Below are 142,344 nucleotides of genomic sequence, written 5' to 3'. Positions count from 1 at the left end.
CTTATTATCATCGTCTGGTACTAATGGCTTTAAAAAGTCAAATTTAAGGTTTAAATGTATTTCTGCTTTTCTTTTTTTGCCCAGAATATTCTTCCTTTAAAATGTTATCATTATAACTGTGTTAGTTCAAGTTAGATAATTTTATGCCTTTCTAGTCAGAATTGTTGATTTCCTTCCTAAAGAGGAAGGATAAATTAAAGGTCTTAATAGTGTGTGCCTTATAAATATCTCAAAAGTTATATGATTTAATTTTTGAATTTTGTTGAAATACTAATTTTATTTTTTATTATTTTAGGTTCGACCCTTAAACAGTGAAGGATCATTAAATCTTTTAGGGTTGGAGACGATTAGATTAATATATTTCAAAAATAAGATGGCAGGTAAGAAAATACACATTAGTAGGAGAGCTTCATAGAAGTATTCAGGTGTATCTTACTCCAAAGTCTGTATAGAAGTATTCATAAATTTATGATCTTTTCTGGTGGATCTAGTTAATGAAGATGTAATTATGGTACATTATGTATTTAGAATAATATTTTGACTTAAATGTAAGTAAAAACATTGGCATTAAGAAAACACATTAAGGGGCTTCCCTGGTGGCGCAGTGGTTGAGAGCCCGCCTGCCGATGCAGGGGACGCGGGTTCGTGCCCCGGTCCGGGAAGATCCCACATGCCGCGGAGCGGCTGGGCCTGTGAGCCATGGCCGCTGAGCCTGTGCGTCCGGAGCCTGTGCTCCGCGACGGGAGAGGCCACAACAGTGAGAGGCCCGCGTACTGCAAAAAAAAAAAAAAATGAAAAAAAAGAAAACACGTTAAAATGTTTATATCAGTTATCTCTGGGTAGTGGGATTATTATATTCCTTATGCTTTTCTTTTTTCCCCCATATTCTTCCAATAAATTTGTATAGTCTATCAAAAAAAAAATTCCATCAAAAGTTTGTCATTTTTGTTCTGTTTGTTTTTAAGTACTAAGATACATACAAATTGCTTGGCTTCAGATTTGATGCTCTGGTATATCCTCTTGGCACTGGAGGCTTCTTGGTATACAGACTGGTGACTGTAGGAAAAGTCCTATGCTAAGAGGATATTGCAGTATGATGACTTGAGAAAGGATATTCAGGTATTAGACAAGATTAAATCCACCCTCTTCTCACTGTATGTAATGATTGTAGAATGTGTCCATAACCCAATTTGTCTCTATAGGATAAAACCTATTCCAACTCGTCTTTTTTTATGTTCTCGTCTTTCTACTCTAGGCTAGGAGTAAAGGTGGAGCTAGGAGAAGGAATACCTGACAAAATTTCAACATAGTTGTCTTATCCTTTGAAAAGGAAAGGAAATCCTATTTCCTGGAGATTCTATTTCTCTGTCTTGTCTGTTTCTCTTTCATCTCTCAGGAGCCCAAAGTGCTCTTGCAGTCCTCTGGCTGTCCAAAATCTCCCGTTGCCACTGCAACTCACCAAGATCTGCTTCACCCTCATAATTCTCAAATTCCAACTCTCAAATTCTCATCTACTTTTAAAATTTTATTCTTTTAACATTTGCTGTTAGGAAAGCAATCTGATAAAGCTATTATTATGATACAAGGAGAACGTTGCTTTTTTTTTACTAATCATCTTGCTTTGGCTTGCCTTACAGGCTCCTTTGGCTTCTTCCTACTACATTTTTCTCATTTTAGCTTTTTGGGTGTTACAAACTTCTAAAGATTGGCTTTTCTCTTTTTCCTTACCTTATTTAGAGAATGGAATTCATCATGTTGTATGGATACAGTTTTCTGTTTTAGAGGATGTTCACCATATCCCAGCATGTTTTGGGAGCCCATGGCTAAGAGTTTTGTTTACTTCTAGGTATTAAAGTTGAGATAGATGGGCATTAGGTGACTAGGTGTACATAAGTAAGTATCCCCTGAAGATCAGGAGAGTAGAAATAGCAATAAGATTCTTACTTTTAGTAAAGGAAGCTGGAAGAAACACAATTCCTTTCCTTTACTCCACATCTTGCAAATTGGATCTGCAAAGGACATGTTTTAATATATAAAAAAAATTTTAACTGTTATCATTTTCATGGATAATTTACCATTTATGCCTGATTACTGTGCAGGTCAACAATAAGGGCTTTTTAACACCCTAAGCCATTGAAACCAATACTGGGAAGGTGGGAGAAGATGGTGTAGAGATATTGGGGGTGGAGTGGCCAAAGTGATAGGACACCAAGGCAACTACGTTTTCCTTTTTTTCTTCTAGTAAAATTGTACCATTTTATGTTTATAATCAAATAAAGGTGAAAATATACTCTGTAAGCTACATTTAATTTCAGCATATATTTGTTTACATATATTTCATTGAAAATTATTACTTATTTACTATGATTTATCAGCACAACTTTAAAAAATCAGAATTGCATATACTTGTATAATTGATTGATGTTTGTACTGTCTTGGAGATTAATGGATGAAAAGCATTTTAGCACTTTAAAGAACATCATTGTTCTTTGTATTTTTTTTTTTTTAACAGAAGGGGATGAACTGGTAGTTCCTGAAACATCAGATAATAGTCGGAAACAAATGGTTAGAAATATTAACAATAAGAGGCGTTATTCCTTCAGAGTTCCAGAAGAGGAAAGGATGCAACAAAGGAGGTAGATATTTAATTCATACTCATCTAAAGATGCTTATAGCATCAGAAGGACTATTTGGTAATAATACTGTATTTGATTTGGAAGGAAAATTTGATCTCTGAAAGTCTGTCATCATCATCTATGGTGTTAAAACTGCAATAATGAATGTATTTCTCAGTGTAATTTTAATTAATACTTCCCAAGTTGTGAGTATGTACTAGATTAAAGTACCATATTTTGATTCATTTCTCTTTGTATATGGAATAGTTACAATTTTTAGAATGTGGGCTTTTATAAACATAGAACATACCTGTGCAGATTAACTATTCTCATGACCAAACAGAAATAGGCTTGTAGTGTTTCCAGTTACATATAAAAACATTTCTAATATATCAGCAATTATTTTAAAAGATGTACATAAAATGTTCAGAATTATCTGTAAAATAGAGTAAAACCCTCTCTGTTTTCCCACCAAAAATCATAAGATCTTTTTTAAAATTTAAAACAAAATCTTCTAAGTAAATGTTTAACTTAGTATATTCTATTATTTTAATTCTATCCTTATTAACATGATTTCACAGTTTATTTTTATGAAAAAATTTAAGTATACTTAATTTTTCTCTGAAATTGTCTAGATTGGTCTTGGAATAAAAGTGTTTAAACAGGTGTTTTCTCTTACAGGGAGATGCTGCGAGATCCAGAAATGAGAAATAAATTAATTTCCAACCCAACTAATTTTAACCACATAGCACACATGGGTCCAGGAGATGGAATACAGATTCTAAAAGACCTGCCCATGGTAAGAGACATGAAGAGTGAATGTGAATATAAATGGGGTTAACACAAAGTTGGAGGGGGGAGGGGGTGGATACATATGAGTGTGTGTGTGTGTGTGTGTGTGTGTGCACTTAAATACATATAAGACTTAAAAAGACATATTAGTATAATGAGGAAATGTTTATCTCAATATATCACAATATATGTAAGATGCATAATGACATAGCTGATGAGAAAAACATAAAATATAGATGTGTATCAAAAACCAAACATATCAAGTTCTTATTTAGTTGAATACCCTATATACTTCTCCCATACCTAGATTTACTATTGTTGGAGAAATAAACCACCAGATTTGGAGACATTCTATACCAAGATTCAGAACTTTGTTACCAAATTACTAAAATTTCACTAAGTTTAGCAATTCTACACAGATGTTTGCCCCCCAAAGAACTACATTAGCTTGATCATTAATGGTCACACCTCTCATCTGATTATGAAATTATTTTCCTCTGCCCATTACAGATGTGTTGCCTAGTCAGTCTTATATTTTAAAAAAAGTACAACATAGGAAAACTGTTGTGTTTTTTTTAACAACATGAAGATTGGATTCTTGGACCTAATATACTGAGATTAAGAACATTAGTGGAAAAAAAAAAAAAAAAAAAGAACATTAGTGGAATTAGCTAATTATCCAAGCTCTGTAACATTCCAGTATCATGGTACTCTCAACAAACTATTGAAACTTAAACATGACTCTTTTGATAGGTGGTGATAGCATCTAGATTTTGCACAGAATTTTAGGCATAATTTAAATGCTATGACAATTTGGGAGGTGATGTGTAAATCTCGACCCAAAGCTCTTTCTAAGGAAGTCTGTGTTAATTACCCACATTACTTAACTCTACTGTGATAGAAGATATAGACATGTGTCACTGACAGAAAAAATAATAGGTAATACAGTTTGTACAGTCAAGTTTTTTTAGTAAAAATGTTAAGCTCTTAAAGGTATTTTTTGCATTTCTTTCATAGGGGGAACCAAAAAAATCTGCACTAATTTGAGCCTGAGTTCCACATCATAAATATCTCAATTAACCAGTTGCCCTGTTTATGAATGGATGTGATGTTCTTACTGTCATTGTTTTTTCATCATCATCAAGACATTATTATACGATTATAGTACCATTACTTCCTTTCAAATCATTCACAATAGTCAGTTAACCTTTTGAAATGGGGATTTTTATTAGCCGTGCTAGGTAGATATAAATAAAGTATGCAGAAAGATTACAGCCAATCTTGATATAGTAATTAAAATGAAGTAAGAAATTTAAGGCTGAGCATAACTATTAAGCTGAAAATATTGAGAATAAATAAAGGCTGAGTTGACATGGTTAACTGTTACACTTATCTATCATATCGAAAAGCTATACTACTTTTACAGCTTTTGCCTGGGAATGAGAGTTCAGATTTTTCTCCATTCTTTTCCCGTTCTGAACATTTACTTAAGTCCTCAGTCTGGTTTTCCTTTATTCTCAGAAGTAAACGGAGCAGAACCACGCGGTCCAAAAGCTTCTGTCATTTTTCCTTACAGAAGCTACAAGGTCAGGTACAAAGTACCTTAGGAGAGAGAATTTTTTAATTGTGATGAACAGTTGAAATGTGAATATATGTATAGCTTATATTTGATAGATCAATGTGAAAATTTTTGAAATTTAGTTAAATAGTTTTTCAACATCTGCTATGTAGGTAGCATTATGGAGGGATAGAGGCATACAAATTTCAAACACATCCATATGTTGCAAAGCAACATATCAGCAAATACAAAATTGTTTCAGTAGTGAACAAGGTTTTAGTGTGTATTATCCTTTTAAAATTAAACTTTCTTTCACACTTGCTTCATTCTGGTGTACAAAAAAAGAATAGTACGGTTCTCCTCTCATATATTCCAATAACATAGCAAGAAGAATTATGGAAAATTTTTCTATAAATTCTGTTATATCCCACAGTATGTTCCTTAAGGGGAAATAGTTTCAGGATTTAATAAAATGTTCCTCTGCTTGACCAGGTGAAAAATCAGTTTGCTAATGTTCCAGAATTTTTTTCGGACCTTCATTCACAGTAAGACTTGGTCTTTCTACACCCTGAATAAGCACACTGAAGCAAACTGTGAAATTTCAAGCATTATAAGAACTTTCATATCCCGGCATCCCTCCTTTTTCTCCCTTCACCCTCCCACCACGTAAAGTAAACGAAATCTCTATTTTGTCATTGTTGTTGTTCAGAATAAGGTCCATTCTTAATTACTGGGCAAAACAAGTTCAGATAGCATTTCCCAAAGATTCAACATCAATCTGACCCCATGACACAGGGCCTCCTGTGCTGGCTGCTTATTCCCATTAGACCTCTTGATTTTTAGTATTAGTGTCACTGATTTTGTTAACCCATGACTGCCTTGCTGGTTCTTTTTGTAATTAACACAAGTGACTCTTTACCCTAGAGGTGCAATCCAGTTTTTAATGTTCCTTTCATTCCTTTCATATTTTCTTATCACATAAGCACTTTTGAATGTCCAGGACAAGAAGTTGGTGTAAATTTTTGAAACCTGTTCACCTGTACGTGTAGTATTGTAGCAAAGATGTTATGTGTCTGAACTCCTGTTCTTTATTTTCACCTGACTTTCTTCCTTTCACTAGCAAAGAACATAAAAGCTGGGGGTTTTCATAGGCATCCATTTAATCACTTAACAAATATTTTTTGATATACTGTCATGCCAGACCTGTACCTACCTTGGAGTAGACACTGGTAAACGACACAATAATATGCATGTCTGAAAAGCAAATAATATACATGTCTGTACCTGTGTGTGTATGTGTGTGTGTATGTATATGTGTGTGTGTGTACATGTATTAAAAAGCTTGTGATATTTTAATATAGTCTCAGATTTTAGTATGTTCTTTCCACTGTAATTTCTATATTTAATGAACTATTTTCAAAAATGAAGATGAATTTAATTTATCTAACATTAACATGTATAGGAAGCACTTTCAAATACCAAAGCTATGATGTTGTCATTCGTGCAAAGAGCATGTACCCCAGAAATTTTTATGTTTAACTTATTCAAATCAGTATTGCCTTTCTCTGAAATACTTAAAAGCTTAGAGAGTTTATTGAATGTCTTTGGAAGCTTATTCTGTTTCCTTTGTACCAAAATGATGCTGAAAAGGGTTGTTTGCCTCATGAATGTGGAAAAGATAGTAAGGGTAAGGAGTCATTTTTTTCTTTTATCTCCTATATCAGATGTGTCTTAGTGAGCCAAGAGAATATAAGCAATTAATATAAAACAGCATATATGTCTTACAAGTACATACGGTAGTAGTTTCCTTGAATCCTTTTTGTCATTTACCTTTTTTCATAAGTGGGTACTTGTAATAAAGAATAGATTTGTCTCTAGTTGAATGCAAGAGTAATATTTTATCTCTAAAAGATTTATTTTTTTTAGCACATAAAATTTCTCCTAGCCTTTTACCCATTCCTAAAATTGTTAACGAATAAAATTTCAAGCTCGGTGACCTTTTAGACCTTTATGAAGTAATTTTACTTCTTAAAGTTACATTTATATCAATAGTTTTATCTTTTTGAAAAGAACCCTAGAAAGCACTGGTTTCGCTCACATCTCTAAATTTAAAACACCTTTTATAGAAGCCTTTCTTTTAAGCTTCCCTAATTTACCAGATTTTTTTTTTTTTTTTTTGCGGTACGCGGGCCTCTCACTGTTGTGGCCTCTTCCGTTGCGGAGCACAGGCTCCGGATGTGCAGGCTCAGCGGCCATGGCTCACGGGCCCAGCCGCTCCGCGGCATGTGGGATCTTCCCAGACCGGGGCACGAACCCGTGTCCCCTGTGTAGGCAGGCGGACTCTCAACCACTGCGCCACCAGGGAAGCCCAAGATTTTTTTTTTTAACAAAGAAAGCTCATCTGAACTCATGAGAATATCAGTCAGCGTGTCTCTGGGAAGTCATTCAGCCTGTCTCTAATGAAGAGATGGTAGGATGTTTTCCTGAAACACAGTTGTTCTCAGAAACTGAACTTTGAAAGTTCCCATTAGAGAAGGTGACTGGGTGCTGAGCGACAGTTCCCAAATGTTCCCAAGTTATTTTAACATGAAAAACTAGAGCCCTTGTTTTCAAAAACTTTCTTCTATGTCTTTAGTATTACATTATTTCACTTTTTAAAAATACACCTGAACATTGAAGAGAAGGTTGTTCTCTTGTTAAAAACAAACATGTTCTTTGGGTGTCTAAGTGGAGATAAGCTTGGGCTACTTAAAGGTAAACCAATAATTGGTATATTCCACAGTTACTATTTCTGTTACGGGAAGATAAGATCAGTAAAAGCAAACACATGTCAAGTCTATAAATACCAGGAAGTGGCTTTAGTTTCTAAAGGAACCGTTTCATAACGCTTTTGGTGAGAGGCTGGTTGTAGGTTCACTTGTTCTTTTCTTTAATTATTTCTCGCTTTTTCTATCCCTAATGTTTTTGGTAGATTTTTGCCATGTTTAAATTCTATCACATAGGAAAATACTGAACTAAATTTTGAAAATCTACTTGTATCTCTGAAAGTCCAGTTTCTACTCAGCTTGATAGTGATAAGAGAATACGTTTATGAGGCAAATGATTTTTTGCAAATCAGCTCTTTAGGTAACTGGCAAGAGGATTACAAAATTTAACTTTCTAAGGCCTAAAAGTATTTCATTATGGATTCAATTCTTGATGTGAGATACTTACTTCATTTTTTCTACATGCATGTTGTCTGAAATGTCACATATGTCCAGTGAATCCATTTCATTACCTCATTACCTTTTTCTTCTTTCTGTTGTTTTTGATAGCCGGGTTTCCCTTATCCATCCCCTCATCATCACTCCGGTCTGATCTCCTCTCCGATCAACTTTGAGCACATCTATCACATGACTGTTAATTCTGCTGAAAAATTTCTCTCTCCTGATTCCATAAACCCTGAATATTCCCCGTCTCTACGCCCTGTCCCCGGTACACCAAGCTTTATGACTCTGAGGGTATGAACAGCTGAGTTAGGTGTTAACTTGTACTAACCATGTGCGGATCTCTGCCTGGCTTCATAAGTAACACCGCCAACGGGGTACATTCTGTGAACGTTTCCCTTTGGCCTGTTTCTCTGTTGCCAAACTTCTATTCTTCCTCTTCCTCCTCTTCTGTCTTGGAGTTCTACTTTTTTCTTCTTTTGAGGAAAAAGATGAGGATTTGGGAAGATTTCAGTTTTATTTCTAAAACAGTATTGGAGGTTTTTCTATTTTTTAATAAAACATCATCCCATCATGATATTTTTCATTACGGATACCATAAGAAATAGCCCCTGAATAAGTAAATCTTTATTCTATTAAAAACAAACAAAAAAGGGATGTAGAATTTCTGAATTCTGTATTGCTCGTTACCCTAAAACCAGTTCAGTTCAGAGAAATTTTTTATATTTAGTGAAGTTAAAGTCTATAGAAGGGCCTGTCCAAAGGCCTTTTATCTACAATAAACCCCTTCTTGAAAAGCTCACAGTTCTCAAAATTATAAAGTATAATAGTACCAGTGAATAACAGGAAAAATTAGCAAAAGAGGGTAGTCTTACTAATCTTTGAGTTGCTGATGCACCTTTAATTCCAGCCAGGATCCAAGATAAGAGAAGTAAATCAACAAGAGAAAAAAACACAGTGTGCTGCATTCTGAAGGACCGTGGTACCTTTCCACTGGGTCCTTCCACGCAGCCTTGCATCTTTGTAACTAGTGTCTCTGCAGTGGGCTGGAGAGCAAGTGGGCCATTCAAGCTGAATATCCATACATCTGTCAAGAAATATGTACTGACTTCAAGGGAGCATTTTCTCAAGTTTGTTTTGCAGATAATAAAATATTTAGATTGTATCATGCAAACGCATTTACTCTGACTTAGAAAAAAGTAGCATCCGTTTTTTATTTGTGTATTTAGTAAATTAATTTTCCAATAAGAAAACTACCTGTAGGGTGAGAAGTTTACTTTTGTATTTTTGTTTGCATTCTAAATTGTGATGTTTTAAATGTCATTGTTATTGACATTAAACTATAATGTCATTTAAGTGTCTTATTTCACAAGATAAGATCACTTATGATAAACTAAGCTTCAATTTGCTTGGTAACAAATTTCAGGGAGTAGATTCTAGGGGAAGTTCTATAAACTAATCAGTCAAGAATTTTTGATATAGAAGATGGTGGAAATGTTGCTTAAGTTAGTCTTCTATAAATAGAAACACTACGATTGGTGGAAGTTTTACCCTAATCTTAAGCGTATTTGTGCAGGAAAAGGACCATCAGCTTAGGTTTCACATTACTTCATAATGAAGTTGAACTTCAGCTGAATGAATGATAAACTGTTGGGTTTGGGTTTTGTGTGGGGTTTTTTTTTTTCCCCAGAACATATCTTCTGTGTATCATTCTTTTATTACCTCAACATTCAGTGTTACTAAACCACTGGTATTTTTACAGGCTTAATTTTTGCCATTTTTTTCTAGGGTAGGTTTGTTTTATAGAAAAGGACGACACAAAGGTACCTTAAGGTTAATAGCAAAAACAATAAAAATTTAAAGATTTAAACTGATATCCCCATCTCTCTTGAACTTGACTCTGCTGCATTGTATGCATGTCATCGGCATCTCTCAGGGTTGCTCCTATGAGCGGCTGTTGAAATGCTAGCACTGTTTTCTGTTTTAAATTTTTTTATTTTTGTGAGAAAAAAAGGTAAAATGTTTGCTTTAAACAAATAACACAGTAAGAATTACATGGACTTTGCAAATTTGATATATGAACCAAAATGGCAATAGTTGAATGTAGAGCCACCCAGCCAGCCAAATCTCAATATGTGTGATTCTTTAAAATGTACGATTTGGAGTTTTTCAAGATATATTAGTGCATGTTTTCCAGGAGATGTTAGTGGATGTTTGCTAGCTTTGGGCCTGCATTAGTTGTGTTGCCATAACCTTCTCTCAGGTACCAGCCCTGACACCCCTTCCGGTCTGAAAAGGTTAGGGCCATCGAGGAGACCGTGTTCAGACAGCTGATCCTACGCACCACCTCTCTAGGTGTGTGTTACTTTCAAAGCGCTCTGTGGCTCATTTTCCTCCCTTGGACACCTAAATTATTCAATATTAGATGGGAAACTTCTCACACCAACATTCCCAAGTTAAATGACTTCACCCAGGCTGTGATTGTTAACAAGCGTCATAGTTATGACCCGTGGTGCTACTCTCTGTCCGTGAGGCAGGAAGGCTGCCTGGTGACTGGGATGGGAACATGCAAATAGCACTTTCAGTATCAGGACAATAGAAGGTGTACTAGAGAAGAATGTACTTTTAAGTGGCTTTCTTCTAAATGGGCTTATTCAGCTTTTGAATTATCCTAAGAAAATAAAAATCTCATATGTAGTAAAAGCTTTGTTTCAGGTATCTGCAGAGGTCCATGTAATTCTACACTTCACTGTCACTTCTAACCATGTAACTTTCACTTACTGCACTCACAACAACAAGAAAAAAATTGTTATCTGTTGGTAAGTATTTCAGTAAGTATAAAGATAAGCACTTATCTTTGGTTGGGGTGAGGGTTACCTCTGTTAGGGCTTTAGTACTTTTGTGGGCGGGAGGGATTATTCTGTTTCTTGTCCTGTATCACTCTGGTCAAGACAACTTTATTTCTTGAAATTAGGGTGAAAAATAGACATCTCTGTAGAAAATCAGTTTCACTCTGGATGAAGAATTTTTCTTTCTCTTTTGATTTTAGAACCCTCGGCCTCAGGAAAGTCGGACAGCATTCAGTGGCTCGGTCAGTATTCCATCTATCACCAAATCCCGCCCTGAACCTGGTCGCTCCATGAGTGCCAGCAGTGGCCTGTCAGCAAGTAAGTGGCCCCAGCTGCAGGAAGCATTTCCATAGCAAGGTAGCAGCCGTGCATTATCGGTGGCCAGTGTCTCAGACCTGGCTGGGTAATGCCTAGTAGGCACAAGTGCAGCTGTTACAAAAATAGTCATAGAATCCTTTTAGAAGTTACAGTCCATGTGGGAGACAGACAAACAGTACTACAAATTGTGATGATAAATGCTCCGAAGGAGGGCTTCCCTGGTGGCACAGTGGTTGAGAGTCCGCCTGCCGATGCAGGGGACGCGGGTTCGTGCCCCGGTCCGGGAAGATCCCACATGCCGCGGAGCTGCGAGGCCCGTGAGCCACGGCCGCTGAGCCTGTGCGTCCGGAGCCTGTGCTCCGCGACGGGAGAGGCCACAACAGTGAGAGGCCCGCGTACCGCAAAAAAAAAAAAAAAAAAAAAAAATGCTCCGAAGGAAATAAACAGGGGACAGTAATAGAGAGTAACAGGCAGTAGCTGTTGAGGATGAGAATAATTTGCAAGGTCACGTGCCCGCCCTGGGGGTGAAGTCACATTGACTCATGTTTGATTAACTGAAAGGAGGCACAGTGGCCACCTGGTAGTGGGCAGGGAGTGACAGAGTAAAGCTCAAGAGGTAGGCAAGGGTCAGATCAAGCAGGGACTTGGGGACCAACATAAGACATTTTTTATTTTTTTAAAAACACAGTGGGAAACCTCCGAAGAGTTTTAAGTAGGCAAGGACCATTATCCAAGGGCAAGACTGTTCTTGGCCAACAGCTGCTTTTCTGTCACTTTCTCAGAAGTAACCTGGTATTGGCTTCGATCAGAGAGAGTGGGGCGAGTGCACCCAAGCACATGCAGGCCCAGGGTGGACCCGGGGTAACGCTAACGAAGCCTCCCTCGCTTCCCTGCAGCTGAGCTCTGAGAAGAACAGCCGGTAGTAACTCCACCTCACATTTCAGAGTCATTCAGTCAGAAGCGTATTCGTTGCCTTGTATTCTTGAATGTGAGACATTCGAGTCAGGCCTCCCGGTGCAGACTGAGTGTCCTCCTTCACGCACTGTTCATGCTGAGGACGCCGGTATCAGCACCCGGCTTGTGCCCAGCTCTTGGTTTTAGGCTCTGGCAACACAGAAGTGAAGGGTGCTGGAATACCATTTGTTCTCTTGCTGTGGAACAAATTACCCCAAAATTTACAAGCTTAAAAGAGCAAACGTGGACTTCCCCGGTGGCGCAGTGGTTGAGCGTCCGCCTGCCGATGCAGGGGACAAGGGTTCGTGCCCCGGTCCGGGAGGATCCCACATGCCGCGGAGCAACTAGGCCTGTGAGCCACAACTACTGAGCCTGCGCGTCCGGAGCCTGTGCTCCGCAACGGGAGAGGCCGCAACAGTGAGAGGCCCGCGTACCGAAAAGAAAAAAAGAAAGAGCAGACGTCTATTATCTCTCACAGTTTCTGAGGGTCAGGAGTCTGGGAGCTTAGCTGGACGGTCCTGGCTCAGGGCCTCTCAGGAGGCTGCAGTCAGGCTGTCTGCTAGGGCTGCCGTGAACTCCGAGCTCAACTGGGACTAGAGAAGCCACTTCCCAGCTCACCCACGTGGTTGTTGGGAGGCCTCTGTTCCTCACCAGCGTGGGCCTGAGTGTCCTGGTGACATGGCCTCTGGCTTCCCACAGAGCAAGTGACCTGAGACAGAGAGACCGAGCAGCGGTCTCAGAAGGGACATGCCATCGCTTCTGCAGTGTGCTGGTGATCACACAGACCACCCCTGGAACCATGGGAGGGACCCCGCCCCGGGCCTGCAAACCAAGGACAGGCGCCTGCCGCAGAGACTGGCTGCAGACGTACAGAGCACGTTCAAGGAGTTTTCTGTCGACAGGCAGAAGTTGAAGGGCACATCTTGTGACTTTCTTGCTGTCATCTCCCAAAGTCATCTCTACGCAGTGTGTAGCCTTGATTACAATGAAAATATCTAGCCAGTTGGAAAAATGGCAACCATTTTATGAATTATCTTTTTACTAATGGTAGCTCGATAAAATAGTAGATTTACTACAACTCACCAGAAGTTATCAACACTTGAGATGCAAAGAAAGTATCACAATATTAATAGTTAAGTTCATAATCCCTTACCCAAAACTCTTGGAGCCAGATACCTGTTTTCAGAATTCAAAGTTTTTTTATATATATATTTTAGAAGGGAATCTACCATATATTATATTACATTCCAAGCAAAATCTAAGACAGCACCTACAAACAATATTTATAGAGCGAAATTTATGCCTAGCCACACTATGAATATATAAATAAATGTACTCTTTTTAAGTGAAGTCTGAATCAGCCTCCAGCCAGTTCAGATTAAGTCTGCCACCGCATGAATTTACATCAAACTGACGAAAAAAGTTTTGGTTTTTCAGGGCTTTTGGATTTGTGGAATTGCAGGTAAGGATAGGACCTGTAATACAGAGATTTAAAGGGCTGAGTGGCCTTCTCCTTAGGAGCGCTGAAGTGAGGGTCCACTGTCATTGTTGACAATATGCAAGCTACAGACTGGAGCCGGCTCCAAATCCCTGTCAAGGCCTTTAATGCAATAATCAGGCGTGGCCTTCTTGAGATTCTTGGTACCGAGCTGTTCGTATAGAGGTTAAGAGGAAGACCAGCCCAGGAAGTCCAGGGGGCATCTCCTATTTAGAGTGCTTCTTGCTGGCTTCAGGAATAGCCCAGCTCACGTAAAGAATTTCCAGAAGGACAGCCTGCCAAGAGAGACACAAGAAGAAACGGGGTTCCGTGTTGTCAACCTCCAGAACCAGAAGCACAGGCTCTTCCAGGGCCAGACTTGCGATGGCTTCCTGACTGAAGTCAAATTAACACAGAGCTTTCCACTGTGACTCCTTGCTCCTGTCAGTGATAGGCTCACTGGGGAGCCTGCAGACTCTCCTAGAGGTCATGTAGAGTTAGACACCGTCACCCCAAGAGATCTGGGGCCCAACCCCCTGAATCACCATCTAGAACTCTTTGGAAGAGACCCTGCCTGAGTTGGGACCACAGTTTTCAGATTGTCCCCCTTTGCTGTTCAATCAAAACAGCCCATCTCAATTTTTTAAGATTAGGGTGGTTGAGTGTAATTTTTCTCTGAAAGGAACATTCCCAAAGTTAAAAAAGAAAAAAGAAAGAAAAGAAAAGTGTAAATCACAGAGGTGGGTTAAGTTCTCCATTCTATAAACGATCACTAGGACGGAGGAAAAGAGCCCAGTAAGTGCGTACTAAGCTCTGGGCAGCCCCCTCACACACCTTCCGTCTCACGTTTCATTCTCCGTGTATTGAGCGCTCAGTTCCCACAAAAATCCCATAAGGTAGAATTTATTTTCTTATTTACAAATGAAGAAAACTGAGACTTAGATAAAATAACTTGCTTAAGGTCACACAGGTTAGTAAGCAGAGCAGCAGAACTCTCTGGCGGTTTGGGTTTTTTATCCAGAGCGACAACATTTTAAAAATAGTAACTTACATTACAGCTTTTGTTAAATTGAGCACTAAACTAGGCATGGAATTCAAAGAGAAATTATACAAAGTGATTTATGCCTTCAGTTAGGTTGTAATCTAAGGAGACATAAGATCCACAGCAAAAAAGTAAAGCCAAAGAAACACATCCACAAATGAAAATCAGTATATGTCTGGTGACAGACGGCTTAGAAACTGGATGGAGTGTTGGAAGTAAGATTAAGTCAGTGGTTCTCAGCCTGAGATGCATTCTAGAATCATCAGAAGGGCTTTTAAAAGTTAAGTCAGAAATTCTGTTATTATTGGTCTGGGATGGGGCCCAGGCACTGGTATTTTTAAAGCTCCTTAATATAACATGAAGCATACAACCAGTGTTGGTTACCTCTGCAATAAGTAAATTATGGTGACACAGCTGAGGGGCTCAGGAAACAAACCGAAACTAGAAGGAAGCTGGGGGAGATCACCAAGGACAGGGCTTCAGCAGGCGGGCTTCACAGTCTATACCTCGTAGTTGTGCTAAAACCTCAACGCAGTCTCACAGTCTTTTTTGACCAGTGATCTTAATATTGCAGCTCAGCAAGATTAAAACATTTTTCAGTAAAAACTAAAGAATAGTAGGGAATGCTAAGAGTTTTAAACAGGTACTCACAATACCCCAATATTTCTAAGAATTTTTTGGCCATGGTGCCAGTCCTCCTTTGATGAACCCCAACTCTAAGATCAAAATAGAGTGTGATTTTAAAGAAACTCACCTCATTTTTGTATCTCAGGCTTTTTGCCCTGTGGAATGAAAATGCCTCTCTTTTGTTCCTTTGTGTTTTTTATGAAAATCCTCTACAAGTTAAGTGACAGTTGCGCGTCATCGGGTGGCATGGTCCTCACTCCTGGGAACTGTTCTGCGTCATCGTTCAGCACGTGTGTTTTGAGCACCTGCTGCATACCCGGTCCTGCACCGGGTCCTGCAGAGGCAAAGGCCGTCCTTCTATTAAAAGAATGGCAAGGCACATAGTTACAACATAGGATCCAAATGCTCTGAAAGAGGTGATAGGAAGTGCTGTAGGTGCTCCAGGGAGTAGGACAGAAAACTCACTAAGGCAGTAGCACGTGGGTGGAGACTGGAAGGGTTGATCCTGTGGAATTGTCTAGCAAGCAGGGCAGCCTGGGCACGGCCAGTGAGAGCAGAGGCCAGCGGCCTGGTGAGTGCTGCCCGCTCACCCAGCAGCCCTGGCGGCTGGGCTCCGAGGTGGGCTTGGGTGTCAGGGTAACGCAGCTGGACCCACTGTCCATCAGTGAAGGGCTGTAAGCGGGAAGGATGGCTCGTCACCTCGGCAGTCTGTGCACTTTCTAGAGGATCGTCCCCTTCTGCACGTATAAAGTTTCACCTGAACGATGTGCTTGTAGGGTCATCCGCACAGAACGGCAGTGCATTAAAGAGAGAATTCTCTGGAGGAAGCTACAGTGCAAAGCGGCAGCCCATGCCCTCTCCGTCAGAGGGCTCACTGTCCTCGGGAGGCCTGGACCAAGGAAGTGACGCCCCGGCGAGGGACTACGACGCAGAGGTGAGTACCGCGTGGGCAGTACCTCTGTCTGGGGACAGGGGTTTGGAGAAGTCCTGAACGAGAAAAGGCGAGTGCGTTTCCCAAAGCCGGTGCACCGCCTTGAGCCTGGCCTCCGCTGCCGCAGTGATCAGCCACTCACTGCGGCGGGGGCGGCGGAGCCAGTCACTTGGGTTGCAAACTGCAGTTTCCCTGGAGGTGTTCAGACTTCTAATAGCTTTTGTATGAAAATGGCCTACGTTTCTAAAGACCTGCAGAAGGGCCTATGAGCGTTTGTTATCTTCTGTGCCTCTTACTCAGCTCAGAAAAGGGGCTTTCTACCGACAGGAGAAAAGTCACGTCAGTTCATTGGCCAGGGTGGCTGGAGGGGAGACGTGGTGGCCTGAGCCCCTCCCGCCCCTCTGCTGCTCCCTGACGTCTTCCTCTGGGCCTCACAGGACTCTGATTCTCCGAGGCATTCCACGGCTTCCAACAGTTCCAACCTGAGCAGCCCTCCCAGCCCGGTGTCGCCCCGGAAGACCAAGAGCCTCTCCCTGGAGAGCACCGACCGCGGGAGCTGGGACCCATGAGTGGCCTCTGCTCTCAGACCAGACGCCGGAGCAGCGGCCGCTCTGGGCTCCCTCCCCTCACTCACCCTGTGCTCTCACTGTCGTCTCCCACCACCCCTGCCTGGAAGCGCCAGGGCCGCAGCAGTAGCAGGCGGGGACTCAGGAATTCTGCCTCTAGGACTCACATCCACGCGCCCCTCGACTGAACAGCAACAGCCGCAAAGGCAGACTTTCATTGAGCAGCTCAGATGAATACCGATTTCATTTCATACACTTAGCGTTGCTTTCCAGAATATTTCCCCCCTCCCCTGAAAGGTAGCTTAAGTAGGCAGATTACACAAATGTAAGCGATAAGAATAAGATTAGACAGCCATTGTTTTCACAGTAGAGCCTCGTTGTAGCCCTGAGACAGCACGTGGGGCTCGCCAGTGGGCCCCGGGCACGCCATGCCCCTTCAGCACCACAGTGAATGTCGACCTGATCGTTGCCAGTAAATCCCTGTTCACTAAAACGATGCATATTTTACTACAAAATAGAGTTTAACTAAATACACAAATGTAGAGGTTAAATACTGACTGTATATAATAAAAAGAAGCATCTTGTATTCAACAAAAGATGGATGCATATACGAGACAGAGATCATTTAATTTAAAGAAATGTATTGTTTCTTGTCTGTTTTCCACCTAAGTAATCAAAGGGTAGAAAGGCCTCCAGCTGACGTTTACAGAAGGAGAGCGAGAGGAGTGAGAGCTCCCCTTAGTGCCGTTCCTCACACTGGTCGCAGTCACCTGGGAGCTTTAGGGAATGTTCCAAGGCTTTGGTTTCATCGGTTTGGAGTGTGACCTGGAAACCAGACTTTGAACATTTGAAGCCTCTTCAGCAGCATCCTTAAAAGGCATATTTACTTCTATCCAAGACATTGCTTTTCTAGCAGTAGAATTTGAACCACACTCTCGTTTATTACCGTATTTTGGTATCTTCTGCTTTGTCACCTTCTGGATCCCTTCCACCTGAAAGGACACAAGGAATGTCGTAGTTTCTGAAGGTCCATAAAAGGGTTCATAAAAGTGCTTTTTCTCCTTGGCGAAACCCCTTACTCCCTGAGTGGCAGCGAGGCGTCTGGCCCCCAGCTGAGCCAGCTTCTCAGGGAGGGGTCTGTTTTGAGGGGGGTGTGAGCTTCCTCAGATAAGCCTGGGAAAGCGGGTTTAGTTACCAAATAATGTAAAACCTCAAACGCAAGGACTTGACCAGCCTTAACCAAATACTCTTTCCCGCACCCAGTGGGAAATGGACGTGCTCAGCCCGGGCGCGGGCAGGAAGTCAGCCCAGCATGGCCACCTTGACTGCTGAAGCTTTTCCTCCCTCGGTTGCTGTGTTGTGTTGTTAGTCACATTCCCATTTGGACTCCCGCTGTTTTAATTACCACAAGGAAATGAGACGCAGGACCAGGACCTTATGTCTCCAGAGTCATTTCACCGGTTAGGCACATGAGTAGAGAAAGAGATAGAAATAAAAACATTTCATGGCAGTAAAGAGAATCTGCCTCTCTTTTACTTTTTAATCTAAATTTCTCTGAGAAATAGAAACAGATTTTCTGCTCTCTTCTTTAAAATTCAGCTAAAATGGAAGAATTTTCCTGCAGTTGCTTGTCTGAATTGCAGTGTGTGAGCACCGTCATTTCACCCCTGCCCCCGATTTCACATCTTTCTCCTCGGCAGCAGCTGTGCCGGCCTTCCCCACCACAAGCCACGGGGAGCTATACTGTTTGCACTGATGCCACTCTCTGGAACAGGTTACTGAGGTTCAGTGAGGGAAGAAAGGATCCTGTTTGGGGATTATATTATAAAATGTTACAGTAGAGAATTTTAAAATAATAACAGTTTTGACATTGGAACTTGGTGCTTGCTCAGATTTGATTGTGTTTTACTTTGGATGGGCATAAATTACTGCACAATTCTAACCTTCTAAATCCTTTGCTTTTGGAAAAGTGTCATGTAAAAATACTTCGGTGCGTTCAGATAGCAAGAGGGAGACCTTGAGTCTGGCTATGGCCAGGACTCCGGTAGCTCCGTAAGCTTGACACTTCTCGGGAGAGGAGGGAACCGGCCAGCCAGGTGCCGAGTGCACGTGGCCCGCTCTCCTCCAGACCCTCCCTCCCCCTGTTTTCCTTTCCCCTCGCGTCTTCCTGCCTCCCTTTTCTCCCCTGAGGAGGCAGACCAGGCTGAGATTCACAGGACTCCACACTAAGCCATTAGTTTATGGCTTTGACAACCAAGTTTCTGCTGCCTGTAGGTGCTTATTTTTTAAAAGATGCTTTTAGGATCAAAATATAACCATACCTGAAGTCTGGGCTCCACTATGATGAGTCATACCCTGCAGCCCCCGCAACAGGGCAGATAAGAGAAGGGCTTGTCTTGGCCGCTGGGCTTACTGGGAGGTGTAATATTAACCCAGTGGATTATACTCCAGTAATCTGAAATGGTCTTACCAGTAGTGAGAGAGCAGTCCCAAATATGATTAGCTTCCAATAGTAGAACTTTGGGGGAGAAACACTGCCAAGGGTAGTAGTTTGGGAGGTATTTTCCCAAGATAATGATCATTCTACTGGGCTTATCCCCATTCTTAAATATGAAGCAGTTACCTTCAGAAGCTTCTTGAGAATGATTTGGAAAGATGGGGAATTGGGTTCTAGAGAAACAGAAAACGTAATGATCATCGAAAGGGATCATTGAAAGATCATGGAACAGATGTGATGTTGCTGTCTGAAGTTATCCTTTGTTTGTTCTCATGCAGGACATTCAAAGAATGTATATGGCAGCAGGAATTCATTTCTCTCCTCAGTAGAAAGTAAAAATAAGTGGAGAGGCATTTCTGGCATAGTCTAGATGTGTTGGTATTTGGTGCTATCTTTGTTCAGCCAATTTGTTGTCTGCTCTTGAATTCTGACTACTTTAATCTGCTCGTGCTTTGGGTGTATAAAATTACATATATATATATATATATATATTTCTTTTTGCCAAAAACAAAAGCCTTCCTCCTTGTCAAATGATTGCTAAAGCAAATTTCACTTCTTTAGTTATGTGCGTACACACACACGCGCACACACCCCTCCCTACACTTAGTGATTTATCTTCCTTCCCAGGGAGCATGGTTTTAAGGCTATGAAATACAATTAAAAAGGGCCCATCTACTGAGTTTTCCAAGCAATTCTTGTACCCAGGTTTCAGGGAAGAATCTGAAATTCTGCCATTCCCCAGCTGCCTCTCAGCCCCTCTGTCTGCCTTCCATATGGTTAGAATCCTGTCATTTTGCTACTCAGTGGCCGCATCTACTTCTGTGAAAGACCAGTTGCATTTCTGTGGACTCTCAGGTATCATTAAAGAAAATCCAGAGTAGGAGTGGGTGGACATCCCTAACCCCCAGGTACAGCAGGGCCGTTTGCTGGCCTTTGGCCATGAGCACTGTAGTCTCCCAGCTGCACAGAGCTTTGTAAAGCTCAGTATCCACTCTCTGGACAGAGGGGCACTCTCGGCAGCGGCCACACTTCGCCACTGCCCCGGTCCGCTGGGCAAAACAGGGAAGTAACTGGGCGCCTTGCTCCCCACCTCTCGGTGGCCCAGTCCCTGCATTTGTTAGATAAGCCACATGGCATTTCGTTGGGCCCATGTGAAAACCTCTTTGCCGGTGATGACTTGATCACGCAACTCCAGCGTTCTCTGCAGAGTCCTGCGCCATTAGAGGGCCTCGCTTCAGCTGGTGTCTTGTTTCAGCGCTAGCCCGTAGGCCGGCGCTCCTCTCCCTTCCCAGGGACAACCGTTACACACAGAAACCATTGCATTTATGGGGGGAAATTGATGAAAACAAGTCAACCTTGAAATTTCATGAAAACAGAATGACCTGCCTTTTTATTTGATAGTGTAATACCATTTGTTTTATAAATTTTTTAGGGTTTCTTTTTCTCATTGTAATATTATTGTACAGTTTTGCATGGCCTGGGTGTCATCATTTTTTTGTTTAGAATATAATGCTGACAAATAAGTGTGTACGGAAGGGGAAAAGATACTGCTTTGGCCTCTTGTCACTCATTTCATTTTGTTTGGTTTTATCCCCTCATTGTCTTAGGGAACTTTATGAGATTCTCTGCTACCAAACAATGGTGTGGATTCTTTTGCACAGAAATATTTAAGGCGGGACAGTCAAAATGTAACAGAAGACGCCTCGCCGATATTTTACGTTGGTATCACTTAATATTAACCAGACTCTGATGTATTGCAATAAAACAGGGAACTGTTCGAATTGAGCATTGTGTCTTCTTTTCCCTGATTAAAAAGTCTGAGGAATGGAGAAAAGGTGACTGACTCTTTTTGTCTCGTCTGACCCCCATTTCTGCCCGTCCCTCTCCTCATCCAGCTTCCTCGTTACGCTAGAAGGGCGTGGGGTTAATCTAGGACTTCCTTAGTCCCTTCCGTAGCTCGGCATAGTGTTCCATTCCCTTGAAGCTTTCAACTCCCCTCTTCTGGACTTCCCTGCCGGTGCCACCGCTGACTATAAACGGGGCAGCCCTTCGATCTTCCATCTTCCTCCTGCAGAGAAGCAGCAGACACTTCCCACGACTTGGGCTGGGACGTTTGAACGTTCAAAACGCCCCCGTGACCGAGGAGTGAAGTTTTTTGCCCCAGGAGAGTGCGCCTCAGCCGCGCTTGATCCCTGACCCGGGCGTCACTGCCGCTCGAGCCAGGCCCTCGCCCTGCTGGCTGGTGGCCACCTTTTCCCGCGGTTGCCAGCGCCATGTCATACAGCCTCTGGTGCAGCTGTGGCTTCTCCGCCTCTGCGCAGTGGGGCCTGGGAAGCTGCTGCGGCAGGTACCTGGCAGCTGTGCCGTCCCCTCCCCGCACCCTTTCTCCGACGAGGAATATGGGCTGAGCCTTCCGGGTTCAGGCACCAAGAGCCTCACGCTGGGAACAGGGGCAAACCTTGCAGAAGCGTCTGGAGGCGCGAAAGGGTGTGATGCTGACCTCCGGGTCCTCACCATCAGCTCAGAATCCTTTACAAGTGAAAGAATTAATGCCACCATGCTAGCATTTTTTTTTTTAATTGAAACAAGTAAATCAGACAATTACAAGAATTGTACAGAGGTTAACAGCCTGAAACGACCCCTTGGGTCCAAGCAGATGACACGTGCACATCACCTTCCACAAAAGGCCCAGGCGCCGGAGCGGGAAGAAGGGCCCACACACACCCAGAGAGCACGCGGCTTTCTCTCCCCTTCTGGGGCTCCTGCCCCTCCCCACAGGAGGCAGCAGTTCTCTGGAAACCTCTGCTTGTCAAAAAAAGCCTCTAGGAACCAGCCAGAGAGCAGGTGTGGGTGGGCCTCGCTTGGAGAAGTAGTGCTTGTTGGCACTGCTCAGATCAGCACTTCTCCCAGGTGCAGATCCAAGCTGGAGAGGAAAAGGCAGAAAACACAAATCTCATTCTAGAAACACACACACACAAACCTTGTATTACACACTCCATAAAATCCAAAAAGGCTTTTCTGTTTTGTTTTTGGTTCTTTTTTGGTGGCAGGGATTCAAAGGGAGAACTCTCACCTTCTTCTGGTTACCATTCACATTAGCAAAAAGCCCTGTTACAAAAAGGAAAAGGAAATAAAATCGTCTTTTTATCGAGAGTCATTCCAGAGGATGAGTAAACAATAAGCAGATTCTGCCAGACAGCAGTGGGGCTGCATTTCCGTGCTGGCGCCTCTCACCCCACACCCACTCAGCGATGAGAACCGTGTATAAGTGCTGGCCACGGGCTCTGAGCAGCGGCCCCCCCATCAGCGCGGCCACCTCTCACTGGGTGAAGCTTAAACGGAGCGTGGGTACCACTGGCTTCCTACGAGTTTTAGCGGCAGGAGGACGGAGGGTCCCGCCTAGCGGCCGGGCCCGCGGCTACTGCTGCTCGGCCTGCCTCCTGCGGTAGTTGCTGTAGGCCTCCTCGAACATGGCCCTGCAGGGGAACCGGGCCTTCAGCCTGGAGCAGATGAGGAAGGAGCCCCCCATCTTCCTGTGCAACGAGTAGGTCTCCTCGGGCGGCGGGACAAGCCGGTGCTTCAGCATGACGGGGATCAGGTTGTGGATCTTCTCGGTGGTGCTCTGGGTGCCAAAGTCAAAGGGCTCCTCCGAGGCAAAGGCCTCCCCCAGGATAAGGATGGCATCCAAGTGGGCATCTTCCATGGCCTGGAGGGAGGTGAGTGGAGGCAAGATCAAAGAGCCCTCACCAGCCCAGGGCTCCCATCACGGGGCCTAGACTGAGTGCTCGCCGACGAGAGGGCCAGGTAGGTGAGTGTTTCAACCAGACTGAAGAACGTTAACCAGGGTGTAAACCCAAACCAACAGGGGCCAGGAGAACATCATTAATGTGTGAACTGGGCTCCGTGGAAGAAGAAAGGAAGTGGCGGGGTCCGCGGCCGAAACACCTGTCATTCCCAGAAGAACAGTCTATAGGCCTGAGCTGACCTGAGCCTCTGCACTCCTCGTAGGTGGTAGACCTGAGACCACCTGTGTGTCTGCAACCCTTCCCCACTGTCATCAGGAGAGGAAAGTGCTGCTTTCTGAGTGGGTTCTGGGTGACAGGAACACAGATGGTCGCCCCTTCATGTAAAGGGCTGCTACGACTACTTCCAGCGCTCCCCTCACCCCTTCCCCGGTGAGGCCTGAGCAAGTGAGGGCTGTGCTTTGCCATCCCATCTGCCCACCCGGGCCCCGAGCGCCAACACGATGACTGGGATCTCGAATGGGCTGGAGTGGGGCATAAAACAAGAGCTTGGTGGCCAGTCCCCTGGCATTCTGAGACCCTCAGCCCCGGGGCTGGGGCCGGGCCGGCCCAGGGGCCCTGTGGAGACCCTCGAGAGCAGCTGTCACTTCTGATCTCATTTGTAAACTGAGATTCCCTTCAGATTTCAAGGGAAAAGCAGTCCATGGCCCGGGGCTGAGTCTGGCTCAGCAGGCCTTGTTCGTCTCCAGAGTCACGGTTGGAGGGTGCGGGGGTGGGGGGGTGGGGAGCTCACCTTGACCTCGTAGCCGGTGAGGAACTTCATCTCGATGGACTTCTTCAGCACGGCCTCCCTGTCCCGGTTAGCAGCAGCCCTGATGATCTGGGCGGAGGTGCAGAGGGGACCGTGGGCAGCACGCAGAGGGGAGCTCCTGGGGGTCCAGGGAGCCAGCACTGCCCCTCCCCACACAGGCCAGCTGCCGGCCCACCCACCTTTCCCCTTTACTCCCCTGAGCCCGAGGTGGCTGCGGCCTCATCCACGGGCACCAAATGCTGCAGACAGGCAGGGACATGAGGACAGAAGCCCGCCCGCCCGCCCACTCCTGAGTCCCAAGCATCCCATCTGAGCCTCAGGAGAGCAAGGGCCAAGGCCAAGCCCTGCCTCCACCCCTACCTGGATGTAGAGGTCCGTGAAGGATCTGTCATATTCCCGAGTTGCCCCGAAGTCCAGAAGAGCCACCTGGGAACGGGCGATACCAGGGAGGGTTTGCCCCAGTGGAGCACGGGTTGGGGAGACAGGGCGGCAGAAGGCTGAGACCCCCAGATCTCGGACCCTGCTCCAGCGGAGCTCAGGCTCCCTGTGGGGGCCCCACCGGGCACTCACCTTGTGCTGCTGAGGGTCATAAAAGAAGTTGGACCAGTTGGGGTCTGTCTGCATGAAGTGGAACTCGAACAGCTCCCTCAGGCACAGGACCAGGATGTTGTAGCAGATCTGGGGGCCGGGTGGGTCCTCGTCACCAGCACCGGGCCACCCGGTGGCCCCTGGATCTGGGCCGGGGAAGCTTGACTCCCATTTCCCTCCCCATCTTCCACCCCATCCTGCCTCACGCCCAGAGCTGACTTTGAGGCCAAGCGTACCACCAGGTGGGTAAACGCAGCAGCCCTCCTGCCCGCTCTGCCCCACAGTGGGGCCTCGGGGATCCAGGCCCACCCTGTGACCCACCTCATTCCGGATCTCCTGGCTCAGCCCCTCGGCCTGGTCCAGGGGGAAGCCAGACACCAGCTCCGTGGTCAGCACATGGGGGCTGCAGAGCTCGTCCACAATCTCGGGCACGTAGAAGAAGGGGTGGTCCTTCAGCAGCTCCCTAGCAGGGGCGGATGGGAGGTCACACCCGGGCCTCCTTGATCCCACCCAAGCAACACGCTGGGGCGACACACAGGACAGCAAGGGGCTGAGCCCCCCAGGTGGAGGAGGGCCCTGCCCCGAGCTGGGCGGGACACGGCCCCGGCCTCAGGCCCCAACCCCAGCCATCGCCCCTCAGAGCCGGGGGAAGTGGCGGGGGGGGCCTTCAGCCCACAATGGGCTGCCCGAAGCCGCCCCTTCTGTCTCCCCAGCGGGAGCAACGGGCAAGGGCCCGAGGCTGGAGCCGCACCTGAACCTGCGGGCACAGGCGGCCTCTCGCTGGTAGTCACACTCGAGGGTCAGCTCCCGCCTCAGCACGTCGATCAGGTGCTCAGGGAACAGGCCTGGGCCAGGGAGGAGGGCGTCAGGGGGACTGGGGGCTCCCCGGGAGGCCCCCCGGGGTCCCCAGAGCCCGCCCACAGGCCTGCCCTTGCCCAGCGGCAGCCTCAGACCTTCTGGAAGCATGTTGCTCATGTTCAGCACGGCCATGAGGTTGTTGACGTCACTGCTGATGCTCTGGGCCACGCCGGGGTACTGCGGGGGACAGAGGGGAGTCAGGCAGACAGACACAGCAGGGCCCCGCGGCGCCCCCGCCCCCCTGCCACCCACCAGCTGCCCAGCTGTGTCCCTCCCGGACCCCGCACCTCCGCGAGGCAGAGCCAAGACCCACCAGGGCTGCCGTGACCCCCGGGCTCACTGCGACCCTGCTCTCCACCACCGACCACTCCCTCCCCCATCCCCATCCCTGCGGCTCAGGCCCCAGACAGTCACTTGTCCCCAGTCCCTGCCCCCACCAAACCAAGCGTGCTGGGAGGCTGTCCTCCCTCCTACAGTCACTCACTTAGCAAATACTTCTCGGCACCCACCGCTGACCAGGTGCCGGGACAGAAGTGAAGAGACACAGGCCCTGGCCTGGGCACGGGGACACACAGGGGACGTGGGGTGCAGAGGCCCCGCACTGCAGGGCCCGGCTCGGCCCTGTGCAGCCCCTCAGGGCACTGAGCCCACACCCCGGGTGCCCACCTGGATCTTCATGGCCACCTCGCGGCCGCCCTTCATGCGGGCCAGGTGCACCTGCCCGATAGAGGCGGCTGCAAAGGGCCGCTCCTCAAAGTACTCCAGCTTGTCCCGCCAGCTGGGGCCCAGGTCGTTGTTGAGAGTTTTCTGGAGGGAGAGGCCAGGGAGGGGCCATGAGCACCGCCGGGGACACCCTGAGGGGCCCTCCCCAACCCCTCCCGCAGGGCTGCCAGCGCCCGGACCCTGAGCCGCACCGGCCTCACCGTCATCTGCTTCAGCGGCATGAAGTCTGCGCTCTGCCTGACCCGCTCGAAGATCTTGGCCAGGTGGGGGTTGATGAAGGCGTCGTCTGGAAGGCAGCAGAGCATTCAGAGAGCATTCCGAGACCCCTCGGAAGGAGGGTGCACAGGCCACCTCGATCAGCCCTGCCCAGCGAGGTCTCCCGGGGGGTAGGCCGAGGTGCCGCTCTGCCCTTCACACGCTGAACCCAAGGTTCAGAGAAGACGAGGCACAGGCCCAACGCCACACAGCAGGCCCAGCCTCAGGTTCTTCCTGCTCCCGCGGAGCGTTTCCCCATCGGCACACAGACCCTTGATACTGCGGACCAAGGCTCCAGAGGGGACGCAGGGACGCTGACCCGTGCACGCTCCTGGCCCACCTCAGCCAACAACCAAATCCGAGACCCCCGCAGCCCGGCCCACGGCACCCCTCCCCAGCCGGGCACTGGGTGCGTCTGTGCAGCTGGGGCCCTGCCGATGGCGTGCGGGGCAGCGTGTGCCGCGGCCTATGAACTCACCCTCACCCAGGGACCTGAGGAGGTGGATTCCTTAGAAAGAGTAGGCATAGCTTTTTATGATTATAAAAGAAAGACATTTAGGGAACAAAGCGTATTAAATGTTTAAAATACCCATAATCTACCTACAGAGAACTACTGATCTCTTTTTTCGTTTTGACCCTTTCCTATGCGTTTTTCCCTGACTGCAGTCACGCTGCCTGGAGACGCTCTGGCCGACTCCCCTCCTGCAGCCGTTTCTCACGAGCACTTGCCACGTCGTTGAATAGCTTTCTGAAATATTCTGTAACACACACAGAAGCTTCAACACGCAGCTCACTAGCCGGACGGCGGCTGACTTCAGTTTGTTTATTTGAGACCAGAAAGAATCCTTCGATGAAGCCGCTCCTGCAGAGCCCTGACCGCATCTCTGAGGCTCTCCGTCCTAGAGGCGGGGCTCACGCACGGAAGGGCTTCCGAGGGGCGCGTGCCACTCCAGAGTCCGCACCGGCACAGGCAGTGCCCGCGCCCACCTGCCTGGGTGGTTACTCCTGTCCTGCACTTGGCCACTTCAGCGAGTCCATCTGACTGCTTGTGGGGGGACTGGCTGTGCTCCCACTCAGGACAGCAGCCCCTCGGGTGCTCCTCCCTGGGAGGCACCATCAGAAGCCCGGAGGGCCCCCCGAACCCCAGCTCTGCTCTGGGGGCTGCAATGAGCCAGCCTCCGGCTCAGCCGCCGCCGTCTCCCCTGGCCTTCCTTCCTCGGGGCCACACAGCCCATGCCCCGGTGTCACGCCACCGCAGGCCCGTGAGCTCCCCAAACAGCACCCTCGGACCACCGCGCGGGGCACCAGGGGGAATCAGCCGGACTCTCCCCAACTTTTGAGACGCCAGGACCTCTGGACATGTCAAAACACTCAGAAAGAAGATGGAAAAACAACCGTGGGCTCCTATTTCAGACACTGTTTTTAAACATCCCAGGTGGGTTAACAGCCAAGCTTCAAACAAGAGAAGCCCGTGGGCAGGAAACCTCCCACCCCTTCCCATCGGGGCCAGGTGCGGCGCCCCCCACTGCTCGCCCCCAGCTCCCCTCCCTACGCTGCCTCACCGCCCCCAGCCCGCGCAGCCGCACTCACCCTGGATGCTCAGCATCTGGCCCAGCTTGAGCGCCGCCCCGCGCACCTTGCACAGCGTCCGCACGATGCGCTCCGCGTTGGCCTCTGACAGGAAGGGGCTGGAATCCAGCACGGCCTTCTTCCCTGCAGAGGAGCGAAGTCACCATGGCCTCCCTCAGGCGGGACTGCTGGGCCTGGGATCCCCCAGAGGCCCCTCCACCCGCCCCTGGTTGTGGGTCCAGGGACAATAACAAGACGTCAGGGTTTAACACGTTTTAAGTGAGATGCAGTAAAGTCCCAGCACAGAGCTTGACACAAAGGGCTCAGTCAACGTCTTTCCTCCTCGGGGTCCACAAAACCGGCAATGCAACTTTAACCCCACGTTTCACACCCACCTCCCAGATGCCGAGGAAGGCCCTCGGGGGCCACCCAGGTCTCCCCAGGCCCACCTCCAACACCATCCCAACACACACACACACACACACAGGCTCGCCCACGGGGTCTCTCCCTCCGTATCAGCCCCTGCCAAGTCACTGTCCCTCGCCCCTCAGTGTGCTGGACAAAGGTCACCAGCACCCTTGGACTCTCTGCACAGTCACCTGGGGCCACTGGCTGCAGTGAGAGCGCAGTCCTCAAGGGAGGGGAGCTCAGGGTCAAGGACAGCCTCACCCGGCTGGTGCCAGCTGGCCTGGGGAGAACGCATAGGGACCTCAGGTGTGCGGACAACCTCCATTCAGCACAGTTGGGGGTGGGAGGGTGCAGGGTGGTGACTCAAGGTGATGAGGAGGGGGTGACCCAGTGGCAGTTGGTGCTTTTCCTGCCCTCTGTCCTGTGAGCCCAGTTAGATCAGGAACCCCCGAGGGCTGCCCCCCACAGAGCCTGGCACCCTCCTCAGCCAGCATCACCACGGGCCTGGCCCAGCGCTCAGAGTGGGTCTGAGCTGGGTCCCCAAGGCGCGAACACGGGAGGCGGCCGTCATGCCACTGCCCTCTGTCCGGGGCCGTGCCCAGCTTGGCCTCTGATACACCAGGGTGGGTGGGCTGCAGGGGGATGTGAGACTGAAGGCCCACACCTGAGGCAGCTGTTAGGCCTGCGCGGGGTTAGGCTCACCCCAAGGTCCCGGACAGCAGGACAGGGTCCCGGGAAGGGGAGAGATCTCAGCTCCACAGGAAGCAGCCCAGCTGCCGGGGGTCAAGAAAGCTGTAGCCCCTGGGCAGGGCCACTCCAGGGTGTCTAGGCCAAGAAGGGTGCCCAGATCACCCCTCGCCTCGGGCAGCAGCAGGGATAGGCGGCCCTCTATGTCCGCTCTGCCCTCCCCAGCCCCTGGGCCCTGTGGGCCGGGACCTGGGCCTGTGTCCCTGAGGAGAGGCGGGCAGGGCAGAGACGCCACGGCCCCGGCAGGAGGAGGGAGATCTTCTCCCCTAGGGACACAGCAGACCCGGGCGACAGCGGCGCCCCCGAAATCCAGGGACGGCGCCCGGCCCTCTTGAGCTTCCCAGGCAGCCACTCCTCACGGCTGGCCACTGTCCACAGGCTGGAGTCTGGGTCCCTGCCCGGGCAAGGCTGGTTCTGAAAACAACCCGGGGGGAGCCGGGGGTGTTCAAGGGTGTGGTGGGCACGTGCCCCCCTCAGGAGAGGCTTAGCCCCTGGGGAGGCCTGGGCCAGGCTGGTCGGTGCCCTCCAGGCCCAGGGGTTCCCAGGCCTGCTCAGGAAGCTAGAGCACGTCCCTCTGGGCCTGAGCCCCGTGTCCTGCTCTTGGGCCAGTGGCACCTAGGCCTCTTGACCCCCAACAAGGGCCACCGCCTCCCTGACAAAGGACACCAGCTGTAACCTTGGGGCCAGTATAGCTTCTTTCCTGCTTGGACGGGGCAGGACGGAGGGCAGCCAGTTTTGAGGGGGACGATGGGAGAGGTTGTGCCTGGGGAAGGCTGGCTTCTCACTTCCCAGAGTCTCAGCACCAACACTAAAAATACCCTCCCTAATCCTCTCTGCTCTCCCGTCCCTTCCAAGGACACACACATACTCAGGGGCCTGGAGGACAGGCTAGCACCTTCTCCGCAGAGCCCCCATCCCCTCGAGAGGGTCCTGCAGGTGAAGCGGGGCCATCCAGGTGGCTGGCAGGCCCCCCTTCAGGGCCCCCAGGCTGTAGCTAGGGCCTCAGGGACCACAGCACAGCAGGGCAGTGGGGATCACTCAGGGTCCCCAGGGAAGGGGGGAGGAGGTGTCAAGTACCGGAACGAACTGATGTCCCCTGAATGGGCCAGGGGCAGGGGGCACTCAGCCCAGAACTTCAGGTAAACTTTGAGAAATCCACCAAGCAGATGGCTCTAGCAGGGCTGCTCTCAACAGCCCCCAGGACCCTGCTGAAGGGAAAGCGTCCTGCACCTGCCTAGCCGCCTCCCCCCAACACCTGGACAAGCCTGGGGGAGGGGACCGGGCAGGAGGTGGGTGGAGCCTCCAGCTGCCCCCTGACCCATGGTCAGAGCACCCTAAGCACCCCAGGTTTCAGAGCAGCCGGTCTGCAGAATGTTCTCCATGGAGCACCACCCACAGCTGGCCACCCAGACAAGGCGAACTGAGTGTTCTGACCTGACCCCGGGCTGACCCTGGGAGGCAGGGGACAGAGGAGTCACGATCTTCACCTCAGAGACAAAGAGTCTGAAGCTGGAGGGGTAATGGCCACCCCAGGTCACGAGGTGGGGGAATGGGGGGCCCATGGGGTCTGTTCCAGCAGCTCCCACGCCCCTCGACCACAGCCAAACGGGGAGCCCTGGGCACCTGACCTGGCCAGACCTGGGACCCCAGCGGCTCTGCAGAGCGGGGGCAGAGGCAGGGCCAAACCGGAGGCTCCTATCAGAAGAGGGAAGGTGTGCGGGCCCGGAGGAACCAGGACGGCTGGGTGAGCCAACGTGGGCCGGGACAGGAACAGAACAGCCTTCAGGCCTCAAACTCCAGGGCTGCCGTGAACACGGAACACAAGATGAAAGGTGCCTCTGGAGGCCAACCCTCGGGGAACGCAGGTGGGAGCTGGGAGCTGACAGGCCCAACTCTCAGGGCCCACCCTGCCCTCCCCATCAAGGGCCCAGCTCACCTGAGGGGTCCTCAGGGCGGAGGCTCTTCTTGGCGACCTCGGCCAGGGCCCCGAAGCCCAGACCCACGGCCAGACCTGCAAGGAGGAGGTTGAGGGCTCTGGACATTCGCTCAGGGGCTGCCCACTGCCCGCCACCCACGAGGCCCGGAGCAGCCCCACACAGACACCTGCCTCGCTCCCCTGGGAACCTTTGCTGACACTCCAGACATCTTGAAAAGGGAGGGGATAAGGAGGTAGGAGATACACAGCTGTTGTTTTCAGAGAAGACCTGCCTCAAGGTTGGTGCTTTCGCTGGAAAAGCCTCCTCCACCGCCACTTCCATCACCTTTGCTACAGGCTCACGCGACAAACACACACACCTCCAAAACAACGTACGACGGAGAAACGCATTGGGCAAGACGCAGCACAAATGGAATGTGGACCAGGAATGGCTGCAGGCCAAGGACATCCTGACAACACTGGGCATCCCCTTGGGATGCAGCCGCCCACTTCATAGTCTGTGTGAAGAGCCTCCAATACTCTAGAATTCTCTAACCCAGTTCACTGAAGTCGCAAGGAGAGGCATTACCACTGCAATATAAAGCAGTCATTGGTGGAAACTGGAACATTTTGCAAAAGCCATGGGGAGTCCCAGGAGCTCAGGCTACAGCCCTCACTTGCGGGGAAGGCCCCACAGGCACTGACGGTGGTCTAAGGACAGTGGGGTACCAGGCCCTCCTTCTCCCGTCAGCAATCTTTGAAATCAATGAGGTTTATTAACATCTCATTGGTCCAGAGGTTGGAACTGGATGATCCCTACTGTCTAGGAGAGGCCTGAGGAGGCCAGCAGGTGCCACTAAATGCACACAGAAAGCCCAGGAGCCTGGCTCAGGGCCTATTTCCTCTACTGAAATACAGTTCCAGCTGGCTTGGGAGGCGGGTGCACACTAGGCGAGAGAGTGAGGAACATTTGGAGGAGCACGCTGACCACAGCAGGAGGGACAGCAAAGACCCAGGGAAGATGCCAAAGATGCCCCGAGGCCAGTGGGCCTTGGCGAGCACAGCCCTGGGGGGCTGGAGTCTCACATCGGGCAAGGACACCTGCACATGCTTCTACATTTTCCAAATTTTCTACAAAGATTATGTATTACTTTTATGAAAATTATTATTGAATTTACTGAAAAAGTTAATGAAAAATACATTTTAAAAATCATAAGAGGATAGCCCAATTTTTTAAGATGTTTTTGCAGTACATTTTACCCACCATTACACAACCGTTCACCCTCTGCTTTGCCAGGTAGCTCCTGCCTCATGGGTCAGTGTGAGGATTAAACAGCTGAATAAGAGTGAAGCCCTCCCAGAAGGGCTGGGCGTAAGGCAACACTACTCAGGTGTTCGCTATTGCTGTCCTTTCTCCTATTCAAAGGGCTAGACCAGTGCTGCCAAAAAAATATAATGCCAGCCACGTATATGATTTTAAATTTTCTGGGGGCTATGTTAAAAAAGGCAAAAAGAAGCATGTGAAAGGAATTCTGATCATATATTTTACTTAGCCCAGTGTATCCAAAACATTATCACTTCAACAAGTACTCAGTATACACATCGTTAGAGAGATGTTACTTTTTTTATTTTTTTTTTTGTACTAAGTCTTCAAAATCCAATGTGCGTTTCGTCCTCGAAGCATGTCTCAGCTTGGACCAGCCACGTTTCAAGTGCTCAACACCCCACGCTGCTGGTGGGTCAGCACAAGGGCAGCACAAGGCAAGTTCTGGCGACCAGAGCAGAGGCCACGGTCATCTGGAAATGCCCCCAAGGACACCCTGGCGTGCTGGGATGGAGCTGCCACGCCCTGTTTCCCTCTGACACCCCAACCCAGCCCCGGAGGACACTGGGCACAGGGCTGCGTCCCCGGTCAAATGGTAACACCCCTCCCCTCCCCCCACCTCAGCACACTGTCCAACTCAGCAAACGAATGGCAACAGCAACGCTAACCTTCAAACTGCAGTGACCTTCCCCAATGTCTCTCCGCCTCTAGATTTTTCTCTGCCTACATCAAGTCCAAAGACAAGCCTACCAAAGAGGCAGACGTGTCAAAGGTTACCCAGGCTGGCCACTGAGAGCAGACGCCGAGCGCCCTTCTCTGCAGGGCCCCCAGCTGGGCCCCCTCACACGCTCTGCCAAACTCTTCTCTGGCCCATTCTGGGCTGCTGGGCAGAGCCAAAGCTCTCCAAGGCCAAGGACCTGTCACTGAACACTGAATCACGGAGGGAACATTCTGCAAAACAGGCCGCAGGCTCCTTCTGTGCCCCTGCGAGCTCCCTCAGGGCCAGGTCCGAGGAGCTGCCAAGGGACAGGCTCCCCACTGCGGTCCCGCCGGCCCGGACCTCAGGAGCTCCTGCTCTAGTGACCCAAGAACAGGCTGGCCCTCCCGCCATCCCCAACCTGGCAGAGGCCAGCCAGGCTCTTCCTCCCCCGCCCCCGGAGCCGGGCGGCACCTGCAGGCAGCTCCTGGGAGATCAGCGCCTCTGCCTCGGACTCCCCGCGTTGGTGAGGACAGCCCGAGCCCATGCTCGCTCAGTCTCCGGAGTCACCTGAGGCCTTCCACTCCACCTCGGCCCCCCAGCCCTTAGGACAGCGCCTGTCCATGTTCTGACCCACAGGCAGGCCCGGCCCGGCCCGGCCCACACGGATGTCCCAGGGGAGACCAGCCACAGAACTGGCTCCACGGGCCCATGGCCACCATCAGCAGCCTGGCCACCACCCTAGCCTGTGAGAAGGCGCCAGCCCTTTCCAAGAAAGTTCCTGACATTTCTCTCACAAACGGAGATTTTGCAGGCAAGAAACGCGGTGGCAGTGACGAGCAGCAAGGAGCAGGGTCTCCCCAAGGGGGTGAGGGTGCTTTGGGCCGCTTTCCAGGCTGTGGGACTGATCAGGGGGCCCAGGCCCCTGGCCCAGCTCCTTCCTCCCCGAAGTCCCTCTGCAGGTCCTCAGAGCCAAATGAGTGCCCCCTGAGCAGCACCCCACAGACACAGAGGAAACACGTGAATAAAAACCTCCTAACAAACAGCACCATCTGTGAGGAGGCTTAGTGAGGGGCGCCTAACCTGCCGGAACCCCCAGGCATGTTCACAGAGCGAGGCTGGACGGAGGCCCTCTGCAGCAGTGCGGGCCAGATCTGAGGGTAAAGCCGCTTCACTCACACAGCACCACCCACGTGCCAGGCACTGTTCTCAGGCCTCCCTTTTCCAACACATCCAACAATCCTTCTGATCTGATTAGACAAGAAAGTCCACACAGCAAAGGCAGCGGACAAGGACATTTCCTTCACTTCAAGGTGTTCCCGAACCCTTGGTAATTCCACCTTCTCTTCCATCACCCTGCGTCCTCCACGCTGTGCCAGCACCAGGCACCGGGAAGAAGAGGGGGCCTGGGAGGGGGCTGCAACCCGCAGCATCGCAGGAAGGAGGAGAGGAAGGAGCAGTGGGCAAAGCTCCCTGTAGAACGTTCTCATCGGTTCTCAGAACTAGGCCAGAGCGGGGCGGGGGGAGGCCTGACAGCCCCTCTGCCGGCTCAGGGGAGACGGGATGAATTCGGGGGCGACAGGCTCAGCCTGCCACGTGTACGATACAGGCCTCCTCAGCCCGGATCCCAGGACTGTCACAGATGCACATATGGGCCTGGGTGACTGGCAAGTGTGGCTCAGCTCCCTCATCTGTAACTGGAGATTATAACTGCCCTAATCTCCTTCACAGAGGCTCTAAGTGACAGGAAATAGACAAGAGTCCCTTTTAAAGTATGCTCCTGGAAAAAGCAGAAACCGCGCTCCCTCACCCCTGCCAAGGGCACAAACTTCTCTTGGACCTAAAGGGCATCTGTCTTGCTGCCTCAGAGAGCACCGGAGGAGCGCTGGCTACTTAGAGCGACAGCAAGTGTGCAGCGTGTACCCTCAGGAAGTCAGGCACATGGTGCTCAACTCCTTTTGGTAAGTTTTCTCTAGTGCCTACTTTATCTGTTGGTCTCATTTCTATAATCGTCCAGTTCTCCCTCATTTCATAGGTGCAGAGGAGATAAGACATCTCCTCTGAACCTATAATACTGAAGCACAAATGAAAAATATAGAAAAGAGTAGAGGAGATACACATGACAGAAGGGAAAGATCTAACACATGTGTAACTGGAGTCCCAGAAGGAGAGGAGAAAGGGAACAGGGCAGAAACAATATTTGAAGAAATGACCAGAATTTTCCAAAACTGATGAAAGACATCAAGCACAGATTTAAGAAGCTCTGTAATCCCAAGCAGGATAAAAGCAAAGTAAATCATACCCAAGCATGTCACAGTCACACTGCTGGAAAACAAAAGCAAAAGGAAAATTTTAAAAGCAGAGGACAAAATACAAATTACTTTCAAAGGAGCAGCAATAAAACGAATAGCTAAGTTTTCAACAGAAACAATGGAAGTTAAGAAGACAACTGAGGGACTTCTCTGGTGGTCCAGTGGTTAAGACTTTGCGCTTCCACTGCAGGGGGCGCGGGTTCAATCCCTGGTCAGGGAACTAAGATCGCACATGCCGCGTGGTGCGGCCAAAAAACAAAAACAAAACAAAACAAAAAAAAGAAGACAATGGAATAATATTGCTAAAGTGTCCAAAAGAATTAATTTTGAACATGGAGTATTATACCCAGCCAAAATACCTTCTAAAACAAAAGTGTAATAAAGACATTTACACACAAATAAAAACAGAGAATTAATGATTACCACTCTGCACTACAAAAAAAGAGAAAAGGTAGTTCTGCAGAGAAGAAGAAAATTACCCCAAAAGTAATTCTAATATAAAAATGAAGGGAGAGGGCTTCCCTGGTGGCGCAGTGGTTGAGAGTCCGCCTGCCGATGCAGGGGACGCGGGTTCGTGCCCCGGTCTGGGAGGATCCCACATGACACGGAGCGGCTGGGCCCGTGAGCCATGGCCGCTGAGCCTGCGCATCCGGAGCCTGTGCTCTGCAACAGGAGAGGCCCGTGTACAGCAAAAAAAAAAAAAAAAAATGAAGGGAGAAAGAAACACAAAAAGGGTAAATATGTGGCTAATCTAAATTCATACAAGCTATACAAAGAAATAACATCTTGTAAGGTTTAACATATCTTAATAATTTAGTATATAATATAAAACATGTAGAAACAAAATACATATCCACATTAACACACACACAAAGAAGGGATTTAAACTGTTCTGAAGTGCTAGCATTACTGGGGAAGTAGTAAAAATAATCATTTCTATTACCTTGTAGTAAGTCAAGAATGTATGCTGTAATCTCAAGAGAAACCACTAAAAGTATAGTAGAATGATAACACACAAACTAATAAAGAGAAAACATATACAATAAAAAAAAATTCTTTGATTAATTCAAAAGGAGGCAAGGCAAGTGGGGAGAGGGAAGGGGAAAGGGGGAAGAAAGGGGTAGGGAATTAAGAGGTACAAACTATTATGTATAAAATAAATGAGCTACAAGGATATAGTACAGCACAGGGAATATAGCCAATACTTTATAATAGCTACAAATGCAACCTAACCTTTAAAAATTGTGAATCCCTATGTTGTACACTTGAAACTTACATAGTATTATACATCAACTATACCTCAATTAAAAAAAGGTAAAAATTTTTAAAAAGAAGGTAAGACAGAAGAGATAAAAGGAAACAGAATGGATGGGTCAAACAGTAAACAAAGACTAAGACAGTAAATATAAACCCCAATACATCAGCAACTCCATTAAATGTAAATGAACTAAATACATTAGAAGATTAAGATTAATGGTCTGTACCTAAATCACAGGAAAAGAAAATATATATATGCTGTTTACAAAAGACATACCTTAAATATAACAATACAAAAGGCTGAAAGGAGAAGGAAGGAAAAAGATATACGATGCAAACATTGACCACCACCCCCCAAAAGAACAGCTGGAAAACATCAGACAATGTAGACTTTCATAGAGATAAGAGAGATAAGACATAATAATAAAGGAGTCAATCCCCAGGAGGATATAAGAATTCTAAATCTGTAAGCAACCAATAACACAGCTTCAAAACATTAAAGCAAAAATTGACAGAACTAAGAGGTAGGTAAATCCATGATCACAGCATAAGACTGTTAAATGTCTCTTTTGATAGCTGACAGAATAAACATACCATCTAGAAAAATGGTACAGATGATCTTATTTGCAAAGCAGAAATAGAGACACAGATGTAGAGAACAAATGTATGGATGCCAAGGGGGAAAGAGGTAGGGTGGGAGGAATTCAGAGACTGGGATTGACACCTATACTTTATTGTTACTATGTGTAAAGCAGACAACTGATGGGAACATACCATAGCACAAGGAAATCTATCTAATGCACTGTGGCAACCTAAATGGAAGGGAAGTCCAAAACGGAGGGGATATCTGTTTTTGTATGGCTGATTCATTTTGTTGTGCAGTGGAGGCTAACACAACATTGTAAAGCAACCATACTCCAATAAAAATTAACTTTAAAAAGAATTTTAAAAAAAGAACAAAAGAATACACATACCAAAAAAATCATTAAAAGATCTGATTAATATGAGTAACAAACTAGACTAGACAGATAGATAAACTGCACCTGACAATGCCAGAATTCTTTTCAGATACACATGGAACATTTACCAATATATTCCCATTGGAGTCAATGGCAAGACCCCTATTTCACAGAAAGGCAAACCAAGGCAAGACCCAAGGTCACAGGAAGCAGGGCCGGAATTATAACCCAAATCTTATGATGACCTAAAGCCCAGTTCTGACCCCAAATCCAATATCTAATGCTATCTTTCATTTCATTCTCCAACAAAATCTAATATCCAAAGATCACCATGCCCATAGCATCAGAGCCATAATGTCCCACAGCCAAATTAGACCTAGAGTTCCTGCACCATCTCAGCATCAGAATGAGCCACCCAAATGGAAAGCCCTGCCTTCTGCCTCTATATAGCTGAATACCTGCTGCTGACCTTCTCAAATACAATCCTACCCCCCTGAGACCTAGAGCAATCCCTTTCTTTCATACCTGCAGTGTAACAACTTCCTAAAGTCTGTTAGTCTACACCTCAAAAACATCTCACCCTCATGAGGGGAAGAAAGCCCAGAAGTATTTTCTAGGAGAAGAAGGTAGAGCAGTGTTACTTCCAACTGTTTAGATAATGACCCACCAGTAAGCCATATACTTCACAATGCAATGAAGAACATACATCAGTAGTATATTTAGATCTCTGAAACAGAAATATTTTTGCAACATGTGCAGTTCTAAGGATCTATGATACTAATTCTGATCCTTTTCTATTCAATTCCATTCTATTTAGTTTGTTTTTTAAATTCTGGTCCTGACCCACTAAACTGATTTCACACTCACTAAAGGGTCATAAACCCCAGTTTGAAAACCTCTGGATAGGGTAGAAGGCCCAGAATTCACCTCTGGGGCCAGAACTTCACGTTCTTTCCAGACCTGGCTCCTCTTTGCTCCCATCCTGCCACCTCTAATCCTGAAACATGAGCTGCCAACTGCTTGGGCAACAACGTGTGCAGCTGAGAATCACAGCTGTGAGCAAATCTCCAGCACAGACTCTGAAGGGCGGCTCCAGGCATCAGGCAGCTGTCAGCAAGGGCTCAAGAGGCTCCTGATGGTGCAAAGCCCATACAAAGACCAGGGTCTCTCCTCACCCCAACCCCAGCTCCCTCTGGCAGCCCACGTCCCCCACGCCTTGAGGGGAGCCCTGTACCCTGGTTTTAACGAAGTTGACTTTTTGTCCTACACGCCTTCCTATACAACCGCTTTCACTTCAGTCTGCTTTCCTTAACCCACCCCCAAAAAGGCCTGACTTCTGCCTGCTTCACCAGGACTTCCATCAGATACTAATTGGCCATCACGACCTTCATCCTAACCACTTTTCCCAAACGGGTCCTCCACTACCCCACCCCGGCAAAGACTCACGAGAGAGGCTTACACCCATTCTAAAATACATCAGTCAAACTAAGCCTTACGGGGACAGAGCTCTGTGGTGAGCCCTGGTCTGCAGTGAGGGGAGGAGGATTATAGGTTACAGAGAAAGACCAACTACAAAGTAAGAAGAGAACAGTTCCTGCCCTCAAACTAATGGGGGAGAGAACAGAATCTCCATCTAATACTTTAAGAATAATAAATGTCCCGACTAATAGCCACTGAGCAAAGCCGGGAGAGTGCCATGTCTTCCGGGGAATAAGGACCACTGGAAGCCACCAGAGCAGCCCATTCTGGTAGTGGCAGCCCAGGGAGTTACAATGTTCTACGAGGAACTGCTTAAAACGCTAACCCATTGAAGTGAAATGAAGCAATAATTTTGTGCTGAAATTCAGATGACACTGTACGCTGGATTCCTGAAAAGCTAAGTAGCAGCAGATGCCACATTTTAAGATAACAATTATGCAAGAAAACCTCAGAGTTGAGAAAATTCTATCCAATTAACCTAGTTTACTCTGAACCCAAGGAAGACAGCCAGCCTTCCTTCAACGTTAGAACCCACACATCAGGCCAGCTTCCAGAGGGCCAGGCTAACAGGGAGCACAGATCCACCCCTGAACAAGGAGTAAGACAGGGTCTCCACAAGAGAAGAGGCAGCCGGGGAGAGCAGCGTGCCCGATGTGCGGTCTGTGGGAGGGGAGACGTACAAACCAGCAAAGCAAAAGGCAGGTAGGTAAAGGCTCAGACACATGAGAGCGGGCTTTCATGACTAGTCAGCACCGGCATCAACAGGAACCAATCGATGAGACCACTGTTACACAGAGCCGCGCAAATAAGCACCTGCCCCAGGTGGGTACGCGAATCAAGTTGCCAAGGCTGTTACTTTCATTAACTGTATTGTCTGGAGAACCTACTGAGGATAAGCGAGCTTTAGAGAAGTCACTCCATCTTCAAGCAGAACCATAGCAAAGGATGGCACTTTCAACAGGAACATCCTGGTCAGATATGACAATACAATGTCATAAAAGCAGAGACAACTGCTGTAAACCTTCACTATAAAATGATCCTCCAACTTGGACGAAGAGAGCACAGCGGGGTACTGAACACAATGGCTATGCAGACCCCTAAAGAAAAGAACAAACTCACAACTCCTCAGCACACTGAAATGGAGGACAGCAGCTCGGGGCCACGGCACCTCGTTATCATTCCACTGATGCCCGCAGGCCCGTGGGAATCCAGCAAACGGGTCCCCAAGTGGCTGGGCAAACACCACTGGGTCCAGGAGCCAAAGAGCCCCACTGTCCCACCTCCTGCCTGCAGGGGCCTCCAAAGGCCTGAGTGAAAAGCTGATGCTGCAGACGCTGCCCCCCGAGAAGCAGAGCCGCAGCCCACAGCGTGGAATCAGCCACGCATCGACCCCCAGGGGTGAGCTGAGGCAGACACTGAATCGCCCACCCATGGAAAACATCCCGGCATGGCTAACACAGGAGCTACCACCCTCCCCGGGGCACCCCTGGGTCCCCAGCCTCCCCGCCGCACACAGGCCCCACGGTGGCCCCCGCTCCACTCACCGGGACTGGCACCTCACCTCCAAAGTTGGCCAACCGCCCAATCCGCGTAACTGGCACCTTCCGCTCGCGAGCCCGCTCACTGAGCTAGAGGGCGAAAAGAAAGAGACCTCAGGGGATCGGTGAACAGGGACAGGACCGACCTTCAGGGGTTCACACCGCCCCCCGCACGCCCTCTCCACCCCCAAAAGGCAGCAGCTCCACCCAGCAGCACACCCCTCCCAGAAGAGGCCTCCGTGTGCCTGACATTCCAGGCCACGGCACCCGAAGAATGTCCCCGAAGAGGGGGCCTGACACCAGCAGCACCGTGGGAAGCCCCCAGCCGCACCCTGGGGGCCCCCTGCACACACCATCTGCTTGTGGGGCTTGCTCTCCGGGCGAGCCTTGGCCTGCCGGGCCTTCTCAATGTCCTCAGCCGTCAGGCCCCCCACAGGGGACTGGTCCTGGTGGTAGAACCTTCGCTGCAGGCCCGTGGCAGAGAATGGGTCTCTGGGGTCCGCAAAGAGCGGCCCGTTCACCCTGCCCATAGGGGAGGCGGCCTGGCCCCGGAGCCCGCCTTCCCTAAAGGGTCCGCTGGCAACATAGGCAGGAGCTGGGCCCTGGCTGCGGGCGTGATCCCAGGGCAGAGGGGACTGATCGGGGGAGGAGGCCGCAGACAGCTCCTCGGAGGCGCCCTCGGCCCTCAGCCCTGAGGAGTGGAATTCTGCTTGCGGGTCGTCAGAGGTCTTGGTATAAGACTCTTCATGCTTCTCCTGACCCTGCAGGGAACAAACGGCAACGTGAGAGGAGCAAGAGGCCGGCCAGGAGCCCCTCCCTGTGTGCATCCCCTTCTGGCCAGGACAGCACACCAGCGCATCCCACCCTCTGACCCTCTGGAGGGCCCTACCATGTCACCACCGTGGCCCGCGGCCAGTGCCGGAGGCGAGCAGCAGCCCAGGAGCCGGGAGGCCCGGATTCCAGCCCTGCTCCTGCCAGGGCTCTGCCGTGTGGGCCCCGGCAAGCCGGCCGCCCGTGGTCCCTGAGCGCCTGCTGGGTGCCCGGCCCAGACCAGGGGAGCGACCACTCTCCCGGCAGCAAGCTCCTCACCTGTAAATCCCGGCTCAAGAGCAGCTACCAGGGCTTTGGGGAAGGGGAACCAGGGCAAAAGATGGGGAAAGCTTTGAGAAGTAAGAGCACAACCGGAGACCAGAGGAGGCGAGCGCAGCACACAGGTAGGGCCACCCTGCCTCTCCAGGCCAGCGCCTTGCGTGCCCCCCGAGGGGCTCTCCCCAGAGGGCTTGTCACATCCAGGACCTGGCCCAGCTCTTCCAGGAGCAGGGGGTACAGGACAGGAGAGGAGGGGGAGAGAACACCATGTTTTCCCTGCAACAGTCGCCGAGACCTGAGCTTCAGGCCCAGGTTGTTTCCACTTTTGAACCCCTCGCGACCTGGAGAGAGTTCCTGAGCCCTCTCTGCCACTTCCTCATCTGAAAAGAGGGTTCCCCCCACAGTCACAGAGTTACGTGCAGCACAGACGGGGCCAGGGGAACAGGGCCGAGAAGGCTATAATTAGAACAGCACTGACTCCTGAAGGGAGGTCGGGGACCTGGATTCCCTGATTCCACTGAAATGGACTCAGTGCATGGAGTGTGGCCTGTAGGTTCTGAAGAAGCAGCAGTAGACCCCAAAGCCTTCTCACGCTCAGCTTTGCAAGACACTGTGGGATCTGAGCAGATAAGACTTGCCCTCCAGAGGAAGGAAAGAGACAGGCTGCTGCTTTCATTTCGTAAGTGGCAAACAGAGGCCAAGAGAGCTAAAATAATCCGGTAAAGGCCCACCAGGCAGCCAACGGCAGAGCAGGTATCCCAAGCCAAGGCCTGCCCCGCAGGCCGCCTGACAGCACCTTCCTCGGAGCAGAAATGAATTCTATTTGGAATCAAGGGGCACCTGTCAGATGGCCAGGGAAGCCCTGGAGTGAGGGAGTCTGGGACAGGGTCCGAGAGCCACGTAACTCCTGTAGCTCCCACACCGGCCGCGGGCTCACCACTCCTTCTGCCCCATTACTCCAGCGCTGGCCACCGGCCCTGCGTGACCATAAGCTGTTTATGTGGCAGCCAAGGGGCCTCAGTGTCTCAACGCGACCAGACTCAGTAAGTGTCTGCCGAATGAATAAGTGAACGAATCCCTTGAGGAGCTAGAGAGAGAGAGGTTTCTGGAGTACCTGCACCTCCGTCCCCTCACAGACAGGGGAGGAACCCACATCTGAGTGTGCAGGGAGAGAATGGGAGTGCACCGGAGACCATCGCCCTGCTCGGCACCTCCTTCGCGGTGGGGAACCGCCACTCCCTCCTACCTCCGAGGGGCTGTCCCAGGGGATGGCCCTGCCTCTTCCAAGGACCGGAGCCAGGCCCGTCCGAGGGGAGCAAAGGGGTGAGCGGGGAGCCTGGGCTCCCTCTCACCCTTCAGGGAGGCCTGCCCATGTCTAGCATGCTCCTCTCCTGGGCGGCCCAAGGGTGCTGGGCAACCTCACTTCCCGGATGCTCCAAGGCAAACACCCAACAGGAAGGCGATGGCTCCTCACCAGCGAAGGCACCAAATGAGGCTGCCAGGGCACAGCCCAGCCTCAGCAGAGAGAGGGCGGGCGGGGAGTCTGAGACTGGGAAGAGGACACAGGATTCCGGTGCTGTCAATCAGTAATCACATCGAACTGCTCAGTCTCAGTTTCCCCATCTGAGAAAGGGGGAAGCATTTGGGTCTGCACCCCTCCCAGGACAGCTGTGAGGCTTGTAAGAGGTCACAGGTGTGAACACCTCTGAAAGCTGAAGCTATCTGCGTAGAGAGAGAGATACAGTACCGCCACTGGACCCTTAGAGAGCATGAGGGGAGAGCTGGGAATCTTAACTCTGAGAATGACCAGAGGCCGGCGGGCTGGGATGTCCCACAGCCTGGAGGAGCGTGCGTGTCCTTGTCCAGAAGGTCAGAGCAGAAATGGGAGGAGTGCGGCAGCAGGGCACCCTTGCAGCACAGCTCCCAACATACACATGCCCAGGCGCACACATGCGTGCACATGCGCACGCGCACACACACAGGCCCCCTCCCCATGCCCTCAGACTGTCAGGAACAGGGGTGGGGACCATGCCGGTGATGCCACGGTGGATGGCGCTCTGCTACAGCAGGCCGTGTTGACAACCACAGCTCCAGCACTCGTTTTTGCTTAAAACCCTCCCCTTGGATGGTGAAACATCAAGGCCCCCTCCCACTGGCACCCCGCCCACTGCCAACTGGCCTCCTTACCTGCACCTGCCCCAAGACCATGCCGATCTGCTCTGCGGCCGTGGACTGCAGGGCCCTGGCCGCCATAATGAGCTCCCTGCTGAGGCCCAGGTGCTGCAGGTGGGTCTCCACGGCCGCCTGGGTCAGCTTGGCAAGGCCTTTGACCACCATGATGGTGTCCCCCAACATGGAAGCCATCCTTCAGGGCTGGAAGAGAGTGGGCTAAGTCAGGGTCGGGGCTCCACGCCTCACACAGCGTCGCACTCACACGGGCCACCTCTACCCCAAACTATGGCTGTTTGGTTTTTCCAATGACCTCCCCTTCTGATCCAGGTTGACTGAGAGAAAAGAGAGGAAGGGCCCAGGGTTCAAGGTAAACTGAGTGACTCCCCACACGGCAGGGCGCCGAGCAGGAAGAGAGAGTCCGTGGAGTCAGGGCTGTGCGCCTGGACCATGTTTCCTCACCTGGGCCTCACAGCCACCTCGTGGCACAGACAAGTAAAGGGATTTGCCCAAAGTCTCTCAGCCACCAAGTGGCAGAACCAGGACTTGAATCTGGGTGTCCTGATTTAGTCCAGAGCTCTTCCCTCTGGACCAAAACCGTAGGTTGGGGAAGGAATGAAACAGGAGGGAAGGGAGCAAGGCACAACCTCTGAAAGAATGACATAGCCCAAGGACATGACATAAACTGATTAGAACCAAATGGGTCCAAGATGGCGGAGAAGTCAACTTCCACTAGACCTTGAGCCTCAGTATACGCTCACTGTAACGCATCAGCAAGCTAAATGACACGCCCACAGGCGCCACGACAGTTCCAAGACCAACCATAAGGATCAAAAAGTGGGCCGTGGCCCAATTCCTGGAAATCCCCGCCCCTTCCTGAAATAGCTGGAATACCCCTCCCACTCATTAGCCTATGAAATTACCCACCCCTATAAAAACCAACAACCCCATACCCTGGTGCCTTTCTCACCTTCCGAGATGGCCCACACTCTGTCTGTGGAGTGTGTTTCTCTCTAAATAAATCCACTCTCACTGAATTCTTCCTGCGATGAGACATCAAGAACCTGAGCTTCAGAGCCTGAACCAAGATGACAGAGTAGAAGGACGTGCTCTCGCTCCCTCCTGTGAGGACACCAAAGTCACAACTAGCTGCGGGACAATCATCGACAGGAAGACATTGGAACTCACCAAAAAAGACACCCCACATCCAAAGACAAAGGAGAAGCCACAGTGAGACGCTAGGAGGGGCGCAATCACAGCAAAATCAAATCCCATAACTGCTGGGTGGGTGACTCACAGACTGGAGAACACTTATACCACAGAAGTCCACCCACTGCAGTGAAGGGTCTGAGCCCCACGTCAGGCTTCCCAACGTGGGTGTGCGGCAACGGGAGGGAGAATTCCTAGAGAACCAGACTTTGAAGCCTAGTGGGATTTGATGCAGGACTGGGGGAAACAAAGTCTCCACTCTTGGAGGGCACACACAAACCGATGTGTGCATAGGGACCCAGGGGAAGGAGCAGTGACCCCAGGGGAGACTGAACCAGGCCTACCTGCTAGTGTTGGAAGGTCTCCTGCAGAGGCAGGGGGTGGCTGTGACTCACCGTGGGGACAAGAACACTGGCAGCAGAAGTTCTGGAAAGTACTCCTTGGCGTGAGCCCTCCCAGAGTCTGCCATTAGCCCCACCAAAGAGTCCAGGTAGGCTCCAGTGTTGGGTCGCCTCAGGCCGAACAACCAACAGGGAGGGAACCCAGGCCCACCCATCAGCAGACAAGCAGATTAATGTTTTACTGAGCTCTGCCCACCAGAGCAACATGCAGCTCTACCCATCACCAGTCCCTCCCATCAGGAAGCCTGCACAAGCCTCTTAGATAACCTCACCCACCAGAGGGCAGACAGCAGAAGCAAGAAGAACTACAATCCTGCAGCCTGTGGAACAGAAACCACATTCACAGAAAGATAGACAAGATGAAAAGGCAGAGGGCATGTACCAGATGAAGGAACAAGATAAAACCCCAGAAAAACAACTAAATGAAGTGGAGATAGGCAACCTTCCAGAACAAGAATTCAGAATAATGATAGTGAAGATGATACAGGACCTCACCTCAGAAAAAGAATGGAGGCAAAGATCGAGAAGATGCAAGAAATATTTAACAAAGACCTAGAAGAATTAAGGAACAAACAAACAGACATGAACAATACAATAACTGAAATGAAAACTACACTAGAAGGAATCAATAGCAGAATAACTGAGGCAGAAGAACGGATAAGTGACTTGGAAGACAGAATGGTGGAATTCACTGCTGCAGAACAGAATAGAGAAAAAAAGAATGAAAAGAAATGAGGACAGCCTAAGAGACCTCTGGGAAAACATTAAATGCAACAACATTCGCATTATACGCATCCCAGAAGGAGGAGAGAGAGAGAAAGGACCAGAGAAAAGATTTCAAGAGATTATAGTCAAAAACTTCCCTAACATGGGAAAGGAAATAGCCACCCAAGTCCAGGAAGCGCAGCGACTCCCATACAGGATAAACCCAAGGAGGAACACACCAAGACACATAGTAATCAAATTGGCAAAAAATTAAAGACAAAGAAAAATTATTGAAAGCAGCAAGGGAAAAACAACAAATAACTTACAAGGGAACTCCCATAACATTAACAGCTGATTTCTCAGCAGAAAGTCTACAAGCCAGAAGGGAGTGGCATGATATACTTAAAGTGATGAAAGGGAAGAACCTACAACCAAGATTACTCTACCACGCAAGGATCTCATTCAGATTCGATGGAGAAATCAAAAGCTTTACAGACAAGCAAAAGCTAAGAGAATTCAGCACCACCAAACCAGCTTTACAACAAATGCTAAAGGAACTTCTCTAAGTGGGAAACACAAGAGAAGAAAAGGACCTACAAAAACAAACCCAAAACAATTAAGAAAATGGTCATAGGAACATACATATTGATAATTACCTTAAACGTGAATGGATTAAATACTCCAAACAAAAGACACAGGATTGCTGAATGGATACAAAAACAAGACCCATATATATATGCTGTCTACAAGAGACCACTTCAGACCTAGGGACACATACAGACTGAAAGTGAGGGGACTGAAAAAGATATTCCATGCAAATGGAAATCAAAAGAAAGCTGGAGTAGCAATACTCATATCAGGTAAAATATACTTTAAAATAAAGAATGTTACGAGAGACAAGGAAGAACACTACATAATGATCAAGGGATCAATCCAAGAAGAAGATATAACAATTATAAATATATATGCACCCAACATAGGAGACCTCAATACATAAGGCAACTGCTAACAGCTATAAAAAAGGAAATTGACAGTAACACAATAATAGTGGGGGACTTTAACACCTCACTTACACCAATGGACAGATCATCCAAAATGAAAATAAATAAGGAAACAGAAGCTTTAAATGACACAATAGACCAGATAGATTTAATTGATATTTATAGGACTTTCCATCCAAAAACAGATTACACTTTCTTCTCAAGTGCACATGGAACATGCTCCAGGATAGATCACATCCTGCGTCACAAATGAAGCCTCAGTAAATTTAAGAAAATTGAAATCATATCAAGCATCTTTTCTGACCACAATGCTATGAGATTAGAAATGAATTACAGGGGGAAAAACATAAAAAACACAAACACATGGAGGCTAAACACTACATTACTAAATAACCAAGAGATCACTGAAGAAATCAAAGAGGAAATCAAAAAATACCTAGAGACAAATGACAATGAAAACACAACAATCCAAAACGTATGGGATGCAGCAAAAGCAGTTCTAAGAGTGAAGTTTATAGCTATACAAGCCTAGCTCAAGAAACATGCAAAATCTCAAATAAATAATCTAACCTTACACCTAACGGAACTAGAGGAAGAACAAACAAAACCCAAAGTTAGCAGAAGGAAAGAAATCATAACGATCACAGCAGAAATAAATGATATAGAAACAAAGAAAACAATAGCAAAGATCAATAAAACTAAAAGCTGGTTCTTTGAGAAGATAAACAAAATTGATAAGCCATTAGCCAGACTCATCAAGAAAAAGAGGGAGAGGACTCAAATCAATAAAATTAGAAATGAAAAAGGAGAAGTTACAACTGACACTGCAGAAATACAAAGCAGCCTAAGAGACTACTACAAGCAACTCTATGCCAATAAAATAGACAACCTGGAAAAAATGGACAAATTTTTAGAAAGGTATAACCTTCCAAGACTGAACCAGGAAGAAATAGAAAATATGAACAGACCAATCACAAGTAGTGAAATTGAAACTGTGATTAAAAATCTTCCAAAAAAAAAAGTCCAGGACCAGATGGCTTCACAGGTGAATTCTATCAAACATTTAGAGAAGAGCTAACACCTATCCTTCTCAAACTCCTCCAAAAAATTGTGGAGGAAGGAACACTCTCAAACTCATTCTATGAGGCCACCATCACCCTGATACCGAAACCAGACAAAGATACTACAATAAAAGAAAATTACAGACCAATATCACTGATGAATATAGATGCAAAAATCCTCAACAAATACTATCAAACAGAATCCAACAGCACATTAAAAGGATCATACACCATGATCAAGTGGGATTTATCCCAGGGATGCAAGGATTCTTCAATATACGCAGATCAATCAATGTGATACACCATATTAACACATTGAAGAATAAAAATCATATGATCATCTCAATAGATGCAGAAAAAGCTTTTGACAAAATTCAACACCCATTTATGACAAAAACTCTCCAGAAAGTGGGCACAGAGGAAACCTACCTCAACATGATAAAGACCATATATGACAAACCCACAGCAAACATCATTCTCAATGGTGAAAAACTGAAACCATTTCCTCTAAGATCAGGAACAAGACAAGGATGTCCACTCTCACCGCTATTATTCAACATAGTTTTGGAAGTCCTAACCTTGGCAATCAGAGAAAAAAAAGAAACAAAAGGAATACAAATCGGAAAAGAAGAAGTAAAACTGTCACTGTTTGCAGATGACATGATACTATACATGGAGAATCCTAAAGATGCCACCAGAAAACTACTAGAGCTAGTCAATGAATTTGGTAAAGTTGCAGGATACAAAATTAATGCACAGAAATCTCTTGCATTCCTATACACTAATGATGAAAAATCTGAAAGAGAAATTAAGGAAACACTCCCATTTATCACTGCAACAGAAAGAATAAAATACCTAGGAATAAACCTACCTAGAGAGACAAAAGACCTGTATCAGAAAACTATAAGACACTGATGAAAGAAATTAAAGATGATACCAACAGATGGAGAGATATACCATGTTCTTGGATTGGAAGAATCAATATTGTGAAAATGACTATACTACCAAAAGCAATCTACAGATTCAATCCAATCCCTATCAAATTACCAATGGCATTTTTTACAGAACTAGAACAAAACATCTTAAAATTTGTATGGAGACACAAAAGACCCCGAATAGCCAAAGCAGTCTTGAGGGAAAAAAATGGAGCTGGAGGAATCAGACTCCCTGACTTCAGACTATACTACAAAGCTACAGTGATCAAGACAATATGGTACTGGCACAAAAACAGAAACACAGATCAATGGAACAAGATAGAAAGCCCAGAGGTAAACCCACGCACCTATGGTCAACTAATCTATGACAAAGGAGGCAAGGATATACAATGGAGAAAAGACAGTCTCTTCAATAAGTGGTGCTGGAAAAACTGGACAGCTACATGTAAAAGAATGAAATTAGAACACTCCCTAACACCATACACAAAAATTAACCCAAAATGGATTATAGAGCTAAATGTAAGACCAGACACTATAAAACTCTTAGAGGAAAACATAGGAAGAACACTCTTTGACATAAATCACAGCAAGATCTTTTTTGATCCACCTCCTAGAGTAATGGAAATAAAAGCAAAAATAAACAAATGGGACCTAATGAAACTTAAAAGCTTTTGCACACCAAAGGAAACCATAAACAAGATGAAAAGACAACCCTCAGAATGGGAGAAAATATTTGCAAACGAATCAACAGACAAAGGATTAATCTCCAAAATATATAAACAGCTCATGCAGCTCAATATTAAAAAAACAAACAACCCAATCCAAAAATGGGCAGAAGACCCAAATAGACATTTCTCTAAAGAAGACATACAGATGGCCAAGAAGCACATGAATAGCTGCTCAACATCACTAATTATTAGAGAAATGCAAATCACAACTACAATGAGGTATCACTTCACACCAGTTAGAATGGGTTTCATCCGAAAATCTACAAACAACAAATGCTGGAGAGGGTGTGGAGAAAAGGGAACCCTCTTGCACTGTTGGTGGGTATGTAAATTGATACAGCCACTATGGAGAGCAGTATGGAGGTTCCTTAAAAAACTAAAAATAGAACTACCATATGATCCAGCAATCCCACTACTGGGCATATACCCAGAGAATTGAATATACCATAATTCAAAAAGACAGATGCACCCCAATGTTCAGTGCAGCACTATTTACAATAGCCAGGACATGGAAGCAACCTAAATGCCCATCGACAGACGAACGGATAAAGAAGTTGTGGTACATATATACAATGGAATATACTCAGCCATAAAAAGGAATGAAATTGGGTCATTTGTAGGGACGTGGATGGACCCAGAGACTGTCATACAGGGTGAAGTAAGTCAGAAAGAGAAAAACAAATATCATATATTAACGCATGTATGTGGAACCTAGAAAAATGGTACAGATGCACCGGTTTGCAGGCAGAAATTGAGACACAGATGTAGAGAACAAACGTATGGACACCAAGGGGGGAAAGTGGTGGGGGGGGGGGGCGGGGGGGGGGGGGCGTGATGAATTGGGCGATTGGGATTGATATGTATACGCTGATGTGCATAAAATCGATGACGAATCAGAAGCTGCTGTATAAAAAATTAAAAAATAAAAAGATTTCCCCCTGAAAACCAACAGGGAGATCGTTCAGTATATAAAAGGATTTAAAGGTAAAAAATAAAATAGGTAAACAACGACAACAACAATAACAAAAAAAAAGAACCTGAGCTTCATTAAGTCCTGAAACCAGGTGTGTGATCTCAGTTGGAAGACTGTGGGTTTTGGCCGGGTTCGAGTCCCGGCTGCATGGGTTCAAGTCCCAATCAGGGTTTTGACCGGGTTTGAGTCCTGGCCACATGGGTTCAAGTCCCAGTCTGAGGTGCATGGTTTCAGGAACACCTGCTCCGGTAGCAGTTCCCTGCAGGGACCCAGGGGCCCCAAGCCCAACTCCTCAGGGGCTGCCTGTCCCTGCCCAGCCACTCTTGTTCTGCCCAATGAAGCCTCTGACAGACACCCACCAAGGGACAACCAGGGCCCCTCCCCGCCCTCAGACTCAACTCTTCCCCAAGCCAGTGTTTTCAAACTGCAGTCCAGACCACAGAGCAATGCACTTGGAAAATCCTAACCAGCATTAAAAACAACACCAACATGATGTCGGACAGGGAAGCGTCAGGGCACACTGCGGGCAGGACTGGGGCTGAAACCTGGTTCCCCTCCGCGTGCGCATGCGCTCTCTTCTTTCTCCTGGGTCACAGCATAAAACGTGCTTATGTCAGGGTCAAAGAAGTGGAAAGCCAGAGTACACAGGGTGCTGCACAGGGTTGGGGTGTGTCTCCCAAGCATTTCTCAAGACCTACCTGGAGCTGTGTGCTGGGAGGGATAAGATAAGGTAAAATAAGGTGGCTGAACAAAAAACAAAAAGGAAAGGAGCAGGAGAACCCAGAGTGGGGAGGGAGCAGTCTGACCAGGGGGCAGGGAGGAGCTGGGATCTGCCAGGAGTCTCAGAGATAAGATAAGAGGAGCAGGTGTGGAAGGCACAGCAGGCAGGAGACCTGCAGGAACAAACCTGTGCACAAACGCATGGAGGCTGACTTGAGAAGGGCCCGAATTAACAGACAGGAAGGTCAGGCGAGAGCACTGACAAGGATCTGAACCAGAACTCTCGTGCCTTCCAAAAACCTCAGGCTCACTCCCACCTGCCCTTCATGGGGAACCAGCCCCAGTCAGTCCAAAGACTCCTGCCCAGATCCGCTCTGCTCCTGAGCATGAGACACAGCTACTTTTATTTAAAAGGAGAGCTGTAGTGATAGCCAGAGAAACCCAGGAATGCACAGGAGCCTAGAAAGTTAAGATGACCCACCATAACCTGCCCTCAAAGAACCCTTCACCTTCATAGGAAAGCAGCACCCAGGCACCGGGCTTCATCTTCTTTTAATCTTTATAAACAACCTAAATGACATGGATGTTATTGCCCCCATTTCACAAAGGAGAAAACCAAAGTCAGAGAGGTTAACTAACTGGCTGAGGTCATTCAGCTCCTGAACGGTGGCCCTGGGGTCTGATACCTGCCCTCCGCTGCTCTGTGCCCACCACACCACACTGCTTCCCCAAATGCTCGGTCCACCAACTCCAAGGCACCCCCATAGGGACAGGGTACTGATTAGACACAAGTGGACCTCCTGTACCCTAATCAAAGCCAAGGAGGTTTTCGGAAGGTGACCAAACCATTGAAGGAGACAGGAGAGAGAAGGGGGAGCTAGCCCTGCCCATCACCTGGTGCTATTGCACACCCTGGGCTCCACTCTGGGCTTCTGCACCTTATGGCAGTAAACAAGTGTGAGCCCCATAGACCAAATGTCTAGGACTGGGAAAACAGCATGTAATCAGAGCTCAAATGCAGCTGGTGCCAGCTCTCAACAGCTCCCCTGCCCCCTGGCCCCGGACACACACAGACACATTTCACTCTTGAGGAAAGAGGTTTTTGAAAGAGACATCAGGGACATGCAATGGCAGAGGCCAGGGCCCCATCCCCATCTGTTCAGAAAGACCCCTGCTGGTGGACCATCCACCATACCCCACTGCCCCAGGGGTCCCCAGAAACAGGCTTTCCCCTTGCTCACCTCTAAATCCAATCCAGATAACCAAGGCAACAGTCTCCCATAAGCCACAAACCTGGATAATTTCAAAACCTCACCTTGTCTGGTAACTGATATAAGACCTATCTAACTCAGACTTTGTTTTCAGGCTTAAAACTAATTCTGCCTAAATTTCTCACCCAAGTTATCAGACCCACAAACTAAAGTTTCACTAGAGCAAAGCTGATAAGTGATTTTTTTGGCCAGTTTCCCCTGCCCTAGCTCTGCAGTTCATTGTGAAATACCCATTTCTGGCCCTGCACTCTGCAGTTGCAGCTCTGGAACCCACCAGAGTCCAGTCCTAACTTTTCTGGTCTCTAAGTATGTCAACTCTGAGCATAGTTCTGTGACGGGCCAGGATTATACCTACTTTATGACGATGAGTTTTTTAAAATTCAAAAGAGGAAACAATGTTAAATAAACTGACCAAGTTTTTTATTAAATTCCTGCATTTGAGACATATGAGTAATAATGGTCTCCTGCAGTATTTTCCTAACTGTATTTTCCTCTTTTTTTTTTTTTGCGGTACGCGGGCCTCTCACTGTTGTGGCCTCTCCCGTTGCGGAGCACAGGCTCCAGACGCGCAGGCTCAGCAGCCATAGCTCACGGGCCCAGCCGCTCCGCGGCATGTGGGATCCTCCCGGACCGGGGCACGAACCCGTGTCCCCTGCATCGGCAGGCGGACTCTCAACCACTGCGCCACCAGGGAAGCCCTTCCTAACTCTTTTAGTTCACATATCCCACTTTCAAAGTGGAAAATAAATACGTCATCTTTAAAAAGTACACATTAAAAATTAATTAGTTATGCCTTTCTTCCTGCCTGAACGGTTGTGTCCTCATACCGGAGAACTTTCCATGGGTTCCCATCTCACCCGGGACAGCGAGTGCCGTCATGGAGGAGAACTAGAGCCAGCTCCCTGGGAAGGCAGGCTCCATCCACATGGAAATGACATCACGGAAAGCTACCATCCCGCTACTATGGGGCAGTCCCTCCCCTTCTCACATTAACAGATGCTGCTCGTAAACAGTCTGTCGTTGTGAGCAGATTCACAGGTGGATGCACATTTCAAAACCGCAGCCCGTGCCAGCCCCCTTAAGGATTATTTACCTAATGTTCAAGGGACGCTGTCCCCAAACCTCCCCACATGCTGCTCTGCTGGGTACAAAGTGACCTTAGTCAATACCAGGTATTTTTTTGCAAAGGAGTGCCTACCCTCAAGGAGCAGGGGTGGGAAGGCGAACAAATGCCAGAGGAAATACCTTTCCAGAACTTTGTTCACCTCCTGGTTTTCAAAAACTGGCTCTCATAAACCCTACTTCTAACGCACCAGAATCCCAACGTGACTCAGAATTCAGCTGTCCTGAATGGTGGGGCAAACCCCGCAAAAGGAATGCACGAGCGCCAGGCACTCAGCTACACCAGCACGCATTTTCATCAGGACCTTAAGTAAATGAAAATCAAAAATGTGTTTTGGGGGCTTTTGATTTTCAAAAGCCCCCAAGATACATTAATCACAAGTTTAAACTCTTATCCTCACCACGATTTCATCTACAAGTATTAGAGTCCTCGCCCACCCCGCTTCACCCTGCTGGTCCTTGAATGGGTTTTCGGGACCTCACGGAGGAGCAATACAGGGATGGAGGGTGCATTCAGGCTCTTCATCCACTTGCCCTAGAACGCCTGGGCGCCGCCCGGTCTCCTCTGAGCGAGGACCAATGAATACAGCGGTGAGGGTGGAGGACGGGCACTCACATTTGGGAGTGCCCACTAGGTACCAGCACCAAAATAGTCATTTGGTCAATTCTTTGAACACCTGTTCACTGATGTCTCCCCCCAGTGCTCTGGGTTAGTCTGTGCAGGTTCTGGGATAAACCTGCCCTTGGCCCCGGGGTGCTCACAGCTGCAGGAGCATGCAGGCACATCTATAACGGGCACAGACACCACGGAGACGGCCAGAGGCCCACTGAGGCCGACACACGAGGACCAGGTGCAGAGGAGGCAGCTGAGCAGCGGCAAAGCCTGGGAGCCTGGACAGCTCAGCCACTGACACTACGTGTGCTGCTCGCCTCTTCACCCTCCATAGCAAGAGGGGGCTTCAGCTGGCTCACCAGGCCCCTTTTCCAGCCCTAACATGCTAAAGTGCTATAAAGGAAGTGAACAAAGTTGTTGTCTAGAGAGAGAAAGAACTGGAATAAATACAGCTCACCACTCCCCAGGGACAGAGACTGAGAAAGAAGCACAGCCAGTGTCCCCTGACATGAGTCCTCAAGCTCCAAAAGGAAATTTTCCTGCTGAACCCTCACTCTCTGACCTTCCCAAAGAGATTTCTGAGATACCATTTCATTCATGTTGAAAAACAGACTCAGAGACTCCATTAGCTGGAAATTATCTGGGGTATGAGGACCTTCAAATCTAGTCTCCAAAACTAAAAAAAAACAAACAAACAAACAAACAAAAAAACCACCAAGTGATGCCTACCTGGCCAGATGCAATAAGATGTATCAGCAGCAATGAGTTGTGTTCTTTTTAAAAATATATGGAAATTCCCTGGTGGTCCAGTGGTTAGGACTTAGCACTTTCACTGCAGTGGCCCAGGTTCAAGCCCTAGTCGGGGAACTAAGATCCTGCAAGCCGTGTGGCACGGCCAAAAATAAATACATACACACATACATACATAAAACAGGCAATCTTGACAAGCATTAAACAAATGAAGGCATCATAAACCTTTCCACCAGGACCCACATGGGGGAATTTTATTTGGGGGTAGGGTTCCCATATGCACCCCCAAGCCCCCCCCTTCACAGTCAGAACTCACCATCTGTCACTTGTCTCTTCTCATGAGGTGACAATAAGCCAGGGACAGTGCATGAATTTACTGAGCCACTGTTCAACCCCCTTCGTAAGTATAAAGTGTGACAAGGCAGACCAGCTCCCATCCAAGCAAAGCCTGAGTGTCTATACCTCTAAAAGCCAGCACGCCCTCCTCCTGTCTCTTCCCATCCTGAGCTGCCCCGGAAGCCATGGAATGACTGGTGTAAGGACCCAAAAGCAAGCTGCACAGCAAGCCCTTTGTCTTGGGGAGTGTGTGTGAAGCTCACTGAAAAGCCTTTTCCCGAGCAGGCTTCGTCCCGCAGCTGCTGCATGCGCACCACCCAATGGCCCACAGGCATCAAGCTCGGCATGTCCAGAACTGACCTCACCCCCCTTACCCCCCCCCCCCCATGCTCCGCGTCCTGAGCACTGCGACCACCCCCTTCTCTCCAACCCTTCCCACTTCCCCTACTCCCCCAGGGTGCTCCCAGCTGGGCAACCGCAGCAGCCCCTAACTGGCCTCTCTGGCCCCCGCCTTGCACAGGAACGCATGTCTTTCCTCCTCACCAGATCTCAACTCAAACAGCACCTCTTCTGGGATGCCCTCCCCAACACGTCCCATCCCTAAAGCCCATCCATGTCCCCCACGGCTCCCTGTTCTTTCCCCAAGGTAGCAGTGACCATGCTCTAAACCTGCCTATGTACCCGTCTTCCCGCCACACTGGGCTGTCAGCCAGAGGAGGGCACAGACCACATCTGTTGTCCCCTCTCTGTATCTCCAGCAACTAGCACCGTGCTTGACACAGAGCAGACAGAAATGAACTCAGCTGGTCCCCCCACGGTTTAAGAAAGCCTGCTATTTCTGGAACTGACTCACACCTGCTTGCATTTTTTAATCTGCATATGGAATCAAAGGTCTCTTAGGAGCCTGGTCTGAGGCAGGGTTCTCAGGCTTTAGTGGGCATCAGAACCACTCGGGAGACTTGCTGAAACACAGACCGCTGTACCGCCGCCCTGGGTTTCTGATTCTGTAGGTCTAAGATGGGGCCTGGAAACCTCTATTTCTAACAAATTCCCACCTGCTGCTGCTGGTGGTCCTAGAAACGTACCTTAAGAACCCTGTTCTGGAGGAAGAGGGGAAAAGGGAACAGAGGTGGCCCAAGCCCAAGGTCAGGCAGGAAGTCTAAACAGGGATCCTTTCCTAAAAGTTTCTCCCTGCTACTCCCTCCCAAAAAGTCTGGCTTTGTCCTTAAGTGGAAACCTTCCACCTGCCCCTTCCTTTCCCACTACTCCCTCAAGAAACTGAAAAAGAACATCGGAAATGAATGGGCTTAAAGACAATGACCCACAGAACCAGCCACCAAAGGAATCTCAAGATTGTCACTTTAGTACTCCCGGGAAAGAACTCTTTAATGATATCCGGGAGGCCCCAGGGCAGGGGCTCACAGGTGGCCCTCTGCCCCCTCCCAGCCAAGGACAATCTTTTTACTTTGGGCATGAACAGTCTGTGTGGACACTGGAAAGTTCCTTTACATTCTTGAAATTTTTCTTTTTTTCTTTTCCTCTTAGAAAAAGGAAATACAGTCGACTGTTTCCTCCAAGGACTCAGAAGAGTATATGTGTTAGGGGAAAGACTTAGACTTCTGAACCAAAAATCCATGAATTTCTTTAGATGTGCCCTTCGCCTCGGCCTTTAAAAGCACACCCCAGGGCCCATCACTCAAATATCTCAGGCACTCCAGGCTTCTAGATAGTGAGGTCTGGCTTCCGGGTTCGTCTGGCAGCAGGCTCAGAAACATCCTAATACATATCCATTTTCAAAGGCAACGAAAAACATGAAGAAGAACCCAGGGGAAGATATAAAGAGCCTCTGTCCCCCCTCAAACCCCACCTCATAGCCTTCCCCTCCCCTGTCAGTCAGCCCCAGCCAGGCCTGGTGAGTCAACCTTCTACGGTGAGAGACAGGCCACTAGGGTCATTCATTCCCCACAGGTGCAAGTCACCTCTGGAATGCCCCAAACCTGCATGTCTACCACTAAAGTCCCCTTTCCCTGTCTCCTTCCCAGGCCATCCTGCCTGAAAGTTATCTAAGCATCCAGCCAAATTCTGTCAAACTGCATTTCCTTAAGAGTGGATGTGTGATTGATAATGCAGCCACAAGAATGTAAATGACAACATTGTCTAAGACTGGCTACATAAATAGTGGTACACCCATTAGATGGACTGCTATGCAGCCATCTAAAATGACACTGTGGAAGGTATTTATTGACAAATAAGAAAGTTTACTATATATTCCCATGTAGGAAAAACGCAGGTTACAAAACAGTATTATCCTTTATTTTGGAGGGAGGGAGGGAGGGAGGGAGGGAGGGAGGGAGAGAGATGGATGATAGAAACAGAGCATGCAAAACAGGAACAGTGGTTTTCTCTGGGTGGTGGGGTGATAGATTCTTATTACTTTATTTCCTAAAATTTTCTACAAAGAACATGTACTACTTTTATAACAGAAAATAAGTTATATAAAAATAATCTTAAATATCTGTTGTTAAAATAAAAAAATAAAAGCAAGCACACAAAGGTGTGATTTAAAGAAACTATCCCAGATCCCTGAAGCGTTTGTCCTGGGCGGGATGGGCAGAGGGTTAGATAGCAAATCAGAGTGCTAAAAATACTACCTCTCTACACCCTTTAGCCACTGTCCTTCATCAGCAAGGCCCTGACAGGCCACCAGGAAGGTGGAACACGGCCACCCCACTTTTGGGAAAGAGGCTCAACTGTGCTTCTCAGAAAGTGGTGAGAAAACCACTTGGCAGAGGCAGGTCTAATGCTGGCCCCTGTGTTAAAAGATAGAAATAATTAACGGTACTTTCCCCAAAACAGGATCCTAGTTTAGAATAATGTAGTAAGTGCAGTGATCACATTTTTCTGAACCGAAAGTTAAGACATGTATGGGTTGGCAAAAAATTTGTTTGGGTTTTTCCGTAACATGACTGGGGCCCTTTTAGATCAGGGGTCAGCAAACCATGGGGCCAAATGCAGCCCTGTTGCCTGCTTTTGTAAATAAGCATTTACTGGAACACAGCCTTGCTCATTCATTTAGGTACTGGCAACAGCTCATTCATCTACATATGCATTATCTATCGCTGTTTTTTGGGGTTTGGTTTGGTTTGGTTTTAAGCTATAACAGCACGGTTGAGCAGTTGCAAGTGAGAACTATGGCCCAGAAAGCCTAAAATATTTCCTATCTGGCTCTTTTTTTTCTCCATCTGGCTCTTCAAGGAAAGTTTGTTAACCCTTATTCTAGGGCAACAGAGTAAAATGTAACCACAACTGTCCCAGGAAATCCAGAAAGGTCACTAGAGTTATATCAGAGCAGCCCAAAAAGGCTGGTGTTGGGGTGAGGACCCCCCCGTTACAGCTCTGCTCCTGACCCCAAAAGATGGGTACCTCACCAGGCACAGAGCTGCCCACCACCCAGAGGCCCCAGGGACAAAGGGAGGGCTCTGTAGTGACCACCTTTTACTGGGTCACCTAGAACAGGGCAGCCGAGTTCTGGTGGGGGGTGGCGGTTGGAGGGGAGACACAGGCAGACACGATGTCCACTACTGTGGGGCGGCACAGTGGAATTGTGCCCTGTAAGGAAAGGAGTTCGTTTCTGGACCTCAAGTTGTCTCCTGGGCTAAGGACTTCATGTTCCTCCAAAAGCCATTTCTGGACTATTGGGATTTTTCTTGGAACCATTTAAAACGTATACACTCTTACGCTAACACACTCAAGAGCGTGTTGAATAGCAGGCACTCTGACATTCTCCTCCAACGAATTTCACCAGTTCCCCAAACATTTTTATTCTGTGAGAAGCAGAAAACCAGCACAATGTGATGATAACGATAGCTGCTATTATTTACTGGGAGTTTATTATATGCCAGGCTGTGTGCTAAGTGTTCTATGTGTATTACCTGACTCATTTTTAAAAGGTAAGTACTATTATTTTGCCCATTTTACGGATGAAGGAACTAAGGCACAGAGAGGTTAAGTAACTTGCCGAAAGTCACACAATGAATAACAAGTAGAGTTAGAACTCGAATCTATCATGGCTCAGGAGCCAGGCAACCATTTAACAGATAAAAGGAGAAAACAAATAAGAGTGTGTTTTGATGTCCTAGACTGCAAGCCTTCATTCTCAACCCAATGGGTAATTAAGAAGACATTCCTTAGGGGCTTCCCTGGTGGCGCAGTGGTTAAGAATCCTCCTGCCAATGCAGGGGACACGGGTTTGAGCCCTGGTCCGGGAAGACTCCACATGCCGCGGAGCAACTAAGCCCATGTGCCACAACTACTGAGCCCACGCGCCTCTAGAGCCCGTGCTCTGCATCAAGAGAAGCCACCACAATGAGAAGCCTGCGCACCGCAACAAAGAGTGGCCCCCGCTTGCACACAGCAACAAAGACCCAACTCAGCCAAAAATAAATAAATAAATAAATAGATTTATTTAAAAAAAGAAGACATTCTTAGGATTCCCTGGTGTGTTGCCCCAAGGTGGGCACTGTGCTGGGGCCAGGGAGGGGGAGATAAAAATGCAGCAGAAGGAGAAGTTCCAGCCTCTAATGATAATCCAGAGAGAAACCCAATGCTGTGTATGAACCTGCACGGGCCTGGACTCCAATGCACAGGTGAGTAGCACAGAGGGTCCCAAGTGGTCTTTCCTCCCACTGGGGAGCAAACGTAACTGATTACAAATACCAACCTGCCAAGCACGGGGTCCAGAGGGCAATTTCATTCTCTGACCAAAAACCCACCCAAGTTTTCTGCTTAGAACATTAAAAAAGATTTCGTTCAGGAAGTGATACATGAAGCAGTCAAGATGCTCTGGAGTTGGGCGCCCCAGGTTCAAATCCTGACTCTGCTGCGAACCTAAGCAGTCATTTAAGCTCATCTTTGCAACTGAGTTTCCCTCATCTGTTCCCAAGAGGAGTGGGTTAGATAATCCATATAACAGTACTTAGGACCCCAAGTGCCTGGCACACAGTAGGTGCTCAAAACCATTAGCCGACATGATCATTATTAAGACCACACGGACACTCTGGAAGGACTCAGCAAGTCACTCAGACCTGGTGAGACCAGTGTGGACAACCCTCTTACCGATTTCTACCCCAGCACCTGGGCTGGGTACAGTACCAGATCTGACTCGGGGAGAGCAGACTCGCCCTCTCTCGGGGGCCAGTGAGGCTGATTCAGCTGTGGTGTGAGGCATCGTTCAGGACAGGTGGTCTGGTGTGCTGGCGGCCTGCTTGACCGCTGGTAATCCTCACCATGGTCAATACCACTCTCAGAGGAGATAACAGCACAGGAGGCTTTCGCCAGGTAAGCACAGGCTTTTGACAGTGCTGGGGAACCCCTCTGACCCCCACAAGTTCCCTGTCTCCAAGCTACAGCCCATCTGCTGCCAGATTAACCTTTTCCAAATCCATTTTCATCATGTCAAGCCCCGGCTCAAATGGCTCGTAGTTTTCTAGAGGATAAGCTCCAAACTCCTGAGTCTGAAGTCGGGACCCAGGCCTCCCGTCCAGCCTCCGCTTACACCTGTGCCATGTAAGCGCTGCTCCAATTCCTTCCCTCTCACACCAACCCTTCATCCCTGCACTTCTAAAACTGAATGAGGCCTGCCTCCGGGCCCGTGCATCAGCTCTGCTCCACCCGGCCAGGCCACTCCAGGCCTGTCCCTGAACCCGTTTCCTATAATCTGTTTCCTCACCTGGATATTACGACAGCATAAGTTCTTATTATGTCCAATCTAAGTAAGAGAGGCAGAAGTACTTTGAAATGTATGAACATGTCATATATATTCAAGGACACATTTCTAATCAGGCCCTAACTTACTCTTGGCTCTTATGATTTTGTCTTCCCATCAGCTGATGTAAATTTTCCACTGCTGGTCAGATTCTGCCCCGTTTTGTAAGTTATCTTTGGCACACAGAAGTCTTTCCAATAATAAGCCCCTTGGGAGGCTCACATCTCACACGCCTCTGACTCTTTCCCCACCTACCTCCACACACAGACAGACCCTGACCACACAAATACAAGTGTCATCTGTACTGTCACACAGGTAGGTGAATAAGAACCCTGGTGGGGAACCCTGGAGCTGTAGTTGAGGAGTTTATCTTAAACTAAAATCAGATATTTAAGGGGTTGTGTTTAAATCTGGCCAAAATACTGTGGGTGGCTTTGGGAGGCTGACTGATGGCCCCCCAGAGATGTTCACACCCTAATCCCCAGAACCTGTGACTATGTTCTCTTATGTGGCAAAAGGGACTGCTGAAAGGGTGATTACGTTACAGATCTTGAGATGGGGGGGATTATCCACCTGGGCCCAATGTAATCAAGGGTCTTTATGAGAGAGAGAGAGGCAGGAGGATCTGAGTCAGAAGAGGGAGAGAAAGATGTGAGAAAGGCAGACATTGGAGTGATGCAGTTGTGAGGAAGGAACCACCGCCAAGGGATGCAAGCAGCCCCGAGAGGCTAGAAAGGCAAGGGGAGGGGCTCTGCCCTTGAGCCTCCGGAGAGAATCTGCCCTGCTGACTCCTTGATTTCAGCCAGGTGATACCCATTTCAGACTTCTGACCTCCAGAGCTGTAAAATAATAAATTTGTGGTGTTTAAGTCATTGAATCTGTGGTAATTTGTTATAGCAGCAATAGGAAACTAATGCAGTGGCTATTTTTAAAAGATACATCATTGGTTTGGGAAGAGGGGCGATATTCTAGAATAATTTCCAGATCATTCATCTAAAATAACTTGGTTTAGTCACTCCACAAGTGGTACGGAGTGCCAGCTAAGTGCCAGGTGCTGTGGTAGGTTCTCGCATATCCCATGGGCAGCTCAAGACACATTCTTGTTCCTGATGACAGAGTCCTGCCTGCTTTCAGTATAAATATGCCCCATTCGTCTACCAGCCTCTTTCCCAGGCTCGGTTCAACACTGAAAGCATTATGGAGATGCTTTACATTACGTTACATGCCAGGCACTGTGCACGGCCTGGGGTACCGCAACGTCCAAGCAAGAGCCCGCACCCCTCAAAATGCTCCTCAGTTCTTACGTTCTTAATCTTTCAAAACACTTTCACTTCAGATTAAATATTTCAGTGCAATAGTATTAAAAACAAGAACAGCTACCAGTTATTACTCCCCTTCTGTGTGTATCACTTTTTATTAGTCCTAATCCTACAGCAACCCTGTGAGGTATTACTGTCCCCATCTACTGATGAGACTCAGCTCCCAGGTAAAGAAATCTCCTCTAAGTCCCAATGCTGTCAGGGGCAGGCCCATCCATGCCTGTCTGACCCCAGGCTCAAGTCCTTTCCTCCTGCAGCCTAGGAAGTGAGCAGATAAGAAACCTGCCCCCAGGTCAGTAACAACAGTCACTCTCCTGGGGGCTTCCCTGGTGCCGCAGTGGTTGAGAATCCGCCTGCCAATGCAGGGGACATGGGTACAAGCCCTGGTCCGGGAAGATCCCACATGGCGTGGAGCAACTAAGCCCGTGAGCCACAACTACTGAGCCTGTGAGCCACAACTATTGAAGTCTGTGCGCCTAGAGCCCGTGATCCGCAATAAGAGAAGCCCGCGCACCGCCACGAAGACCCAACACAGCCAAAAATAAATAAGTAAAATAATTTAAAAAAAGAAATGCCTTAGAAAAAAGAAAATAAGTCACTCTCCTGGAAACACGGCAAGGTTCATGCCCTGAAAAGTGTGTCCACCTGGTTGCAGAAAATCATAAGTCATAAAAATCCAGGAGCTGACTGGGCTCTCAAAGGCCACCTGGCCAAACTCCCTTTCTGGAAAGCTCCTCAGCTACCAGGTTGAGAGTGTTAGGCTTCTCAGCACCAGCGATCCCACCCCGGTTCTGTCTCAGACGTAAGTGGGAGAAAGAGGCAGGAGCCCCACACTGAGTCCACTCTGGGCGTGCGCCTCCAGAAGGAGCTGTTGGGTACGCGGCCCCCAGTCCTGCCACGCTGACTCCTAGAACCTGCCTCCATCAGCAGCACCCCCAAACACCACACACAGGCCAGGCACGGACACCTGTGCACGTCACTGGTGCAGACATTAAATTAACGGGTCCTGCCACCGAGGTCCCGTGCAACCCTCTGGCACTACAAGCGTACGCAAAACCCCGATAGTTTTTAAGACCAGTGAGTTAACCCTACGAGGGACGACCCTAGACAGACAACAATACTCAGGAAGAGAAATGAGAAGAGGATGTTCAGAGGAAGAGGCGACTGTCTCCTCGCTGACCTCCACTCTCCTTTGCTGGCAGAACTAAGGCCACGGGCCCAGGCCTGGCCTTCAAGGCCCTTCACTGTGGACCCCAAGACATCTTTCCAGCTTTTATTTCCTACTATCTCCACCCCACACCAGCGCTTCAGCCAGAATGGCTCATGCCCCAACACACACATACACACACACACACACACACACTTTCCTACTTCCACGTGCTGCTCCCACCTCCTCCCCCGGGACACCCTTTCCTCTGCCAAAATCCTACCCATCCTGATGGAATGTTAGACGCTCCATAGGGTCTGCCCCCCATCCTAAAGTCACTTCTTGTCCTCTAAAGTCCCTCATCTCTTAATGGCCTAAGGTCACCCTGCCATGCCCTATATGACTTTTAGAGTACCTGTCCCATCTCCCAGGCTGCATGGTGCGCTCCTGGAGAGAGGATCTCTTACCTAGACCTATACTCCCCTTGAGGGTTGGTGCTGTACCATGTCCATACCAGCAGTTTAATACCCACGGGCGCCCAGGGGCTCCCCAGCTTCTCAAGCTCCCTCTTCTAGAACCCAGAACCCAAGAGACACCAGGGATGCTAAGCATCTGGGAAACGCTCTTTCTGTCACCAATCACCCTGAAACCGCCACCATCCAGAGCCATGGACACAGCGACAGCAGCACCCTGTGCTAAATGGGGTGAGGGCAGAAGAGGGAGAATGGAGGAAAAGCGTCGTTCACAGGGGCCCGGAGCCTGCTCACATGCGCACACAGACACTGGGAGGGAGGGGTGGCGGCACACCCAGGATGCAGCACCTCTACTGCGTCCTCTGCTCGGTCCCACTCCTTGCTTAGAAGAAGAGTGAGAGGGAAGAGGGACAAAAGACAGCAGGCCTGGCTGCCAGTGAGCTCACACGGGCTGGAACAGGGGCACAGCAGGTCTGACCTGTATGTGGTGCCCAGCCCTTGCTCTACCAAATGCTGGCTGTAAACACGTTAGGGGGCAAGAGCCACAAACTGCTTTTTCGATCTCAGACAGATGGGGAGATGTTTGCTCCAGCACCTGTCAAACAGTAACCACCTGCAGGTCACAGGGCAACCTATTCTTACCTTCACCCTCCCCTGAGCCAGGACCCGGGCCAAACGCAGACAAAACATGCCAGACAGAAAGCAAACACCGGCTTGACCCCAGGATCTGGATTTAATGTAAAAGTTCTGGGTGTGTGAACAGACCCCAGGACCTCCCATCCCGCCCGGCAGACGGCAGGATCATTGCCATCAGGCCCTCCGGTTCCCAGACAACAAGGGTACTACGATGAGGCTGATGGAGGAGGGTGGCCAGCCAGGCCCGGGTTCCAGGCCCACCCTGGGCACCAGCCACATGTGACCCTGGGCACATCCGCTCTCCCTTGGGCCTGAGTTTCCCCGTTTCCTCATGTGTAAAACAAGGTGATTGACCTAGATGATTTCCAGTTCCCAGAGATTAGGACACGGCCGTTTACCCTGAGCACAGAAGGGCTGTGCTGAGAATTGGGATTTAACAGGTTCTAGAAAGAATCATACACAAAAGAATCTGAGTACTAACCCTTCTAGACGTTCTATGAAAATAGCAAGTGCGGAGGGGCAGACCTGCTTCTCGGGGGTGGTGAGGTGTTTCCCAGGCCAGCAAACACCTCTGGGAAAATCCATCGGTGGGGGGGCAGGGAGCGCGCCCCTTCTCAGACGGCCAGGAAACCCATCCTGCCCCGTTACACACGGACGCGCACACACACGTACACACACGCGCGCACACACACACACACCCCTCCTCAGAGGCTGGCAGGGGCCTGGCTTCCCCTTCAAGCGCCACCCACAGCCCAGCCTCCCCCTCTCACATCAAGCAGAGGGCCTCACTTACTGCAACTGACCTCTTGTTTCCTCAAAACAGAGGCAATCAGATGTGCTCACCCTCAACCCTCGGGCCGATCTCAGCCCTCCCCCCGCCTCTCCTCCCATCCTATCTCCTCCCCGCACTGGCCGTTCCCCTCCTCCCTCTCCCTCCTCCTTTAAGACTTCGCCCCGACCTATTTTTCATTTTGCCTTCAATGTCTCCTTCCACAAAAGCTTTCCCCCTCAAGCCCACAAACCCCGCTCTCGGCTTTCACGTACCAAATACTGAAAAACCTCCCGTTGACTCTGCTTCTCCTTCAGCCTCATCCCGGCCAACCCTGCCTTCCCTTCTCCCTCAGCACAGGCTGCCCCGACCCCAAGCTCTCCCCCTGTGGCACTCACCACGGCCACCTGATGGCTCCACCCACCTGAGTCAACACCACCCACCTGAGTCAACACCACCCTCCTCAGCCTTTCCCGCGGGTCCCACCCTCTCCCCTGAAATCCTCTGCTGGGTTGCCATGTCTCACCCGGCCCCTCATCTCAACCTCCCTCACCAGCTCCCCTTCCCCCCTCCACCTCCACAGGAGTCCCCAGGCCTGGTCCCCAGCCCCCATCCTCCCTGCTCTCTACGCTGTCCCCTGGGCTGCTTCAGCCTCCCCACGGGCTGGCAGCTCCCCCAGGACCGTGCATCCCATTCCCAGGCTGGGCAGGCCATCTCAACCACTGGCCCAACTCTAGAACAAATCCAGTTACACACACGCCACGTCTCTCCCTCCAAGTCCCACAGGCACCGATGAAGGGGCACAGGGAACCCGGGGGGCGGGGAGGACGGAACCGTTCTGGACCTTGACTGTGGTAATGGTTACATGACTATATGCATTTGTCAAACGGCACAACCGCGCACTAGAAAGTGTGAATTTACTGTATGCAAATTGTACCTTAATAAAAAAGGATGGGAAAAAAGTCCCGGAGGCACCTCAACCCCTTCCCGTCTAAAACTAACATCACCGTCTTCCTGCCGCCAGCCCAGTTCTGCCCCCTCTGTTTTCAGCGGTGACACCACCATCCACCCCAAACAGTCCCCACCCCTCCCTCCACTAGAAATCTCAGCCCAGTGGCCAAGCAGTAACTTATTCTAGAGAGTCCACCTGCACAGATTTATAATCTCTTGAATCTATGCCTTCATTCCACCTCCCCACTACCCGCCACCTGGGACTCAGGCCGCCTTCACTTCTCACAGGCTGCCTCATGGGTCTCCCTCCCCATCCACCCTGATCTCTCAAAGTGACCCATTCCAAGACCCATTCTGCACAGCCTGCCTGCCTGAGTGCCCTCCCCTCTCCTCCCCACAGCAGTGCCCACCTTTGCCCCTCCCTGCTCAGGCGTCAGCTTCAGATCCTTCTCTCCCATGGAAACCTGTTCCTCCTTCAGGCCCTAGCTCCTAGACCTCCCAGCACAGGAAGGCGGTTTCCCAGCCCTTTTCCAGCAGAACCAGCACCGCTGCGTCCTGGGTTCCCACAGCAGAGGACTGCACCCGCCCTAGGTCCTGCACGGTCTGCCAGTACCCACAGGTACCCACGTCCACTGTGCACATGCCAGGGCAGGGAGCCACCTCCCTCTCTGTCAGAGCCCACTAGGCTGCAGCTGAGTTGTGGGAGCCCAGGGAACCCTTTCTGGCCTGAACTGAACTGTCAGCTGAAAATTACCAGGAGCCCTATGTCAAAGCCCTCCTGCCCCCCAACCACCCCGACCCTACGGAAGCCCAGTGGCAGCAATGCTGCTCAGACTATCCTAAACTCCTAAGGGCAGATCAGACAAGCTGCTTCAACAGGAAATGGGGTGGGGGACTCACCCCACTCTGCTCCCTTGCCCAGCCTCCCACTGCTCCCCTGCCACTCCCTACCCTCCAGCCAGACTGCACTCACCCCTACCAGACACTCAGCCACCCCAATGCCTCTGCTCGAATAGCCCACTGCCTGGACCAATGCTACTCAAAGAATGGTCATTGGACTCATATTGTCATCCTCGGTGAGATAACAGGAGTAAGGGCTCAGAAACTTTCACAGCAATTTAGCACCGTCAGGACATTTTTACTGTGTTTTGCAAAAGCGCTGGTCTGCAACAAACTGGGAAAAAATAAAACCTGGCCTTCAGCATAGAGCGTCTGGGAAGCACTGGCCCCTCACCCCTCCAAACTCCTGCCTCTTCCTGCTGAAATCTTTCTCATGCTCAGAGTCCCAGCTAACACGCCTTCTCCTCCAAGAGCCTTGCCGTTTCCACCAGCCAGAAGTGGTCTGATCTAGACCCGGAGCCCTAGATCTGCACACTGAGGGTGTTTAGGTGGTATCTGCACACCCCTTATTACAACTCCCTGAGGTCCGGGAACCAAGGAATTGTTCACTTTTATATTTCCAATGCCACGCTCAAGGCAGACAATCAGTCAATATCTGTTCAACAAGGAGGGAATAACCCACAATTCCAGAGCGGGCTTTTCTTCAGGGCAGGATGTGGAGAAGCACCAACCCTTAGAGCACACAGGGATTTTCCAGGTTTCTAGCAAGTGCAGCCCCTCTCCCTCGGCCCAGATGGAAATGGGATATTTTAAAAAAGCAAGTCGAGGACTCCGGAGACAAGAACTCAGTCACTATTCACTACAACAGAATCTACAATACCCTGAAAGGGCAAGGTGAGTGAAAAACACTCAGCTTTCTCATGAATCCTTCTCTACATGCACAGAGTAAAAATAAAGCACATCCAAGTATGGAGAATAAAAAAAGATTTTTCAGGGTCATTTCCAATGTTAGATATTCTGTGGGCCCCTGACCTCAAAACAAAAGGTCAAGGGCTCAGGAGCCTGTAACCCCACGACAAACATGCTTGTGGACAGACCAGTGGACACCAACTTGGGTCTGAAAAGTGTGGGGAGCAGCCCACCCAGACACATCAGGGTCTGCCTCAGAGTCGGTGGACCCCATCCCCCGCATAGGTGCAACTCCTCAAGGAGCAGGGCCCTCTCACTCCCCCTCTCCCACTGGCTCTTCTTTCTACTGGCTCTCCCAGGTTCCTGGCTGTTGTTTAGCAAGAATGCTGGAACTATTTCCAGATGCCACTGTCAGATCAAGACAACTCTCTAAATATTCCTGTCTAATTTTGCACACAGCTCTTGTTTCAACTGACAAAGATAATGACTCAGTATCCACAGCTCTTGATGGAAAATTACCGTGCCAAGTTTGGAGCTTCCCAATAATACACTCCTGTAAACTTCTTTTTGAGAAAAGAGAAGTGACCTCCCTGTCCAGATTCTTCTCTATAGGCAAGAAAGGGCACCCAAAAGACACCCTAACTAACCAAGGAATGTTATGGGAAAATCCTGATACATCCCCATAGGATCAATTAACAACAAGAAAAAGAAATTCATGGTAGGGGTTTCAGATGTTTTTCCTTGCCCTGTACAATGATCACCATTCTTCACTTTTCTGCGTCCCCACCAGTTTGGGACTTTGAGGTTTGGGGCATAAATTCTGGGTTACAGTGAAGGCAAAATCTAGACTCAGAAGTAGTGTCTTTCCCCACACAAAAAGAAATGGCTCACTGTCTCTGATGCTTCGATCAACTGTAAAAGAACTGTACAAATTGTACACGTGTCCATTCTGCGCTCCTGGGTAGCCTCTCTCTTGGAGGAGTACATGGCACATGTACATACACCCACATATATGTCTGAAATGCAGCCACACACTTACTCTCTGCAGACCCAGGCCTGGCACCCTCCCACATCATAAGACATAAGAGATATCTCAGCCAATCAGTAAGGATGAGCAAAGCATCACCTTGGAAAAGCCGCTTATGGATAACTGAATTGGCCTTTCTGCCAGCATTCAGACAGTATAAATTTGTTTGCTCACTATTTAAAAACTGCCCCATGGTTATTTCATATGCGTATCTCCCACAGTCTTGCAAAGTCCCCAAAGACAGAAACCACAAGTCTCCCACTTCTTTTGTACTCTGGACCCAGCCAGTCACTGCCATGCACCCAGCAGGCACAGCAAATGACCATGGGTTTCTACCTCCTATCTCACTCCTATCCCCCCAGGTACAGAGTGGGGGACTCCATTAAAGCCCAACCTACAGGGCTTCTATCATTGGTTTAGGACAGAGATGCTACCCTTTACATAAACCTCTCAGCCAGTCATGGACAGGTCCTAGGGGGCCTCTGGCAGCATGGGAAGACTTTTTACAGTTTTACCTCAGTGGTTCTCAACCAAGGCTGCTTTTGTCCTCTAGGAGACATGTGGCAATGTCTGGAGACATTTTTGGTTGTCACAAATAGTGTGTGTGTGTTGGGGGGGGGTGGGGGTTACTAGCATCTAATGGATAGAGGCCAGGATGTTGCTAAAGGTTGAGAAACGCTGTCTTATGTGACACACACGTAAGTGCTCACACCACCTTAGTTCACTTTTCCTTTGAGTTGCCCAAGGTCAGGCCCAAAATCCTAACCCTGCCTTGTCTGCATTATTTGCAAAGTTGAAAATGCCCAAAGTCATCACCAGTCTTAAAGATGCTGCTCCTGAGAACCACCAGCCCCTGCTTTGTTTCTTCTCCGGAGATGGGCCCTCCTGCCAGCATGACCCACCCATGCACAGCATGACAACTGGCAGGCTGGCATCAGGCATGCTCAAATCCTTTGGCAACAAGTTAGACCTGGCAGGCCCAGCTCCTCAGTCTTCTGTCACGCACACCCAAGGTGCAAGTGAGCATGGACAAGTTTTCCAATGGGCTGCAGGCCCTACCCTGGATGAGAGGCTGCACTTAAGTCTCTCACCCTTCAGAGGACTGGCACCTGTCGTCCAAATGGAGAGTTCCAGCATCCAGGCCTGCCCCCGCAGCATTTTCCATCCCAAAAGGCACATGGGAGAACTGGCCTGGGTTTGGCAGAGGAGCAGAGACTGGGCAAAGGCACGAGTTTAGGCAATTAAGCCCAAACCATTCACAAGACCCCCGGAGTTTGGAGAAGTAGGAGGAGGGGCCAAAGAAAAGCCAACGGAGGAAAGGACCAAGAAGGGTCCTCTTTCCCAAGTTCATCCAAAACCCCCAACTGTGGAACCCAACAGCTGGCTCGGGTCAAGCGAGTCAAAGTCCTGGCACAAACCTGGGGCCAGGGGCAGTTAGCGCCCCTGAGACACTGCAAAGGGGTCTAGGCGTGAAGAGAAATATTATCATGAGAAAGCGAGGCAGGAAAGCAGTACTGTCGACCAAGAGACAAGGCACCAGCACGCGGCCCTCGTCCCCTCCCCGAGACAGGTATGGGCTAAGGTGGGCACGGGGGTAGGAGACAGCCGCAGGGCGCCCGGAGCTTGGGGCAAATGAAACTCGCAAACGGGAAGCCGCGCTGTTACTTGAGGATACAAGAAGGGCCCAAGCGGGTGGTGAGCACAGATCTGGCCGCAGGCAGACGGCGCCCAGGGCACGCGGTGGGTGGCAGCCTTACCCGGCTGCAGGAAGCTGGGATCCGCGGTCACCTTCGCGCAGCCTCCGCGCGCTCGCCGTAGCGTAGACACCCGGCATGCACTCCGTATCTGTTTACCAGCTCGCCCTAGCCCAGATACCCAGCGCCGGGAGCCCCGCCCCGCAGGCCGCTCCCATTGGCTGCGCCGCCACCCCCGCCCCCAGTCCAACGACGCGCGGCGCGGGGCAGCGTGCACGGCCCGTGCGCTCGACCCGCGGCCAATCGGGACGGAGGGCAGAGAGAGAGGAGCCAATGGGAGGCCGCCCCAGCGCGCGGGCCCCTCCCGTTCTTCCCTACCGGCAGCCCTTTCCTCTAGTTGGGAAGGCTGGGTAAAGGCTGGGCTGCAGGAGTGGGTGCTCGATGTGGCTGCACCCCGAGAACTAGCCCTTCGGTAGATGAGGCGGCGGGCGCAGCCGCGGTGGCCAGCGGTTGGATGTCACGTCCCGGCCGGTGCTCGCCGCGCCTCCGAGCGGGACTGGAGGGGAGGCAGTGGAAGGAACTGACGTGACTGCAGCGGGCTGGCCCGTGCTCTCCTTTTGTAACGAGGGCCCCCTCCCAGTTCCCACAAAAGACTCCCACAGAAGGTGGAAGCGCTGTGGGCCGGCTGAGTGCAGGCCCGCCTCGGGCGCCCGGCCCCGCCCACATGTCGCGTTTCTCTTCTGGCTAAGAGTGTTGGCCCTGTGGGCGCGTCCCAGGCTGGGTCGCCCGAGCAGTGGCCCCGGTGCGTGCGGGGTCGTATACCCCTGTCAGCAAGGCTCCTCGCGGAGGCCCGGCCCTCCTCGGAGTAGCGGGCACAGGCCAGCACGTGGAAGGAGCGGAAGCGGGCTCTGCGGCGGGCTGCCGGCTCGATAAGAAGCGGAAGACAGGGAACTGCCCCCTGAGGAAGTGCCTCCTCCCAAACGGAGTGGCGCCAAATCTCGTCAGCCCGAGGTATCAGACCTGAGCCCCGGTTGTTTTGACCGTTTCCACTCCCTGGTCTGCAAATCTGTCCAGGGATGTCGGTGGAGAAAAGGGAAATCAGAAGAATTTAGTGACTCTTTCACAAAACTAGATACTCAAGCCAAAGGATTGTCCTTTATTCCGAGGTGATTTTGAGGAATTAACATTTAACATTTTGGAAACTTGTTTACTATTACTGCTTAGGAAAATTGACCGTTGTATGCTGATGCCTGCAATGGGGGGGAGAGGGCTGTGATGAAACCCAGACGTGAACCGAGCTTCACCGTTCCTCATGGACGCTGGAGCCCGGCGTCCAGGCCGTCCCGGCCGTGGGACCTGAGTTGAGGCAGCGTGTCCCCCGCAGCGCAGAAGCGGAGCGTGCGGGACCGGGGTGGCACAGCTGTGCGCTTCTCTGGCGGGTCCTCTGCGCTGCCGGGTCTCGTCTGCAGGAACGTTAACATACTCTTAACAGTCCAAATTCTGTACACACGCCCCACCCCCAATCATCTCCACATTAAGTACAACGTATATTTTGAGAGAGAATTAAGGAGGTTTTGACAAGTTTCAAGGAACTGCCCCAAGCAGGGTGGGGCTAAGAACTGGGAACTTAGCCTTGAGTAGGCAACTGGCTCCCTTTTACCACACAGGAGAGAAAGTTCCAGCCCCCTGGGTTAGGCCTTCAAGGGGTGTCCATTTCTCCCTCCTAAGCTAACTGTTCCCTTAACTGCCTGTGTTCCTCCAACCCCTGCCAGCGTAGTGACCTCTACCACTGCCCATAGGATAATGGAGTCCCCAGTTCATCCCTTCCCATAATGTACAAACTCTACCTGGTGAGACTTCACTGGGAAGAGGGTGTGATTTCCATCAGCTCCAGCTTCTGCCGAAGGGGAGAGAGGATGTGGTGCTTTAGCGAGGAGGGAATTGGGTACTTCTATGCCAGTTCAGTCTCACTCCACCAGCAATGCCAGGATTAGCTTTTCTCTAAAGTACCTGAAGACCAGCATTACCCAGTACCATAAACATTAGTTTTTCTTCAGAGACCACCAGTCTAGTTTACTGGAGAAATACCCCCCAACTAGTTTATGCAAGTTGTGAAATATGAAATTATGTGAAATGAAATTATGACCTCAGCTTTATTGTGCTAAAAACACCCTTCTTTCCTGACCTGACTTTTTTATTGCAAAGCTTCCCCCCATTAACCCTCCAACACTGTTGGTGGGAATATAAGTTGGTACAACTCTTATGGAGAACAGTATGGAGGTTCCTTAAAAAACTAGAAATAGCACTACCATATGATCCAGTAATCCCGCTCCTGGGCATATGTCTGGAGAAAACCATAATTCAAAAAGATACATGCACCCCAATGTTCATTGCAGTACTGTTTACAATAGCCCAGATGTGGAAGCCACCTAAATATCCATCGACAATGGAATAGATAAAGAAGATGCGGTACATATATACAATGGAATATTACTCCGCCATTAAAAAAAAGAACAAAATAATGCCATTTGCAGCAATAGGGATGGACCTGGAGACTGTCATCCTGAGTGAAGTAAGTCAGATAGAGAAAGACAAATATATCGCTTATATGCGGACTAAAAAAATTGTACAAGTGAACTTATTTACAAAACAGAAATAGAGTCACAGATGTAAAAAACAAACATGGTTACCAGGGGGAAAGCAGGGGGAGGAATAAATTGGGAGATTGGGATTGACATACACACACTCCTATATATAAAATAGATAGCTAATAAAGACCTACTGTATAGCACAGGGAACTCTACTCAGTACTCTGTAATAATCTATATGGGAAAAGAATTTAAAAAGAGTGGATATATGTATAAATGACTCAGTTTGCTGTACAGCAGAAATTAACACAACATTGTAAATCAACTACACTCCAATAACATTTTTTTTAAAAAAAGATTCCCCCCTTACTTCAAGTTAAAGATTCCTTCAAATTTTTTGGTTATGATAATGGCATTGTAGTTAGGTTTTTTTTTAAAGAGTCCTTATGTTTTAGATATACACACTGAATTATTACCAGATGAAATAATAAAATGCATGGGATTAGTTTCCAAATGCTACAGGGCTGGAGGGAAGAATGGGTCATGAGTTGATAACTGTGAAAGTATGATGGATGTATATAGTGGGGTTCATATTCTGTTTATGTTTGTTTGAAATTCTTCATGATAAACTTAAAATAAAAAAGAAATCTGGGCCAAAGAAAACCAGTTGGAAGATAATACTAATAATAAAGTCAGAGTGAACGACGAGAAAACAACGAATAACAATCGTTACTACTCTTCTAGGTATAAACTCACTACAAAGTAAGAGCAAGGATGAATCTAACTGCAGCTGATAAAAAGACAGCCAGAAAATTCAAAATTAGCAAGAAGATATTTGAAGCATGGATTTATTCACTATGTACCTCACTCCGAGTGTCTGAGTGCCTGAGGTATTATTCATTATATGATACGTCATCTTAATTATCGACTTTCTTTTAAATTTATCTTAAACTTCTAAAAATTTACATTTTTGTGTATCTTTTCTAATGGGCATAATATATTAATACAGTATTATTCAAAACACACACAAATCTGTGTATACATACATGCACATGTACGTATATACATATTCTCCCAATAAGCAAAGATGCCAATGCCTGGGACGTTTGGGTGAGAAGCATGATGCTGCAGCAATTCCCCTCTGATCTCAAAATTTCTTGCTTAATAGCAGAGACAGAGAAGGCAATTATCAATTTTTCTCACTCCACTCAGTTATTCCTATCAGCATACAAACCTGTTAACTGTCTCTCACTCTTCATCCCATCTCCATTTCTCTGCTCACATTTTCAGCAAAGTCATGGAAGAATTGCCTATATCCATTTTCTCCTCCTTTTCTTCCATTCTACTTGAATCAATCTAGTCAGCTTTACCCCCCATCATTCCCATAAACTGCTCACCAGTGCTGTCCATGTTGCCAAATCAAGTAGTCAATCCTCAGATCTCATCTTAAACTATCAGCAGCATTTGGCCCAGTTGGTCACTCCCTTCTTTTTTCTTAGTGGTTGCCCTGGGGTGTAATTAACATAACATTCTAGTTCAAATTAATACTAACTTAATGTCAATAATATACAAAAACTTTGCCCCTATATGGCTCCGTTCTCCCCCCTCTTTTGTGCTGTTATTATTATACAAGTTATATCTCTGTTCATTTTATGCCCATCCCCACATATTTATCATTGTTGCTTTATGCAGTTATTTTTCAAATCAGGCAAAAAAATAAGAGTTACCAACAAAAATATACCTATGCTGCCTTTTATATTTACCTATATAGTTTCTCTTACCATTTTCTTTATTTCACCATGTGGATTCGAGTTATTGTCCTTTCATCTCAGCCTGAAGGACACACTTTCTTTCTTACAGAGTGTACGTTCTAGTGATGAATGCCCTTGGTTTTGTTTATTTAGGAATGTCTTAATTTCTCCTTTTTTTTTTTGCGTACCCGGGCCTCTCACTGTTGTGGCCTCTCCCATTGCGGAGCACAGGCTCCAGATGCGCAGGCTCAGCGGCCATGGCTCACGGGCCCAGCCGCTCCGCGGCATGTGGGATCTTACTGGACTGGGGCATTGAACCCACGTCCCCTGCATCGGCAGGCGGACTCTTAACCACTGCGCCACTAGGGAAGCCCTCTCCTTCATTTTTTAAAGAATAGTTTTGCTAGATATAGAATGTTTCGTTGACAGGGTTTTTTTTTTCTTCAGTACTTTATATCATGCCACAGATTTCTGCCTGCCGTGTTTCTGATGAGAAATCAGATGTCAATCCTATTAAGGATCTTCGTGCATGATGAGTTGCTTCTTTCTTGATGTTTTCAAGATTCTCTCTGTCTTTGTCTTTTGATAGTTTGATTATCATGTGTCTAGTTGTTTCTCCTGAGTTTATTCTATGTAGACTTCAGTGTGCTTCTTAGACATATAGATTAATGTTTTTTATCAGAATTGGGAAGTTTTCTGCCATTATTTCCTCAAATATTCTTTATGTCTTTTTCCCTCTCTCTCTTCTCCTTCTAGAACTCCCATTATAGGTATGTTGCTATATTTGATGATATCCCACAGATTTCTGAGGCTGTGTTCATTTTTCTTCATTTTTTTCCTTTCTTTTCTTCAGACTGGATCATCTGAATTGGTTCCTATCTTCAATTTCATTGATTCTTTCTCTGGCCTGCTCAAATCTACTGTTGAGCTCCTCTAGTGAATCTTTCATTTTACTTACTGTATTTTTCAACTCTAGAACTTCTATTTGACTATTTTTTAACAATTTCTATCTTTTTGTTGATATTCCTTATTTGGCGAGACATCATTCGCATCTAAACCCAGGGTTTGTCGTTGCTGCTGCTTATTGTACTATTATTCTTTGTTTGCTTAGTGACTTTTCTGAACTAATTCTGTAAAGTCTGGTTTTGTTGTATGTGGCCACTGAAGTCTCTACTCAGTTAGCTTAGTGGTGAGCTAATGGCAAGACAGAGATTTCCTTAAATGCCTGGAACTAATAAATCATCCAGTCTTTGCTGAGGGACTCTGTGTGTACGCTGGGGCATGATTTCAACACTCAGCCAGGCAGTTGACAACTCTTCCTCAACCTAACTTCCTGCTTGTGCACAGCCTCACAGTCAGAGGTGAGATCTTAGTGCCTTCCCTGAGCATATGCCCAGCCCTGCCATGTGTGTGGCCTTCTAGAGTCCCAAGAATATGTTAGATTTTCAAAGTCCCTGTGGATGTCTCATTCCCCAGCTCTCCTTAAGCTTTCTGGTTAGTCTATCGTTTGTCTCAACTGTGATCCACTGCCTCAGGCAGCTGCGAAGTTAAAACACATGTCTGTAAATTTTTTTTTTTTTTTTGACAGATGCTTCTTAAGAAAAATGGTTTTCACACTGGGTAAGCTTGAGTCAGGTCACATACAGACAGCCTTGCAAGTGGAGTCTTCCAGAGAACCACCAGACAGGTAAAATAATGACAATGCTCTGAGAATTTGGCTTTGAAAAAGTTCCAGTTCCATTATGCTCCCTTGGCCAGGCTGAACCAGGAATGTGGACTGTTATTTTTCAAGCTACCACATAGCTGGAGGTGGGGGGGGGTGGAGGCAGGGCACAGGTGAGACTAAAGCAAGTTACACCACCACAAAGCTCATTTTTCTTACTGAGATTCAGCCATTTTTCTTCACTCCCCAGGTTACTGCAAGCCTTTGGTTAGTTTGCAAAGTTCTGAAAAAAAAAAGTTGATTCTGAATATTTTTGCCAGTTTTTTCATTGTTTTTGTGGAGGACAGAATTTTCAAATGCCCTTCCTTTGCCATTTTCTCTAATATCACCCCACTCCCTCCTTCTTGAAACAGTTTTTTTAAATTTAGCCCCTGGAACATTATACTCTGCTAGTTATCCTTCTGAGAACCAGCGTTTTCTCCTCAATTTCAATTGCTGGGTCTTCCTCATCTTCCTGACTTCTAAATATTGGAGGGCCTCAGGACCCAGTCCTTGTATCCCTTCTCTGTCTGCACCCACTCTCTTAGTGATCTCATCCACTTCCCATAACCTGACAACTTCCAAAGTTTTAACTCTGCCACGAACCTCTCCTGTGAATTCCAGACTCACAAATCCAACAGCCTATAAGGATCTTCACTACGACGTCCACTAGTTATCAAACTCAAAATGTCCAAGACTGAACCCTTGATTTACCACCCATCCCTGCTCCTCCCCTAAGGCTCCCTGCCTCAAATAAGTGGCCTTCATTCACTGCTCAGACCAAAGACCTTGGCATTCCCCTTGACTACTCTGTTTCTTTCATACTTCACATCAAATCCATGAGCAAATTCTTCCACTCTATCTGAAAAATACACCCTGAATCAGCCAATTTTTGCCTCAGCATCACTGCCACCCGAGTTCAAACTAACATCTTCTTTCACCTGAATTATTCTAAATAGCCAATGAACTGATCTTCTGTTTCCACACATCATCTTACAGTGATCTTTTTTTGTTTGTTTGTTTCTTTGCTTGAAAACAAAAGTCAGATCATGTTATTTCTAAACTCAAACCCCTCTGATGGCTTCTCATCCCACTCAGAATGAAATCCAACATTATTACATTGCTCTTTAAGACCCAGCATAATCTTACCCCCAGGTATCTTTCAGATGTTATTTTCAATTGCCCTCTCCCTCTCTAATTTTATTCCAACCAAAAAAGGCCTCCTTTCAGTATTCGCCTAACATGACAAGAACTGTCGCATGTCAGACTTTGCACTTACCCTTCGTTCTGCCTGGAACACTCATCCCTCAGACATCCTCATGGCTCACTCCCATGCTTTATGTGGTTCTGTGACAAAATGTCACCTTATTAGGGAATTCTTTCCTGATCATCCTACCAAAATATGACCTATCCTGTTCCTTAACTTGTCTTAAAAGGACTCTTTATTCCCTTATCTTGCTTTATTTTTCTTCCTTGTACTTTTTATCACCTAACATATTTCTATTTACTTGTTTGTTTAATGATCTGTATCCCCCAACTGGAATGTAAGTTCTATGAGAGAAAAATCTTTGTTTCTTTAGTTCACCGTTGTATTCCCAGAACCTAGAACAGTTCCTGGCAAATAGTAAGTTTATGGTTAAAAGCATGGACCTTGGACCCAGAATGTCTGGATTAGAAACCCAGCTTTGCTACTTACTAACTGTGTGACCTTGAGGTAGTTACTTAACTTTTCTGTGCCTCAGTTTCCTCCTTTGTAAAATGAGGATAATACTAGTATCTATATGTAATAGGGTTGTTGAGGATTAAATGAATTAATATATGTAAGTACTTAAGATGGTGCCTATCACATGTATACTTTATATAATTCTAGTTATTATTTTTGCTTAATAAATGAATGGTAAACCCAACATTGTAACATGTATTCAGCAAAATACTATATTAATATCCATTTTTCACTAAATTGTTACCATACATACACCTGAAAATGACTTCTAGATTTTGAAATGAAAAAAATTAAATTAAAAAGGACCACATTTTCTGCAATTTCATCTAATTTATTAGCTATGGTGTTTCAAGTACTTTTAGACCATCTTGATATTACTAACCCATAGTAAAAATCAACTAGCTTACTTAATAATTGCATCTTTCATTTCTAAGTCAAAGCTTAGTCTTTATTGATAATACTTAGAAAATTTATATACTGGTTGCAATATTTTCTCTTTAACACTAGGTTCTGAAGTAGAAGAGCTTAATTTTCTAGCTAGGAGGTTGATAAATCATAACTTTCAGACCTGGAGAAAAAATTCTGAGGCACTTTTGTAGAATTATGATTTTCGTGCTCCACATTACCTAGTAGTGTTCAACGTCAGTATTCTTTTTGATCCTGTTAAAGAAAAAAAATTCATGGCACTTGTTAAAGATGGTAAAGCAAGGGGCTTCCCTGGTGGCGCAGTGGTTGAGAGTCCGCCTGCCGATGCAGGGGACGCGGGTTCGTGCCCCGGTCCAGGAAGATCCCACATTCCGCGGAGCGGCTGGGCCCATGAGCCATGGCCGCTGAGCCTGCGCGTCCGGAGGCTGTGCTCCGCGACGGGAGAGGCCACAGCAGTGAGAGACCCGCGTATAGCAAAAAAAAAAAAAAAAAAAATAGTAAAGCAGACATTATTCAGGCCCATTGCTATAAGTACAGGGACCACTGCAGTAGGAATTTGCAGCGGGGAGAGAGATTGGGCTCAACTCTGAATATAACATAGGCAAGTGGGAATTTACAGCCAAGGAGCTGGGTGGGAGGTGAGTGTATGGAAAATAATTAAGAGGAAACATTAGGGGTAAAGGGGATTCTAGCTAAACTAACCTAAAAGGATTCTTGCTGAAGACAGGCCAGGGTGATCAGACAACACCTGGGGGATGTTGGAGATTGAGGATCCTGATTAGATATCCAGCAATCAGATGTGGAGGATGCGGGTTCTTGCTAAACCAACTTAGCTGGGTTCTTGATAAAGCTGGATCTTACAGGGAAATGCACAGATGGGCCTAGGAGAAGGTTCAGGAGCCTAAAGTTTGGTCAAACAAGGAAGCTTGACAGTCAAGCGAAGAATCTTTTTCAATTCCTGGACCGTTTGGCGTATATATTAAACAGCATGTGGCTAAGAATAAAAACAACTCATAACTGTGTGATAGTCAAAACCAGCAGTTCAGGAGGGGCTGTTTCAAAGTGGGAAGATGCCTGAGCAACTGGGTCAGAGCCTGCACGCCTCCTCTCCACAGGCTGCCCAGTGTGAGTGCCCCACACCACCAGGGCTCTGTTACAGGAAAACAGTTGTTTAATATCTATTTTATCCCTTAAATGTAAGAAAGTAGGAATGAAGACAGATTCCACTACTGTTTTTTTGTGGGTTTTTTTTCAATTTTTATTTATTTATTTTTGGCTGCGTTGGGTCTTCATTGCTGCGCACGGGCTTTCTCTAGTTGCGGCGAGCGGGGTCTACTCTTCGTTGCGGTGCGCAGGCTTCTCATTGCGGTGGCTTCTCTTGTGGAGAACGGGCTCTAGGCGCACGGGCTCAGTAGTTGTGGCACGCGGGCTCAGTAGTTGTGGTGCACGGGCTTAGTTGCTCCGCAGCATGTGGGATCTTCCCGGACCAGGGATCGAACCCGTGTCCCCTGCATTGGCAGGCGGATTCTTAACCACTGGGCCACCAGGGAAGCCCTCCACTACTGTTTTAAGTACATTAATTTCCCACGACACCTTCGCAAACCACTGTGTGGGAACGCTGCATAGGGTGAGTCCCATTTCCCTAAAACATTTTCCTACTTTTAAAAAATTTTGAACATTTTAATAGATTTCGATCTTCCATTAGGTACTACATTCACATGATGATTTTTTTTTTTTTGCGGTACACGGACCTCTCACTGTTGTGGCTTCTCCCGATGCGGAGCACAGGCTCCGGACGCGCAGGCTCAGCGGCCATGGCTCACGGGCCCAGCCGCTCCGCGGCATGTGGGATCTTCCCGGATCGGGCCACGAACCCGTGTCCCCTGCATCGGCAGGCGGACTCTCAACCACTGCGCCACCAGGGAAGCCCCCCATTCACATGATTTTTAAACAACTATTCTGAAAAGGTTTGCAGTGGAAATTCTCCCCCTACTCCATGTCTCTCCCACCCACTTCCCAACCCCAATGCCCCCCACACCCCTACACCCTCCCAACTCAAATGCAACCACTGTTCTTAAGTTTTCTGTCTCTTTTCAAAGTTTCTTCATACATATGTAAGCAAATACAAACATACAACCCTATATTTTATACTAACACTCATACTGCACACTATGTTTTGTTTCTTGATTTAAGATTATGTATAGCTTGAAGCTCTTTCCAAATTAGTATGTAGATAAGTGTCCTCGTTCTTTTTTCAGTATTATGTTATGTGCATGAGCCATAATTTATTTAACCAGTCTCCTGTTGATGGTCATGCAGACTGTTTCAATTCTTTTGCTCTTTCAAATGAAAGCAACAGGAATAATCCTGTTTTCAAAATGTGATTGGTTTGGACCTAAGCAAGTCTGGGTTGGTGCACCAAGAAAGCAGAGCCAGTGCAGAGCCCGCAAGTGCTCTCCCTGTGCTCTGAGACCTGACACCCATGACTCACTGGTTCCAAGATTAGTCACGTACGCCCAAACACCCCATGGTGAAAACAGATCATTTCTGAAGCACCAGGAATGCACCATCACAGGCCGCAATCTGAGGAGGTCACTGGACTCAGACAAGTCCAACCCAACCAGCTAAGGGAATGACTTCAAGGGATTCCCAAGCCTGTTCAACTAAGGCAAGCCTAATGACTGTAATTAGCTGACTGCGCAACCATAAGTGATTAAGCACATTACAGAAGAGGCTCAGCTCCCCTCAACTGGAAGCATCCCAGCTCAGCCCGCTAGCAATGTCGGCTGCTTTCCTCTCTGTTTTCTTAGCCTTTGCAGCACGTGTCTGCCTTCACCGTAGGGTTATGATTTTTCTTTTCCAGATTAACTTCTTTTCAACACACTGTAGCATATGGACATTAGCCAAGTATGCCTAATCATTGGTTTAATTTTTCCACTTTAAAATTGAAATATAGGGAATTCCCTGGCGGTCCAGTGGTTAGGGCTCCATGGCGCTCTCACTGCCGGAGGCCCGGGTTCAATCCCTGGTGGGGGAAGAAGATTCCTGCAAGCCACGAGGTGCGGCCAAAAACATAAAATAAAATAAAATTGAAATATAACTTATATGCAGTAAAACGCACAGATCTTAAGTCTGTAGTTCATAAGTTTTCACAAATGAATATATCATGTAATTAACACCCCAATTAAAATATAGAACAAATTTCTTCCCTCCAAAAAGTCTTTCATGCCCTTCTTTCCAATCACCCCCTACCTCGCTCCAGGCAACTCTTCTGATTCTAAGTGAATGTTGTTAAGGAGAAATAACTGATTGTATGGCATGGATTGGGAAAGAGTGCCCTCTGAATTGAAAGAGCATGTAATTCATTCTCTTGTCCTGAAATTCTCAAGCATGTGTGGGCAGCCATTCTAGCTGCTGAATATGTTTTTTACTTTGTTCTCCCTCAGACAGTCACTGGATACTTTTTAAAACTTTTTTAAAATTCACTTAAATTTAGGAGTAGTTTCCAGATCTGGGCCCCAAGTTTGTAGACTAGAGCAGCAACAAATATACTGGAAGCTGAGACCCAGGAGCAGAGCTTAATTGTATGTCAATCTCTTGCACCGCGTCCTTCTGAGCTATCCAGGGTCAGGGTTTAAGAGAGCGAGGCTGTGAAGGGGAGTTTAGAAAAGAGAGGAGAGATGTGCCCCCAAACAGAAAGAGCTCCTGCTGCCAGGAACCTCAATCAAGGCAAGTAGGAGGGCTGCAAGGAAAAACACTTCAACCTAAAGGTGAGGACAGACCAAGGGCACACACAAGGCTCCATTTTGCCAATGATCAAGGAGGTCGAAAGTCAATGTGAAATTTCAGTACGAGTGCAGGAGTGCCTGGTTCCCTCGAGTGAAATAAGCAATCTCTGGAAGAGACTAGGAGGCGTGAACTTACAAGTCTGGATAGGGCAGCTTGTCCTACAGGTAATTAAACTCTGGGTTCTATTTTCTTTCTCTGAGCCAGTGAGAGCGGTGTCAGCTAGTCACCCTGGTCATGGTAAAGCATGTCACATAGTTGTCCCCACCCCAAGAACCCCAGGCGTGTGTGTGTGTGTGTGTGTGTGTGTGTGTGTGATGGGGAAAGGCATGCAGGGAGGGAGTCATAGAAGGGAGGGACGATAGCTGTATTGTTACAGGGCAGGTGTAGCTGAGAAGGAGAAACTCCTGCCTCCTGGTGCCGTGGATCCCAGGGAAGGATAGAGGACAGGCATTCTGCATCCATGAGGAGACCCCAAACTATCTCTTACCGAGAGTGTCTGGGCAGCTGGTGCCTGGGTGGATGGGAGAGCTGTGAATTTAACTGAGAAGCAGAGCTCCGAGATCATGGTCCTGGACCACCGGTGAGGAACGTTGTTTGCCAAGCTCAAAGTCACAGGAGTGGAATTGTCTTTCCTGAGGAGCCACAGAGACCTGGGGACTCATATGGCCACTAGACAGACCAGAGACCAGTGGTCCCTGCTTGCATGTGAAAGTCAGACCAACCCCACCCCCTACTTTGACCTGTGTAAGCCTTTGGGTTTGGGGACACATTAAGCAGTGAAGAAGCCCCACGGAGGAGATACTGAACTTCCTGCTAACCAGGCAAAAGGGGAATTAAGCCGGTTTTCTTTATGGGAGAAAATAAAAGACAGGCTCACCTTGTACCCTAACTTTGTGGGGCAGTTCATCCTACTTACTCAGGTATCATCTGAACCCCCCAGATTTCTTTGTACGGGGGTAACAGGTCCTGCCTAAGCAGTAACTTCTAGAAATTGTGCTCCAACTATTGCCCTTGCCTCCAGTGTCCTCCCTTCCTACCTGTAATCATTAAAATGCTACTCATTCTTTAAGACCTAATTCCAGTGTTACTTGCTACAACCCCTCTGATCACCTCAACCAGAAACAGTCTGTCTCTCTTCTTTACTTTTAGTGTACTTTGTTTTAGCATTTGCATGCCTCATTCAACTTTTCTTTTTATACCTTATAAATTATAAACTGCATATCTTAATACCTCCCACAGTGTCTTGTACCTAGAAAGTAGCCCTTAAATTAAAAAAATTAAAATTGCTACCAAGGTGTGGTAGACATTGGGAGTGTCTTTCCAACACCTCTTGTCCTCCTCTCCATTGTGTAGTCACCATGAGTGGCATTGACCTCCCCCAATTCCAGGGGTGGTCCCCTATGGTGTAGACCAATCCCAACGCACCTGCCAAAGTGATAGGTTTTTTTAGCCTGAGCCAGTCAGCGCATAGCACGCCCACAGTGATTGGTCCTGGGGGTGGTCCAATCAGAATGAAGCTAGGACTTACCCTCAGTGGTTAAGGGAAGCAGTAGTCCTTTTCTCCCCAGATTAGTTGTCAAGAAATTTCAACTGAGTTGGTCAGTTCTAACTGAGCTGCTGTTCACAGGCATCTTGTAACCACGAAGAAAGCCAGCCTAAAAAGGAATCGGGTGCACAAATGTGGAAAGGGTAGAGAGAATCAGAGACATGGAGCTGGAGCCCCAATTAAACCATATTAGAAGGCTTCCCTAACTTAACTTTTCAGCCATGTGAACCAATAAATTATCTTCATGGTTTCTCTTACTTGCACCCCAAAGCATCTGAGCCAGTGCATTGGGAAGGCAGCATTACAGTGAACATTGTGGGTTCACGTGTGTTGTGTGCACACAGTGTGCACACGCACCCCTTACCCCAGCACCCAGTCTGAATCTTTCCAGCGAGAGGGAAAACACACACACACACAAAAGTGAACACTTTAAAGCTTTTGCTAACAATTACCAAGACATGGAACTGATGTCTTTTGAAAAGTTTTAACTGACTTCTGTACTAAAAATGATTTGCAATTTTAACGTGAATTCTTAAGGATATCTCAGACTCTAGCAACTGGTAATAAACTGTGTACATTTTTTTCCTTAAAAAAATCATATATTGTTTGGGACCCTGTAATAGTACTTAAAGTAATAAAATCAGCCTTTACCTTTATGTGAAGTTTGTATTTTCAACATTTTTCTTTGAAGGTGAAATGGGGTTCGAATAATTGAAAGGCGATGTTGACTTTTTCTTGACTGGTTCCATGTCTTGACCTGCTTTACAACTTAAGATTTTCCAGCCTGCTTGTTCACTTGCTTTCTTGGCAAGCATCTCTGGGTCTCCTCTCTAGGGGCCTAACTCCTTGTGACCTGGGACCACATCTTGTGCCTCTTTCATAACCTGTGTCCTCCTCATGCCATGAGGAGTTCCACAGCTTCCCGAGAGCTGGTGGACAGCCCATGGAAATTTCCACAGCAGCTGCCCAGCTTCAGCCCCCCAGCCTGGGCCCTGGCCTGCAAGTCCTACCAGCCCACGTACACTGAGCCTGGCTCCGGGTCAGGTCTGCAGTCTATTTATGACTTCTTATCTCAGGGTTTGTGCCTTGGCACTTTGCACTCAAGAAACTTCTGCCCCTCCTCACCTGTCAACACATGTCCTTATCTAGAGAAGAGAAGAGTGGGGTGATAAACAAACTCTCTTCCTCCACGGCTGCTTAGATGGCCCTAATGTCTCCCTACCTTTGGTTCATTATTCTTGTTTTGGGGCCCAAATCCTTTGATGGGAACAAAGAAAACCTTCTGACATTCAGATAAAATATCGTTATGACCACTGATGAGTTTATTAATGAATTTGTTTCTCACATGCTTCCCCTTACTAGGGAAAATTTGTCTCCCGAGTGGAAGGAACCTCTTCCTCACTCCTACCAGGCATAATCCTGAGCTTAGCTCATGGGCAGAACGAGTCATTGATTGACCCCAAGGTCCCTGTGGGAGCCACTCAGGGAAGAGCTGAGCTCAGGAGGGACGAGGAGCACACAGTGCCCGAGGAGACACCCTGCTTGCAGCCCTGCAGCATCGTTCTGTCCTCCTGGGCGTGGAGTGAGAACAAGGGACCAGGAGCGAGAGACCCTGAGAACAGAGCAGAGCTCTACCGTCACACCAGGTCCCTTAGGTACGTTGCATAACATCTCTGGGCTTCAGTGTTCCAAGGTGCCAAATACCTGACCTACTACTTAATTCTTAATTTAATCTTAAGATATTATTACTATTATTTTATTTTATTTTATGTGACTCAGATGTCAGCTGAAGCCTCCCTAGATAAGACTGGTTCAAACGACCATTCCACATCCTGCGGAAGCCTAAAGTCCTGCCCCCCATATTTTGGCCAATTCTGGGAGGCCAGGGTGGAAGGTGGGAGGAGGCTTCTGTGCACAGACACCTCTGGCCCTGAGCCCCCGCAAGTGTGGAGTTCTATCCATTTGTGGACGGTCTTGCCATCTGTGTGCTGTCCCTGTCCAGAGCTGTGCCTGCTCCTTTGGGGAATGGAAGGGATCTACGTGACGTTAGATCAAACATTAGATACCTCTGTCCTCGGAAGTTCTTTAGCTATCCCGTCCTATGAGGACTTTTATCAGCTGATCTCACTCATGGAGTGGTCCAGCTTAGTGGTTTTTTCCTCTCCTCACCTTCCCATCTCTCCCACTTATCCCTTCCCTTTTAGACTGCCTCCAGAACTCCAAACTCTCACTGTATTCTGTAGAGTCATTGATTTCTCTGCCATTTCTTCTGCCAAACTCAGCCATTCAAACTCATCAAGGTGTAAAGGAGGCCCTTCCAGACAGCAAGATCAACCTCCCTTCTGTACCAGGCAATTGTGGTTGTACATGTTTTTTTTCTCACTCTATTAAAATTGCCATACGGCTTCTGCTAAATTCTTCTGCCGAAATGACAATTCCATTTCTTAGAAAGCAGAGAAAATAAAGAGGAGCAGCATTTTGGATCTAATTCTGCACAACCAGGGAAATTTGCTCGTCAGGTGAAAGTGAGAGAAAGCTCACTGTCACCCGGGAGTCTGGGACAGCTGGGAAGGGCCTGCTAGACGGTCCAGCGTGTGCCAACACTCAGAAAGAAGACTCCGTAAGTATTTGGAGAAAAGTTAGATGTGATTGGTCTTGTGATCCAAGAATAAAGGAAAGACAGCTCAAGCAGGACCAAGTGAAGTTGTAAATTACAAATGATCCCACAGGGGGAAAAGAGAAAAACCGTTTCCACAGTCAGATACACCTGTAGGTAGGTGAATGGGTCAGCAGGGTGTTCCTTTCCACACTGGCTGACAAGAGCTCTGGCATCTTCATCACATGACTTCCAAGGTTGCCCTGGGAGTCTTCTCCATTCGGTGTGGGAGATTAGTGGGCCCGGCCTGGCAGTGGCACACATACTTCTGTTCACACTCCCTCCTGGAACTCAATCACACGGCCACACCCACCTGCAGGGGAATCTGGGAATGGAGTCTAGGTGTGTGCTCAGAAGGGAGGGAAGAGCACGATTTTGTCCAGCAGCTAGCAGTCTCTGCCACATACTCTTTCACTTTTCCTTATTAAGTGTGGAAAGTTGAGGAACAATATCGGTAAGAAGATTTGAAGGTCCAAGTATGGAAGGAGGTAGAAGGACAGCACCTTGATGCCCCAGAAGAGCTCAGGTCTCCTGACCTGGATGAATTATACCCAAGGGTACTGAGGGGGCTCACAGACAAGCTAACTTATCTTCGGGGAACTGTAAAAAACAGAACTGCTACTAGAAGGCTGAAGAGGCAGGCACTGTCATCCTGATTTTCATAAAGACTAAGAAATTGGAATCTAAGAAATATACAAGGGTGAACTGGACATTAATATGGGATGAGCGGCTCAAAGGGATAATCAGATGGACGGTCTCGAACTCTGAGAAGGAAAGCATTGACCCCTGATAGTCAGCATGGCGTCCACGCTAACCTCACTTTCTCTTTTGAAAGAATTATCTTTAACAATGTTCATATCCTTAGACTTAATAATACTCCTTCAGGAAGTTTGTGCTATGGAATCAATGCAAATTATGGACAAAGTTATTTTGCACAAAAAGATGTCACCGTTTTATTTATAACAGCAAAAAATTAGATACAATCTAAAAGTATAGCAATAGGGGAATGGTTATGCAAATTATTAATCATTCATACAATGAACTATTACACAGCCTTTAAAACTATTTTCGAAGGATGTTTAATGATATGAGAAAATACATATGAAATACTGTCAATGAAAAAATCAGGATGCAAATACCAGAGAATATATGCTCTCAGTGATGTGAAAAATACCAGCACAGAAATGTGATGAAGGGAATATGCTAAAATGTTAACAGTAGTTATCTCAGATAGTAGAATTATTAGTCACTGTTAATTCCTCTACATACTTTCCTATATTTTGTCGCAGTGGGCATGTATTACTTCTACAAAAATGGGAAAAAATCTATTTTCTGAAAAAAAAAAATCACCAAGCTGGTAGAGCAGGTCAACCACACATATAAATAGGACATCATGGGACTTCCTGGTGGCACAGTGGTTAAGAAATCTGCCTGCCAATGCAGGGGACACGGGTTCGATCCCTGGTCCGGGAAGATCTCACATGCCACAGAGCAACTAAGCCTGTGAGCCACAACTACTGAGCCCGCCTGCTGGAACTACTGAAGCCTGCGCACCTAGAGCCCGTGCTCCGCAGCAAGAGAAGCCACCACAGTGAGAAGCCTGTGTGCCACAACTAGAGAAAGCCCACGTGCAGCAATGAAGACACAACAAAGCAAAAAAAAAAGGGACATCATGATTTCACAAGGCATTTGACAATGTCCTTCAATACTACTCACTTCACTGATAGATAAGATTGTGACTCAGCATGAATATAGGTGGTTGATAATCACAGAATGACCATACCGCATCCAGAATTAGGTTTCCTGTTCAATATTTTTACCCCTGACTCAGGCAAACATCTGCCCTATCCAATATGCTATCCACTAGCCATGTGTGAGTAATTGGCTTAAAATTAATTAAAATTAAATACAATTTAAAATTCAGTTCGTCAGTTGCACTAGCCTTATTTTAAGTGTTCAATAGGCACATGTGGCTAGTGACCATTGTATTGCCCAGCTTAGATATAGAGCATTTCCATCACTATAGAACATTCTGTTGGGAAGTGCTGATCTACGGATAATGATTATCGGTTTCACAGAGGACACAGGCTGAAGGAGAGTCAGCTTCCCAGGTGATGACCACGGGCTGGCACAATGAGCCAGGTCTAGACAGATGAACTTGAACAGTTCTAAGCATCACATCCTCCATGGGGGCTCCAAAATATGACTTCAGATGTATAGCAGAATGGAGGGGGGTTCATTTTTGTTGAAGAAAAGCTCCATAGGTATCTGTGGGGTATTGCAGCTAACCAAAATAATGAGCTCTTGAGTTGAGCTAATGAGGTATAAGGTTCAGAACAAGAAAGTGATAGTTGAAAGCTACGTTGGTCAAACTACACTGAGAATTGCAAGTGTTTTTCCTTCAGTGGTGTTTCAGAACTAGAATTGGCCAGAACGAAACTGATGAAATAGAAAAAAATATTTTGCATCACTGGAGACTGCTGTTGGTTATGAGCAGATCTCAACTGGGAATTAGCACGGAGTATGGGAGGGAAAAAACTGTTAGGAAGAGTCCAGCTACTAGGTTTTAACAGCTTTGTGCCTTGTTTACTAAACCATGAGATAATAAGTCAAAGTTGTGAGACTGGCGAGAAACTGTTAAGATGGTGCTGCTGTGTGTGGGGTGGGAGGGGAGAGAGAGAGAGGGAAAGGGTAGCGGGGAGAGAGAGAAACTGAGACTATTACCCTTGAGCAAATGCCAGAGGTGATCAAGTGATATTTAAGGATTTATGGCAATCCTACCAGAACTATGAAAACAGCTTTGTTATCAAATTGTTTGCAAGAAAATTAATTCTGTTATTGTACATCTAAAACTTTCTATTCCCTAACCCTGATTTAAAGAAAACAGTTCTTATGTTAGTTTAGAACTCCTCTTTAAAAAGTTCTTTTTCGATAATGTGTGATTTCCCCAAAATGCAACCATCATATTACAGTAGAGTAGACAGAATTGTATTCAGTTTTGGGTATTTCAGTCCAAAAGGGATGCTGGAGTACTTGAGCGAGTCGAGAGAAAAAGGAGCAAAGTGAATAAAGTTCTAGAAACAATGGCTACAGAAGATGTTTAGAACAGAAACTGCTGTGTGTACACCTGGGAGAAAGGGGAGTGATGGAAACTGGACCTCAGCTCAACACAAGGAAGGGCCTTCCAACAGTCAGAGATGATTGAGCGGCTGTAGGAAGTAGTACCGGGGTGAGGAAGGCTGAGTAAGAGGCCAACCTGAGTTGCATTCTGGAACTTTCTAGCCATGTGACCTTGGGCAAGTTACTTAGCTCTTCTAAGCCTCAGTTTCTTCACCTGTAAAAGGAGATAATAACTCTTAGTGTTACTATAAGAATTAAATAGGGACTTCCCTCGTGGCACAGTGGTTAAGAATCCGCCTGCCAATGCAGGGGACGCGGGTTCGAGCCCTGGTCCGGGAAGATCCCACATGCTGCGGAGCAACTAAGCCCGTGCGCCACAACTACTGAGCCCGCGTGCTGCAACTACTGAAGCCCACGCGCCTAGAGCCCCTGCAGTGAGAAGTCCACACACCCCAAAGAAGAGTAGCCCCTGCTCGCCGCAGCTAGAGAAAGTCCGTGCGAAGCAGCAAAGACCCAACGCAGCCATAAATAAATAAATAAATATATTTTAAAAAAAGAATTAAATAAGCTAATGCGTGTCTAGTGCTCATCATAGTGCCTGGCACATGGCAAACCCTCCATCAGCGTTACCTATTGGCCATTATGATTGTTCATGGTGATCAAGCTCCTTGTCTCTGGATGTTCCAACAGAGTCTGCTCGATTACTGATTGGAATCATAGGACAGATTTCTGCATTGGTAGATGGTTAGGATGCGCTGTGCCCATACTAGCAACCTGGAACTTAAGAGGCGATGTATGAAAAGGATTCTGTGGTCAAATCTGTTGACAAATGCTGGAAAATGCTGTCGACATTCAACAGGTTTCTTTATACTCTGTGACTTCTCTGAGCCTTTAATACACTACCCTGAGTTTTAAATCCCCATCATACTTGGCCACAGAACCCTTTTGCTTAGAACATTTGAGGGAAGAGAGTGTTTTGAACACATTTTAGGAAATACTGAATTACATGATTTCTGAGATTCTTTCTGACCCTGACATCTGAAAAAGTTGTGAATTTCAAATGCAGTGAAGTTTACAGCTACTGTTTATTGAGCACTTACTATGAGCCACCCACTGATTTGAGCACTTTAGATACCTGTCACATGATTCTCACAGTAACCCTATGACATTTCATCACCCCTTTTTTACAGTTGAGAAAATTGAGGCTCAGAGGTTAAGCTACTTCCCCAAGTTCACACAGCTAACACATGGTGGAACCAGGAATACAACTTTGCCTGCTCTCCAAAACCCTGCTCTTAACTGCTAGGCCATGCTTCAGCAGAAACTGCTGATTTTTTGTGTATCAGTGGGTTGACTAAATATGATGACGACTATTTAGGGGAAAAAAAACAATGTGGGGTTGGCATAATAGTAGAAGGGAGAAAACACAGTCCAGAAGCCAGGAGACTTGGGACTTGAGGGCTTGTCTTACAAATTTAGATCTTATGCCTTTTCTACTGACCAATGTTCAAGCCAGCTATTCATGCCAGGTTGCTTTAAGGTTGTTGGGAAGAGGTCATTAGCTAACAGAAAGTGAGAGGATTGTCTGTATTAAGTGACCACAGGCTCTCTTTTTCCTTTGCTAGAGGTTTCCACGGCTGTTGAAAAATGAGGCCCTTCACATATGCCCTTTACCTCTACCTTCATCCAAGATGCGATAAAAGGAGAGAAGAACTCCTTTGCTCCCTCTCTCGCCTTACTTACCCCTTTATTGTGTTAACTACACGCTACTTAACAGTAAGGAGGGCAGGATCCTCCTTCCTTGCGGGCAGTGCTGAAGAGAAGGAGCACGTCCAGATTAAAGCTGAGAACCTGGAAAATGGGCTTCTCGGCTCAGCTCGACATCGAGGTAATGTTCATTCCCAAACATGTCAACCTCTGCCATGTGGTCCGTGTCTGGCCTGGGCCTGGATCAAACCTAGTCCTCTCCTGGCTCCTCGGCTCACTGGGAGGGAGCACAGGGGTGCTGCACCTTCTACAGGCAAGGACTTGGGTTTATCACCTTTGCTTCCCCAGCACCACTGGCCAGCCGCCCGACAGGAGCTCAGTGCTGCAGGCTGAACCCTGAATACCGGGGCTAGAGGGCCTCACGGTGGCTTCTGGCAGAATCTGCTGCCCTCATGTGGCCATCCTGGCTCAGAGATAGCAGAAGAGGAAATTCAAACCCTTGAGAGGCTGGGAAGGACAGTTGAACTGATAGCCACCAGGTGAAAGTAGCAGCCTTGTGTGTGTTGGGGGGGGGCGGTGAGGGGAGGCAGTGGTCCTCCAACTTTTTGGTCCCAGTACCCCTTTACACTCACAAAAATTATTGAGGACCCCAAAGACCTTTTGTTATGTGACTGATTCTCTCCTAGAAATTACAACTGAGAATATTTTAAAAATATTGATGTGTCAGTTCTTTTAGAAGTAACAATAAACATTTCATGTTAACATAAATAACATAGTTATCAAAAGAGGTGTATTTTGCAAAACAAAAGGAAACTTTAATAAAACGAGTGGCATTTATTTACATTTTTACAATTCTCTTTAATAGAATACAGTAGTTCAACAGAAGACAGCTGGACTCTCATTTCTCTTGCATTCAGCCCCTTGCAGTATAGTGTCATGAAACTTCTAGAAAACTCTAGCACACATTCGTGAGAGAAGGAGAATGAAAGAGGCAAAGAATATCTTAGTATTATTGTGAAATAGTCTTGACTCTAGGGGGCCCTGGAACCACATTCTGAGACTAGTCCTGACTCAGGGTCCTCCTCTATCAGCTCAAGAGCCCAAGGTCGGGGAAGCCCGGAAGGGAAGCACCCTAGGTGACTTCTACTCCAAGAGGAAACTTCCACAGAAATAGATAGGAGAGCCTTCTAATTTTCTTTCTTTTACATTTAAAACAGCTGGACTGATGTGAGACAGAAAAATTGGGAGAGTCAGTGTTTCTCCATCAGAGACAAGATTTTTAAATTCTCTCCAGGCTGAGGGAGAGAAGGGTGTGCGAGAGGAGATGAACAGAAAGAGGTTCCGGCAGAGTCTGTGGGAAGAGCCCAGGCCCCTTTGCCCCCCTCTTCTCCCTCATTAGGTTTCTCTCTAAAGGAGGTGGCTGAACCCCAGATAACAGAGGGGACCTGCCCCCTCCTGCCCAGGACCCTGGGGACCACAGGTGCTCAGAGGTCCTTGTCCTACCTGGCATATGGACACTCAAGGGAAGAGGTGGCCACACGGAGGTACAGGCAGAAGGACCCAAGATTCCTCTGGGTTTTCTGTGGTCCCAGAGAGCAGCACCCTTCCTGTGCCCGGAGAAGGGCACGGAAGCCAGCAGAGGGGCAGGGAGGGAGAAACTGAGAGGGTCCCCTAGTTGGGACAAGGGAGTGTGGTGTGCATCCTAAGGCCAGAGATCATCTCAGTCAAAACCAAAGGAGACTAACCACGAACAACCCGAAAAGGAAATTAAGAAAACAATCCAACTGATAACAGCATCAAAAATAATACAACATTTAGGAACAAACTTAATCCGGGAGGCAAAACTACAAAACATTGCTGAAAGAAGCTAAAGAAGACACAGATAAATGGAAAGACATCCATGTTCATGGACTGGAAGACCTAATAGTGTTAAGATGTCAGTACTACCCAAAGTGATCTACAGATTCAACGCAATCCCTACCAAAACCCCAATGACATTTTTTGCAGAAATAGGAAAAAACATCCTGAAGTTCATATGGTATTTCAAAGGACCCCAAATAGCCACAACAATCTTGAAAAAGGACAAAGTTGGAGACCTTGTACTTCCTGATTTCAAAACTTACTAAAAACCTACAGTAATCGAAACAGTGTTGTATGGCGTAAAGACAGATCAATGAACAGAATAGAGAACCCAGAAATAAACCCTTGTGTATATGGTCAAATGATCTATGAGAGGGGTGCCAAGACCACTCAATGGGAAAAGGATGGTCTCTTCAACAAATGGTGTTGGGAAAGCTGGACGTCCATATGAAAAAGAATGAGGTTGAACCCTAATGTTACATCATACACAAAAATTAACTCGAAATGGATTACATAAGACCCCCAAACTATAAAAGCCCTAGAAGAAAACATAGGAGAAAAGCTTCATGCCATTGGATTTGACAATGATTTCTTGGATATGACCCAAATGTACAGGCATCAAAAGCAAAAAGAGACAAATGGGACTTCATCACACTTAAAAACTTCTGTGCATCAAAGGAAACAATCAACAAAGTGTGAAGGCAACCTAGAGAATGGGAGAAAATATATGTAAATCATATATGTGATAAGTGGTTTAATAACCAGAATATGAAAAGAGCACCTACAACTCAACAACAAAAAACCAAATAATCTGATTGAAAAATGGACAAAGAAATATAATAGACACTTCTCCAAAGAAGATATACAAATGGCTTACAAGCACATGAAAAGATGTTCAACACTGTTAATCATTAGGGAAATGCAAATCGAAACCACAAATAGACATCACCTCACATCCATTAGGATGGCTCCTATCAACACAAAACAAAACAAAACAGAAAATAACAAGCATTGGTGAGGACGTGGAGAAATTGAAACTCTTGTGCAATGTTGGTGGGAATGTAAAATAGTGTAGCTGCTATGGAAAATAGGATGCTGTTTCCTCAAAAAATTAAATAGAATTACCATATGATCCAGCAGTCCCACTTCTGGGTATATATCCCAAAGAATTGAAAGCAAGATCTCAAAGAGATATTTGCACAGCTATGTGCATTGCAGCGTTACCCACAATGGCCAAGAGGTAGAAGCAATCCAAATGCTCATTGACAGCTGAATAGATAAAGAAAATATGGAATGTACATACAATGGAATATTATTTAACACAAAAAGGAATGAAATCTGTCACATGCTACAACATGGATGAACTTGAAGGACTTTATGCTAAGAGAAATAAGCCAGCCACAACAAGAGAAATACTGTATGAATTCCACTTAGATGAGTTATCTAGAGCAATCAAAATCATAGAGAAAGTAGAGCGATGGTTGCCAGGGGCTGGCGGGGAGAGAAAAATGAGGAGTCGTTCAGTGGGTACAGAGTTTCAGGGTTGCAAGATGAAAACATTCTGGAGATTTAATCCACAACAATGTGAATATGCTTGACACTACTGAACTCTGCACTTGAAAATGATTAAGATGGTAAATTTTATGTTATGTTTTTTTACCACAATTAAAAATAAAAAGAAATCAAAGCATATAGGTGCCAATCAAGGACTAGTGGTTCCCCCATCCCTTCACACTTAGGTGGTACTCCAAGAAGAAGGGAGAAGATGACAATTCATAAAACTGAGTTTATCAGTTTTATTTTCTAACAATAGGCACAATGGGACTTAAGTTACAGAAAAAGTAAGAAAGTCATTGTGGCAAACACTGTTAGTTGTCTATCTAGAACCTTCCCTGCTCCTCTGCCATTTCTTCCTTAACTAACAGAACTCCAATTTTATTCAGATATCCACCCCTCCCCCGTGAGACTCAGGGTTAAGTTCTGATTGGTCTAGGCTGGCCATGGCAATCCCACACTAAACCAGTGATTGGTTTAGGTGTCAGGATGTGACACAATTCTGGCCAATGAGATTTAGGGGGAAATCTGCCCAGGGGGCTCCTAAGATTGATTTGCATTGACCTTAAAAAATGACACAGGAATATTCATTCTCTCTCCCCCTCCCCTCTTCTCTCCCTCTGCATCTGGCTCGGCACAGGTGAGAATGCCAGAGAAGAAAATGGAAAGAATGAAACAATAATCAATGATGATTTCGTTGAACTGCTGAATAAACCAAACCCAGAACCACCATATTCTACTTCTTGTCATGTGAGATAACAAACTCCTGACTGTTTAAGTCCATTGGCGCTTAAATTAAAGCAAGACCTACCCCAATTTAAACAATTTAATTTAATTTAAACAATTAAAAAAAAAAAGTCCTCTGCTAAGGCCTTCAGATACTTGTAGCCACAGCATCCTGGTGGTTTTCTGTATTTTTTCACATCTGGAAACATGGTGTAAAATAAGTCCCCCTCATTCTGCACCAGGGCCATCTGGGATCAGGGAGGGTCACCTTTCCCTCAGGGATCTCAGGTAGCACTCTGAGGCCCCAGCACCCATGCCTCTGACCAGCTCTGCTTTGCTGTCTGTTTTGCTACTGCAGCCCTCTTGGGTTTGATTTGTGCTCTGGAAACTAAAAATTCTTTTAGTGGCCAGACTCCAAGCCCCATGAGCCCTGAATCTTTTAATTTCTATATCTCCATGCTGCCTGGAATACACCAAGGAGGTAGCAAGTTCTCTGGTATGAATAAATTAATTTCCTCCTGAACCAGGGCAGATCATGCCGAGAAAAGTCTCTGTCTGTGGTGACAACTGACAACTCTGCCTGTACCAGCCCCTCCAACTACCCTCAATGCACAGGGCCAGGACCAGTAGGGATGAGCCTGGGACAATTAACCAAGTCCCAGGCCAGGGGCTGAAGGGCAGGCAGAGTTCCCCTCATGCCAAGGGTCCCACTTTCCTCCCTCCCAAGAGCCCTGTGTCACCCCCGCCCCCGCCATGTTTAATTCTGGTCTACCAGACTCGCTGTGGTTATTAGCTAATAGTTCGAGTGGCCTTGCCGTAGCTTTTTAAAAACTGTTAAAATACCATTTGGATCACTTTTACTACTCTTCAAATCACTAGTTTGGGAATCACTAATGTGTTTCAAACCCTTCATTTTATAAATGTGAGAAACTGGGGTCCAAAGAGGTAAATTGGCCAGCTGGTCATGGCTGTGGGTAGCTGACTATAAATCGACTTTCTAGGCCCCAAACAGCCATACATTTTATTGTATTACACTCTTCTTTTGTCAGGAAACTATGACTATAGGAGAATCCCATGTGTATTTGCTTTAGGAAGATACAATTTCTTAGCCTAATGAGAAGGTAGAGGGAGACATTGGTTACGCTGGGGCAGGTCTTGTCTTAATCTGGTTCCCTCAGCAGCCAGCCTGAGATGAGGATTGAGAGCAGGCAGCTCCTGTGCACTGTGGGGGATGTTCCAGTATGGGGGGGATGGGGTGGGGGAGGGGAGGGGAGGGGAGAGAGGAGGGGGAGGGGGAGGGGAGGAGGGGGAGGGGGGGGGGGGGGGGGGGGGGAGGGGAAGGGAGGGGGGGGAGGGGGAGGGAGGAGGGGACGAAGGGGAGGGGAGGGGGCGGCAGTGGGTCAAGGTGGATCATCAGGCTTCTGGTGGGGAAGCCAGTGGGGGGCAAGGAGTGTTGACTGAACAATTCCCCAACCCACCCCGACTCCTACATCTGCAAAGGAAAGTCACTCCCTGATCCTATTCCAGTCCTTCATCCCTAAATATGAGCCATCAAGCAGGGATCATTGGCCATTTTAGAACAGGTAAAAAAAGAAAAGGATGAGCAGATGAAGAAAAAGATAACCCCCAAGAAAACTGGGAGGATTCAGAGAGTAGAAAACTTTTAAAACTGATTAATTTTTCCAGAGAGATCTGAGATGCTATTATCTATGTCAAAACATTAACAGGTCAGCTGTGAGAAAGGAACAAGTAGAGGTGAACACTTCCGGGAAATTTTAAAAAATATGATGCCATTCATCACACACACACACACCATTCTGTTAACTGTGTGTGGTGATGGATGTTAAGTAGGCTTATTGTGGTGATCGTTTCACAATATATACTCTTAGAAAAGAGACAATAGGCCCAAAATAGAGTCACTTGTGCTAAGCCCACGTCACCAAACCGAGACTTAATGTCTAACCTAATTGCAGTCAGCCTGTCCAGAACTGTAATCTTAACCAGTCTGTCTGAAATTTCCTGGTCAGCACTACTGAGGTCATCTGCCAGCTAGACCCCTGCCATCCCCCAAAGGCAGGCGACCTTCCCTGCAACAATCCACTCTCTGCTTGTAACTTCCTTGTCCTGTCTCCTTCTGCCTACAGAAGTCTTCCATTTTGTACCGCAGTTCAGACCTCCTTTCTATCCACTAGATGGGATGCCGCCTGATTAAAAAATCATTGAGTAAAGCCAATTAGATCTTTACATGTACTCAGTTAAATTTTGTTTTTTTAACAATACAAATCATTATGTTGCACATCTGAAACTAATATATTATATGTCACTTAATTTTTAAAAATGTAATTGCCAAAAAATAAAGTGTTGGAAGGCTGAAAGATAAATTAGAATATAGGCAGGAGGAGAGACAAAGAGAGAGCACAAGTGAATAGTTTAGAGACAATAAGGAACAATTTGAAAGATCTAACAGCAGTCTCAAACAAACAAACAAATACCTAAAAGAGAGAACAGAGGAAATATGAGAACATTTCTGAGATCTAAACAAAGACACAACTGTTCATACTGAAAGGACACAAGGAATACTGAGCAGGATGGAGGAGAGAAGATAAAATTCACATCCCTGGCTTCTGTAAGTCATCTGCACGTAACACTATTTCAGGGTTGGGCTGATGTGATCAAAGGTTTGGGGGGTTCTGGGGTGAAGTAACATCACAGAGTGTGGCCATGGGCCTCCCACTAACTCTTTTTCTTCCCTCATCAAGTAGATGCCAAACTCTCCTCCAGGAATTATTATTCTACCTCCTAGTGTATGAGGATTAAAGGCATTAAGACATGAACTCATTTAGCAAACTCTGGGTAAAGCGTTGCTGTTGTCACCATCACTCTCCGGAAAGTCCACAGGCACTGCCTCGAGGTCCTTCCAGAGGTGCTCCACACTCACCCTCCTCAACCCATGGCTCTCCTGTCTGTCCCCAGGAAGCTCCTCCAACTTCCTCAAAGCCCTCTGGCCACTTGCTCAGACCCTTCCTACCTAGCATCATTCAAAGCTGTCCGGAAATCCCATGTCCTACACACTACCTTTCCCGAGCAGCTGGAAGAAAGGTGGTGACTTACAGGGCCCTTCCTTCTCAGCAGATGACCCCAGGACCCCCCTCCCCATTCAACTCACATAAATAATCCCACATCACCGAATCACAGACCCCCGGAGCATTTCTGCATCGGGTAGTCTGGTCAGCTTGCAGTGCCTGCAGGCTGTGTTGTGAGGCAGGGGAATGCCCCCTAGCAGGGGCCGTAGATTTGCACCACATCCTTCATAAGTGTAAGCCGCTGGCAGGCACTCTGTAACGCGGTGGATAGCAGGAGGGGTCTCCTAGCTCATGGGTACTGTGCTAATCCACCTCCGTCACTCTCTCTCCTGCCTGTTTTAACTCCAGGATGACTGTCTACCTTAATCTTTGGCTGTCGTCTGTCATCTCCCAGGGCTGATTCCTACCTTTTTCGAAGACACCATCTTGTGGTCCACACTATCCCTCATGACCTCGTTCTCTCATACCGTTTTGGTAACTTCAAGGTCTATGTTGGTGAATCAGGAGACACACCATAACCGCATACTTCCTTATCTTCTCTAGATGGATATATGGTCATTTGAAATAAAGATATTTCTCAGTCTCCCTTGTAGCCATGTGAATAATGGCCAACCGGATATAAGCAGGAGTGCTGTGGGCGACTTTAAGAGGAGGAAGTGCATCCTTTTCTTATCCTCCTTTCATGCCAGATGGAGTGTGGATGGCTAGAGCCCGGCAGCCAATTTGGGCCATGAGGTGAAAGCCACATACTGAGGACATCAAACAAGAAGATGGAAGACTGACCCCTGAGACCACAAGCTATCATGACCTCTCTGAGCTGCCTGGTTGTGGGAGAACAATAGCCATATTGTTTAAATCACTGCTATTTTTGTTATATACAGTTTAACTTAATCCTGTTCTCGGGAAGTTTAAGAGACTTCCCTCAGGTCACACGGTAAGTAACTGGCAGAGGCAAAATTTGAATGTTGGCAGTTTTACTCCAGAGCCCATAAGGACACTCATGAAAGTGGGGTTTGCCCCATCTTGAGGGCCTTACAGAGGGGGCACAGCACAAGGGACTGCAGTCATGAGCTCCAGGGGGCAACAAGAAGCTGAGAGAGTGTGTGATGGAGGAAGAAAAGGGAACAAGAGGAACACAGTGCAGAGGGAGTGGATAAGCTTTCCCGTACACTCTGCATCCTCCTTCCCATGGCACTGAGGAAGGAGACAGAGGGAGAGGAAAGCTGGCACTTGGGCTGAACTAGTTACACCAGGTTTCATTCCAGGACTGTCTTTTTTTTTTTTTTTTTTTTTTGCGGTACGCGGGCCTCTCACTGTTGTGGCCTCTCCCGTTGCGGAGCACAGGCTCCGGACGCGCAGGCTCAGCGGCCATGGCTCACGGGCCCAGCCGCCCCGCGGCACGTGAGATCTTCCCGGACCGGGGCACGAACCCGCGTCCCCTGCATCGGCAGGCGGACTCCCAACCACTGCGCCACCAGGGAAGCCCCAGGACTGTCTTTTTATCCAATGAATACAGATGTTGATTCCTACAGCAACTCGACACTGGTATAATGTGGTTTTGTGCTACTTCTGGAGATGTGGCGTAATCAGATTTACATACCCTCTGCCTCTAGAATCCCAGGAATGGAAGCTCCCAGAAAGAGCTCCACCTTTTCTTCTCACCGCTGGACTTCTCTGCTTAGAATCACTTGGTGAGGTATTGGCGTGGGAGAGTGTACGTACCAGTGGAACAGAACAGATGGCCCAGAAGCCATTTATGGAAACTCGGTGAGCATCTGGATAGTTCTATAAGCTCATGGGGAAAGCAGAGACTGTTCAATACATAGTGCTGGGACAACCGTTCAGACGCAGAAAAACAAAATTGGGCCCCTGCTAAATAAAATACGCAAAAATAAATTTCAGATGAATTAAAAATCTTAATACGAAAATAAAAATTTAAGCTTTTAGAAAAACTTGCGGGTAGGGAAGGATCTCTTCACCACTCAAAAGGTATAAGCCGTAGAGGTGAAAGACTGCTACATTTAACAACACTAGCATTTAAAAATTACTTTGGCATCACAGAAGACTCCAAAGGGAGGAGAGGTGAGATGGGCCACAGCCTAAGAAAGATACTTGAAATGCATATAATTGACCAAAGATTAGCATCGCTCCAGAATATGTATCTCAAGAGGCATGACTATCTGTAAGTAAAAGGCTGCATCCAAATAAAAACTGGGCAAAGGATAAAAAACAAGGGAATCTGGGGAATTCTCTGGCGGTCCAGTGGTTAGGACTCCGAGCTCTCACTGCCAAGGGCCCAGGTTCCACCCCTGGCTGGGGAAACTAAGATCCCACAAGCCGCGCAGCACAGCAGGAAAAAAAAAAAAGGTGGGGGAATCCACACAGTCAAAACGTGAGAAGATGCTTAACTTCATTGCAAACTCAAACCTCAGGAGGTAACACCTACCCAATTAGCAAAAGTGAAAAAATTGATAATGCCAAGTGTTGGCAGAGCTAGGGAAAAGGGGGAACTCTCAGATGGCTGATGGGAGGATCAAGGGATTCAAGTGCTTGGGAAGCACGTGGGAACATCCAGTCAGTGAGAGGACTGCTGGTACGCACCCAAATTCACAAAACAGGATGCTCACTGCAGTAGTTCTAATACAGAAACCCTGCAAAAACCTGGAGTGTCCATCAATAACATCACACGTAAACAGTGGAATATCACGCAATGCAATACTAAATAGTTAAGACAAAGGACCAGAGCTTCATCTACATACACGGGTGTCTTGGAATGTAATATTAAAATTTTTTTAAATGTCAAGTATGTACAGTATGATACCATTTCTATAAAGTTTAAGAAAACATGCCAACGTGCAAAACTAAAGTAAACGTGGATGGGAAGGACACAAGCTGACTTCAGGACAGTGGAAGGGAGTAAATACAATTGGGGCACCATACAAATAGCACTGCAGAACTGTAAGGTTTTATTTGTACAGACAAATCTGGAGGGAATATGGAAAAAATACTAAGATTAATTGATTGGTTACAAGGTGGGGGACAGAGGTGTTTGCATACCACTTCTCTGTCCTTCTCAGCATGCCTGAATTACCTTTTTTCATCCTCTTTTTTCCTCTCCTCCATTTGGGTTCTGGGTTCCCCAGTCCCCCAGCGACTCAGGGACCACGCTTCCGCCTGCAGAGTCTCCTCAGGCATCTTTGTTTTCTCACCAGTGGTTCTTGCCCTTTTGCCTTCTCACATTTGTTCCTTCCCAGTCTTCATATTAATCTTAACACCTAATCAGGGCACCGTTCACCTCTCCTCCCCTCACTGTCCATCTCTACCTTCTGCTTTTACCTCTAAGTGAGGCTCCACCCCCAGCACCCTGGTCAGGCCTTTGACAAAGGCCTTTTAAGCCTATCAAGTCAAAACACTTGTCAGATCTCCTCTTTGGAAGCCCCATCCTGAGACCCCTCTTTCAAAGATAAACGTTGCCCTACTTGCCAAACTGAATGAGTTTTTCCCAGTTTTTCTTCCCCTTTAATCTCCAGGGAGCTTTTACTATCACGGCCTAGCTCTCATCGTCTTAAAATTCTCCCTACCTTCGGCTTTCGAGGCTGTGATGCCGCCACCTTGGGTGTCACCTGCGAGTCAGTCACAAGCCAGTGACAGCTGTCCGGATTGAACTGCCACCCCCAGGCCAAGCACGCTGGCCTCCCGGCTTCCACGCCTGCCTCCCTCGGCTCTTCTACGAACAGCCCAGGGGAAAAGGAAGCTAAGTCAGACACCAAAGTACACGATTTTTTCATCTCCTTGTGATACCCAGCCGGCTCCACGGCTCCTGCGTTTCTCGGGTGTCTGACAGCCGCGCTCCCTGCGGGCCCAGCGGCCTGCTCTGCAAGGCCTCAAGGGGCTCAAATTCCGGTCTGGAGGCTGAGGTTCTCTTTGCAGCCCGCGAAACATGTAGAGAAACAAAGGAAAAACCCATCTGCCCACCTCCCACCCCCCACAGTGCCCAGAGACATGGCCATAGAAGGAAAGGAGAGCAGGCTCCTGGGCTCCCACCTGGCCCCCGCTGGGCTGCTTCTGTTGGGGACAGCCAGCCGGGCACCCGCCCAGCTGTCAGACAGTGGGCCTCGGGAGTCTGGGAGCGCCTCTGCTTAGGAAACCTAGTTAAAGAAACGATCGCAGAGATGGGGGCAGTTAAGCCTCTCTCCTCACAGCTAGGCAAATCTCCTCCCTTTTGCGGCCAGAGCATGTTATCCCAGGATGCCGGGAGAGGGGCCCACACTGATGAGCAGACCAAACCCCAACACTGCAACAGGAGTCGTCTATTTATTGATATTAAGACACTTCCCAGCAGTAACTGCTTTTAACAAGGACTCTAAAGGTAATAAAATGATGACAGCATCATAGACAAAGCGTTGGGAACATTCCTTGCAGAGAAAATTGGCTTCTCCTCTCCGGCCAGAGTGATCAGGCGCCACATGCCGTCCCAGGCGTGACCTCCCGGTCCCGAATATACGCGCCCCGTCCTCCGGCTAGGCCCTCAGAGGACTCCAGGCTGTGGGGCGAGAGCAGGGGCCTTCCCCAAGCCCCTCCCACATCTCAGAACCTTCCTCAGCTCCTCTGGACCGATTTCCCACGTCTCCTGTTGGTGAAGCAAATGCTCACGAAGGGGTGAGCCACGGCCTGGTGACAAAACAACCAGCACCAAAAAGCTGGTCCTTCCTCTTCACAAAGTCAACACAACACTTTTTTATTCTCTCTCTCTTTTTTTTTTTTTAAGGAAAGAAAAGTCTTAAAAATATATGGCACTAGAGTGTACAACTGTACAACTGCATCCAGTTACCGTTTCTTCCAGCTTCCAGGCCACGGTGCCCAGGCTTCCCCTCAGATGTAGAGCTGATGGGAGGCCAGGGTGTCCATGAAAGGCCGTACCAGGTTGTCTGTGGAGAAGTAGAAGATTAGCCCGAACGTGATGGAGATGGGGAGGGCGGGCAACGCTTTCTTGAACACGGCGAGCAGCAGGAGGGTCAGACACAAACCCTGCAGGACACAAAGGCGAGGGGGTTGGTGGTGGCCACGGGTATGGACGGGGGACGGAGAGCAGTCAGTGATGGTACAGTCCCTGGGTTCAGGGGCCCTGGACACCCCGTCATCTTCCCTGGTCCCCTCAACAGCTCTGTGAGGTGCCTGAGGGCAGGAGTTCTCACCCCGTAGCAACGCCCTGCACATGGACGGGTGAACCAGAAAGCAGGCCTCCTGACCCCTAGAACGGGGCTGCCACTACCAGACTACCTCCCCTGGCTGGCTGCTGGAGGGAGGCGTGACCTGATGGTGAGGAGCTTTCCCCAAGGGGACGTGTATTTATACAAAAACTGGACGGGCTGGACTGAAAGCCAGCAATGTTCTCAGCAGCTGACACCAAGGGAACCAAGACGTCATGTGACCCCGCCCTGGGGAGCAGGCACAGTGGCTGCCTATCCTGTTCCCAGCCCAGTCAATGCAGGCAGTGGTCCAGGGTGGGGACAGGAAACCAGAGTGCCTGCCCTATCCCTGGGGAGAGCAGGAATTCAGGGCAGACAATCTGGAAGTGGAGGAGCCTGGGAGTTCACTACCCCATCCCTGACACACACTGGGCAAATACAGAATGTCTGCAGAACTGGAGCCTCAGCCCTAACGTGCCACGTGCTACCCGGGGTTCACCAGGCAGAACGCCGAGCATGCACCGTTCAGAGCCTCCACCTCTCCAATCACCATAAGACGCTTCCCCACCATGTGTATCTGACCATGTTAAGTGACGTACAGGTCTCCAAATTTCACTGCTGGGGTTCAAAGTGATAGGCCCCCGTCTCGAGTCCCAGGAGATCCCATGGGGCTTCAGAACCCCATGGTGCCTGGGTGGCATGGAGGGAAAACACACAGCCCTGGCTTCAGAGACTCGAATTCAAATCATAGCTCGGCCCTCACAGCTCTGTGCCCACAGGCCAGGCCCTCAACCAATTCCGTCTTCTGTAAATCTCAGGTCACCATCCCTGCCTCGCAGGTGCCGTGAGACAAATGCACAGAGCTAGCCAAGACCTCGGCACCCGGTGCACAAGCTCAGTAATGTCAGAGCCCCTGGTCGCTCCTCCCCTGTGCTGTGCCTGCATCTGTTGATGACCAGAACCTCCTGTAAACCTCGGTCTCATCTTGAGGATCTTCTTGGCAACCCTGCCTAGCCCCTCCAAGGGATAACAGCACCTGAAAATTCCCCTGGGTTCCTGGGCCCCCCACCAGACAGACCCTCAGGGGCCCCACTGCCCAGGGCTGGGCAGGGAGCATCCCCCAGCCCACTCACGATGAGGATGGCCACAAAGCAGGCCAGCGTGGTGTTCCAGTCCCCACTGCCCGTGGCTGCCGCCTTGCCCACCAGCACGCTGTAGAAGATGAAGTCTCCGAGGCCGAGCTTCACACCCCCTGTGTGGTGGAGACAGAGGGAACCCATAGGTCTCGGAAGCCCCAGGAGGAAGCGGCAGAGAAGGCTGACCCTAGCCAAACAGCCCAGGTTCTCTGCCCAGCCCAGGGGCCAGAGTCCTGAGGAACGCAGAGGGCAGATGGGGTAGTGTGACTGCCCAGCTCATCTCACCTGGACTCTGGGACAAGGACTGGCTGCCTTGAAAAAACAGCAGCCAGTGGGAAAAAGGGGGAACCTGTAGTCTGAGTGACTTGCATTCTGGGCTGTGCAAAGCCAGCATTTCTGATAACTCAAGTAAAACTGCTGCTTGGCGGGCTTCCCTGGTGGCGCAGTGGTTGAGAGTCCACCTGCCGATGCAGGGGACACGAGTTCGTGCCCTGGTCCGGGAAGATCCCACATGCCGCAGAGCGGCTGGGCCTGTGAGCCATGGCCGCTGAGCCTGCGCTTCCGGAGCCTGTGCTCCGCAACGGGAGAGGCCACAGCAGTGAGAGGCCCGCGTACCGCAAAAAAAAACAAACAAACTGGTGCTTGGCACTTGGTTAAGAGTGAATAAAATGCATTGCCTGGGGCTGATGGGAAGCTACCCAACTGAGCGCTCAGTTTGAATTATAAATGCTTTTTAGGAAATTTAATTTCACTACTTTCAAGAACATGTACAATACCTGAGGTTCTCTGGAGACTCATGTCCCTTAAAAATACGTAAATGTACATTGTAAATCAACTAAACTTCAATTAAAAAAATAAGTAAACATAATTTGTAACTAGTGTATCCATTACTGATAAGGAAACAAGAGCTTCTAGAATGCTTTCATTTGTTTCCTTTCGTACAACTGCCCTGTACGCTTGTTTATAGGATAATTTTATTCATCACAGACAATAAAAATGTTTAAGAAACAGACTTGAATTGAGGAGGTCTGCATCAAGGAAACATGCTCTGCCCTGTCCACCCCCCTCGCCTCCCTTCTGGGCTCCAAGCAAGATGCCCCTCACCTCGGTCTGTCCCTTCCTCCACGGCCCCTCTTCTCTGACTTCAGTTTCCTCACTTTGGCTCCTGCCTCGGCACAGAGCAAACACTCCAGTTTCGTCACCTCACAGAGGTGACTTCTCTTGCCGTGCCTCCTCTCGCAGCTACCCCCACTCCTGCTTCCCTGCTCTGCCTGCCCTCTCCCTTCCCTTCTCTCTTCTTTTTCAATCAGTTCTTTCTCAAAGGAACCGCACTCACTTCCCAGGCACTTCAGAGATCTGTGGCGGCAGGTCCCACGTCCCCCAGCCAACGTGCTCTGGCCAGGCCACCGCCCGGCCCCCGTGGACACCCTCAAGCTACCTGTCTGTCTCAGCGCCCTGTCCCCTGGCTGGCACTCCCCGGGGTCCTCCACAAGCGCCCTTCCCTTCATCCCGTAAATGTCGCCCACGCTGTCTCCCTCGCTCTCCATTCTGACCCTACACCTTCCCTGGGTACCTTCTGGGGACCCGCAGTTCTGACAACATGTATATCCTGGTGACTCCAACTCGGGTCTCCAACCCTGACGTTCCTGAGCATCGCTCCCCTTCGTGTGTCCGTGGCGTCTCCATCTGACGTCCTGCAGAGCCTCCCACCTTCCCCCGTCACCCTCCACGCCTCCCTGCCCATCCCTTGCCCAGCCAAGTCCTGCCAGTGCGTCCCAGGTATGTGGTGGCACCACCTCCTCTCAGCCTGCTGCCTGAGTTGGGCCCTCATGGCTCTTCCCTCAGGTGGTCCCCCAGCAGTCTGTGTTCCTTGCTGCTGCCCGGGATCTGTCTGGGATGCAGCTCTGCTCACTTCAATTCCCTGCAACAAACCACTAGCAGTTCCCCACAGCCTGCAGCATGAAGTTCGAGCTCCCGTGAGTGCTGTGCACCCTTGAAGGTCCGGCCCCCAGCTGCCTGGGCCACCAAACTGCCCCGAGCTCCCAGAAGGCCTCCTCCTTTCTCATCTGAGCCTTTGCCAATGCTGCTGTGTAACAAAGAATCTAACTGGCCTTTGTCCCTGGTTCCAGGAGGGAGACCAAATCCTTGGAGTTTCCCCAGTAACAGAAGTGTCTTCGTTATTCAGGAGCCCCTTGGATCATTTATGCAAATGAGAGGATCAGGATGGCACTGGTCTCCAGAAAGACCACGTGGTTATGTGATAAGGGGGTTGGGACTCTGGGCCAGACCAACCTCTGGGGAGAAGAGGGAGCCTGGAGATGAAGTCCAGTCCTGCGAGCAATGTGGCTCTTCATTTGGCTGGTCCTGATTTGTATCCTTTATACTAAAACTGTAATTGTAAGTTTAGTACTTTCCTGAGTTCTGTGAGTCGTTCTAGCAAATTTTCCAACCTGGGGGGGGGGTGTGTGGGAACCCCCAGATCCGTAGCCAGTCGGTCAGAAGTGCGGGTGGCCCGGAGACCCCCAGGACTTGTGGCTGGCGTGTGAAGCGAGGGTGGCCTTGTGGACTGTGCCCCGGTGGGATCCGTGCTGACTCCAGGGGCTCAGTGCCAGGCCTGGGCTGCAGCCTGGCAGCCTGTCTGCCGGGTGACCGACTTGTCCTTCCAGGCCCACCTCGGCATTATCTTCTTCCCCAGGTCTGCCCTGAGTACTTTATACCTCACCTCCCCCCGCCTGGGCTGCTCCCACAGGGAACTTCTCAAGGGCAGAGGCTGTTTTAATCCTGCAGCACCTCCCTGTTCCCATGTGCCACCCGGCACATAGTAGGTGGTCCATAAACGTGTGCTGATGGAATGGCTATTTTAATCCCCTTGGGAACACAGCCATATGTTAGAACGTCTTTGGGTGCGTCTTCAGGACGGTCTTCCACACCAGCTCCTTCTGCCCCCAAACACCCGGGGCTCTGCCTGGGGGAGTCTCCACCCCAGCTCCACTGTCAGTCCCATCACGGAGCCGTGCTGTTGGCGCTGACCTGCCCAGCCCAGCCGGCCCTCTGAGCCCAGAGCCCACGCCTGCGTCCCCCATGGCTGCACGGGGACGTCCTCAGGCCACGCAGGTGCACACTTTGCCGGCCACAAGCCTGCCCTTCTCCCTCATGTCCCTCCTCCCGTGCAGCTCAAAACCCTCCCCCACCCCCCACGGCTCCCACCGCTCACGGGACACAGACCAGATCCCCGTTTTGATCCAGAAGGCCCCTCAAGTCCCTGCCTGCCTCCCTGCCCCATCTCTGCACTCGGGTCTCAGCGTCCTGCCTTCACTGGCTCTAACTCACCGTGCCGTCTGCCTCAGGGTCTCTGCTCCCAAGGTCCCCTCAGCTGGAAACGCACCCCCGCTGTGCGTCCCCCTCTCCGAGTTCCAGTGGCTCAGCCTCTGGAGCTCAGCTCAGAAGTTACTTCCTCAGGCGACTTCCTCGGACCCCTTGAAACAGGTCATGAGCCCCGTCAGCGCTCCCCATCACCCCGTGTTCTCCTTCACGGTCCTCCGGCTCCGGGGAGGGCGGTCAGTGCCCACGCCTGCGTAGCTGCGTCCCCCAGAGCTGCATCCGTATGACCGCCCCCCAGCGCAGAGCGGGCACGCAGCTGGTACTCAACCAATGTCTGCCACACACGAGGTGCAGCCTGGGCGTAGAAGTCCCCGCGGCCTGTCGACAAGGCTGCGCCTTTGCAGGCTCCTCCTCGACTTTGCGAAGCCGTCTCTGATGTGGAAGGGGCTCCTCCCCTCGCGCCCTCCTCCCCTGACCTCAGGGGGCCCCACCCGGGCCCACGCAGACGGTCGGGACACCTTACTTTCCTCCTCCTCCTCCAGCTCCTCCCCCGGGTAGCCAGGCAGGGGGGGCGCAAAGACTTCAGGGTACGAGGGCTCCCCCAAACTGTCACAGGAGTCCTCTTCTGGGTGTCCGGTGTCGTGTGAGCAGGGAGCAAGGGAGAGAGACAACAGCCCATCAGATGGTTCTCTGAGCTCAGGGCTCCCCTGCCCTTACCATCCCCCTACCCCCCCACACCCTGCCCGACCCAAAGAGGATTCTCCAGTCCACACACAAGGGAAGGGAAGGGAGAGGAACGGGGCCGAGGCAGAGGAGCGCGGTCCCACCGCACTCGATCCCCAGGGCGTGCGTGTCCGGGGGGGCTGGTCTTCCCACCTGCCCCTCCAGCCCTCGTGCCTCCCGCAGAGGCCAGGCCAGGCTGAGCTGGATGTGGTGAAAAGCCACCCCCGATGATGAGAGGCTGTCAGCCCCCTGATACTCACCCATCTCTGGGTCGTAGGGGAGCTGAAGGGCTCCCTGAGAGGAGGGGTCCAACTTGGCCATGCCCACTGTCCACACCATGGCGGCTGGGGAGGGAGAGAAGGGTCAGGCCTCAGGCAGTACTACCTGTGGCTGCCCCCAGGGCCTGGGAGGCAGGCGGGCCAGTCTGTGTCCCCAGAAAGCCTGCACAGGGCCCTCAGTTCCTGTGGGTATTTGCTTATGCCCCACTGTTAGGGGGCCGCTGGGGGTCCAGACTCACTGACCAGGTATGGGCAGACGATGCTTCTTCCTGTCTTTTTTGGCCTCCTCACAAAAACAATGATAATGTTGTTAGTGAACAAGTTTGGTGAACTAATTATGTTTTTGTTTTATTGTGGTAAAAAAAAAACATGTAACATGAAATATGTCATCTTGACCATCTTTAAGGGTACAGTTTAATAGTGTTAAGTATACTCACACTGCCGTGAAAGAGATCTCCAGAACTTTTTTTGTCCCGCAGAACTGAAACGTTGTACCCACTCCCAATCCCCCAGCCCCTGGCAAGCACCATTCCACTTTCTGTTTCTATGATTTTGACTACCTAAGATACCTCGTATAAGGGGACTCATACAGTATTTATCTTTCTGTGACTGGATTATTTCACTTAGCATAATGTCCTCAAGGTTCATCCATGTTGGAGCACGTGTCAGAACCTCCTTCCTTTTTCAGGCTGAATAATAATCCATTCTCTGTATATACCACATTTTGTTTATCTGTTCATCCATCCACAGACACCTGAGTTGCCTGCATCTCTTGGATATTGTGAATAGTGCTGCTATGAGCATGGGTGCACAAAAATCTGTTCACGATCCTGCTTTCAATCCTCTTGGGTCTATGTCCAGAAGCAGGACTGCTGGATCCTGTGGTACTAACATGTTCTCTCTCTCTGGCCTAGAAACTCTCTCCTGAACTCTTATCCCATCTCTCCAACTCTCCATCTGAATGTCCAGTGAGCATCTCAGACTCAACATGCCCTGAACGCTCTCAACAACCGCCCTCCGACCCGCCCACCGGCCTTCTCCTTCTCAGTAAGCAGCAACTCCATCCTTTTTGTTGCTCAGGCCCAAAAAACTGACAGTAACCTTGACTCTCTTTCTTACAACCTGCACCCCAACCATCAGAAAATCTTGCCAATTCTGCCTCCAAGATGTCTGTAGAGTCCAAGCACATCTCAACGCCTCTACTGCTGCCTTGGGGCCAAACGCCAACATCTCTCTCCCGGATTATTATTCAGCCTCCAAACCTGGCTCCTGCTTCTACCCTTGTCCCTGATACAACCTTCGTGGTCCTGTTAAAACGTAGTCAGGTCAGTCCACAGTCTTCCAGTGGCATCACATCTCACTCAGCAATAAAAGCCAAGTCCCCACCATGGCCTAAGAGGATCTGACCTCCCCCGCTCCCCGCTGGCTCCCTCTGCCTGGCCTCGGGGCGCTCCGAGCACACCAGGCCCACGCCCACCTCAGGGCCTTTGCACTTACCGCTGTTCCTTCTGCCTGGAGTTCTGTCACCAGATATTCCTAAGGTGGGTCTCTGGTCAAATGTCACCTATGACACAGGGCCTCCCTGACCACCTTCTGTAAAATAGCACCCCTCACTGCCCTGGAGTCCTTCACGCTCCCCCCCCCACCCCCCACTTTATCTTTCTATGGAGCTCTCACCTCCTGACTTACGTTTGCCTGTTGGGTCCCTGTCTGCCTCCCCTCCTAGAATGTAAGCTCCATCAGAGCACAACGACGGTGAGCGGAAGTCTGACACGGCTCAGTCTTTCCATACACAGTCTCTGCTCATTTTTTAGGCTGTGCCTGGAATGTGCTTTCTCACCCTGGGGCCAGGCCGCCAACGGCTCTCCACGACGAGCTCAGTTCTTCATTTGTATAGAGTGCCAACTCTAGCCATTCATAGGCTGTTTCCCAGTGCGCCCTGCAGACAACTGAGCCCCAGAAATTCAGGCTCTCTACTTGAGTAACAGAGGGGAGGGCATAAAAACCACAGCGCAGTGAGCTCCCTGAGGCCTGGGACCTTGTGGATCTTGTTTCCATGGCAACCGCAATGCCCAGCACAGCGCCCACCACAAAGTATGATGAATTTGATGCATGTCTGTTGATGCCTTTATAAGTACAAATCCCCGAGTGTACTGGCCCTGAGGCCAGCAGCAACCCCGAGGGCATTCCCTTCACAGACTTCACTTCAACCATCCACGAAGCTGTTGAGGTAGCCCAGGGAGAGGTAGGCGCACCCTTCCCCCCCAGACCCCCACCCTAAAGAGTCCCTCTCCAAAGTCCCTTATCAGGGGCCTGGAGGGCTGAGTCGGTGGCCTTGGGCTCATGGGAACGCAGCCTGTAGCCACCACGTGCCACTGGAGCCAGGTGGGAGGAAGCTGCGGGGCAGGACCACATCCCCTGGTGCCCTCTTCCTGCTCTGACTTTCTAGGTTTCTTCCTGTCTAAGAGCAAGACACAGCCCACCTTCGTCTCGGAAGGTGGAGCCCTCCTGGGGTCACCGAGGCTGCCTCGTCTCCTTTCGTCAGGAAAACGGTTAACTATCTCCTCATCACCTCCGAAAGCCATGTATGTATCATATACTCACATGAATATATCAGGGCAGGAAATATGGGCTCGTTTCTCTCCTGGGCAGTTTCTACCAGCATTCTCAGCGGCCCTTTGGGGCACAGCACAGCCACGAGATCTGGGAAAGCAAAGACGCCCTTGGCATGTTAAGAAACATGTTTATTCCCAAGCAGCCCCCAGAGAGGAACCAGCCCCCTAAACACCAGGCGTCGGAGCGAGCGTGTCCCAGAGCCCCAGGCCGAGGCTCTCAGACCACGCCCTGCTGCTCCAGCAATCCCACCCCCGGGTTTCAGCCACGATCCCTAGAGCCTGCACTGGCTGGAGCCCACAGTGGGGTCTGAGCGGTGTCCAAACAGGCTAGCTGCAAACAGGGAACTGCTGTGTGCCTCAGAGACCAGAGGATGGGCTTGAAGTCCCACTTCTCTGAGCCCCAAATTCCTTATCCTAACAACGTAAGAAGCAGTACTGGTGATGGCTATCACACTGATACAGGCGGCTCTCCATATCTCTGGGTTCCGTATCCATGGATTCAACCAGCTGTGGATCAAATATATTCAGAAAGTTCCAAAAATCAAAACTTGTATTTGCCGCGCATCGGCAGTTATTTACATATTGTTTATGCTGCATTATGCATTACAAGTAACCTAGAGATGATTTAAAGTGCTCGAGAAGTGTGCGTAGGTTATCTGCAAATAATACATCATTTTATACAAGGCACTTGAGCATCCTCGGGTTTTGGTATCTGAGGGGGTTCTGGTACCAATCCGCCGAGGATACCGAGGGGCGACTATACTAACTGAAGAGCGGCTAACGTTTTGGGTGCTCGTTATTTATCGGTACTGTGCCCAGTCTCAGGGTTGTTCTGAGGAACAAATGACTTCCAGCGTGCAAAGTGCTTAACGGTGTGAGTGCTGTTATTAGTAACCATGTCAACAGTCACGATTCCACAGGACCCCACTTGTTTTTTTTTACAAAGGTGAACTTTCTAGAAAGGGGATCATCCAGGCCTCCCGGGGCGGGGGTGGGGGGAGGGGAGACTTCTCAACACCCATCACCCTTGCCCAGCAGTGAGGACTCAGCCCTGGACGTCACTCCATGGCCCACCCCTGCAAGCTCATGGCCCACCTACCATACACTGAGATGGCGCCCAGGATGACCCACGCAGACCACTCTGGGAGGTACTTGATGAACACCAAGGCCATGAGCGCGCTGATCATGATGAGGTAGGCCTGCTGCAGCACTAAGGGGCCCTTCCAGTGGATGCACACCATGCCCACCGCCCCGAAGTTCCAGACGGTCAGGAACAGGGTGGGGTAGTCCATGGCCACATTGTAGGTCTTGAGCACTTCCCTGCGGGACCACAGTCAAGCCCGTGAGCTGGGAAACTCAGTGGAGATGTTAAGACCCTGACACAGTTCAACACCCTTCCATCATTAAGTCCCAGCCTGGGTTCTTCCAACCTCTGGCTTCACCTGCTGACATCTCCTTCCCTGTTTCCATGAGCCCCACACGTAACCACTTGAAAAATTTATGAAACGGTGGGGAGTACCCCAACGTCTCACCCTTGGGCTGGTTCCCATAAACGTGCGCCGGCACGGCCTGGAAGACCCTCTGCCTGTGGAAAAGGCCCTTGGAAAAGTGTTCTCTCCTGTCCCTCCAGGCTCTTTGGGCCCCTGGGTCAGGCTGATGTCCCAAATCCAGGGCAAGAGAGATCCCTTTCCCCATAAACTAGGAGGTACCCAGGCCCAGCCCGAAGATCAGAATGTAAATTTTGAGGGGGTTCTGCCCCCGAACACCCCCACCCCCGCTGGGGTTCACAGAGAACCCCCTCTGCGATGGCTCTGCGTTATTTGTTTTAGATCAGGAACCAGAAGGAGACGTGTGGCCCAACTTGCAGCTCCACCCCCGTGTCGAGGAGGCCGGGCTCCTGGAGCAGCAACGCGGGCAAGGTGTGGAGACCGAGGGGTGCCCTTCCCTCCCAGGCCCTTCAGACCCACTCGTACCACAGGGGAGGGGTCTCGAAGGACCCTGTTGCCCACCGGCTGCCACTCACCCAAGGTAGATGTAGGTGAAAAGGAACAGCAGCATCAGGGAGGACATGATCAGCCAGCCGTGGATGAACTAGACGGAAACAGGCAGCATGATCGCAGGCCCCGGTCCTCGGGACTGACGCCCAGGCCTGGAAACCCTTCTTCCTTAGGCTCCTCCCTGACTATGTTGGAAGGTGGCCATTTTACAGATAAGGAGGGCACAGACGTTCAAGGGGTTCTCTCCAGGTAACCCAGCCAGCATACGAAGGAGCTGGAGCTCCTTCAGGTCTGAACACCTAGCACCCTACTCCTTCTGGACACGCCAGGCACATTCCACGCTCTGGAGATAAGGCTGGCAAGGTCTCTGCGCCCACTGGCTACAACCCAGTGTGAGGGCAGTGAGACAACAGACACACAGACACATGTTAGCATGAAGTGATAGGGCTATGAAAAAAAACCTGGCTGGATAAAGTGACAGGAGACCCACTGGGGTGCTACTTTATTAGACAGAGTGGTCAGGGAAGACTCTTGAGGTAGCCTGTTTAGAAGAGTCAGCCCGGGGAGTCACTGCCCACCTGAGGGCCTAGAGACAGGTCTTCAGAAAGACACGTTCCTCCTCCCCTGGCCAAATAAGGGAGGGTCAAGGGCGAGAGCGGGGCTGATCCTCAACCAGTCCTTTAGGCAGCCGGCAGCGGCATGGGGGTCACCGCTACCAGCCTCCCTGGAGGACAGAACCATCGGTCACCAGCTCAGGCCGCTGGGGACCTCAGCAGCCACCTGGTCTGTCTGCCATGCTGTGCGCTCCACCCAGAGCGGAAGGGGCCGCCTCTGGAATGTGCTGACTCTCCTCATCCCACCTGGGCCTGCCCAGTCCACCGTTGTCTCCTGCCCACGTCATGGAGTAAATCTTACTGCACGGAGGGTCGAGCTGCCTCTTAACAGTCCCTGGGAGTGGTCGCGTGACACCTGCTGACCAGAGCAGTGCCGGCTTTTCACCGGCCATGCTCCTTCTAGCTTGTCCTTACGCGTGCTGTATCCTCTGCTCCAAACACAAAGCCCTCTACCCTGCTTCCTGCCACCCACGGCCATCCCTGCCCCAGTTACGAACTGCCTTTATACAGGTAGCTATTTACTGAGAAGCTCCAGCTCTCGGACACTCCCCCCCACACTGCTCACCCCCACCGTCACCCCCGCTGGGACGGGGCTCATCCCTCTAGACTGAGTCTCCCCATCTGTCTCTACCTGCTCCACAGATGGCAGCAGCCTAATATGAAGTGCCGCACACACCTGCGTGTGAACGGTTTTAAATCAGGTAATGTCTAGTTCAACTTCCGTTCAGTCTTCAGGGCTTCAAAGCCTTCCTTGGGAGAAAAGCCTGAAACCCGTGCCTAAAAGCTTACGGATGTCTATGGACGATTTGGGCCACGTGGGACTCAACTCCCCTGTTCCTCCCTGGGACTGCCCCGCAGAGCAGGGGGCCCGCCCGAACGTCTCCCAGTGTTGGAAGACCTCGGCACAGCAGCTGTACCTCTCCAGCCGACAGGGAAATGGGAAAATAAAAATAAACTTGGAGGGGAAGTATATCGGGTGAAAGGAGCCTAAAATAGAACATCTCACTTCTTCAGAAGGAGAAGCAAAATAAAATTAACTTCTGAACGTGAGAAGTAACCCTATGAACACTGCAAAGAGGAACTCAAGTAAGTGGGATTATGTGTAAATTCAAAGGACAGGAGTATTAGGTAATCCATGGGGGCGGGGCAGAGGTGGGGTGGGAAAGAGTACAGGCAAACCTCAGCGAGGTTGGGTTGGGTTCCGGACCACGATAAAGAGAGTACCCAAGAAAGTGAGTCACAAATTTTTTGGTCTCCCACTGCATGTAAAAGTTAACGTTTATACTATACTGTACTCTATTAAGTGTGCAATAGCATTATGTCTAAAAAAATTTTTAAAACAGCATCAACTGAAAAATAATGCTGTTGCAAAAATGGCACCAACAGACTTGCTCAACGCAGGGTTGCCACAAACCTCGAATTTGTAAAAAAACGCAGGGTCTGTGAAGCCCGATAAAACGAGGTACGCCTGCACCAAAAATCAGGGTCTATTTTACAGGAGGAAAATGAACTCTGTTAAAAAAAAAAAAAAAAAAAGAGCCAGGGTTGCTGCCAAAGAGGCACTGAGGCATGGCAGGCAAGAGGAAAGCAGGCGGACTGGCACTCACCTTGTAGCAGCGGTACTTGTAGAGCACGACCAGGAAGATGGTCATGATGACAATGACGCTGATCATGATGAGGGTGTTGAGCACGGAGTTGAGGAAGCGCTGGCCCACCGAAGATGTGTCCTCGGTGAAAGGTGTGTAGATGCTGAGGGAGGGACAAGGGCTAGGTCTCTGTGCCCTGCCTGCTTGTACGCCTCACCCCGAGGGAGCCTGGACCTGGGGTGCAGGTGCCCTGGGCACCCCTGCCTCTCAGCACCGTGCTCTGGCTGCCCTGGCAAGCGCTGCCCACCATCCCCATGAGCTGCCCTGCCTTCCCGTCTCCTGGCTCCTGACTTTGGCCTACGACTGAGCCGATGTAGCCGCACGGAAGGGCCTGGCTGGCCTCACCAAGGCCTCCCCTGGCCCCCACACCAACTCAACCCTCCCCTGGAAGTGCTTCTCTCTGCTGACCCCAATCCCCAGCTCTGGTCCAGGGAGACCCAGCGGTTCCCTACATCCACTTCCTTATCAGCCCCATCGAGCCTAGGACGCCTCCGCCCCCACTGCTTCCCCTACCCACACCCAGCGTAACCCCATAGCTGCACAGGCAGCTAATAAACTCAGAAGGTAATTCATTGATCCCTCGCTCTGGACGTAGGGAAACAAACTGCCCGCGAAGTGCTCAAGGTCTCTTAACACTTTTCACCTGAGCTGCTCTGAGTCCCCCCCCCCCAACAGACTACAAGCTTCCTGAGGGCAAGGGCTTCTTTCTCTACTCTTTTCATTAAAAAAACCATAAACAAAATTTAACAAAAACTCCCTAAAAAAAAAAAAAAGATGTTTAGAGAAGGTACTAGGCAGCAATTACCACAGGGAGGCTGGGGGAGGGAGCAGAGAGAGCCCTCCCATTTTTCCAGGCTGCTGCTTCTGCCTGCGTTTTCTTTGTTAAAAGAAACAGAATCTCCCGTGCAAGGCTGGAAGTGAGCTAAGAAATCATTTGGTCCTCCTTGGTTTACACTCATGGGGATATGAATGAAGAGGCCCAGAGAGAAAGCAACTTGCTTGTGGTCACGCAGTGATGGGTGGTACAGCCACACCTGGGACGGAGAGCTTGCCTCCTGCAGTGAGACCCAGCATGCTGGAGCGCTGCCCAGCGGGTGGCAGGTGCTCTTCTAAGCCCTTTATGTGGATTAACTCACTCAATTCTCCTGGTAACCTTGTATCAAACCCATCATACAGACGAGAAAACTGAGGCCGAGAAAGGTTAGCAGTGTACCCAGGCAGGTCACACAGCCAGGAGGCAGTGGACGGACCAGGGTGTGGACTCGGGCAGCTCCTCGGCCCTGCTCTTCACTGCTGGCATGGGGCCAACACAGGCTGCACTCCCCTCCCCCAGCTCCCCCTCCCCCTCCCCGCCAAGCCCCCAACTCACAGCTGTCCATTCTTCTCCGTGTAGAAGCGCACGGACTTGATGGTGGCCACCACCACGATCATGCACAGCGTGACAGGCACAAATAGCATGATCACATGCTTTGCCCCATATTTGAGGGTCAGCTCCTCCTCCAGGCCTGGTGGCCGACCGGGGACCCCGCTGCAGACGTAGCGGTCAGGGTCCTCCTCATGGTCCTCCTCACTCTCCTGGCCTCTCTGCGGGAAACCACACTGTGAGGGCCACGGAATGCCCCCCCCAGAGGCCTTAGCGACGTGGCGCATGGGTGTTTTGGAACCGGAAACGAGAAGTTTGAATGTTGCTTTCCAGATGTAAGAACCAGTCTATGGGCTGTAGTTTAGATGTGGGAGTGGTGGAATTGCAGGACATTTGAAAAGTTTATGAGGACAACGAGAGATTTAAGTTGGCGCTGACCACCACAGATTCAGGAAGGGAGGCCACTTTGCTGTGGAAGAGGACGGTCCACTTAGCTGTGGAAGAGGACGGTCTGCAGAATGGGTCTGGGGCATGTCTAAAGATCTGTCCCCTCCTTCAGTATAGGGACTCAGGATACCACTCAGTTCTGCTCACATGGCCACGCTAATTTGGCAGGCCAGGTGATAGGAGGAGGGCAGAAATTAAACTCTGTTGGTTGAAACATCACAAACTAGAATGGTCAGCACACATGGGGACGTGGGGACTGTCTCTGATTGTGAATAAGACACTGGGAATTTGCAGAGGAAGAAATTACTTTGAACTTTTTGCACCCCGCCCCGCCCCCCAAAGCAAGCATGCAAGATTTGCAGCTCCGAAGCGAAGAGGCTAACTGGGCATCAAGCATCTGGGAGGATCCGGGTTACGTATAAATGAGGAGGCAGTGAAGGAGGACGGGACGCCAGGCGCTGGCACACACTGATCTGCAAGAATTTGTTTTGGAATTGTGGCAATTCAGGATCATTAGCTGCTTTGTTAATTACATTAACAGCCAAGACAAAGCCAAATGAAACAAAAATCAAAAGTGGCTGTTCTTTGGTATCAGTTCTCTGCAGAGAGAATTCCATCTATATATTCATCTGAGAAAGAAAGGAACACTGTTAATGAACAGGAACTGAAATAGCTGAAATGCACAAAAACTCCAGGAGATAAAAGACAAAGCAACTAGCAAGAAACGGGCTAAGGAGTAGCTGTGCAGTGGTCTTGAGCTGGTGAGATCTCTCTCAGAGCCCAGAGGAGGATAGGAGAAGTGAGCTCAAGTTTCAGCAAAGGGAAGTAAGGCTGGCTGGAAGAAAAAATTACTATAATGGGCAAAACGAAGAATGGAATTTAGGCAAATTCAGATGTTGTTTTACCCTGATGAGGAGGGAGGTGGCTTGGCTAGATGACTCTCCCAAGTATATCCTCCACTTCATACTGTTACAGTCTCCTGCCCTGCAGGCTGCAGAGGTAAAATCACAGTGCAGCCCACCCCTCCTGCTACGGGCTGAATGTTTGTGTCCCCCAAACTCACACGCTGAAGCCTAACTCCCAATGTGATGGTGCTAGAAGGTGCGGCCTTTGGGAGATGATTAGGTCACGAGGGGGGAGCCCTCACAAATGGGATTCGTGCCTTATAAAAGGGGCCCGAGGGCTTCCCTGGTGGCGCAGCGGTTGAGAGTCCGCCTGCCGATGCAGGAGACGCGGGTTCGTGCCCCGGTCCGGGAAGATCCCACGTGCCGCGGAGCGGCTGGGCCCGTGAGCCATGGCCGCTGAGCCTGCGCATCCGGAGCCTGTGCTCCGCAACGGGAGAGGCCACAACAGTGAGAGGCCTGCGTGCCGCAAAAAAAAAAAAAAGGGGCCCGAGAGAGCTCCCTCACCCCTTTTGCCAGGTGAGGACACAGAGAGAAGACAGCTGCCTATGAACCAGGAAGTGGGTCCTCACCAGACATCAGATCTGCCGGCACCTTGATCTTGACTTCCCAGGCCCCAGAACAGTGAGAAATAAATTTCTGTTGTTTATAAGCCACCCAGTCTATGGTATTTTTGTGATAGCAGCCTTGAACTAAGACACATCCCCAGCTCAAAAGTCAAACATGAATCAGGTAACCTCTTGGTGACCATGTCTGGCCACCTACCAAAAAGGTTCCCTCCAGCAGTTTCCTCCTACCGTCCTTTCGTCTCTGCGCTGCCTGTCCTGGCATCCAAACTCACTCTCAGGTTCCTGTGGAAATAGTAACCTGCACTAGGAAGGCAAACCTAAGGGGCAGGGCCAGGAGGGAGAGAATCACTCAGTGCATTGCGGAGTCGATCTGTAATAGGCTGTGTCTGTGCAGAGTCTACTATCAAGCCTTCACAGACCTAGGATCCACCATGGTGGACCACCCGCCCTTTTGGCCAATTCTCACCTTTACTTTCCCCTCCCTCCCACATCAGGGAATGCCTGGTTTCTGTCCATTGGGACCCCAGGTACCTGTCCGGAGGCCTTGGACTGCTGGTGGGAACCTACCCACTGGGCGGCACCCTCTCCGTTCTCCAGGCCCTGCCTGCCTTCCTGGCAGGAGCGCGGCATGGGGCTCTCGGCTGACATCAGGGACGTCCGCTCGTCACACACTTCTTCCTCGCTGTCAGAGGCCATGAATGTGAGCATGACCCTACCTCCGAACGTGCCTGGAAAAGGAACACAGGGGACCTCGTTCCACTCTCCTGTGAGGCAAAGGTAGCAGAGGGTGAGAGGCGGCTTTAAGACCTGCCCCCCAACTAGAAATGTCAGAGCCCCTCCAAACTGCCAGCACACTCACTCATTCAATCAACAAACATCTGTTCAGCACCTATTGTGCGCCAATGACACTTCTGTCGTAAAAAATTAAAAACCAACCGTCCAACGTGACAAATTATATAATCCAGGTGTTCATCAAGAGGTACAGAAGCACAAAGGGACTAAAACTCAGAGATCAGGAGTGTTTTCTGGAGAAGATAACGTCATCTGACGGAGACAGATTTTCCCGGGGGGAGGGAATGGCAGAGGGCATGAAGAATGTTCCAGCCTGAGCCCAGCACTGCCGGGGTTGGGGTGGTGATGCTGTGGAGGTGTGAAGGGTCTCTGGTGCCGAGTTCAGGAGGTGTGCTTCGTCCCCCGAGGACAGAGGTGACAGATCTAGATCTCTGGTTAGAAATATCAGTCTGGCCACTGACTGAAAAAGGAGTAAAAAGAAGGAAAGGTGACCTCCCTGGAGACAATTGTGGATGGTGAAGAGGGCCTAAGGTGGCAAGAATGGATGGGAGTAAGGAGAGGGAATCCAGAAAGGGTAGGAGGTAGACAGACAGGACCAGATGTGTGGGACAAAATGGGACAGAGTCCAGGACTAGGGCCAGACAGGGAGTAGGATGGGAGAAGCGGAAGAGCAAGGTTTCAGGGGAAACACTGTGAATTTGATCCAGGAATCTGCTGAATGTAAATGGGTTAAAAGGGTGAAGATGCCTGGGAGGCAGCTGAGTGCTGGAGCCTGAGGTGGAGATGAGAGTCATGAGTTTAGAAGTGACGGCCACGGGAGCAGTGAGCCGAGACCACGAGAGGCGAGCGTGTGTGTGAGTGTGTGTGTGTGTGCGCGTGTGCGTGCGTGCGCGCTGGGGAAGTACAGCTGAGCGTGGGACCCACAGGAAAAAACAAGGCTGTAGGGACCATATGGGAGGGAGCCTGTCCCTTGGGACTGCTGTGTCGCAGTGGTGCAGGCAGAGCAGCACCACCGGGAAGCCGGGGCAGCCCAGAGCCCTACCAACATCCTGGGCAGGTCAGCTGGGCTAGCGGCTGGGCCAGCTCCCCCGTCACCTGCCTCCTGGGACCCTGGGGCAGCCTCACGCCACTCGGCACAGTCAGGTCTGCTCTCAGCTCAAAGTTCATCTCCACGTCAGTTGCCCCCAAGAATTTATGATTTTCAAGTGGAGCAGGCAGGTTCCTTCTGCAGAGTCAGCCAGCTCTGCTCATCTTGGCAGGGTCCGAGGCTGCTGCTGTTTTTGAAGACAGTGCCCCAGGCCGTGGCCTGGATTACTCCCAGCTGGACTTCTACTCCATCCCCAAGTATAGGCCCGCGGCAAAACCTGACTCTGCTCACCTCACAGACTCGGGACCTCACAAAAGGCTCCCCCGTGGCTCTCACAGGGATTTCAGAATGAACACGCTAAGCTCCCCAGGGTTCAGCAGAGATAAGACAAGTACAGGAGTGACAGCAGTAGTGACATCAGTAGGAAGTAAAGTACAGCAGCTGCCAGGAGGGGTGACGAGGACGCTGTGCTACTGCAGTTACGACTAAGGTGGGGACCAGGGAGGCAGTGGTGGGAGGCAGACCATCCCAGGGCGGGGCGTGGAGGCCTGACCGGGGAGGGGGAGCTGAAGCTAGCAGAGGGGGCCAGCCAGGGTTTTGGTGCTGAAGAGGGATGTGACCAGAGTGCGCTCTGTGGGAGCAGAGGGCCAGCTGAGCCCTCCTGCCTCTTCCCGGGAGGCCCCAGGACTAGTGTGGCCTAGGGCCCAGGAGGCGGATCTGCTTCTCAGCGCCCAGGCCTGGGACCAGCAGAGTCTACCTCAGAGCCCAATTGGAGGGGACACGGCTTTGCAGCCCCACAGGCTGTGAGACCTCGGGAAGTTCCTAGCTTCCTTCATCTACAGTAACGGTAACGAAAGAAAACTACTTAATGGGGACCCAGAAGGGAAAACTTCAAAGCGCTCCTCCTCTGCAAGGCTGGGCCCTGCCAGATAAATCCCAAACAGACCCCTGCCTGGACCCAGGAGATGCCCTCGCTGCCCACTCTGGTAATGGTGAGTCTATTCTTACTCAAAAAGGGGTACCCGCACACAGAGCTGGCTGCATTTCTTCAAGCTAAACCGGGACATTCCAACTGGAGCAGTGCAGTGGCTCTTTCCATACTTTATTTTGTAGCACGTCAGATTTGTTTGGGGTGCGAGTTAATAATTTAGTTACGATCTCACTCCTTCTATTCTTCCCACACCTCTGGAGGGCCTGTGATTTGTCTTTACCACGACTGGAGGAGCAAATCAGGAGTCCCTGCACCTAAACGGCAGGGCTGCACTCCCAGGGCAGAGGGCAAGCTCATCCTTCAGAACCACAACAGCTGCAGCATCCTGGCTGCCTCTTCCCCTAGTGGGGAAATGGACAAACAAGGAGTGAAGATGCTTCTTGGAAGGAGACAGGGAGCTACGGGGCGGGTGGGGACAGAAAAGCACGGGACCCGGATCAAGTAAAGTCCTTCCAATTTCCATTTCTTCAGCCAGTCACCAAATCCCAGGAATGCACTTCTGCCTCCCGAAGTCTGTGAAGGACACGCCCAGGGAGAGTGAGCTTAAAAAAGGACTGTATCCCTTCCATGCAGCATCGCATTGCACAGAGGCAGGAAGTCAGAAAACTACAAAACACGCTTTTCCATCCACCACATGTAATTCATGGCCTCCTCGCGAGAAAACAAATGCTCCCTGAGAAGATTCCTTCCCTCCTTGCGCTCTGCCCAGGACTCCCAGAAAACCAGGGCACAGAGGGGCTGCAGCAGGGAAGGGCTGGACTTGGCTGTGGCTCTAATCGCAGCCCTCTGGGCCTGGCGGTCATGAGCAGAGGTGGAGGTGCCTCTCGGAGCTCCTAGCACCTGAGGGCATGGCTTAGGACTTTCAGAAAGCTGTAAGATGCTTGAGATGCTGCTTTTCAAAGTGGTCCAGGCCACCTGAGGGGTGGTGGTAGAACAGCTGCTGAGCACCCACTATGCACTAAACACAACAGTCAGGTACGAGGTGCTGCTATCCTTCTCCATTTCACAGATGAGGGAACAAGAGTTAAAAAGTGATAGGTTCAAAAAAAAAAAAAAAAAGTGATAGGTTCAAAGTCAAAGTCATCCTTGGACCTAGGTGGTCAGGTTCTGGGCTCTTAAATGCTACGCTAGGGTGCTTATTTAAAATGCAGATCCTAAGTTCCATCCTGGCCAAAGGTCCAGGGATCTGCATTTTGAGATGGTCCCTGGGCAATTCTTAGGCTGGTGTTAGACCTTCCCTGGAGCTGCTGCCGAGTAATCAGATGCCCCAGCCAGGGCCCAAACTTGGTACTGGAAGTGTCCAGTTACAGTTCACCTCCCTGTCTCAGGGGCAGGGCACCTCGCTCACCTAGCTTGGCACACCTACTGCTCTGTACAACTTGCTTGCTGAATGGGGGCGTGAAAGAACGAACAGTCCTTCCTCCTGAATACCCTGTGCCTGGTCAGAGAGCCACTGGGGAGGCAGATGAGCAGGTGCTTTTCAGACTAGGAGAGCCACAGGGGGAGAAGAGAGTGGTCTGGCTGAAAAAGTCCCCAAGCAATGCCCACCTTGAAGGAGGGTGTGGTAAAACTGGGGCTCAAGCGTCGCTGGTACCAAATGGACCAGGCTTTCTGAAGGCAGTAAAAATCGAGGGCTTTAAAAACATTCATACCTTTTGATCCTGAAATGCTACTTCTTGGAATTTGTCCTAAGAAAATAATAAAAGATTTACATAAAAACATGGTTGTTGCAGTCATTTATAATTTTTTTTAAAAAGTGAAAATGACCAAGATGCCTGACTCTGTATGATAATATATCCATTTGATGGGATCTAACATATGACTACTAAAAATCTCACTTCAGAGAATATTTACTAAAAAAAAAAAGAATATTTACTAACATATGAAAACAAGATGTTAAATTTAATAGATATAAAACTTGACATACATAATTATCTGAATTGTCTTAGAAAATACATGTATATGAAGGATTGGCAAGAAATATTACAAAACATTAATGGTGGTTATCTTTGGATAGTGAGATTGTGGGTGATACTTTATATTTTTCTGCATTTCTCAAAGCTTCTATAATAAACATGGATTGTGCCTGGCGTTTTTTGTAAAGCTATTAAGTTTTTAAAGGGAAATAACAAGTATCAACATTTAGACAGATTTTCTTCCATCCCGCCTTCTCCCACATCCTCTCTCCCTGGACTGGGGGGAACAGATGGACTCAGGAAGCCTCTTTTACACCTTCTCCTAACCCCTCTTATTACCTGGTTCCTGAAGGAGAACAGAGCAGCTGGGATGTACTTCCTTTTGCTTCTAAGTTGGAACTGAAGACTGATGATACTCTGCAATCCTTGGAGGGAAAAATCACCACTCAAATGTATGCAGATAAACAACCTTCTTGCTAGATGTTTCTCCACATCAGAGCACCAGTGACGCCAAGAACTCCTGCCGGGAGGCTGACTCACAGGCAGGTGCTGGTGGGACTGGGTGACTCTCCTACTGCTGATGTCAAATCCTATCAACCACATAGCAACCGGCTCTCCGTTCTCTCTGACGGAGCAGCGGGAAAATGCAGAGAAGCTAATGGGAGGAACAGGTGCCTAAGACTGCATTCTGGAAACCCTTCCCAGAACAAAGCACTGTGGCTCAAAGCTCTGTGCATTAGGATGTAAAATCAAACATCCAAAGAAGCCACTGCTCACTCCCATTAATCAGCTGAATGGGATCCAAATGCTGAATGAGCCAAACCAAGGGAGTGTGACCCAGAGAATTTCCCCAACCTTGCTGTGTCAGCAGTTCCTGCAATTATTATAGAAACCCTGGTGACCCAATTTCCTCAACCTGATTTTCATTTCAGAGAAATGCAAAGGTTTTGACCTTAAAGTTTAAGGCCAATGGCCCTAAATAGGAAATCGATCTTTAAATGCCATAGTAAACGCAAGTGCCTCATGCAAAAAGATGGAAATTTCGGCTCCAAAAGAAAATTGGGAGTCACTGCACTTAAGACAAACAGGTGGTCAGCGGAGAAAGGCTTGGATCCGGGTACTTGTTTTTGCAGGCCTAACTGAACAGTGCCCCTCACTTCCTTTCATCATTGAAGGATAGTTGACTTCCAATATTACAGTAGTTTCAGGTGTACAACATAGTGACTTGATAGTTTTATAGATATCCCATATAACGTTATTGTAAAATATTGGCTATATTCCCTGTGCTGTACATTACATTCTTGTATCATTTATTTTATACATAGTTGTTTGCACCCCTTAATCCCCTTCCCCTATCTTGCCCCTCCCCGTTTCCTTCTCCTCACTAGTAACCACAGTTTATTCTGTTGGTCTGTTTCTGTTTTGTCACATTTGTTCATTTTATTTTTCAGTGCTGCCTCAAAGAGAGTGGCATTGGTTTTAAATGGGCCTCTGTCTATGGTCACACGGTTACTTCACAGAGCTCCCATGACCCCTGGGGTGTTCCCAGCCTTCCCTCATACTAAGGAAGAATTTCCTGAGCTGAGGAAATTCCCTTAGAAATTCCCACAGCTTGCCTGCCTGTCTCCCCCGACCGTGTACTGGCCCTGGCTGACCTTCATCCATCTGTCCATCCACCCTGCCCATACTCTGATGCACATCACTTGCCAGATGGTTCTCCCCAGCACAGGGAGGTGGCCTCGGCCGGAGCCAGGGCCTGAGTCCCACAGGGAGGCCCTGAAGTCCCACTCCGCCCTCCCAAGTCACAGGCCCCAGGCGACCCTATGGGGCCTCCTGAAACCTTGACCCAGGCTCTAGAGTTACCTCTGTCTGCCCTTTCCTACTCAGAAGTTCCTAGGAAACATTTTCTCTCATTTCCTGAAGGAGCCTGGAAAAGGGGCGGTTTGGAAGTGGCAGAGGGAAGCTGGGAAGGTGGCCACCGTTGAGTAGGGCCCAGAAAAAATTGTGGGGTTTTGTTTGTTTGTTTTAATGAGAAGCAGTAAGCCAGTGGGCAAAAGCTGAGCCTTAGAAACGGACAGAGTTCAAATCAGCTAGCTGACTGATGTGAACCACACACTGGGACAAGTGGCCCGCACACTCGGGCCACTTCACATGGCCCCTGTCCTCTTCTGTAAAAAGCAGGATAGGCACACTTTGCAAGATTACTGTAAAAACTAGAGGTAATGTGTAAAGTGTCTGGCACAGAGCTCAATAAACGGTAGTTATAATGAAGATGAAATAAAGGCAGGGACTCAGTGAGAAGGGATAACAGAAGCCTGTTGATGGCCCTCTTGGAAAGCTACGATCTGCTAAACCACCAGACACACGAGTTGAGCACCAAGGTCACGCCTCATCCAGGCCCCGGGTGTTTCCACTTTAGCCCCAGTCCAGGGCACTCCGGCAATGTGAACATTTTGTCAAACAAAAGGGCAAGTCCGTAGACTGATGTCAGAGCTGGCAAGGACCTTATAGCCCATCCGGTCAGCACCCCATTTCCCATTTAGGGAAACTGAAGCCCAGAGGGACAAAAGGACAAAAGGTTAAGGCCCATGACCAGAAGCCACAGTTACAGCTCAGGTCTCCAAATTACCAACAAGGAGCTCTTCCCTGCTGCTGTAAAGTACTTGTGAGGGTCACATACTCAGTGGCCCAGGACCATAGTCACGCAGGTAGCCTACAAAACACAGACGAGGTCAGGATATGTCTCAGCAGATAAGGTACAGCAGAAAGTGAGCACCCTTTAATTTTTCTTCCCACTGCTCCAGAAGACTGTATTTTAGCAAAGAAAATCAGCAACCCATTCTCCCAGGCAACCAAGAAACTGGACAGAAATGATCTCCCTCCCTCACACCTGGTCCTCCCTGAGGATCAATTTGAAATTCCTTTTCCCCAGACTGTAAGAACACAGCAGCCTCACCACCTCCAGGTCAAGAAGCCAACACTGATTACACAGGGCTTGAAGCCCATGTCAGATCTGGCCAGCTCAAGGTGCGGAGAACCTCTCAGGCCCTGGCCAGGGGCAGTGTGGAGGGTGTGCCAGCTTCAGAGCCCTTGTATTCCACCCCCAGCCCCACCCCCAGCTGCTGCAGTCCAGGAACAGGTGGAAATACTGGCAGAAACATTTGTTATCTTGCCAGTCCCCAACTAAACAGTGTCTAAATGACAAATCAACAGCTGAAAAACAGCCAAACATGTCTCCAATAAAACATAATGTGACCTACACACACTGCTTTGGTTTCTTTATAAAAAATTTTTGTTTTTGTTTTTTGCTTTGCCAGGTAGTTGCTAATGGAGACCACAGAGCAATGTCCTGGGCGGTAGTGCAGTGACATGGGTAGGGCATGAGTGTGGGAAGCCTCCTGTGCAAAAACTCAAAAGATGAAGAAGACACAGCCAGCTGGGTTCAAATCCTGGTGCTCACAGCCATGGAAGCCACACAACAGGACAAGCTGCTTGTCTCCCTGAACCTCAGTTTCCCCTTCTGTAAAAGGGTTAAAAATAAGAACTGCTTCAGTGTGATCGATGCTCTTAAGACAACTGTGACAACCACTGTACAAAATGGCTTTTTATTGTATATGACAAACCTAAGTTATGTTATTGTCATTATTACCATCAGTGACTTAGAAAGAGGCCAAGGTAGGTGGGAGCCTCTCATTTGGCAAAGCCTGGGGGTGCAGCGGGGCTGTGAGTAGCCACAGGGGAGCTGGGGGGGAGAGGCGACGGGCCCCCAGGCGCATCTGAGCGGCAGCCCCTGGCCACGCTCTTCTTTGTCCTCCTCTTCTTCAAATAGACAGGCTCAGGGCATTCACCTCCCATGCATGCACATGTCAGACTCTAGACTTGGTGCACAGATACTTCAACACCAAACGATACAGAATTTTTCCTAAAAACCTGACACAACAACCATCCCACTCCTGTACAGCAACATTCCACCAAGACCCCCACCTCCAGCCACTGCCCTGAATGCTCCCTCGCACACCCAGGGCACAAACCTGGATGGCCTGCCTGACAGGTGGCTGAAGCTGCAGCTCTGAGCTGGAGACAGGACCCGAGGCCCTTTCACCAGCCGGGCTCAGACAACACCGCTGCCAACACATTTCCTTGTCCCACACAGCCACATTCACACAGAGGGGAACCTGAGGCTCACACACCGGAAGCAGCTTATACGAAGCCTTTTAACTACTGCCAAAGGTCTTGGCTGAAGTCCTTGGAGACTCAGGTGTCTACAGAACGGGGTCTATGTAGAAGTCAGGGGCATCCATACCGGAAGCCGGGGTCTGTACCGATCAGTTACTCTCAGGACAGGCTGGCAACCCAAGTTGTCAATTTTGGGTCAAGTTGGCTCTGCAACTGTTCAGGATGGGATGGATGCCTCTCAGGTTCTCCGTCTGTAAATGAGGATGCAGGTACTGCACCAATCCACAGTTCGTACCGTAAAAAGGGAATACTCATTAAGGCACAGGCGGGGGCATTTCACCCAACTGTCAAAGGGCTGAGGTCTAGTCCCAGGGCTGGACAACAGAACTAGAGTCCAGGACAACGGGTTCTAAGCTTGGCTCTCATATAGCCGATCTGCGTGACCTTGAACAAAGTCACTTTAGCTCTGTGGGCTGAGTTTCTTCATTGATAAAATTTTCTTCAGCTTCAAAAGCTAGATTCTGCAAGTCTCCTCGCAGCTGTAAATGCCTGATAAAACGGCCAAATACCAATGATAACGAAACTGGGGTCTCCAAGCCCAGACCTGAGGTCCTGTTCCTCAAGTACGCGGGAAGACCTCCGCCTCCCCTCCTGCCCCCGCCAAGCACTGCCCGGGCCGGGTGCCACAGGCCGGCAGAACTGGGCGCCCATTAGGTGCCAGCCAGGAGGGAGGAACACAATGCCGCGTCCGCACGCCTTCGAGACCCACGTGCACTGCTCCTTTAAATGCCCCGGCCCTGTAACAGCCCGCACCGCGTCCACCCCGGCGAGGGCTCCAGCGGCCGGGTGGACCGGGCCCTGCTGAAGGCCCGAGGCCTGGGGCCCCTCCCCGCGCTCCTTCCACTCCCCAGTTCCGGGCCGGCCCCGCCGCTGTCCCGGCGCCCTCCCCTCCCCGGCCGCTGGAGCAGCAGCCCCGGAACCCTCCAAGGGGCCGCGACCCACCGCCGCGAACGGCGTGCGGAGGGCAGGGCCCGGCTCGCGGGTTGCGGCTCCACCCCGTGTCCTTCGAGCCGCGGGCGACCGGGCCGCGACCCGCGCGCGCGTTCCAGCCCGCTCACCTGCTCCGCCGCGGTCCTCCGGCATTGTTTACGCAGCTGGCAGAGCGCCCGCCGGACCCGGCGCCGGCGCAGACCCCGCCCCCGCCCCGCCCCCGCCCCGCCCCCGTCCCGTAGGCGACGCTACGCTCCCCGGTCCACGTCGGGGCCCCAACCGGAGCCGCGGCCCTGGAAAGGCAAGGGGCGCGAGAGAGGCCTGGCTTACGCCTATTCGCCGCAGGGACCCCGGAATGGACCTGACGTTGGACTGAGCACTGACCTTAGAGTGAGTGGAGGCTGGGCCTGTAATGTAAGAAGGCCTTGGCGGCAGCACCATAGGGCAGTAGCGCATTTGCTTCGTGGACAGTCTCCTGTCTTGTAGTTTTAGGTCCCCGCATTCCAACCCCCCCACCCCACCCCCGGTATTTACTCACAATAAGGGAGCTCTAGTGGCCTGGGGTGAGCTAACATCTTGAGAGTTTTCCTGGTCTGTATTCTAGGCCTTCAAAACTACCAGATAAAATTGAACAGGGATGAAATTGCTACCCGTGACCTGAGAATTGACCTGGAACGTTGTTTCCAGGATTTGGAGTCCAAGGGGTGAGTTGTCAATAATCTGATATTTCTGAGTGGCTTCATATTTTTATAAGGTGAAATTCACACAACATAAAATTAACCATTTTAAAGTGTGCAATTCAATGGCCTTTAGTACATTCACGGTATGGTGCAATCCCAGCCACCTCTGTCTAATTCTGAAACATTTCCATCACTCCAAAACAAAACCTCCTACCCATTTAAACGTTTCTTCACATCTCCTTCTCCCCTCAGTCCCTGGCAACCTATTTACCTATTTTGGATATTTCATATAAATGGAATTATAACAATATGTGACCTTTTGTAGCTGGCTTCTTTCACTTATAATAAATGTTTTCAAGGTTCATCCACATTGTGGCATGTATCAGCACTTCATTCCTTTTTATGGCTGAATAATATTCCTTGCATGTATAAACCACAATTTGTTTATCTGTTCATCCACTGATGGGCCTTTGTGCTGTTTCCACCTTTTGGCTATTCTCAGTAGCACTGCTGTAGACATGTGTGTACAAATATTTGTCTGAATACCTGTTTTCAGTTCTTTGGGGTACATACCTAGGAGTTGAATTGCTAGATCATATGGAAATTCTATTTTTAACTTTTTGAGGAACCATCAAACTGTTTTTCATGAGCCTGAATCATTTACACTCCTACCAACAATGAACAGAGGGTTCCAATTTCTCCACATTCTCCATCACTTGTTATTTAACATTAAATTTTAAAATTATTATTTATTGCCTTCCTAATGGGTATGAAGGTTTTGGTTTGGATCTCCCTGTTAACTAGTGATGTTGAGTGTCTTTCCTGTGCTTGTTGACCATTTGTATATCTTCAGAGAAATATCTACTCAAGTCCTTTGCCCATTTCTAATTGGGTTATCTTTTTGTTGTTGTAAGTGGTTCTTTATATATTCTGGATATCAGACCCAATCAGATATGTGACTTGCAAATATTTTCTCCCATTTTGTAGGTTGTCTTTTCACTTTCTGATAATATCCTTTAGTGCATCCATGGCTTTAATTTTGATGAAGTCCAGTTTATCAAGTTTTTCTTTTATTGCTTGTGCATTTGGTGTCATAGTCAAGAATCTATTGTCAAATCCAAAGTCATGAAGATTTACCTCTACGTTTTCTTCTAAGAGTGTTATGGTTTTAGCACTTACATTTAGATTGTTGATACGTTTTGAGTTAATTATTTTATATGGTGTGAGGTCCGGGTCCAGGTTCATTCTTTGGCATGTGGTTATCCAGTTGTCCCAGCACCATTTGTTGCAGAGACTGTTCTTTCCCCCTGTGAATGGTCTTGGCCCCCTTGTCAAAAATCATTGAGCTATAGATAAATGGGAAAAAACAAATTTTAAAAAGAGCTATTTAAATGAAAATAAACCCAAGATGGAAATGGGGCAGGTCCGCATTTTGACAGACAAAATAATGATCCAAATAATAACCTTTGATAAATTAGAGAAATGAATTACAAGTAACAGAAACAATGATTAAATAATAGGTTCTTTAAAATGTAAAGATCCTTCAGGGTCACAAACTCAACTCTAACTGATGTATGAGTCATCTCTGCAGAATTCCCAAGAAAGGACTGCCCAGCCAGGTTTGTCATTGTTTTGGGAACTTTCAGTATTGTACTTTATTGAGAGGTTGAATTTCAGCCCCTAATGTGGAGCATAAAGACTCGTAAAATGAGTTTAGGAAGTATTCCCTCTTCCATTTTCTGGTAGAGTTTGAGAAGGATTGGTGTTAATTCTTCTTTAAAGGTTTTGTAGAATTCACCCAGAGAAGCCATCTGATCCTGCCTTTGAAGAGATTTTTGATCACTGATTCGATCTCTTACTACTGATTCAATCCCTTTACTTTTTATAGGTTTGTTCAGATTTCCTGTTTCTTCTTGAGTCAGCTTTGGTAACTTGTGTGTTTCTAGGAATTTGTCCATTTTCTGTAGATTATCTAATTTGTTGGTGTATAATTGTTCATAGTATGCCCTTATAATTCTTTGTTTTTCTTCAAGGGTCATAATGATGTCCCCACTGTCATTCTGATTTTAATTATTTAATTATACCTTTTCTCTTTTTTATCAGTCTAGCTAAAAGTTTGTCAATTTTATGGAGCTTTTCTAATTTTTCATTTTAGTTATTGTACTTTCATCTCCAGAATTATTTCTGTTTGGTTCCTTTTTATAATTTCTGTCTCTTTGTTGATATCTTCTATTCGTTTATACATGGATTGTTCTCTGGTTTCCTTTAGTTCTATGTCCACAGTTTCCTTGAGCTATTTGAGCATATTTAAGACAGTTCATTTAAAGTCTTTGTCTTAGCAAGTCCAATTTCTGGGCTTCCTCAGAGATGGTTTCTGCCAAATTCTTTTTCCTGTGAATGAGTCATACTTTTTCTTTGTATGCCTTGTAATTTTTTGTTGACAACTAGACAATTTGAATATTGTGGCAGCTCTGGAAATCAGATTCTGTACCCCTTGGCAAGGTTTGCCGTTATTGCTTGTTAAGGGTTACAATCATCCATTTGTTTAGTGACATTTCCAAACTATTTTTGAAGACTGTATTCCCTTTTTTAATTTAATTTTTATTTTATATTGGGGTATAGTTGATTTACAATGTTGTGTTAGTTTCAGGTGTACAGCAAATTGATTCAGTTATACATATATCCACTCTTTTCCCATATAGGTTATTAAAGAATATTGAGTATAGTTCCCTGTGCTATACAGTAGGTTCTTGTTGATTATCTATTTTATATATAGTAGTGTGTATCTGTTCATCTCAAACTCCTAATTTATCCCCTTTCCCCTTTGGTAACCATAAGTTTGTTTTCGAAGTCTGTGAGTCTGTTTCTGTTTTGTAAATAAGCTCATTTGTATCATCTTTTAAAATTCCACATATCAGTGATATCATATGATATTTGTCTTTCTGTCTGACTGACTTCACTTAGTATGACAATCTCTAGGTCCATCCATGTTGCTGCAAATGGCATTATTTCATTCTTTTTTATGGCTGAGTAATATTCCATTGTATATATGTACCACATCTTCTTTATCCATTCCTCTGTCGATGCACATTTAGGTTGCTTCCACGTGCAGACTGTATTCCAATCATGTGTAGTCACTGAGGTCTCTGTTCCATTATCTCATTGGTCAGCCACTGACTTGACACAGATTTCCTTAAATACCTGGAGTTCACCCCCACCCCACCCCAAATTAGAAGAAACCTCTCCTGGTCTTTGTAGATTGGCCCTGAGCTGGGTTCTCCTGCTGCACTTAACCAGGCCACCTGCAACTCTGCCTTAGTCTTTGTTTCCTGCTTGCATGGAAGATTAGCCAAAAGTGCAAGCCTAGGGTCCTCTCAGGTCTTTTCTGAGCATGTGTCTGGCCCTGGACATGTGTGTTGTAGTCTGGATTTCCTGATATAGGAAGTAGCCCTTCAGAGCCCTTATTCTTCCAGTATCTTCCTCCTCAGCCTTCCCCTTTCCAGGCTTTTTGGTTTGTCTGCTGCTTAACCCCATCTGCAGCCCCTTGCCCCAGACAACTGTGGGTACCGTATGTCTTTAAATCCTTTCAAAAGACGCCACCTGGGAAGCTGCTCCAGTCTGAGGGGGGTGAAGCAAATGTCAGCCTCTGCACCCTCACGGAACTGCCAACTGGGCCAAAATGTACAGCCACATTTTTGAGAACAGGGTCTGTACTGCCCACCTTGGCATCAGCAAGCCACAGCAGGGATTCAGGCTGTTGTCCCCCTGGCTGCTGCTGGGCTGGGGAATGGGAGATGGTGGGTGGGTAAGCAGAAATGCTGCAACAATTTCTTACTGAAATAACAGCCTCTTTCTTCATGAGTCACTCCCCTGGTTGCTCTAAGTTTTTTTTTTTATGAGATTCCAGAGTTCCAGAAAAGCTGATTCTGTCAGATTTTATCAGCTTAATGTTGCTTAAGTGGAGGTGCTGATTCTTGGAGCCCCTGGTCTGCCATTTTCCATGACATCACTCCTAAGTAGCCTGACTTCTACCACTGAACACTATTGACTGAAAAATTTTCTCCTTGATGCCGTGCTCGCCTTATTTCTCTCCATGGTGGATTTCACCTCCTCTGCCCATTGTTGCTTCCAGGCGTCACTGGAGTTCTGTTCTCACTGTGCACACTCTTCTTGGGGAATCCACCCATGACCTAAGCTGCCACCTCTATGTTGATGAATCTCCAACTAAGTCCTCTCCCCAGAGCCCCAGACATGTGGACCACTACTCATGGACCGCTCCACTCAGAAATCCCACAGATCACTCTAGGTGAAGCCGTGTGAGTAAGTTCTGGCTAATGGGATGGAAGGAGAAGAGGTACATCCTTACTCTTATTCTTCTTGCTATCTGGAGTGTGGAGGTGATAACCAGAGCTCAAGTAGCTGTCTTGGACTATGACGACCATGAGGATGGAGAATCAATAAAATGGAGGGAGCTCTGTCTTTGATGATTGTGGAGCCACTAGCTTAGAATTGCTTACCTCCTTACTGTGTTTCAGGGAGGGAAAAACAATTTTATCTTGTTCAACAGGCCATTGTTATTTTTTGACTCCCTCACATGAAACTAAGCTGAAGCTTGCTTAGTGCACAAGACTGTTCCAGCCCTATTCCCCTTACACCATTGCTCCACTGGCTTTACTAAGCTACATGCACCTCTCTCTGCTAGCATTCCTTTGCACAGCATCTACTGCAGACAAGTCACTTTTCTCCCTCACTTCCTGTGAACATCTCTAGAGCAGGACCTATACATTTCCTGGATTCCTGACATGTCAACTTTTTAAGGCAAGAAAAAGAGGAATAGGGAATGGACAGTTCTTGGATCCCATTTATATGTGCTTTACATTTTATTTGTCTTAACTTGAACTATTAGAACAACTCTGGAGGGGTGGAACATTATTATTGCTCTTTTATATATGGGGAAATGGAAGTCAACAAAGACAAAGCTGTTTCCCAAATATACATGGATAACGAGGGGCAGAATTAAGTGTAGACCTCGAGTCTGTCTGACCTGATGCAGCAGCCCTCTTTAGCCCACTTAGAAGGTTCCATGTCAGTGCGTCAGCTGGGCTGTGGCTGAGTAATCTTTGATGAATTAGTGCCCTTCGTGGTTCTCCTGTGAGATTGTCACTCTCAGCTGCTTTTCTCATGCTGGTTTGTGAAGGATGAGTAAGCATCTTCCTGAACCTGACCTCGGTTCCAGAAGGGGTGGTTTCTGCTTCAGGTTTTGGTGTGCAGGGGATTTTAAGTTTCCTCAAAAAATTAAAACTAGAACTACCATATGATCCAGCAGTTCCACTCCTAGGTATTTATCCAAAGAAAATAAAAACACTACTCCGAAAAGATATATCCACCCCTATGTTCATTGTAACATTGTTTACAATAACCAAGATAGGGAAGCAACCTAAGTGTAAATAATCTTTAATTTTTTGAACAACGTCCATACTGTTTTCCATAGTGGCTGCACCAACTTACATTGGTACCACCAGTGCACAAGGGTTCCCTTTTCTCCACATCCTTGCCAACACTTGTTATTTCTTCTCTTTTTGATAATAGCCATTCTGACAGGTGTGAGGTGATATCTCATTGTGCTTTTGATTTGCATTTTCCTGATGATTAGTGATGTTGAACATCTTTTCATGTGTGTTGGTCATCTGTATATCTTCTTTGGAAAAATGTCTATTTAGCGCCTCTGCCCATTTTTTAATTGGGTTATTCGTTTTTCTGATGTTGAGTTGTATATTTTGGATATATTATATTTGTATATTTTGGATATTAACTCCTTATCAGATGTATTATTTGCAAATACCTTCTCCCATTCAGTAGGCAGCCTTTTCATTTTGTTGATGGTTTCCTTTGCCATGCAAAAGCTTTTTAGTTTGATGTAGTGCTATTTGTTTATTTTTGCTTTTGTTTCCCTTGCCTGAATAGACAGATCCAAAAAAATATGCTAAGACCAATGTCAAAGAGTCTACTGCCTGTGTTTTCTTCTAGGAGTCTTATGGTTTCATAAAACCTATGGTTTAGGTCTTACATTTAAGACTTTAATCCATTTTGAGTTTATTTTTGTGTATAGTGTGAGAAAGTGGTCCAGTTTGATTCTTTTGCAAGTGGCTGTCCAGTTTTCCCAACACCATTTATTGACAAGGCTGTCTTCCCCCCACTGTTTATTCTTGCCTCCTTTGTCATAGATAAATTGACATATAAGGGTGGGTTTATTTCTGGGTTCTCTATTCTGTTCCATTGATCTATGTGTCTGTGCCAGTATCATACTGTTTTGATGACTGTAGCTTTATAACATAGTTTGAAATCAGGGATTGTGATAACCTCCAGCTTTGTTCTTCTTTATCAAGATTGTTTTGGCTATTCAGTATCTTTTGTGTTTCCATACAAATTTTAGAATTATTTGTTCTAGTTCTGTGAAAAATACCATGGATATTTTGATAGGGATTGAATGGACTCTGTAGATTGCCTTGGGGTGTATGGGCATTTTAACAATACTAATTCTTCCAAACCATGACCGTGTTATATCTTTCCATTTGTCTTTGTCATCTTCAGTTTCTTTCATCAGTGTCTTATAGTTTTCCAAGTATAGGTCTTTTACCTCCTTGGTTAGATTTATTCCTGGGTATTCTTTTTGATGTAATTGTAGATGGGATTGTTTTCTTAACACATTATTGACCAGAGATGTATTAATCCATTTTTAGAGAGTGATACAACTAACATCACCGTGCAAAGTCGTTAGAACTTAAAATTGATCAGGGGTTCATTATAGAACTCATGATTGTCGTTATCATTCACATTTTGCTCCATTAGGTTTTTGTTCCAACCTTGTGTATATTATAAATGTAGAATTTTCTAAAATGACACATCACGGAATTTTGAGTGAGGAAGAATTTTTCGGCGAATTTTATGCAGATACTTTCTCTGATTGTCCGAGTGACATATATACTAGTGTCTCAGAAGATGATAGTTCTTCAGAATATAGTTCTGATTCAGACGATGTGAGTATTAGGCCAAAAAAAGACCAAAAAACCTTAGTGATTGATTCTGATACAGAAAGTGAAAATGAAACTCATGGTGCTGGAGAATGCTCCTTTGCTTCTACAGAAGAGTGAATTGAAGACAACATTTCATGAAAATTAGAAGACTTTACAGGTGAGTCAGGTGTAACTGTTGAATGTAATAAACCCGCAAAGTGTTAGTGAAATAACATAATTATGTTTGGCTGGCCAAAATAAAAATCACTGGCCATAGGCATTAGTTTCTGCAAAAATCCCCCAGTCAATAATGAGTTAATTTTATTTTTATTTTCTGATAGTTCATTGTTAATGTATAGAAATACAACAGCTTTCAGTATATTAATTGTGTATCCTGCAACTTCACTAAATTTATTTCTTAGTTCTAATAGTTTTTTGGTTGATGTTTTTAGGATTTTCTATATATAGTATCACGTCATCCGAAAACAGTGACAGTTTTACTCCTTCCGTTCCAATTTGGATTCCTTTTATTTCTTTATCTTGTCTGATTGCTGTGGCTAGGACTTCCAATACTATGTCGAATAAAAGTGGTAAGAGTGGGCATCCTTGTTTCTGATTTTAGAGAAACATTTTCAGTTTTTCACCCTTGAGTATAATGTCGGCTGCTAGTTTGTCATATATAGCCTTTATTATGTTGAGGTATGTTCCCTCTATAACTGCTTTATTGAGAGTTTTTATCATAAAGAGGTGTTGGATTTTGTCAAAAGCTTTTTCTGCATCTATTGAGATGATACTGTGGTTTTTATTCTTCATTTTGTTAATGTGGTGTATCACATTGATTGATTTGTAGATAATGAACCATCCTTGCATCCCTGGGATAAATCCCACTTGATCATGGTATATGTATGATCCCTTTAATGTACTGTTGAATTTGGCTTGCTAATATTTCCTTAGGGACTTTTGCATCTGTGTTCATCAGTGATATTAGCCTGTAATTTTCTTTTTTTCTGGTGTCTTTGTCTGCTTTCAGGTAAGTGCTGGCTTCGTAAAATGAGTTTGGGAACATTCTTTCCTCTTCAGTTTTTTGGAATAGTTTGACATTAATAGTTTGGTATTAATTCTTCTTTAAATATTTGGTAGAAGTCATCTGTGAAGCAGTCTGGTCCTGGACTTTTGTTTGTCAGGAGGGTTTTTTTTTTTTTAATTACTGATTCAATTTCATTACTGGTAATTAGTCTGTTCATATTTTCTATTTCTTTCTGATTCAGTCTTGGGAGATTGTATGTTTCTAGGAATGTATCCATTTCTTCTAGGTTGTCCATTTTATTGGCATATAATTGTTCACAGTAATCTCTTATGAGTTTTTGCATTTCTGTGGTGTCAATTGTAACTTTTCCTCTTTCATTTCTGATTTTATTGATTTGGGTCCTCAATCTGTTTTTCTTGATGAGTCTGGCTAAAGGTTTATCAATTTTGTTTGTTTTTTCAAAGAACCAGCTTCTTAGTTTCATTAATCGTTTCTTTTTCTTTTCTTTTCTTTTTTTTTTTTTTGCGGTACATGGGCCTCTCACTGTTGTGGCCTCTCCCGTTGTGGAGCACAGGCTCCGGACGCGCAGGCTCAGCGGCCATGGCTCACGGGCCCAGCCGCTCCACAGCACGTGGGATCTTCCCAGACCGGGGCACAAACCTGTGTCCCCTGCATCGGCAGGTGGGCTCTCAACCACTGCGCCACCAGGGAAGCCCTTTTCTTTTGCTTTTTAAGTGTCTATTTCATTTCTTTCTGCTCTGATCTTGACGATTTCTTTCCTTCTGCTAACTTTGGGCTTTGTGTGTTCTTTTTTCTAGTTTTTCAGGCGTAAGTTTAGGTTGTTTATTTGAGATCTTTCTTACTCCCTGAGGTAGGCTTGTATCGCTATAAACTTCCGTCTCAAGGCTGCTTTTGCTGTGTCCCATAGGTTTTGGATTGTTGTGTTTTCAAGTCTGGAACAGTTTCTTTGCCTCCCCTTTGAGCCATGCAAAGCCACTTTCCATGATACACCATGTTTGGATAGTCTCACCCGTAGGGTTTCAGGACAGAGCCAGTCTGCCAGCTATGAAACCCAGCCATGGGCCAGTTGCTGGCAACAGATCTGCAGTATTGCCAGTCATGGGTGACACTGTGGACAGAAAGGATGCTTGAAGGACACCCTGAAACAGCTCTTGCCAGTATGTCTAGAAATGGCCAGCAATTGCCTGAAAGATTATGTCGATTCATGTAATGACTCACATTTACATCATTTTCTCTGCATGATAGCTAGGATGGCTCATCTCTCCTCAGAGGATGTTTGTATTATTATTATTATTATTATTATTATTTGGCTGCACCACGCAGCTTGCAGGGTCTTATTTCCCTGAACCAGGGATTGAACCTGGGGCCCCGGCAGTGAGAGCACCAAGTCCTAACCACTGGACCGCCAGGGAATTCCTGATGTTTGTGTTATTTTAAAGGAGTTCCTATGATGTCTGCTTTTACCATTTCAATAATTTAAGCTAGACATTTTCTAACTTTTTGGTTTTGCTACCCCTTTATGCTCTCAAAACTGAGGACTCCAAAAAGCTTTTGTTTATGTGGACTATATCTATCAATATTTACGGTATTAGAAATTAAAACTGAGAAATTTAAAAAATTTATTCATTTTAAAGTAATAACCAATGACATATTAACATAACATTCTAATGAAAAATAACTATATGTTACCGCAAAAAATTAGCGAGAAAAGTGGCACTGTTTTACATTTGTGGTAGGTAGAATAATGTCCCCCAAAGAAGTCTATACCCTATTCCCTAGGACCTGTGAATATGTTACTTTAAATGGCAAAAGGGACTTTGTAAATGTGACTAGGGTTAAGGACCCTGAGATGGGGAGTTTTCCTGGATTGTCCAGGTGGGCTTAGTCGCACGAATCCTTAAAAGTGCAGAACCTTTCCTGGCTGTGGTCGGAAGGAGATGCAACAACTAAAGAAGAGTCAGAGGGAAATACAGTGTTGCTGGCTTTGAATATAGAGGAAAGAGACCTCAAGCCAAAGAAAGAGCGTGGCCTCTACAAGTTGGAAAAGGCAAGGAGACACATTCTCCATTAGAGCCTCGAAAAAGGAACACAGCCCTGTAACACCTGTTAGTCCCGTAAGACGTGTGTTGGACTTCTGCCCTACAGAACTGTAGGGTAATAAGCATGTGTTACTAAGTCACTAAGTTTGTGGTAATTTTTTATAACAGCAAGAGAAAACTAATACAACATTTTTGCAAATTTCTTTAGTGTCTGGCTTATAAGAAGACAACTGGATCCTCACATCTGCTTCTGCATTCAATCTTTTGTGATATGCCGCTTTGGTGGAAGTATATGAAGAAAATTTGACCTTGCATAGATTTAAAGTTGGAAAACGTAAGAATGTTTCAATAGCCTTCTCAGATCATCGTGGATTATTCTGATACTATGCTAGGTTTAACAATTGTAATTTCTTATAGTTGCAGAGTGGAGTCTGAAATGATATCAATAACTTTTCATATCTGTTACATTAAAATGCATTGATCTCTCTTGAATTTGAATGGATCCTTTTAAACCATGCATGATTTTATAACATCATGTATTGACCATTTAGAAAAACATTGGTTCACTGATTATGCAGATCTTCCAAATGTTAACACACTTCATTTTACAATATAAAAAACACAAATTTTTAATATCACCACCAATCTCATCCGAAAAATCTTTAGGTGCTGGGAAGCTATTAAAGTCACTATGGCAGATACAAGTTTTCTAGAACTCTCGTTTTCGCTTGAAAGCTTACATTTTGTCATTAGCAACACATACCATCAGTATCTCCCTATGACTTGTTTCCCTTTGAAATGATAGACTCACTTTGTTCATTTTCAAGAAAATGTCTGCCAGGTACACAAGTCTGAATAACTTTCAGTTGTCCATCATACTTCCAAGCAAAAATGATGTTCTCTAGAAAAAGCAGCCAGTGCAGCTTACGTGTAAGTGTAATCACGTGAGTGCTTTTCATAGAGACAACCAGGACGCTTCAGATTGTAGCAGAAATGCTTGATGCCTGCTTCCCATTTCACTACACAGAATATTAAAAGGATTATAAATCAAGGGTAGAGATTAAATAAAATGGATAACCTTTACTGATTTCTTTTGTACGTTCTCAGTTGAATCTGGCACTTTTAAAAAGTCACTAATTTGTGGCAGTGACTCATGTAATGACTACCAGTGCTGTTTGGTGCTGCTGAGTTCTTCTACACTCCGACACCAGAAGTTTTACCTGCCATTGCTTTTGTTCCATCAGTGCACATGTCAACAGAGTGAGAAAGAATAATAATAAAATCTTAGTATTAGTATGAAAACCATATTGTCCACACATACCCTAGGGGTCTGCAGATCGCACTTGGAGAACCA

At 48.1% G+C, this 142,344-nt stretch overlaps 3 protein-coding genes and 1 long non-coding RNA gene across 32 annotated transcripts in view; 2 read left to right on the top strand and 2 right to left on the bottom strand.

The window, feature by feature from the left end:
- CDC42BPA (CDC42 binding protein kinase alpha) overlaps positions 1-21,257 on the top strand; it is a 326,424-nt gene extending 305,167 nt beyond the window's left edge. For 4 of the 9 annotated variants that reach the window (XM_029230860.1, XM_029230864.1, XM_029230861.1 and 1 more), the window contains 6 exons: positions 296-380; positions 2,513-2,636; positions 3,297-3,414; positions 11,221-11,338; positions 16,215-16,372; positions 16,807-21,257. In XM_029230860.1, the coding sequence (XP_029086693.1) occupies positions 296-380; positions 2,513-2,636; positions 3,297-3,414; positions 11,221-11,338; positions 16,215-16,372; positions 16,807-16,938 (735 nt within the window). In that variant the 3' untranslated portion in view covers positions 16,939-21,257. Of the gene's footprint in view, positions 1-295; positions 381-2,512; positions 2,637-3,296; positions 3,415-8,279; positions 8,466-11,220; positions 11,339-16,214; positions 16,373-16,806 lie in introns of all 9 variants that reach the window. The other 5 variants (XM_029230868.1, XM_029230867.1, XM_029230866.1 and 2 more) reach the window with 3 other exon arrangements.
- Positions 21,258-21,997: 740 nt separating this feature from the next.
- Positions 21,998-71,424, bottom strand: COQ8A (coenzyme Q8A). 6 transcript variants are annotated; one of them, XM_029228917.1, is made up of 15 exons: positions 66,082-66,253; positions 43,892-44,077; positions 40,969-41,376; positions 40,639-40,705; positions 31,071-31,145; positions 28,001-28,123; positions 26,356-26,441; positions 26,099-26,239; positions 25,528-25,609; positions 25,326-25,419; positions 24,896-25,037; positions 24,557-24,664; positions 24,347-24,412; positions 23,969-24,055; positions 21,998-23,138 (listed from the first exon to the last, which is right to left on the bottom strand). In XM_029228917.1, exons 2-15 carry the CDS (start codon positions 44,066-44,068, stop codon positions 22,851-22,853), a joined length of 1,944 nt encoding a protein of 647 aa, XP_029084750.1. In that variant the 5' UTR covers positions 44,069-44,077; positions 66,082-66,253; the 3' UTR covers positions 21,998-22,850. The 6 variants fall into 6 exon arrangements, with proteins under 6 accessions (XP_029084750.1, XP_029084749.1, XP_029084752.1 ...); XM_029228916.1 differs by lacking the exon at positions 66,082-66,253 and adding an exon at positions 65,519-65,880; XM_029228919.1 differs by lacking the exon at positions 66,082-66,253 and adding an exon at positions 65,841-65,870.
- A 32,786-nt stretch (positions 71,425-104,210) lies between these two features.
- Positions 104,211-130,399, bottom strand: PSEN2 (presenilin 2). Of its 16 annotated transcripts, none has more exons than XM_029228781.1 (15): positions 130,339-130,390; positions 129,348-129,492; positions 125,384-125,469; positions 124,781-124,816; positions 120,790-120,986; positions 120,487-120,540; positions 118,347-118,561; positions 116,939-117,080; positions 114,744-114,811; positions 113,820-114,040; positions 112,710-112,808; positions 110,088-110,171; positions 109,628-109,729; positions 105,781-105,899; positions 104,211-104,486 (listed from the first exon to the last, which is right to left on the bottom strand). In XM_029228781.1, the coding sequence occupies exons 5-15, from the start codon at positions 120,964-120,966 to the stop codon at positions 104,331-104,333; spliced, it is 1,437 nt and encodes a 478-aa protein (XP_029084614.1). In that variant the 5' UTR covers positions 120,967-120,986; positions 124,781-124,816; positions 125,384-125,469; positions 129,348-129,492; positions 130,339-130,390; the 3' UTR covers positions 104,211-104,330. The 16 variants fall into 16 exon arrangements, 14 of the variants coding, with proteins under 14 accessions (XP_029084614.1, XP_029084613.1, XP_029084615.1 ...); XM_029228780.1 differs by having other exon boundaries at positions 129,348-129,471; positions 130,339-130,385; XM_029228782.1 differs by lacking the exon at positions 129,348-129,492.
- Positions 130,400-130,451: 52 nt separating this feature from the next.
- On the top strand, positions 130,452-142,004 carry LOC114899527. Its single transcript, XR_003794601.1, has 3 exons — positions 130,452-130,600; positions 130,815-130,914; positions 141,199-142,004. It is a non-coding gene; the product is annotated as an uncharacterized LOC114899527 (long non-coding RNA).
- Positions 142,005-142,344: the final 340 nt, after the last annotated feature.

Source organism: Monodon monoceros, unplaced genomic scaffold (assembly GCF_005190385.1).
Source record: "Monodon monoceros isolate NGI ecotype Baffin Bay Population unplaced genomic scaffold, NGI_Narwhal_1 Super_Scaffold_18, whole genome shotgun sequence".
Taxonomy (NCBI): domain Eukaryota; kingdom Metazoa; phylum Chordata; class Mammalia; order Artiodactyla; family Monodontidae; genus Monodon; species Monodon monoceros.
This window is presented reverse-complemented; position numbering and strand designations above follow the sequence as displayed.

What these genes read in the sequence shown, in the direction of transcription:
- PSEN2 (XM_029228778.1), bottom strand. Translation starts at nt 130,363, where the DNA reads ATGCCGGAGGACCGCGGCGGAGCAG. An exon ending in AGTCCAAGGCCTCCGGACAG is followed by an intron (nt 120,541 to 120,789) that starts GTACCTGGGGTC and finishes CTATTTCCACAG; the next exon opens with GAACCTGAGAGTGAGTTTGG. An exon ending in CCCCTACGACCCAGAGATGG is followed by an intron (nt 109,730 to 110,087) that starts GTGAGTATCAGG and finishes CCGGACACCCAG; the next exon opens with AAGAGGACTCCTGTGACAGT.
- COQ8A (XM_029228915.1), bottom strand. Translation starts at nt 44,068, where the DNA reads ATGGCTTCCATGTTGGGGGACACCATCATGGTGGTCAAAGGCCTTGCC. An exon ending in GCAAGCCCCACAAGCAGATG is followed by an intron (nt 40,706 to 40,968) that starts GTGTGTGCAGGG and finishes TTCGCCCTCTAG; the next exon opens with CTCAGTGAGCGGGCTCGCGA. An exon ending in GCCAGGAGATCCGGAATGAG is followed by an intron (nt 24,665 to 24,895) that starts GTGGGTCACAGG and finishes CCCGGCCCCCAG; the next exon opens with ATCTGCTACAACATCCTGGT.